Consider the following 141,110-nt stretch of genomic DNA (forward strand, 5'->3'; position numbering starts at 1 on the left):
ATCTTTGCTGCCTCACTGAATTCCAGCGAGAACTGGCTCCCTGGCCCCTTCCGGAGCAGCTCTGCTGGGATTTCCTATTGTCCACAGAGATCCCGGTGGTCTGTGCAGAACCCCTGGGCCCGTGCCCAGCTAAAGAAAACAACATGGAAATGCTGGGATGTCTCACTCCGGTCGACAAGACTTGTGGGCAGAGTGCGCCAGTTGAGACAGAAACAGAGAAACCTGAACCAGATGGATGGGAGAGGGGGGCCTCCTGGCGTGGGAGGTAGTCTCGCCACCATGCCCCATCCCACCTATGGCAGCCAGAGAAGCCCCTTCAGGAGCCCATATCTGGCTTTGTGGGGAAGGATGGGGGCGGCGGGGAAAGAAGAGACCATACCTCCAATAGTCTGAGGATCAGAGCGCGTTCTCTCTATCAAATTGATCTTGTTCTTCAAGGTGGTGAATCCCAGGCTCAGAATGCTGGGAATGCCTTAAAGATTAAAGAGTAAAACTCCACCATTTCACAAGCAAGGAAACTGAGGGCCAGACCGAGGAGCAACACCCCCAGAGTAACATTGAGGTGAGTCTGGAACCTGTATATTACAACCACCATTGTAGGGGTTTTGGACCAGGAAGAAGTTACAGGGCAGGCAGGCCAGGGACAGCAGGGGCAGAGAGCACTGAAGCATAACCACTGAGACCATCCGACTGCATCGGGGGATCTCCAGCACCCGGGTGGCATTTGAACTGACTCTTTGTTCCTGGGGGTGGGGTTGGGATTGAGGGAGATTTAGTTAAGCTAAGTTTCAGAGGTGGGGACCTATGAGGGCTAGTATCCAGATTGGATGTGTAGTGGTGAGAGGGCAAGCTCAAGATTTTGTCTTGGCTGTCAGCAGTTAGCCTTAGGCCAAGTGGAAGAATTAGGGATCAAGGACTGAATGCTAGGAAGAGATCAGGAACCACAGGAGTGTGCTACCCATCCCCACCTCAGTTCTCATGATCTCTCCCCTAACCCTACCTGACCCTGTCCTGCCTCCCCTCCCCAAGGCAGCACTGTCCCTACAGGTGGCCAACTCTCCTTTGCCAAGTGCCAATGCTATTTTGGGATGCGGAACCTGCCAGTTGCTTGGAGACTGGGCTAAGGCCCCCACCTCCTGCAGGGATGCTGAAGGTCTGGGAAGCAGGAGCAGGGCCTGGGAAAACACGCCATCAAAGCTGCCTGGGCAATTCCCTCCGGCCATGGAGAAGAGAGAGGGCTGCAGGGTCACAGCACACAGCTAAATATAGGGACATTCAGAGGTGGAAGTGGTTCCTGCCGGCTGCAGGGGGCCATCCAGTTCCTTCATCCTTGAAGCTGGGAGGAGGCTCTTGGGAACAGGGTTTACGAGACAGTGTGTGCTGGGCTCAAGCACTTGGAAGACCTCCATCTGGATTTGGTGTCAGATGTTTGTCTATGGTGAGAGTCATCACATTGATTATCCCCTGTCTTATTTATTAATTCCAACCATATCTATTTGGGTTTAGAGCTCAGGTTCAGAAATCCCTGTTCGTAGGAATAGATGCTCTCCTGGGGAGACAAACTTGTAAATGGCCAACGACCTGTGGGTAAATGGCATGAGGACTGAGCCTTGAACATCACTGTCTATCCCACTAGAATGCGAGCTCCCAGAGGGAGGGGTTTTTGTCTGTTTGGTTCACTGCTATATGCTCAGTAGCCCCTAGATCAGTCATATGTTTGACTCAATAAATATTTGTTGGATAAATAAATATTTTATTCAACAGGTGCTCAATAAATATTTGTTGGATAACTGAATATGTGACTCTGCCCAGGGAATCAGAATGGTCTTTATGGAGCAGCAGTCTGTGGTTCTTGAAGGAAGGATAAAATTTTGAACCAGTCCACTGGGGATGGGAATATCAGGCAAAAAAGACTTCCATTGAAAAGACAGAAAACATATGATATACTCAGGAACACTGAATTTAGTTTTATATGGGAGCCAAGGTGGGAGGAATATTGGAACAGATCCCAAGGGACTGTGAACATGGCCAAGGACCCTGTTGTGCAGCCCAGAGGTGTCCAGAATGGTGTGCACAAAGTGACCCATTCATGTAGACAGAACATTCTAGAACATTTATTTATACTTGTCTTTACCTTAAAAAAAAAAAAAGAAGAAAAATTTAAGCACTACTAACATTAACCAAAATAGACTAGGTCATATGTCCCAAATCCCAGGTCTCCTGAGGAAGCTTGGATGGGGTCCACCATGCAGGCTTGGCTGACAACGGTGTCCCCACTCCTCCGGTGATGCCTTCAGTTAACCTGCTACAGAATTCATTCAGGCACTTAATTTTATAAAAACAAAGTCTTTAAATCATTGAATCTTTACCAAACATACTATTGACAAAGGCAGGGGCCATAAACATCTTTTGCACCATAGAGAAATTGACTGGCTGTTTCATAGCAAAGTCATTAAAAGAGTTGCCACCATTCTGGGGGGCTGTGCTGGGTTTTTGTTGCCACGTGGGGGTTTTTCTCTGGTTGCAGTAAGCGAGGGCTACTCTTCCTTGTGGTGTGCAGGCTTCTCATTGTGGTGGCTTCTCTTACTGTGGGGCACAGGTTTCAGGGTTCGCAGCTCCCAGGCTGTAGAGCACAGGCTCACTAGCTGTGGCGCTCAGGCTTAGCTGCTTCACAGCACGTGGGATCTTCCAGGATTGAACTGGTGTCTCCTGCACTGTCAAGCAAATTCTTTACCACTGAGCCACCAGAAAAGCCCAAGAGTTGCCGCCTTAAAAATGAGGTTTTTCTGTTTTGTTTTGTTTTACAAAGAGACAGACCATCCAAATGTGCCAGCTTTCTCTGTGATGACAAGGATATACTATCAAGTAGATGCTAAAACAAATGAATAACATAGGTAAAGATGTTTTAAGATTAGAAGAAAGGAACCACTTTGCAAAGAAAACTCACACTACAGACAGAATACTTTGCAGACATATATTTTGGGATGATTTTGTTACTGAGCATTATCTGTCTGTTGCAACTGCATATTTGAAATACAATATAATATTATAAATTATTTTAAAATCTTCTAACTGAAGAGTTTCAGTTGGTTTTGAACTCATCTGTCAAAAATATTTTTAAAGTAACACCTTCTGATTAGTTTCCAACAAGAGATTGATATCGTTTAAATAAAATTACAACAAAAACCTCTGCATGGAATTAAAAAGTTCACACCTTGTGATTTAGTAAGCACAACCAGGAACATTCTTCTTCCACATGGAGCATCTGCTCTTTATGAGGTATGTATACTTTTCAACTACAACAGGAATTAAACCAAGTGAAAATATAAATGGAGCTTAGTACCACATTCTCAGTCAATGAGTACACCACATCATGAAACCAAGATTTTATTTTAAATGAACCACACTTATTTTTTTAATTGAAGTATAGTTGATTTCTAATGTTGTGTTAATTTCTGCTATAGAGCAAAGAGACTCTGTTATATGCTCTTTTTATATTCTTTTCCACTATGATTTATCCCAGGACTTCAAATACAGTTCTCTGTGCTATACAGTAGGACCTTGTTGTCCATCCATTCTATATAATAGTTTGCATCTACTAACCCCAAAATTCCAGTCCATCCCCTCAACCTGCCCTCCCCCTTGGCAACCACAAGTCTGCTGTCTATGAAAAATGAACCACATTTAAGTACAATTTTTAGTAATAATATATTTAATCAGAGAAAGAAGGTTTTTTAGAACATTAAAGAAAAAGAAAACAAAACATAAAATAACTGATTTACTCTTTCATCTTTTTTCAGTTTCTATTTTTTGGTATACGTTTTATCATTTATCCAGTATATTTGTATGGCGGCATATGCATACAATTTACAAATAAATGTATACATATACTGGTTAGATTGCACGAACTTTGCTTTTGCTGATTGGAGGATGAGGTTCATCTGTGGCCGAGAGTGATGGGGAAGCTAGGGAGGAATTCTGAAGGGAAAGGTTGGATCCATTGAGGCCGCTTTGGGAATGTGAGGCCCAACATGTAGACTGGAGACTGGGCTGTGATCTAGATTGGGTTCAAGAGGGGGCTTGAGCTGGCCCTGGGGCTGAAGGGAGGGTGGAGTGGGGAGTGGAGAATGCCTGTAGTAACAGATGGGATGAGGGGGTGAGAGAGCTCCGGGGGCACCCACACTGCTTCCTTGGTCCATATGATGAGGTAACGATGTGGGGTCCTTGATAGAAGAGATGACCAAGGCCCTGGGAGAGAGAGGGACTCCACTCTCTCTGCTCTCCCTGTAGGCTGGCTCAGCGCCAGGGCCCAGACAGGGCCTCCTCCTGCCTTGTTGTCCTGCACAGCCCAGCTGAACCAGGGAGGGCTGCACCAGAAGTGCTCACGCTAGCAGCCAGTGTGGGGAGACCGGAGCCCCAGGTCCCAGGCTACCCGGTCTGAGGTTACCCTGGCAACAGACTCTGTTGTGATGCTACGCAGAACCAGGGGCCTGTTAGTCAGAGCCATGCAGGAAGGTCCCCTCTGGGCCTGGAAGGTCTGGCAGGCCAAATCTGGACATGCCTGGGAGTGGTCCAACAATTAACCATTGTCTGGCCTAGCCCTGGCTGCCAGGCCAGGAGAAGAGCAGTTGGTCAAAGGGGACTGGGGTTCGAAAGTCAGTCTATCCATTCACAAACTGTGCTCAGATAGCAGGCAAGTCAGGCCCTGCCCTTGGAGTTGGGGAGGAGCACCCTTGTCTTTCGAGTGAGATGGGAAAGCAGCACAATTCAGACACATGCTTCCAAGTACACCTCACTCCCCGCAGAGTCCCCGTGGGAGCTCACTGCGTTTACACCAATGGTGTGACTGGGAGGCTCACACTTCAGGATCCCTCGTGGGGATGGCTTCAGGGGAAAGGCGGCTCACTTCAGACCTGAACTGCGGTGATGTTCTCCAACTGTGGTGTTGGAGAAGACTCTTGAGAGTCCCTTGGACTGCAAGATCAAATCAGTCCATCCTAAAGGAAACCAGTCCTGAATATTCATTGGAAGGATACGATGCTGAAGCTGAAGCTCCAATACTTTGGCCACCAGATTCGAAGAACTGATTCATTGGAAAAGACCCTGATGCTGGGAAAGATTGAAGGCAGGAGAAGAAGGGGACGACAGAGGATGAGATGGTTGGTTGGTATCACCGACTCGATGGACATGAGTTTGAGCAAGCTCTGGGAGATTGCGAAGGACAGGGAAGCCTGGCATGCTGCAGTCCATGGGGTTGCAAAGAGTTGGGTACAACTGAGTGACTGAATAGCAACAAAGCCTAGGATACACAGTCCCCTTGTCCCTGGGCCTCAGTCTCCCCATGGGATGCCAGCATGCTGCCCAAGAGACTTACCCCATCTCCCCCATCAGAGAGCCCACCTCCCTTACCTGGTTCCTACCAGCCCCCGCTCCATCTACATCCAAAAAATTTTTTTCCACTTTTTGGTTAAATTTCTTGGCAGCACCTCGCAGTGGACACCTGAGGGATCTTAGGTCCCCAACCAGGGATCCAACTGGCAGCGGGAGTCTTAACCACTGGACCACCAGAGAAGGCCCCATCCGCCCCAGCCCCGTCCCCATCCCTCTTCTACCCTCCCCACATCAGGTCTCTCTGTCAAGTTACTGAGCTCCCCTGCTGCTCCTCCAGTTTGCTATTCCTGCTGCGGGGCCAGTGAAGAAAGTGATGAGAGACCCTGGGCCCAGCAACACCCCTCTTCACCCCACCTAAGACTGAGGGAACCCACTGAGTTACTGTCCCCAGGCAGAGGTCCCTTCCCTGCTGTGCCCAGGCCTCTGCTCCCACTGTGCACACACAGATGCACTTAGGAGCACAGTCTCCTAATGACTGGTCTCCCTGGAGCCACTTCCCTCCCTAGTCTCGGTTTGTTCTGTGTATGTCAGTCAGGAGGGTAATGAGAGTGACCTCACAGGGAGGCGCCCCTACGGAGTGAGCTCCCACGCTTCTAATCACATTTAAGGAATTGTTATTTTTATTATTAACGTGGGCGTCTCTTGTTGGCTTTTTTGGGCTGTTTGGCGAGTAATTCAGGCGTGGGTTGGGCCCCACTTCCCTTGACCCTCCAGTGGGTTCAGGGGCTGCAAGGAGGGGGGGAGTGGGTGGAGGGTGGGAAGCCACGCCCTCCGGGAAGAACCTGCCTCTCAACCAACGTGCTGGTCAGGAAGCTGTGTCAACAGCAGAGCAGACCTGAATCACTGGGCCCTCCCCTCCCTGCCCCTTGGGGAGCTCTGAGAATAGATCCAGGAGCCCTTCCCAGAAGCAGCCCCAAGCCTCAGTCAGAATCCCGCCCCTGCCGGTCACCTGAGCTCCACATCATCCTCACCCCCACCTCCCCCTCGGCCTTCCTTACTGAATCTCACATCCCAGTCACAACCGCCTCTGCGGGCCCTGTAATTTCCCACTGCTCTACCCTTGCGCAAGCTGTTCCCTCTACCTGGACTGCTTTCTTTCTTCTGAGCCATTGTCCCCTGGAATTGTATCCAGATTCCCCCGCCTGGAAGGGATCTTTTCCTCAGCACCTTGTAGGCCCCACTTTAAAGGCCCTCAGCACTGCAGCCGGAGCAGGGGCTGCAACCTTCATGGAACTCTCCCCTTCCTCTGTTTTACGAATGAAGATACTGAGGCTCAGAGAGGAAGAGCTAGGCTCCAAAGCAAAGTGACAGAGCAGCAGCTCCTGCGTATGACTGTCTCAGACCTGCTTGTCTTCAATAGACAAACGTCCTGAAGGAAATCCGAGTTAAAAAAAACTTAATTAACCCAAATCAACTCTCCAATTATCCGGTGACTCTCCCAGATTCATGCCTCTGGACCATTAGCACTATAAACCTCTTTTTCCGGTAGAGATATAGTTCCTAAAAACATTCTCAGGGAATTCAAAGATCTGGGAGGTGTCTGGGAACCAGTTGTCTCCTCCTTACGAGCCTGGGTCTGCCTCCCCAGGGAGACTCCAGGCAACTCCTGTAGAGCCCAGCTTCCCCAGCACCAAGGGCCGTATGTTCACTCTTAATTTATGCTCACAGCAACCTAGCTCTGTGGGTACTATTATCCTCATGGCATGGAGTCAGGGGAGACAGAGGCTCAGAGACGTTGGCAGTAACCTGAACAGATCTGCCTAGCCCTTAAGTTCATATTGGTACCCTACCAAGTGGGGACCTCCCCTCCCTATGTTTCCCAGGGCAACCCCTCCCACTGTGGTCAGGGGTCCTCTGCCAGGGGAAACCATTAGGCAGCTCCTTTTGCCAGAGGAGCTGCCTTGGGGATCACAGAGTTTGGCTGAGCTCCCATACCTCCTGTTCTGGCCCTGTCCCTGAGGTCATGTGGATGGTGGTTCCCTCTTCATGTAATGGAGGCAGCTAATAAAGAAAGGGTCCAGGCTTGGAGTTGGGAACCTGGGGTTCGACTCTTTGCTCTGCCACTTATTTGCTGCACCATGACCTTGGATTAGTCACTCATCTCCCTAAGCCTCCGAGGAATTGTTTCCTAGATGAAATGAGGGCGTGGAGGGTGACGCGAGCAGGATCACAGTGGGCCTCCCTGGAAGTGAGCTGGGTGTGAGGTCAGGGTGGAGGGGGGCAGGCAGGAGGAAGTTTGGTCCAAGAGACCAGGCCATCCCAGGGGTGGGTCGAGAAACCAAGCAGGAAGGAAAGGAGGGTATGAGAGCCAGGACATGCTTGTCCATAAGTTCAGGCACATGGCTCCCCTCCATGGGCAGAAGGCAGGAAGAGCTTTCTCCCTTGGAATGTGCCCCTCCACCTCCTCCATGCCGCAAGACACAGACCTTCAGCATTTGGGCTGAATTAAGAGCCTCAGACATCAGCTGCCTCTGAATCACAGGCTGCTCGAGCCTGGAGAGGACACGGGATCACATCTTCACGCTTACTGTCTGGAAGACTCTGGGGGTCCTCGGGGGTGCCCAGGAGGAGGGATCTCTGGGCCCCACTCTGGCTTCTCTCACAACAGCCCCTTTTATCTGAGTTATATATTAGGTTCCCCTTACTTGAAGTGAAGACAGAGTTCTGCATCCATGCAGAGAAAGGGAGTAAACCACGAGAGTTTCCAAGGGTCTGGCTTCAGTGTTCTGAAGTCAGACAGCCAGACAGTGTGAGGGTGGGATTAGAACCCCGTCTGCCAGGCTCATTCACTCGTGCATGTGTATGTGCTTTCGCCCACTAATTAATTCAAGAAGCCAGCATTGAAGCCCTTCCCTGAGCCCTCCCAATGATGCCCACGAGGATTTCGTGAAAGCCAAAACAGACAGGATTCCCATCCTCAAGGAGTGTAACACCTAAGGAGATGACACTGATTAATGAGAGCTCATACATTCAATGTTATCGCCACCTGCCAGGTACTTTACACATATCAACTCTCGTTACAACAATATGAGGTGAGTAAATCCCCTATTACTGGTGAGGAATCTGAGGTACAGGTGGTGAAACTATACATCAGGCAGCCAGGAAGTGGCAGAACTGGGAGTTGAAACTCAGCTGTCTGGCTACAGAGTGTGTGCGTTCATGACGGCAACATTAAACAGATAAATACAATTCATAACCTATCCCACCTCCTGCTGGCTCAAATGGTAAAGAATATGCCTGCAATGCAGGAGACCCGGGTTCGATCCCTGGGTTGGAAAGATCCCCTGGAGAAGGATATGGCTACTCACTCCAATATTCTTACCTGGAGAATTCCATGGACAGAAGAGCCTGGCAGACTACAGTCCATGGGGTTGCAAACAGCTGGACACTACTGAGTGACTAACGCATACAGGCACATATATATTACAGAGAACCTGGCTAAGCTGAGGTTAGGTTGGGGAGGGATGTCAGCAAAGGCTTCTCTGAGGAAGTGATGCTTGAGTTAAGATAAAGCAATCAATTTTTGACAATGTTGCCAAGACCACTCCATGAGAGAAAGAGTAGTCTTCTTAACAAATGGTGCTGGGACAACTGGGTATCTACATGCAAAAGAATGAAGTTAATCTCCTAGCTAATAACACAGAAAAAAAAAGTGAACTCAAAATGGATCAAAGATCTAAAACTAAAGCTATAAGACTCTTAGAAGAAAAAATAGTTGTAAATCTTTGTGACCTTGGGTTAGGTAATGACTTCTTGGGTATGACACCAAAAATATAAGCAACTAAAAGAAAATTAGAAACATTGGATATTATCAAAACAAAAAACTTGTATGTTACACCATCAAGAATAGGAAAATTTTTTACAAGGCCTTACATCTGATAAAGGATTTGAATCTAGAATATAATTAAGAACTCTTACAACTCAATAATAAAAAAAAGACAAAGACCCAATTTAAAATGGGCAAAGAATCTAGACAGACATTTCTCCAAAGAAGATGTACAGATGTCCAATAAGCTCATGAAAAGATGCTCTGACATCATTAGTCATCAGAGAAATGCAACTCAAAGCCACAATGAAATACCATTTCATGCTCATTATGATGGAGATATGATATATATGACAATAAAAAGTGTTGATGAGGATGTGGAGAAATTGGAAATTGATGCAGCCTCTAAAGAAAATAGCCTTGCAGTTCCTCAAAAGGTCAAACATTGAGTTACCACATAATCCAGCAATTCCACTCCTAGGAATATATACAAGGTTAATGAAAACATATGTCCTCAAGAGGATGATCATAGCAGTATTAGTCATAATAGCTAAAAAGTGGGAACAATCCAAATGTTCATCAACTGATGAATGTATAAATAAAATGTGGTATCATCTATGGGATGAAATATTGCTCAGCAACAAAAATAAATGAAGCAATAAAATATGTACCAACAGAAGAATCTTGAAAACATTATGCTAAGTGAAAGCAGCCAATTTCAAAAGACGATATATTGTATGATTCCATTTATATGAAATGTCCAGAATAGGCAAATCCATAGATACACAAATTAGATTAGTGATTGTGAAATTTTGGGGAGGGAGGCAGTGATGATTGAGTATGGTGATTTTGTGGGGGAAGATGCAAATATTCTAAAATTGAATGTGGTAATAGTTACCCAAATCTGTGACTATCCTGAAAAACCAATGCATTATATATTTTAAATAGGAGAATTGTATGATATATGAATTATAACTCAATAAGACTGATATTTAATAAGGATAGAAGGATGAAGAGGCATTATGTGAACCTGGAAGGGGCTGGGGCTTGGGGTATGCCTTCTAAGCTAAGGGAACTACATGTGCAAAGGCCCTGTGGCTGGGAGCCTGGTATGTTTAAGAAGGCAAAGAAAACCATGTGGCAGGAGCTCATCGGGCAAAGGAAGAAGAGAGAGAAGAGGCCGGAGGGTCAGACTGCCCAGGGACTTGAGGGCTATGGCATGGTACCAGGTTCACGTGGAAGCGGGGCTAGGAGGGTAAGGCTCTCACACACACTCAGGCTGTCCTGCCCTTCCCCTCTTCCTGACCTCTCTCATCTGCCTGGGAAAACCCTAGGATAGGATGCAAGTTCTGGAGGAACTTCAGGAATTACTGGAATCAGAAGTCTCTTCTGAAAACAGGCCTGGCGGCAGAGCCGAGGTTTAATTCCCAGCTTTGCTGCTTGCTGCGTGACTCTGGGCACGTCACTTCCTCCTCTCTCTCTGAGCCCTGGTTTCTCCATCTGCAAAGTCACAGCTCTCCTTGCTCTACCTTCCTCTCAGTGCCGGGTGGTGGGCGGAGTGGGGGGGAGAGCGGGGTGGGGGTGGTGGGGGAGGGGAGTGCGATGACGTCCAGCGCTTTTAAAGAAAGTTTAAAAAAACCCAGACAGACGTTATTATCTATCTGCCACCAGCTGCCTTTTTTCTGAACTCCAGGGTCGGCTGAGAGCTGGCAGGACTGCTACACCCACTCTCTGGAAACACAGGGCTTTACTGAGATTGGCGGGAAAGCCTCAGGCCTGCAGGTCGTGCCTCCCCAGCTCCAGGATGCTCGGGGGGGTCAGGGAGTGGGAGAACTGGGAGCAGACAGGCTGTGTTCACGCCCTAGGAGCTGACTAATTGAGGGCAGAGTTGGGGGGCAGGCAGGCTGACTGGCCATGGAGGCAGGGCTGAGCGTGGACTCCTTGGAGAGAAATGAAATCTGGGGCCTTGGCAGCTGGAATCTGTTCGCTTGCTCTCTGAACAAACACGGAGGCCTTCTGTGGAATCTTCGAGATCATTTCAGCTTAACACAAGCTCTGGATTAGAGGAGGCAGCTGAGGCCTGGAGTGGGGGAAGCCTGACACAAAGCTGCCAGGTCAACAGCGCAGAGGGAAGCAAAGAAGCCGGGAATGGTAAGAAAGGGAAGGGGCTTGGAGGTTTTCTGGTCCCAGCCTCACGCTGCACACACAGAACAGCAGTCTGTAAAGCTCAAATCACCCAGTTATGAGCACAGACCAGCCTGCAGAGAGAAGGATGGGCCGAGTGACCCACACCACCCCCGAGATGATTCTACTATCCTGAGCCCTGAGGCCTCCTCTCTGGACCCTCAAGAGGAAGATGCCATGGGCATCTTCCCAAAGTCCCATTCCTTGTCCTAGTCACCCCACCCTTCACTCCCCTGTAACAGCGTTTCCCACCCTCTCCCCACCCCTGCCTCCCATTTTGACCTGGAGCCTGACCCCAGGTGAGGGCTGAGCCCAGGGTCCAGCCACCATACAACTAGCCAGATCCCTGAGGTCACCTGCCTCCCCTTCCTTCTCCTGACAAGCCCTCATGTTTCAGGGCCACCCCTTCAGCTCTCACATAGAGCCTCTCTGCCCACCGCCTTTGACTGCAGCCCCAGACTTGCATTGGCTTCCCTGATAGCTCAGCTGGTAAAGAATCCACCTGCAATTCAGGAGACCCCGCTTCAATTTCTGGGTTGGGAAGATCCTCTGGAGAAGGGATAGGCTACCCACTCCAGTATTCTGACCTGGAGAATCCCAGACTGTATAGTCCATGGGGTCTCAAGGAGTCGGACACGACTGAGCGACTTTCACTTTCACTTTCCAGGCTTGTATCCCAGTGACCTCCCAGCTTCCCACCCATCCCTCTGCTCCAGTTCAATCTCCTCACAGTAGCCAGAGACACATTTTGGACACATAGGTCAGATCACACCCCTCCTCTCCTCAAAAGCCTTCCAGGGCTCCCCAGTACCCTCAGGGGATAGCCCAGCTCCTCAGATTTCAGCTCAGGCCCTGCTTCTTGCTCCCCTACTCCTGCTGCCCTCAGGAGCTCCTGAGCTTGGCCATCAGTGCACCAGACAGCGTCCAAGGCTTCTTGCTCTGGTCCCAGCTCCGTCTGCCCACAGCTCCTTCCTCCTCTTCCCTCTGGTCTGCCTGGCAAACACCCACCCATTCTTCAAGGATCATGCCGCCCAGAGATTGCCCCACAAGGTGGCCCTGACCCCTCCCTCATTCTATGCTCCCTCCCCCATTGTACCCTGTACAGACCTTGATCTAAGCCTTGGTGATACCAAGCATACAGCCCCCTGCTCAGCCTGGGAGTCTGTCAGGGAAAAGGGTGAAAAGTAGGCAGAGAGGGAAGAGAAAAGAAGAAATTTATTTTCAGGTGCTTGCTCAATGACTTCTCCCCCAGGAAGGCCCCCAGACAGCAGAATCTCCCTGTCTTGGCCGCCCAGGTTCCTTGCTTGCATCTCTGCACGTGCAGTCACAGTTACTCGCCTTGACACAGTCTTGGGATGTCAGTAGAGCCTGAGGCCCTGGCAAGTCATTTAGACTATACCTCATTTTACAGGTGGGGCTTCCCCAGTGGCTCAGCAGTGAAGAATTCGCCTGCAATGCAGGAGCCACGGGAGACATGGGTTCGATCCCTGGATCAGGAAGATCCGTTGAAGGAGGAAATGACAACCCACTCTAGTATTCTTGCCTGGAGAATCCCATGGACAGAGGAGCCTGGCAGGCTATATATAATCCATGGGGTTGCAAAGAATCGGACACAACAAATGAGGTCCAGGGATGCAGAGCCGGGATGTAAACACTGTCCCACCCCAAACCTAGTGCTCTTTCTCTGCTCCCACTGCCTGATGTTGGCATCTCTGGATCCCAGGAGGATATGGTTGTGAAGGGTCCTCACCAGGACTGGGAGTCCCAAGTCACAGGCCTTAGCAGGCCTGAGCACAATGAGAAGGAAGGAGTGGAGCCCAGATAGAGTGAGTAGGGATGGGCTATGAAGAAGAGGTCGGGGTCTGAGCCTGGAGGGGCATCTACTGTTCGCTGACCCCACCCCTGTGTCTTCTCAGCTCACTGGCTCAGCCAGGAGAAACTACAGTTGGAGCCCCACACAGCCCTCACCACTCTGTCCCCGGGGCCAGGCTTCTGTGTCTTGCATCCCAGCTCTGGGATCTTGTGCACATGCTGCCACCTCCCCTGGTCTAGGCGTCCTGCTCTGTGAAACAGACATATCCACCATCTTATACTATAGGGCTGTGTGTGAATTAAAAAGTTCATCCACGTACATCACTCAGAACAGTGCCTGGTGCATAGTCAGTGCCCAACAACAACCTCATTATTATTATTATTTGGCCATTTTGCCCACTAGACAAGTCTTCCCAGGTGATGCTAGTGGGAAAGAACCCGCTTGCCAGTGCAGGAGACGTAAGAGACTCAGGTTCGATCCCTGGGTAGATCCCCTGGAGGAGGGCATGGCAACCCACTCCAGTATTCTTGCCTGGAGAATCCCATGGACAGAGGAGGCTGGCAGGCTGCAGTCTATAGCGTCGCCAAGAGTTGGACACAACTGAAGTGACTTAGCACGCGTGCCCACTAGAGAGTGAATTGGGACGGCTGTGTCTTCTGGGTCCCACTTCACAATAGCACCCATTCCCATGCCTGGCCCAAATGTCTGTGCAAGTTGGAGAGCCCAAGTGCGTGTGAAGGCACTTCAGCCTGTGTGCCCACCTCTGGTTATCCTCACCAGGTAGCACCATGCTGTGCCATTGGCCAGCATGGCCTTAACAGAGTGGGCTACTTGTGGTCTCTTCAAATCTGAGTGTGACCGGAAGGGAAAAGAACACATCCCCAGTGTTGGGACTAGAGGACTCCTCAAGCTCTGTGTGAGGCTGGGGCTCTCTCTGTTCCAGCTTGCAGGGTTGCAGGGAGGGATGATGGGGAGAGGGGGTGTCTCCCTGAGCATCTGTTTCGTGTCTTCCCAGGGCTGGCCCATCTCATCAGGCATGTTTACATTCCCAAGTATCCCAGACGACAGTGGCTGATAAGGGTGTCTCTGGCCTGGGAGCCCCTGCAGTGACTTTATCTCTAGATGGGGCCTGGCTAGCCCTGGCTGGAGAGGAAGAGTGCCTCTGGGTTTCTGAGAAGCTTCACAGTGAGATGCTCAAGTGTGGCTGAACCCGCGTGGTTCTGGTGCAGACTATCCAACCCCCCATCCCTCCCTCCCCTGTTGCTGCCTGCTCCCACTCCCCGACCCCATTCACCCATGACAGGATCCTGTGAGGGCCCACCCAGCACCATTCCTCTTGCTCCTACAGCTCAGTTAATCTGGGAGCCACCTGAGGGCAGCATCACCTGGGACCCATCCTACCTGCACAGGGTTGGGCCTCTCACACTAGACATCTGCCAGAACTCATGGCTTTTCAGGCTCCCTGGACCCACACCTCCCCTCTCTCTTGACTAAGACAGACGGTGGAGTTACATCTTTGACTACTTCCTTTCTCACCAGCCTTGCATGCCCATATCCTTCTAAGAAGAACTTACTATGTGCCTGGGCACTTTGTTTAATGAGTCCCCCAGACTCCTTGGGGCTTCCCAGGTGACTCAGTGGTAAAGAATCCACCTGCCAACGCAGGAAATGCAGGACTCACGGGTTTGATCCTTGGGTTGGGAAGAATCCCCTGGAGGAGGAAATGGAAACCCACTCCAGTAATCTTGCCTGGAGAACCCCATGAACAGAGGAGCCTGGCAGGCTACAGTCCATGGGGTTGCAAAGAATCATACACGACCGAGCAATGGATGATGCACACGAGACTCCCAAGAGGCACTATCCTAATTAGCATTAACACAAAAAATAAAGCATACTAGATGGTTGATGACTTGCCCAAGGGCACACAACTAGAAGCGACAGAGCTGGCCTCTGAACTAGGGCTGTCCAACTTGGCTTGGAGGGCTCAACAGTGGGCAGAAGACAGATTCCAAGTTGTAACTGCTGGAGTGGAAGTGGGGCATGGGAAGGGGCTTACTTGTGTCTGGCTGGGGGAACTCAGAGGGCTGCAGGGGAAAGAGGAAAGAGGTGTACCTGTTACCTAATGCTGTGTACCCCAAGCCTAGTGCTTGAAATTATGACATTTATTTGTCCTCATAGTTCATCTCTGTTTCACTCGGCATTACCTGGGATTGTTGGCAGTCTGCGAGCTGGAATCATTTGAAGAGTCATTCATGGGTAAGTCCAATGGTTGAAGCTGGCCATTGGCCAAGATCTTAACTGGGTAGGGCACTGGTTAGCCAGAACACATAGAGTGGCCTCTCCATGTGGCTTGGGCTTCATTACAAGATGGTTACTGGATCTCAGGGAGAGAGAAACAGTGACAGAGAGGCATTCAGAGAGATGGGTGGAAGCTGAATTACTTTTGTAGATTTTAGCCCGGCAACTTATGCAATGTCACGTCTGCTTCATTCTGCTCACTGACATGGTCACAGAGTTCTGCTTAATTTCAAGGGGAGGGGCAATGCACTCCATTTCTTGATGGAGAATGGCAGGTTTTCAGTATGAGGATCTGAAAATACTCCCGAGTCCATTTTCGGAAAATACATCCTTCACAGGGACTTCCTCTCCTGACCTCTCCTCAGTAGTCTCACCTCCCAACCAGCAAGACACTTTCAGAGGCTCAGCAGACATTGCTCCTCTCATCCCAACTATGAAAGCATGGTCCTCAGTGGTGTGATGGGGAGAGAGTGTAAATGGCTGTTTACTGAGCACTTATGCCAGGCCCTACCCTGGGCACTTCCATGCTTTATTACATTCCATCCTTACCATGATGGGTACATGGTGGGCCATGCGGCTCCCTGTTCTGTAGGTGAGGAGACTGAGGCTGAGAGAGGTGAGGACTTGCCCAGGCCACAAGGAGTCATCAGTGAGGCTGGGACTTGAAGTTGGGTCCGTGTGACTCCAAAGGTCCTGCTCTTGCCCTGCACCAGCTGTCCCCAAGCTCAAGATAAGGAAGGGGTGATAGGGTGAAGCACTAAGAACATGGGCCTTAGATCAGCACTACTTTGGTTCTCATTGAAGCTCCTTGACCTTGGGTGGATTACTTCATCTCTCTTAGGCTCAGTTTTCATATCTGTCCAGTGGGATATCACAGACTTTACAAAACAAGTCAGTGAAATGCAATAATCTCTGTTACAAGTTTGGCATAGCCTCTGGCATGTCATGCAGGGTACTCAGACCACCCAGCCCTCCCTAGAGTGGACCTGTTCATCTGTGGGCAGAGCTAAGCTCTCTGGAGCATAAACCTTCTGCCATTCACCAAGGGGGAGCCCCGGGCTCCTGCTGGCTATTTTTAGGCCTGTGTGGGCAACCACAGAACCACATGTGGGGTTTACCACCGCCTGGCCAAGCCCAGAAGAACAAGAAAACACTTCTGATGACAGAGGGTGAATATCTGAGGTCAGCATGGACCTGAGTGCTTCCCAGCACTTCCGGGCTGACATGGGATCTAGTTAGTCTCCCCGGGTCTCGGTTTCCTCATTTGTAAAATGAAAATAGCCATAAACACGGGAGCCCACATTTCTGTGCTGCTTACCAAGTGCCAAATACGGATCTCACATGGTTCTCGCTATGAGGGAAGCTGGGTCACAGAAATTGCTCAGATAGAAGAGGAGCCAGAGTAGAACCAGGGCTTTTCACTGCTCTGCTCCCAGCCTCCCCAAACAGCTGGAAGAAGTTCAGGAGGATTAACTGAGATCATGGATATCAGTATGTTTTTTAAACTGTAAACTAGACTCTAAACTGTAAACCAACAGGCCCAGAGACAGCCTAGGCTCAGTTCCATGGAGACCCCTTCCCACCCCTCCCCAACTCCAGCCTTCAGCCGCAGCATTCTCACTTCCTCATCTGTTTTCCACGCGTGGGGATCCTTGTAAGATTTTATTTCCCCCTATGACTCCTAAAAACGTCTGAAAGCCACTGAGGGGTGACCTGACACAGAGGTGGCAGTGACATTCCCCAGGGCTTAGAGTGAGGGCTGAGGCCCCAGGTGTCCCTGCCCTTCGCCAGCCTGACCCAGAGCTGTGGCCCTGGGGGCCGCCTCCCAGCTTAGAGGAGCTCAAGCCTCGGGTCCATGCCTCTTCCTCATTCACATAGGACCTCTGATGGTCTCACTGTTCAGGTTCAGGAAACGTTGTTCCTGGAAGAGTCCCCAGCCATGGTTAGAGCTCAGAAGCTCTGTATTTCCCAGGAGGAAACAAAGAGCAGCAAGGCTATGTTCATGTGTGCACACACCTGCAATCACGTGCGCTCATACATACCACATGGACTGCACAAGCCCACTTCATGCACAAATTCACCTGTGCTCACAGTTTTAGATCTTCACACACACATGTTCATACAGACACACACAAAACACTTATTCCCACAGGCACCCATATGTAGACATCACACATCCATAGCCCTACATTAAGATGCACCTACGGAGTACACACACACCTTACCCAAAACACACATGCGTGTTTCGTACACTCACATGGATTAACACAAGTGATGGATTTATGCAAAAAGCACACACACACCCTGCCAGGCTCCTCATCGTACACTTCCATGGATAGACAAGTACCACGACTCAATATACTCACACTGTGAAAGCTGATATTCGAATGGATGCTCCCACAAACACACACAGACTCATACAAACTTGAGTGTGTATATGCATTTCGTTGACACATATGCATACACAGTAACAATAAACACAGATTATATGAGCATCAGTATATACAGAACAAAACCACACACCACAGCCATCCACACGTGCATGTGCAAACACAAACACACACCCTTGCACATACACACACATACAAGCTCACCAGTGTCACACACCAGTGTACATACACACTGCCTTGTCTGGCTCCCTTGTTGCTGAGTGAGTCTGCAAAGGTACAGAGACATAAGCACCTAGTTCCACTTCACCTGAAAACCCCCAGCCCCTGGGTGTGTGGGAGGGTGAACCAGACGCCCTCCCTGCAGGGGGCACAGTGGAAAGTATGACCCAAGGTGACTTTTGCAAAGAGCAAGAGTGAGGGTTTTTTCCACCCTGTTACCTCACTGTGCTGGGAGTGACCAGAGACACCATTGCTAATCCCCCTCCGAGGAGCCCCTCAACCCTTGAGGACAGCCAGGTCCAACCTCAGAACTCCATCTCCTTAGTTAACTCAACAATTAACTCACCAACACATGCCCCCACTGTGTCCCAGGTACTGGGCCGGCGGTTGGAGGCCGAGAGAGGACAGCTGGACTGGACCCTGCCTGCGGGGCTCACAGTCGGGAGGTGGGGTGATGGGTGGAATCAGTGGGAGGCTCAAGATCAAGTCCCTTGAAGTGTATTCGCCTAATGATCCATTTGCCAAGGGATCAACCTTACAGAAGACTGATTTGCTGAACATACCAAATTATCAATTTGTTAATTTCAGGGCTTTTTTTTTTCCAGTTCAGATGTACACAGCAATTTTATTGGAAGGATTAGAATTTGTTTTTTATCTTGTTTTTATGACAGACTTTTAAAGAATGTCCAGATGGTCAAAAGCTTAGGGTTGGGAGTGGTGCAGTTTAATAAACACACTTAATATTTGTAACCGGAGAAGGACTTTCTGGGGACATCCATCAGGAGCAGGACATTCTGGGAGTTCTGTGGCATGACAGGTTGTCTGGGACCACCTGACCCTGTTGGCGTCATGTAACCTATACCTGTGTTCTCTGACTTGCCCTGTTATCTTGGCCATGTCCCTTCTCCTCTTTGGGCCTATGCCTCTTCATGTACAAAGAACTCATCATTAGGGCCCTGCTGATATTTACTGAGACCCTGGAGCCTCCTGTGACCCCCATCACCCAATGTGGCCAGGGTTTGGGCCGTGGGCACCAGACAAGATGCTGATTCTGTTGGGGTTGGCCCAGCCCTGTTTGGAAATCAAAGTTGTAATAGTCAATACTCACCCATGTTGTATCAGTGTCTCTGTCTGAAGCTGGTCCAGTCCCCAGCTCCAGGCAGAGGGGCCTAGCATGCCCGGGGTGGGGTGGGGGGGCACACGGGGCTGCCGAAGGTGGGGCTCAACTCACTTTCCTTTCCTGGTAACATGCTCGCTAACCTCATTTCCTTTTTCTGAAGGGAAATGCCATTGACATCACATAACTGGATTTTCAGCGAGGCAAGATGAGAACTCGTGAACTCTTGCAGGCAAGAAGGATGCATGCACAGGCCAAGTGGAATTGGAGAACCTCTGCTCTGAGGCTTCAGAGATGGCGACCCCTGAGCCAGAAAGGAGTAGAGATATGCCCTGAGGTCCACAGCCACACAGCAGAGCTGGGGCCAGAACCCAGGCCCCTGCCTCTCAGCCAGTGCTCTAGATGGGGGCACCTAAACTGCTCCCCACATTGCTCCATTTTAACAATAGCACCAACATCCACTAAGTTGCCTGAGCCAGAAACTCCTCAAGTACCTCCTCACTGCAGCCACGCAGCTCCTCCAAACTGTCCCCAGGCTACCCCAGCTCAGGCCTCCTGGAGTCTCTCTAGGACCCCTGCCCAGCCTCTGCTCGGATTTCCCCACACCCGCTCAGGCTCCTTCCTCCAGTCTGTCCGATTGCTTGGGTGACATGGCTGAAACACAGCCTACGATGGTACTCACCGGCATAAACCCTCCCTGGGTCTCCTGGCTGGGCCTTCAAGGCCCCCCGTGGCTGCCCCCATCTTTGTCTTAGCCACTCTCCTTACAGTCCCAGATTAGGGAACCCTCTTGCCCCGCTCGTGCTGTTCCCTCTATGGGAGCCCCTCCCTCTACCTGCCCATTCCTGCTTGTTCACTGCGGAGGGAGGTGCACTGCTCCGGGATCTGCCCCCATCATAGCCTCAGAGGAAACTGACCTCCTTGGTTGACGTCTTTGAGTCTTCCTCCCCACCTCCGTGAGAGCTGCAAAGACATTTTATTGTGGAAAATTTTAAGCATACCCAAAAATAGAACAGTACAAAGAACCCTGTGTACAAGGCCACTCTTGCTTCATTTCTACCCCCCAACTCCTCCCCCACTGGATTTATTATTTGGAGCAAATCCAAAATATCAAATCATTTTATCCCTAAATATTGCAGTATGTATTTCTAAATTGTAATGGCATGACCAGAATACCATTATCATACGTACATTTTCATAATATTTAAAAATTATCATCAAATATCCAGTCAGGTTTAAATTTTCCCAATTGTCCCATAAATGGTCTTTTAAAATTGATTTGCTGTAGACTGGGATCCAACAAGGTCCATACATGTCACTTGTTTGTTGGGTCTTTTGCGTTCCTTCAATTTGTAGGTTTCTCCCTCTTCTGTTATTTTTTCCCCTCATTTGTGGAATAAACCATGCTGTTTGTTCCTGTAGTCTTTCACATTCTGGACTTTTCCCACTGCATCCCCCATGGTGTTGTTTAACATATTCTTCAGTCCCCTGCCTTTTCTATAAATTGACAGTTAGATATAAAGACTTAATTAAAGTCATATTTAGAGTTTTAGAAAGAATTCTTCATAGGAGGTGTGTGTACAGTAGTCTCCCTTTATCCACGGGAAGTATGTTCCAAGACCCCTGGTAGATGCCTGAAACTTCAGATAGTACCAAATGCTATATGTACTATATTTTTTCCTATGTATACATACCTATGATAAAGTTTAATGTATAATATAAATTAGACACAGAAAGAGAATATCTGAAGTGCCAGCATCACTACTCTTGCACTTTGGGGCCATTATTAAGTAAAATCAGAATCACTTGGCCATAAACACCGTGATCTGATAGTCGTGTGACAGCCGATCTGATAACACAGGTGGCTGCTCAGTGACAAGTGGACTGTATGATTCACATCCGGGCAAAACAGAGAGGGATGATGTGAGCTTTCATCGTGCTACTTCTAACAGTGCACAATTTAAAACTTATGAATTATTTCTGGGATTTTCCATTTAATATTTTTGGACCACAGTTGACAGCAGTTATCTGAAACTGTGGAAAGTGAAATCATGCATAAGAGGGGAGACTACCGTGCTTTCCTCAAAAGGCACATAATATTTCATTATCTATCTTTTCTTTTGGGGGCTTCTAAAACACTTTGAGGGGCTTCCCTTATAGCTCAGTTGGTAAAGAATCCGCCTACAATGCAGGAGACCCGGGTTCAATTCCTGGGTTGGGAAGATCCCCTGGAGAAGGAAATGGCAACCCACTCCAGTATTCTTGCCCGGAGAAGCCCATGGACTGTAGCCTGCCATGCTCCTCTGTCCATGGAATCGCAAGAGTTGGACACGACTTAGCAACAAAACCACCACCAAAAGACTTTGAAGTTCATTGCCTAGATCCACTACTTTATCAGAGATTTGCAAAACAATATTTTACTTTCTTCTTCATTTATTAACTGGAATATTTCTATAGAGATAAACTTCTGTCATCAACTCTGGTTTCTTTGAGGTATAATCTGTTTATGAATTTTAAGAAAAATGCTTGATGTTTTCCTCTTATTTCTCAGCTTTCAGAATAAGGACTTGAGTCTCTAATATTCTCTAAAGGTGACCAACAGGCTTTTGTTTGTTTCGGTTTTTTGTATCATTCATTTCTTATAGTTTTAGTGCATCTGATATGTTTTACTCTATGACAGTTATTATCAAATCATCCCATTTTTGGCCAGTAGGGATCTCTTTAATTGACTTCTGAGTCCTTTTGATCTGAACCCTAAGCAGTGTTTAGTAGCTTCCTGACTTTCTGGTATGACAAGATGTCCAGATTTGTCTTGTGCATTTTTGATCCAGATCTGGAATCAGCTATTTATCCAAGAAGTTCTGGTTCTTTAAGTGAGAAGTGACATGAGAGACCACAAACCTGGATGTGAGGAGTGCTCAGTGCTATTTGGCTGTCATTATGTCTAGGTTATTTCAGGGTGCAGAGCTGGGAAATACTTTTTGCTTAAGAAAATTCACACCAAGACTTCATATTGGTATTTTAAATAAAACCTAAGACTTAAAAATCCTAAAAGATGATTCTGTGAAAGTGCTGCACTCAATACGCCAGCAAATTTGGAAAACTCAGCAGTGACCACAGGATGGGAGAAGGTCTTTTTTCATTCCAATCCCAAAGAAAGGCAATGCCAAATAATGTTCAAGAATAAGCACATATGTAATTTTTCTAGAAATTACCAAATTCCCTCCATAGAGAGCTTGTCCCTTTTTGTATACCCACCACACACAATATAAGAGAACTTCATTTCCCACAGTCTTGCCAACAGAGTATGTTATCAAACTTCTGAGGCTTTGCCAATCTGATAAACTTAAACCTAACCCTTGGCTTAATTTTAATTTATATTTCTCTGATTATGAACAAGGTTAAATATCTTTTCACATGTTTATGTTCTGATTCACTTTTGGGTCCTTAGTACCCAGCTGGCACAGGTGAGGCCTTTTGGAGAGATTCCTAGAATGAAAAAAGGAAGGAACAGGTGAACAAACAGATGAAGTCAAATCATAAAGAGGGTGGTTGACTTGCCCGAAGTCACATGTCCAATTATCACCAAAGAACTAGAACTGAACTAGAACTGATCTTTTTTCCTTGTCTAATTTGTTTTTCTGACTGTAAAATGAATAGAAGTTTATAGTAGAAGTTTTCTGACTATAAAATGAGTATGAGTTTACAGTAGAAAGTTTGGAAAGCACAGGAAAGTATCAGTTCAGTTCAGTTCAGTCGCTCAGTTGTGTCCGACTCTTTGCGACCCCATGGGATGAAGCACGCCAGGCTTCCCTGTCCATCACCAACTCCCAGATCTTACTCAAACTTATGTCCATTGAGTCGGTGATGCCATCCAACCATCTTATCCTCTGTTGTCCCCTTCTCCTCCCGCCTTCAATCTTTCTCAGCATCAAGGTCTTTTCCAATAAGTCAGTTCTTCACATCAGATGGCCAAAGTATTGGAGTTTCAGCTTCAGCATCAGTCCTTCCAATGAATATTCAGGACTAATTTCCTTTAGGATGGGCTGGTTTGATCTCCTTGCTGTCCAAGGGACTCCCAAGAGTCTTCTCCAGCACCACAGTTCAAAAGCATCAATTCTTCGGCACTCAGCTTTTTTTATAGTCCAACTCTCACATCCATACATGACTACTGGAAAAACCATAGCTTTGACTAAGCAGACCTTTGTTGTCAGGAAAGTATAACCCAAGGAAAATTTTAATCTTTCTACCCCAAGTCAACCTCTTTTAGCGTTCAGTCTATTTCCTCCCAGTCTTTATGTATTTTTTTCCATTTATGGTCATACTACATATATGGTTTTATATTCTGTTCTTTTTCACTTAACACTTTTCCATGTTAATAACAACTCTTTGCAAACATAATAATGGCTGCACAATATTTCACCATCAGAGCTTATGTTTAACCTTTCAGTTATTGCTAGACTTCTAGATTGTTTCCAGATTTTCGCTATTATAAATAAATTCTCCCATGTCCATCATTTTTCACATTCTGAAATTTTCCCCCTTAGGATTTGATTCCTGGAAATGGAGCTCCTAGAATCCCAGCACTGAGTTCCAAGTTCGGGGCTTTTCTTGGCTATGCTCAGAGGACACTGTCTGCTAAGCTTTGCCCCTGTGACTTCCTATAGCCCCAGGCTAGTTTCTAGTGTCTGTGCTCTGGAGCAGAGACATACTCAGACCCAAGTCAGTTCTGAGGAGGGGCCAAAATGGGCAGGATGGAGCCCACTCACGAGGAGGAATCAAAATCTCCTGCCATTCGCCCTTGAGCTCCTTGCCTTCCCAGGATGATTGACAGATTACTGGAACCAACAGGAGGAAACTACACATGGGCAAGTTCGAGCCTGATGGAGAGTACAGGGCAAGGTCAAATCTGGTGGAGAGGGCAGGACGGCAGGGACACTGAGCAGATGCAGCCTCTGCTTTGGAAGCACTCACCATCCAGGGAGCAGACATCTGGGGTCAGAGCCTCCCACCTTGAGAAGAGCTCCGTGACAGACTCTAATACAGTACTGTTCACTGCAGAGGAATGTGGGAGAGCTGCCTGGAGGAGGCATCAATCAAGTTTAGTAGTGGGGAATATAGATCTTATCTGGAAGATGAGGCTGGGCAGTGACCAGTCTTGAGGGGATCTGTAAGCCAGATTACGGATTCTGGGTCACACGGCCTATGCAGTGAAGCAGGGAGATGAGAATCAGGTCTGTGTTAAGGACAATCCCTCTGGCTGCTGTGTGGATGGTAGAATTGTAGATGGGAACTAGACAGACTTAAAGTGAGACCAATACCCAGGCAAGAGATTGGGAAGCCCAAATTAGAGCAACAGTCATGGGGACAGAAAAGGAGCACTGGGATAAGAAATGCCAGCTCTGCAGTCGATATTCAAAAAAGAAAAATTTATGTCAAATTATGACGTTCCTATAGCCTATGGGAAAGAGTCCTGGACTGGGAGTCAAGGGACCTGGGTTCTAGTCTCAGATCCATATGATCTGGAGCAAGTTTCTCACCTCTATCTGGGCCCCGATTTCCACTTTTGTACATCAAGGAGCTTGCACCAGGTCATTTCCAGGGGCTCTTATATTCTGAAAATTCTTTGATCTTAAGTTGGGAGGTGGCTGAGGTCCCTGGAGGGAAGAGGAGAGAGAAAAACAGGCTGAGCAGAAAGAGCAGCCAGGACTGGGGTCTTGGGGCCTAGGCTCACAGTCTCTCCGCTCCCATCAATCTTGCTGCATTCATGTCGGTGGGGTGGCTGGGCCGAGGCCAGAGGCCAGCTGTGGGGAGGGAGGAATTGTCTCTGGCTCGAGGAACAGAGAGAAAAGAATGCAGAGCTTCCAAAAAGCTGTGAACAAGTCATCAGCTCTGGCTGGGTGCCCAGAGGTTTTGCAACCGTCCTCGCAACCATCCAAAGGCTTGAATAACATGAGGGAGCCAACATGGGAGGGCAGCTCCTTCTCTCTCTGTGCACCAGAACCTGATTGATAACAAGGGGCACTGAAGATGCCTTTGGCTGCAAGTAAGAGAAAACCCTGTCTCTAGCGTCTAAATATAGCAAGGAAATGTATCACCTGTCACCATTACAAGCCCTCAGTGGGTGGTTCCGGCTCCAGCAGCAATTCTTTGTATAATCAAGAACATCAGCATTTCTATTTCTTTCTTGTCCTTGGCTGGTTCCCTTTGTGGCCCCATGACAGCTATCAGTGACAACAGAGGCTACACATTTCCGTGTGAAATGTCCGGCAAGAAAGTGCCAGAGAGGACTTTTCTCCCAATTCTGGACTAAAGTCCTTTTCTTTGGTTTGAATAGGACAACTTGGGTCATGTTTCCAGTTGGTGATAGTCTCTCAGGGAATGCCTGTGCTGATTGGTTTAGATCAATTGGCTTAGATTAATTGGGCTTCCTATGTGGCACTAGTGGTAAAGAACCTGCCTGCCAATGCAGGAGACATAAGAGATGCATATTTGATTCCTGGGTTAGAAAGATCCCCTGGAGGAGGGCACAGCAACCCACTCCAGTGTTCTTGCCTGGAGAATCTCATGGACAGAGGAGCCTGGCGGGCTAACGTCCGTAGAGTGGCAAAGAGTTGGACACGACTGAAGTGACTGAGCACGCACAGTGTTACGCTTGGGGTTTGAGAGGTTGAGCAGAATTGAGGTCCTGTAAGTAAGGCAGACAGAGTGGAGTAGAGGCTGGATGGGCAACCAACATGACTATAGGATGATAAGCCTCTGTCCCCCCTCAGCTCATCCAACCCCCATCCAGCCTGGGGGTCAGCAGGATGGGCATCCTCTCCAGGTGACCGCTGAGGTCACTGAGGCAGAGGGTAGGTGGGGTGGCTTGTTTCTGTCACACAAGTGGATAAGCGGCAGAGCCTGAACTGAGAAAAATACACAGCAAACAAACAGAGCAGACCTCCAGCTGCGAGCCTGGAGTCAAGCTCCTCTGGGCTTCCACAGCGTCTGTCCCCAGTGGCTCAGTCTCAGAGCCCATCGTGCGGTGTGGAAGGCTGCCTTCCTCTCCAGCCTGAGTGTGTACTCACTCACGATGTGAGGCTTCCCAAGAGCTTTGGAACCCAAGGCCAGGGCTGGGGGTTCAAATCCTGACTTGGAGCTTCTGTGTCTTCCTCTGTGAGATGGGAGTGCTAACCCCACCTTCTCCTTTTGGCATAATTGTTGGGAGAATGAAATGAAATGAGGAGATGGTGTTTTACTAATCGTGAAGTACATCTGAACCATCATGTTTCCCCTCTCCTGGTGGAAAATGGTCATTCCATGGGCCTGGTCTGTTCTAAAAGACAACAGGAAACAGGCGGCCAGAGGAATCACCAATGAGGTTGCCAGACATGGATCCATTTGGTGAAATGTGTAGTTCAATTCATCACTCGATAGATGAGAAAATCTGTTCAGAGAGGGGCAGTAACTGCCCAAGGTCACACAAGGACTAGAACCCAGACCCTGGCTCCCAGCCCTGTTCTCCTGCACCAAGTCACACAGGTCAAGTGAGGTCTGCTGCCTGGCCTGAGGTGGTGGTGGTACAGCTGCAGTGTAGTCCTTGCCTGCCAGCACGTCCCCAGGTTTCTCAGGGGCCATTCTTCAGGGGTTCACTGAAGCGAGGCCACACTTCCCCTCTGGTGGCTTCCTGTTTTGGCCAAACAATGACTCTTGCTGGGACCTGGTGCCAGCTGGCTGCAGCTGTTGCCAAGGCGTTGACTTCTTGCATGCAGAGAGGTGTGATCCTGCCCCCCCACACACACACTGTGGCAGCCAGGAACCCCACACTCACACATGGTCTTTGGGGCCCCACTGAACTCAGTAATCCCTTCACATACTGATCACATGGGCTTCCCTGGTGGCTCAGATGGTAAAGAATCTGCCTGCAGTGCAGGAGACCTGGGTTGGAAAGATTCCCTGGAGGAGGGCATGGCGACCCACTCCAGTATTCTTGCCTGGAGAATCCCCATGAGCACCTTGTTTGCCAGGTTCCATCTGGGTATCCAGAACACAGAGGTACATCAGCGGAGAATGTAGACTTTCTACAAACATTTACCCTCTGCCCATGAGGAGTAGGACATTGTGTGAGGTACCAGTGATGCAGATACGAATAAGAGACACCCTATAATCTTGATGACTGAGGCATCTATTTGTCCTCCCAGGCCCTTGCAAGAGCTCTGAGTCAGTTCTCAGTCATTTGCGCACTCGTGTGAATTAGTGCCCACAGCTCCCTCCTGAAGGAAAATCTCAGAGGACATGGGAAGGTGTACCAAGGTTATGAGCTAAAATAATAAAAATGCACTGTTTATGGTGACTGTTTTAGTAGATGAGAAAAATCAAGATTCAGACATGTCAAGGGACTTTCTTAAGGTAGGGGACGGAGCCATGGCCTTGACCCGAGTCTTCAGACTCCAAGCCTTGCACACCAAGATGCTTCAAAGAACATCTAGTCTAACGTGGAGATAAACAGGATTGGAGGTGCAGTGGGAGTGCCCATGTGTACATGGGGTAGGGTGCTGTTGCTGAGCAGAACTGTGGGGTAGACGGGACCGCGGGAGGGAAACACTGAGTGCTCTCTGTGTGGCAGGCACCTCGCCAATTGTCTCTCTACAGATGAGGAAAATGAAGAGGTGAAAAGCCTCCTTGAACATCTGGAAAGCAGAGCAGCTGGCACTTTCACCCAGAATCCACCCTGCACTGGTTGCTCTCCAAACACCCCAGGTCTGTCCCCCATTCTGCTCTGTGTCCCGGGGGCTGACTTCTGTGGATGCTTCACCCTTCTGTTAGGTTCAGCCAAGAAGAAGCTATGGTGGGAGGCCAGGGAGGGAGGGAGGAGAGAGAGGGCAAAGCATTCAGTCTCCCTGCTCCTCCCGCGTGGCCACAGTGCAGGCTCTGCTGGCTCTGGGAACACCATTGCTGCAGGTGGGGAGCCGCTCCCCGCCCCTCCGTCGCTGGTCTGGGTGCTCCGCACCCTCTGTTAGTTCACTTCATCTGCCCATCATGTCATTCATCTCTCTTCAGCCCCTCACCTTGAATGGCCCAATCTCCTGCTGGGATCCCAGCTGAGACCAAGCTGGACCTTCCCCCACCTTACTGCCTTGTTCCCCATCTCCAATTGGATGCTCCCCACAGCCTCATCCCCACCCACCTGAGACACGATGGCGACTTGGCAAAGTCTGCTTCCCTGTTGAGTCTCCTGCCTTGTTTCTGGGCTGGTGCTGCTGCGGAAACAATGAAACGGGTTTCCAGGGGCAGGGACTGAGTTCCTCCAGGGCCCTCATCTCCTGGGACATGCTGGGTCTCCTGGGCTTCCACCTAGAAGAAGCAGAGTGTCCCGAGGTTGGGGGTGGGGTCTGAAACTAGGTTTTGTCTCCTCTTCCCCCTGGCTGGGGGACACAAGGAAAAAGAAGCAGTAGAGGCTCTCCCCACTGAGCTGCAGGACGCTTGGGAGGGACCGAGGGCGACCCCTCTTGGTTCAGCAGCAGGAACAGGCCTGCAAGTGATGCACACACTAGGTGGATGCCCCCCCGTGTCTGCTTCAAGCCCAGGCTGTCCCCTGAGTGCCACACACAGACCTCCAAGTGCCCCAGGGACCTACCTAATGCAGGGGCAACCGACACCCAACACACTCCCCTCCCACCAACTCCTCCCCCCATGTCCCCTCCATCAGGGAAGACACCAGAAGCCTGGAGTCATCTCTGAGTGTCTCTCTCCACCCTCAACCTCTGACGGTATCCGGGTTCTCATGAGTCCAGCAGTTTGACTTGCTAAACTGTTCTGGACCCTGCCCTCTCCTCTTCTGGCCATCATCACTCCCCTAGTCCGGGCCTCATTATCTACACTCAGTTGCAACAACGGCCTCCTCATTTCTCTCCCTGGCCCTAGTCTTGCTCCCTCCCATCCATCCTCCATTTAGCAGCTAGCCTGATCTTTCAGAAGTATGAATCTAACTAAGCATGTCGCTTCCATGCTTAGATGGAGCCCAGGATCTCTAACCTGTGTGATACATTCAGGCCTCCCTCTCCAGCTTTGCCTTAGAAGCAAAACCCTATTTGATGGTCTGTGATCCATGAGCCTTTGCTGGCTTCTTCATACATGCCTCTGAGTCTGTTTCAGAGGGGCCCCTTGGAAAGGGTTCCTCCTCATTCCCACCAGCATCATCACTGCTGTCTTAGTCTGAGTTCCTCCAAATGCATGACTCAAGGTCCCAGTGTAAGTAGTTTATAGGGAAGTGATTCTGAGAAGCGGGAGTAAAGGGGTGTGAAGAATGCGACAGGGAAGGGAGAAAAGTCCACCCTAGTGTGTTCTATCATCTGTGCACTGTGTGATGGGGCTCCATTGCACCAGGACCCTGCGGAGCCTACGGAACACCTCCCAGAATCATCTACCTGCAGGAAGTTGATCCGGACACTCACTCCATTGGGTAAGGGCCTTTACACCCCTTGTTTTCATAGCCTGCCCTAACTAGTCAGGTGGTGCTGAAGAGCCTGTAGCCAATGCGGAGAAGCACAGCACAAGCTTGGGGTAAGATGCTGGCTGTGGGAGGTGACCTTTGTCTGAAATCAGAAGTGAGCCAAGGGATGTGACTGCATCCTCCTGGCCTGGCTTGTTGGGGCTCAGTGCACATGAGGTGCCCCAAGTTGCTGAAGAGGAGGCTGTGGTCAGAGTGTACCTCTGGAAGGAGTTTGGGCTTTGCTGTTTTATTTCCTGGGTTCAAACTTTGGCGCCTGCTGTAGGCCCTCTAGTGGGCCACACCACTCTTGAGTCACCATGTCGATAAAATAGGGACAATAAATTCTACCGTTATAAGGTGTTTATGAGAATCAAACATGCCATCAGAAATGAGTGCATATGGCAAAGTCTGATGTCAAACACAGCTGGTTGTGTTTATTTCTTTCTTCCCTCACAGAGCTGGTGCTATAGGCTCTTCCTTACTCTGCTCCCTCAGCCAGGAGCACCCCAGCTCCTCCATGCTGTAGGTTTAGCCTGTGTTACCAGGAGCCCTGGCCTCCTGGCCTGGCTTTGGGGTCAGCACATCTGCAATCCCCTCCCCAACTCCAGGGTACAGAGCAGAAGTAGCTTTTGTGGAACATGGAAGAGACGTCAGTGCGTGCCACATAGCAATAACACTCTTCTAAATTTCCGTGAACCATTTCTGTCTTTCTCCCCAACCCCTCTTCTGACCCAGCTGCCTTTCTCACATGGGTGAATTTAGCTTGAACCGAAACTTCCAGTTCTATTCCTCCATGCTCAGCCCTCCACTTTGGGCTCTGGTCTCTACTCACCTGTTATGGGTTGAATTGTGCCTCCCCCTGACAATTTCATATGTTAAAGTCCTAACCCTCAGCATCTCAGAATGTGACCATATTTGGAAATAGGGTTGATGTAGACATTCATTATTAAGATGAGATCATAATAGAGTAGGGTGGGCCCCTAACCCAATATGACAGGTGCCCTAAAGAAGAGGCAAAATTTGGACAGAGACGCATACACAGGAAGACCTGCCTGTGAAGACGGGAATTGTGCTGTACATGCCAGGGACCCACCAGGATGCCAGGAGAGAGGCCTGGAACAGTTCCTTTCCTAGTGTCTTCAGAGGAACACGGCCTTGCCAACACCTTGATCTTGAACTTCCAGCTTCCAGAACTGGGAGACCATGTATTCCTTTTGTTTTAAGCTTCCCAGTTTGTGGTGCCTTGTTCCAGCAGCCTGAGCAAACTGACACATCACCTAAAAAGGCAACTTATTTTCTGTGCCATATATCATGTTTCTATCCCTCTTTTCTTTTTTATTATTAAATATTTATTTATAAATGAACAGTATTTTTGTCCCCATATTATCCCTTGGTTTCTCTGTTTGTGTGCTTATCTTTCTGGACTCCCAGTTGGACTGTGAACCCCTTGGAGGCAGGCTATACGTCATTCTTATTGTTGTATCTTCAAGGCCTAGCACAGAGCCTGGCCCACGGGAGTCATTTAACTAAGGTTTTCTGGAGATTTTTTGAAAGGGGTAACTCTGATGCTTGCCCTTGAAGTGTGGCCCTTTGGACAGGCAGAGCCATCAGGAGAAGGCATTCCAGGGATGAGAATAGTGCTAGCAAAGGCTCAGAGGCAGGATGCTCACTGCAGGAATGAGTGAGCAACTCTCTGTTGCCTGTGAGCTGGGGTGAGGGATTCTGGGAAAGATGGAGGCAGGGTGGGATAGAGGGTTGGGAGAAGTGGGCATCAGGGTTTCAGGGTTTGGGAATGCATTTAATTGAGAAGGCAATGGAGCAGTGAAGAACCATAAGAGAGGGAACAACCGAGGGGCTCTGGGAAGATTATTTAGCTACAGAAGAGTCCAAAGACAGGGAGGCCATGGAGGTCAGTGGCTGGGGCCACCATCCAAGTGAAAGATGACAGAGGCCTGAACCCTCGGGGACATGAAGATGAAGAGAAGATGAAAGACATTTCGGAGGAAGAAATGTGGGCCCGATGACTAATTTAGAGATATCTTCCCCTTTGAGGTGCCTGTCTCCAAGCTCTTCCTCCTTCTGAAGATGCCTCGCTGAGAATTTCCATGATGTGGGCAGTGACGTATAAATCATCCCACCCCCCGTGACCTCTGTGGCAGCTGTCAGTCTTGGGGATGGACGAGAGGAATGAGCAACCCCCACATCAGGCTGCTGAGGTTTCTGGTCCATGATTCAAAATGTCATGGAAGCAATTGATTTTTCACTTTAAAAAAATATATATAAACTTTTTTTCTTTTCACTCATGACTAATGTAGGTTAAATGTATTAAAAAAAATCTGAAAGTACAGTAGCATTAGCTCTTATGAGTATAAGGTGAAAATTGTTTTCAATAAAAATAACCTTGGGTAATCCCTTAAGTGGAAGGACCTGGGATACTAGAAATTCAGAAGACAAAGGCTATGTTGTATAACAACCCTTTGAGTGTGACCTCTTTTTCCATGGAGCATCAAGGACCAAGATCCAGTTTGAAGTGGGTGCAAGGATTGTTTGGAGGTGGTGGGTAGATAGATTAAATGTTTGCTGAGTATGAGTCCATTATATGGATAAGTCAAAGAAGAAAATAAAAATCACCTGAAATGTTACTCATTTTTTGGTGAATATCCTCTTTCCATTCTTTTTTCTTTTTCCCCTAATGCACTTTAAAAGCTATATTCAGTGGAGTCTAAAGTGCCTCTTGATGTGGTGACTGAGAAAGACACCTCATGGCTGTGGTATTCCTGCCAAAAAGGCAGAACCTGACAGAGGAAACATCAGACTAACCCACACTGAGAACCAGTCTATAAGATTATCGGCCCAGACTCATCAAAAGTGTCAAGGTCATAAAATGAAAAAGACAGTGAAACACTAACTGCTTCAGATTAACGGAGATGAAAGAGACATGGCAACCAAATAGAATGCATGATTCTGGATTTCATCCTAGATTAGAGAGGAAATTGCTGTAAAGTAAAAAATCTACAAACAATAAATGCTGGAGAGGATGTGGAGAAAAGGGAACCCTCTTGCACTGTTGGTAGGAATGCAAATTGATCCAGCCATTATGGAAACAGTATGAAGATTCCTTAAAAAAAAAAAAAAAGCAACTAGGAATCAAGCTACCATATGACCCAACAGTCCCACTACTGGGCATATACCCTGAGGAAACCATAATTGAAAAAGACACATGTACCTTAATGTTCATCGCAGCAATATTTACAGTAACTAGGACATGGAAGCAACCTAGATGTCTATCGACAGATGAATGGATAAAGAAGTTGTGGTATGTATACACAGTGGAATATCACTCAGCCATAAAAATAAACACATCTGACTCAGTTCTAACAGGGTGGATGAATCTAGAACCTATTATACAGAGTGAAGTAAGTCAGAAAGAGAAAAACAAATATCATATATTAACACATATATACGGAATCTAGAAAGACGGTACTGATGAACCTATCTGCAGGGTGGCAGTGAAGATGCAGACATAGAGAACAGACTGGCGGATATGGTGGGAAGGAGAGGGTGGGATGAACTGAGACAGTAGCACTGAAATATATATGTTACCATGTGCGAAATTAGACAGCCAGTGGGAATTTGCTGTATGATGTAGAGCGCTCAAATCCAGTGCTCCGTGACAACCTAGAGGGGTAGAATGGGGTGGAAGGTGGGAGGGAGTCTCAAGAGAGAGATGATATATGTATACCTGTGGCTGATTCATGTTGACATATGGCAAAAAGCAACACGTTAATGTAAAGTGATTATTCTCCAATTAAAAAGAAGTAAATTTTAATTTTAAAAAAGGACATTATTGGAGCACTTAGTGAAATTTGGATTAGATAGTGGTATTATAGCAATGTTAAATTTCCTGAATTTGATAACTGTACTTTTCTTTAGGAAAAAGAAAGTCTTTTTTCTCTGAGGAAATGAATATCTTTTTCTTAGGAAAAAGATGTTTAAATATTTGGGGTAACATTATAGCAACTTATTCTCAAATAAGGTGAAGTGTACACGCTTGGGGAAAGTGTGTACAGAGAGAGATAGAAAAATGACAAAGCAAAATGTTGACAATTACTAACAACTGGTGAAACTGAGTGAAGGATATTTGGAAGTCATTTGTACTATTCTTGCATTCTTCTGCAAGTTTGAATTTGTTTCAAAACTAAAAGGTAAAAAAAAGTCCAGTCCAATTAAAATTAATTCTTCAGTTTCTAGTAGAAAATATTTGAAGATATATCCAATAAAAGAGTACTATACAAAGAACTCTTAAAACTCAACAATAAGAAAACAAACAACACAGTTTATTAAATGTGCAAAATTCCTGAACAGACAACTCACTAAAGAAGATATATCAGTTGCAAATAAGCATGAAAATCATATGTTATCAGGAAATTTCAAGTTAAAACAATGAGATATCACTACAGACCTGTTTGAATATCCAAAATCCAAAACACTGACAACACCAGATGTTGGTGAGGAGGTGGAGCAAAATAGAATCTCTCATTCATTGCTGGTGGGAATGCAAAATGGTACAGCCAGGTGGTTCAGTGGTAAAGAATCCACCTGCCAATGCAGGAAACTCAGGGGATGTGGGTTTAATCTTTGCGTCAGGAGGAGGAAACAGCAACCCACTCTAGTATTCTTGTCTGAAAAATCCCATGGACAGAGGAGCCTGGTGGGCTACAATCCATGAGGTCACAAAGAGTCGGATATGACTGAGCAACTGAGCAGGCATGCACAGCCACTTTGGAAGAGAGTTTGACAGCTTCTTACAAAATTAAACATACTTTTACTATATGATTCAGCAATTGCACTCCTTGGTGTTTACCCAAATGAGTTAAAATTTTATGTCCACACAAAAACCTGCACACAGATATTTATAGCAGCTTTATTCATAATTGCTAAAACTTGGAATCAACCAAGATGTCCTTCAATAGGTGAATGGACAAATAAACTATGGCCCATTCAGACAATAGAACATTATTCAGAGCTAAACAGAAATGAACTGTCAAACCATGAAGACCTGGAGGAACTTTATAAGCATATCATTGAGTGAAAGAAACCAATCTGAAATGGCTACATACTGTATGATTCCAATTATATGACATTCTGGAAAAGGCAAAACCATGGATACAGTAAAAAGATCAGTGGTTGCCAGAGGATGCAGGGAGAGGGGATGAATAGGCAGAGCATGGAGGAGTTTTGGGGGAGTGAAACTCTTCTGTATGATGTTACAATGCAGGATACATGTCATTGTACATTTGTCCAAATTCACAGAATGTCTAACAGCAAGAGTGAACCTTAACGTAAACCATGGACTCTGGGTGATAATGCTGTGTCAGTGTAGGTTCATCAGTTACAACAAATGTCCTGTTGTGGTGGGGGTGTCAGTGGGGAGACGTGATTTTTGGGAGACAGGCAATGTGTGAGAACCCTTTGTACTCTCTGCTCCACTTTGCTGTGAACCTAAAACTGCTCTTTAAAAAGTCTGTTAAAACAAAATTTTAGTCTCCTAATATACTCCTATTAGATGGGTTAAAAAGAGCAACAACAATACCATGTTGTTGCTGAAGATGAATAGCAACTGGAACTCATTCATGGCTGCCGGGAAGTGGACACTGTACAGTCTCTTTGGAAAACCAGTTTTTCAGTGTCTTTGAAAGTTAAACACACACCTTCCATGGAACCCAACACTCCCACTCCTAGCTATTTAGTCAAGAGAAAGGAAAACTTATGTTCACACAGAAACCTATATGTGAATGTTTATACCAGTTGTATTTATAATTCCATCCCCAAACTAGAAACAACTCAAAAGTTCTTCAATAGGTAAATGGCTGGACAAAGGGTCATGTATTACTCGGCGGAATAGTACTCAGTAATGAGAAGGAAACGTGATTCAGCAATACAGATGACACTCAAGTGGGTTGTACTAAGTGAAAGATCCCACACTCAAAAGGCTACAGACTGTGTGGTTTCATTTATTCTGGAAAAAGCAAAACGACAAGAAAGAGATCAGTGATTTCTAGGGGCTGGGCATGGAGGAAGGAGTTGATAATAGAGGGGTGCAAGGGAACTTTTTAGGGTGATGGGAATGTTTTACATCGTGGCTGTGGTGGTAGTTACACAACAGTATGAATTTGTCAAAACTCACAGAATTGTGTATTAAGGGTGATGGTAAAGAAAGCTGCCTGCAATGCAGGAGACCCGGGTTCAATCCCTGGGTCAGGAAGATCCCCTGGAGAAGGCAATGGCAAACTACTCCAGTATTCTTTCCTGGAAAATCCTATGGACAGAGGAACCTGGCAGGCTACAATCTAAAGGGTTGCAAAGAGTCGGACAGGACTGAGTGGCTAACATAGGTTACCATGACTAGATTATATCTCAATTATACAAAAAGACAAATGAAGAGAATTTCTCAAAGCTTCTCTCCTCCCCTACAGCTCCCAGGCAGACACACTTCAGAAACCGGCAGTGGGGAAAGGGAATCTTATCTCTCTCTCTCTTCTGCGTCTTCAGATTGGGCTCAGAGTTGAGTGGGAGTCGGGGAGGTGAAGGAAAGTGTCAGGTCTGCTCGGAAACGAGTCTTCATAAACTGTAGTTAGATCCCTCTAAGCAGCAGATGCCCAAACTCTAGTTCTTGCTCTCACAGAGTAAACAATTTTGTGGTTATATGGAGCTCCCACTGTGGTCTCCCCTCACCGGGCCCTGGGCTTCTGACACATTCGCTGGCTGACCACCTGCCCTTTCCACTTCTGCCCCGCTCCAATCTTGCTGAGGGGGTCTTTCTATAGTTCCCTTCCCCTGGAGAGCAGACTTGTTGCAAAGGGATATTTGGGGATAACTCATGCCCAGTACCCTGCACTGTGTCCCGTAGGTCCCTCGGGAAACATTCCTCTCTTTTGTTGCCAAACTCTGGAAGGTGTATCCCCAAACCCACCCTCACCAGGGACAGCTCCCACAGTCCCCTCATCTTCAGACTTTTCTGTGTGAGAGGGGAGCTCAGGCTCTGGGTCCTCTGAGCTCTAAGGAAGTCCCGGTGGCTTGAGCCACGTGGGGTGAAGCACAGCACTTGGGCTATCCCTTGGTGGAAAGTCTCAGCCGCTGTCCTCCTCTCCCAGGTCAGCGGAGTCTGGAGGCAGGTGATGGCATGAGGACATTGTAATCTCTTGCTGAGTCCTGCAGTAATTCTGAGACAGGAAAGTCCCATTTAGCATCCTATTACACATAACTAGCATGCTATTTAACAAAACTGGGATCTCACCCATGTTTTATAATCTGCTTTTCTACTTCACACTATGTTTGGAGCATCTCTTCATGTCAATAAACACATGTCAATAAACGTGTCTACATTCATACTATCTAAAACAGCTGATCAGTTGTCCCTTGTATAGATATATTGCGACTTACTATATTGAACCCTGATTGTTGGCAGTTTGTTTCTAATTTTAGATTTTATTAACATTAACTATGATTGGGTCAATTTAGGTCTAGTTGATCGCACTTTAGCTGCAGGGTCCTCACTTACTTTGGCCACCTGATGTGAAGAACTGACTCACTGGAAAAGACCCTGATTCTGGGAAAGATTGAAGGCAAAAGGAGAAGGGGGTGGTCGAGGATGAGATGGTTAGATAGCATCACCAACTCAATGGACGTGAATCTGAGCAAACTCTGGGAGACAGTGAAGGACAGGGGAGAGTGGCATGCTGCAGACCATGGGGTCACAAAGTGTCAGACACAACTTAGCGACTGAAAAACAACAACCTCACTTGCACAGAACTTTTTTACATGCCCAGGAGAGGAGTCTAACAATATTTTGTCTTCTTTTTGAGAAAAGGGCCCTCTAAATTGTATAAGCGTCAGGCCCCACAAAAGCTGGATGTGCCCTTGGCTATGATAAACATCCTCACAGTCAATTTTCTTTTGGCTACATTTTTATTTCCTTAGGATAAACTCCTAGAAACAGAAGTGCTGGGTTAAAGCAGATGCACATTTTTAGGATTCTTGGAACATATTGTCAAGAAGCCCTCCAGAAAAAGTGACCTAATTTACATCCCAACCCTGCCCTGGACGAGAATGCCCAAGACTGTGGTGGTTTCTATGGGATTGTGTTTCCCTGTTACTGTGATTTGGTCATAGCTGCCATTAGTGCCTTCTCCCAAAAGCAGGGGTCTTGACCTGAGATCCTTGGGACACAAGGGTAGAATTCCTGGGGCGGTGAACTCGGATGAGAAAAATGTACATCTTCCTTTTCATCACTAGCCTCTAGGTGAAATGTAATAGCTCTTTCCATCCTGAAGGTGGGCCACAAATCCCTAAACTATTACCAGGACCTGTGAGGTTAGCAGTCCCACTACCTACAGAAATCACAGATGTTTTCATGTCAGCTGTTGAACTCTCAAAATATTATTCATGCTCAACAGCACTTCAAAGTTATGGTAATTATCACATCTGCAACTAGATCTTGTTATTTTAACATGTTAATAAAAAGCATGTATCATCCAATCACAATTATTTTTTAATAGTTTGAAAACTGCGTTCAGTAGGATTGATTTCCTTTGCAATCACGTGTATTTTTTTTGTTTAATGAATTAGAAAACCTTGTTCTGAAAAGGGGTCCACAGGGTCATCAGACTGCCAAAGTGTTCATGTACAACCAAGGTCAGAACCCTTCCTGTAGGGGACTCTTGACTCACATGTTCTCGAAACTTGTGCATGATACAAAAGGAAAGGAATTGAACTTTCATGACCCCAGCCTGGAGTCAGGCTCTGTGTCGGGTGCTGGGATACAGAGGGGCTGGATGGCCCCTTGCCCTTGAGGACTCACAGTCTCGATGGGAGATATAGTTTCACAGCTTCTGCCACTCACTGTCCTTCCTATAGGATGGGGACCCAAGTTCTCAGATTCTCCATGGTTAAAAAAAAAATAAATCAGAAATCTAGAGTTTTTATATGGTCCCATATAAAACAACCCTTTCAAGTTTTAAATGCTGGCAACTAATCCAGATTTTTATAAACCACTGTGTGGGCCAAATAAAGCATGTCTGAGGGCTAAATCTGGCTCAAAGGCCACCACTTTTCAACCTTTGCTCTAGGAGGAGAACAGAATTCCAGTTAGTGTGGAACGAATCATTCTGTGGAACAAATCGGCTGGAATTCTGAATGTCCACCCTGCCCTGCCGTGCAACACCTCCACTCTACTCCTGCAAATCAGGGAGATGCGATTGGAGCCCTGGTCTTGGAAAGAGAAAAAACATAGGAGAAGGAGCTCTATGGTGGGTGATGGTGGAGGGGGGTCCCTGCAACCTGGTTGCCATACAGGAGAGGAGAAATCTGGCTGGAGACAGATGCTACAGTGATGAGGGCATCAGGGGAGCTATGGGAACGACAAGTTTGATTAAGTGATAGTGTACCCAGAAAACCCAAGAGCCTCTAGCAGAGAAGCAAAAAACAAAAACAAATGCAAAAACAAAACAAACAAAAAAATAAACCCTATTTGAATTAAGAAAAATTGATGGGCTACATCAATTTTAGGACACAAGATAAATATACAAAAACCAATTATGTACTTTTTTCTGTTCTGACAATAAACACATAAAAATGAGAACAGGAAAAATATTCCATTTACAATCTTGACAAAAAGTCCAAAATAGGTTAGGAATAGATTTAACAAGAAAAACATAGGGCCTATATGAAGAAAGTTATACAGTCTAGTGGAAAGACTGAACATGAGAACTGAATATATGGGAAGAAATACCAATACTCCTGGATGGGAAGACTTAATATCATAGAAATGTCAAAACTCCCCAGATCAGTTCCAAATAGAGTGAAATGTTTATATGGAAGAGTAAATGCCTGGAAATAGCCAAAAAGTTATGGAAAATAATAACAGTGCAAAAGAATTTGCATTATTTTGTATCAGAACAAACAACAAAAGCAATCAATGAAGTATTATTATAGGAACAGAGAAGTAGATCAATGAAATATACAGAACAGGAAATACAGAAATTGATACCAAATATATATCAGAATTTAGCATTTGACAGAGTGAGCTTTTGATTATTTAATACATGATGCTGGCACAATTACAGTACATTCAGTTCAGTTCAGTCGCTCAGTCATGTCCAACTCTTCGGGACTCCATGGACTGCAGCATGCCAGGCCTCCCGGTCCATCACCAACTCCCGGAGCTTACTCAAACTCATATCCATCGAGTTGGTGATTCCACCCAATCATCTCATCCTCTGTCATCACCTTCTCCTCTTGCCTTCAATCTTTCCCAGCATCGGGGTCTTTTCCAATGAGTCAGTTCTTTGCATCAGGTGGCCAAAGTATGGGAGCTTCAGCTTCAGCATCAGTCCTTCCAATGAATATTCAGGACTCATTTCCTTCAGGAAAGGAAATAGTACATCTAGAAGCAAGTAATTTTTCCATCTTCATAATAATTTCAGATTATTTAAAGATTTAAATGTAAAAAAGAAAAAAGAAAATCTAGACTATATGAACAATCTGAGTGAAATACTCAAATTGAGAAGATATGAAGGAAAAATGAGGCTCCAAAAAGCAATTTAGAACAAAGATACATAAACAGAGTCAACAGACAGATGAGAGATTTGGAAAATGTATGTTATAAAAATGCTAGATAAAGTTAAATACTGAAATGCATAGTGAGGTTTAACAAGCTGACAAGGAACCAATAACTCAACAGAAAAGTGGACACAGGACCAAAACAGGCAATTCATGGAATAGATCCAAACAAGCAACAAACAAATGAAAAACTTCTCAGATTCACCAGTAGGGAAATACAATTTAAAGTAACAATGAGTGACTACTTTACATCTGTAGCTATTATCCGCATTTCTGGCAGGAAGCATAGGAAAAGATTACCTCACAAGTTGATTGTGGAAACATGTAACATCATTGTTTTTTTGAAAAGTAGCTTTATTAAAATTATGTATCATATATATGGGCTTCCCAGGTGGCACTGCTGGTAAAGAACCCACCTGCCAATGCAGGAGACGTAAGAGACCTGAGTTCGATTCCTGGGTCAGGAAGATCCACTGGAGGAGGGATTGGCAACCCACTCCAGTATTCCTGCCTGGAGAATCCCATGGACAGAGGAGCCTGGCGGGCTATAATCCATAGGATTGCAGAGTTGGACACACTGAAGCAGCTTAGCACAGCACAGCACAACATCATATATATATATATGTCCATTGATGTAGAATCTCACTTGTAAGTAGTTATCTGACAGACATACAATTCCAGAGACTATGGGTATATGAACAAGCATGATTTTGCAGCATGTTTACAGTTGCAAGATATCAAAGTGATTATCTTCCAATTGGTGAATAGTTGAACAAATTATGGAATATTCACACTATGAATATTGCATACTGTCAAAAATGAAGCAGAGCTATCTGTTTGTTTGGTGGGATTTCCTCACAGTATTGCTGAATAAAAAAGTAAGGTGCAGGAAATTATATATAATATGATCCCATTTTTATAAAACAATGATACATGCATAAGTGTGTTTGCATATATTTTAAATATGTCTGTTGATGGTGACTTGATTATGGAGAAAGCATACAAGTTAAATAGGAGAATATTAGTAAATTACCTAGGGTGAAAGAATATGGTTGGTGCAAGCTGACATGGGTAACTCAGGAATGGTGGAAGGAGCTAAGCCCATCCAACCCTCCACCCAAAATTTTAAATCAGGGGCCTTTGGAACTTGACTCTCTTATCCTATAGCCTAACCAGCCCCCTACCCCACAACTTGACTCTTGGCACCCATCCGTTGGCCATCTCTCCCGCCACCTGTTATGCATGACCTTCCATATTTTTCTCCATGATTCTAGAATGGGACAGCCAATGCACTGAGGGGAGGGGAAGGGCCAGAGGGTACGAAGGTAAGGGTATTTTTTAATGCATGAGAATGGACATCTGGGTCTAGAGTGCAGCTCTTGCAAATTAATGGGAGTGAGGGGAAGAGGGTAGATGGAATATCAATTCACTCACTCAGCTTTAGTTCTCCTTCAGTCTCAGCTTACAGACTCCATCCTCAGAGAGGACTTCTAGGTCCACCCATTTCATCTCCCTATTATTTCCTCTTATAACACTCATCATGATTTGCCACATTGTCTTTATTTGTGTGTGTGTGTGTGAATGCGAGAGTGTGTTTACTGCCTATTCCCACCCATCCCCCCAAAAAACAGCACCACCAAGGGAGGGAGCTTGTATGTATAGCATAGTATGTCTATTGAATTAAACAATTTCCTACTCACTTATTCTTTTTTTATTGACTCACTCTTTTATTCATTCCTTTATTCATTTATTCCCTTATTCATTCCAGAAACACGTTCTATTGGCCAATGACTTTTCCCCTGATCCGAATCTTCCACTTTCTAGGATGACTTTGGGGAGTTGGGGGGAGGCTGGGAGTGGGGACATGACTGCAGAATTCCGGGAATGCATCTACAACTTGGGAGAGCTGGATGAGTGTAAAGCTCTCTAGGGAAGGAGGGAAGATTTCAAAAAGCATAAGGTGCTAGAGGATCAGAGAAGAGGACAAGGTTGGGAGTGATAGGGTGGACGCTGGGAGATGGAGACTTTTCTCTTCCCCCACCACCCCCAGGCCCGCATCTTCTCGCTGCCCAGCGTTTGCTCCGCCAGGCAGAGGCTCTCCCCATCTCCACATGTTGAAATCCTACCCTTCCTTGCAGGGCCAGACCAGATGGCCTCGAAGTCTTCCTTGACTCCTCCAGCTGGAAGGGCCGCTCCCTGCTGCAAACAAACTTCCAAAGTCTGGACCTCCCTCGTGGTGCTGACCACTTCCTGCTTGTGCTATGGTGCAGCCCCTCCCTCTGCCCAATAGGCACAGGCTCTGCCTGCCTGTTCCCAGGGATTGCAAGGGGCCCAAGGCCCAGCACCAAGTGGATGCTCAAGCCTAATGTGTGAACAGCATTGCGTGTTCAGGGGGCAGTGATGATGACCCCATTTTACGGATGGGGAAATGGAGGCACAGATGCAGGGCATGATTTGCTCCCAAAGCAAAGCTGCAGCACAGCCTAGACTCAGCCCTGCATTTCTGGTCCCAGGGGCAGGGCTCTTGCCAAGGCAGCTTGGTGGGAGGTGGGGGTAGGGTGCGGTGGAGTGGGAGCTGGGTCCTGAGAACCAGCAGGCCAGAGAGATTTGGAGTTCGAATGGCCAAGTTCAGGGAAAGCACAACTGGGGAGGAGCCAAGGTATTTATTATGCTTGGTCTCCAGCTCCAAACAGAGCTGATGGATGGAGCTGCTCCAGTTCCTATAAACAGCTTGGGCCTCCCTCCCCTCCATGTTCTCAGCACCACAGCCCCAGCTGATCCCAGTGAGATGAGGGTGGAGGGGAGATGACCAAGGGAGGGGAAGGAGAAGAGGAGAGTGGGGGGCAAGTGGGGAATGGAGAAGAGAAGCCAGGGTACCAGAGGCAAGAGGAACTGAGGGGAATGAGGATGGTGAGAGAAGATTCCTCTTCCGCAGAGCAGTCCCACTGGGTCTCCAGGGTCTGTCTGAGAAGCCTGTCACCCATTCTTAGTTTGATCTTAATCCCCACAAGACTTTAGGTCCTAGACGGCAGGGCCACCCATTCAGGAAGCCTTTTCTTTGAACTTGCCTCTGTGCTGGCTCACGGGCCCGGGGAATACAGAAGGAACTCTGGGCAGGACCTCCCTCCAGGAGCTCCTGGTGTAGTGGCAGGTCAGGCCGACACGCTGATGTTGCAGCCCAGGGCAGCCAGGGCTGTCAGTGGCTGGAGGAGGGAAATCAGGATAGTTTTCTCAGAGGAAGTGAGGCGGGCAGGGGTTGAAAATGAGGGGTTTGGCAAAGGGGTCAGGGTGGGTGATACATTTTGAGTAGAGGAGGTGGGAGAGAGCCAGGAGTTGGTGAGGTCGGGAGGCAGTGCTACCTAATGGTTAAGATCACTGGCTCCAGAGAGAAGCAGGGTGAATCTGGGTTGTCTCAGCTCTGGCACTTGATAGCTGTGGGATCTTGAGTCTCAGTTTCTCTAAAGTGAGGATGACAAATACAGAAATGTTTTCAAAGCGTGTTAGAATTATCTTCGGCCATGTACGTCACGTGTTCGGTGCAGGCCCCACCTGGAGATGCTAATTAAGTGTCAGCTTGGAATAAGAGGTGGGAGGTGGCCAGAGAGAGATGGGGATGGAGGGTTGCAGGGACCTGACTTGCAGGACCTGTGAGCGGCTAAACAGCAAGGGAACAGAGAGCAGACGGCGGATCCTGGATTCCAGGGCGGGGGATTGTGCCAGCACAGGGAACCGACAGGGTGCGGCAGCTGGTGGGCCAGGGCTGCTGGCCCCCCGCCCTCCCACCTGGCCTGCAAGCCTAGCTCCTGCTGGGCCCTAGCCCTCTTGGAGTGCCGCAATGGCTCACTGGATCAAGTGAGCCTGGTGACCCGGCACTGCAGTCTGTCTGTGAGAGGGGCTGTGCACTGGCCTCCTCTCTCTGGAACTTGCCGGATGCTCTGATGACCTAGTTGGCAGCTGTGTCCATGTTCAGCTGAAAACAGGAATTTATGCCTTGCTGGGGGTGTTGGCCAGGTGAGCACACTCCTCTGTTTGCCAGGAAAAGAGGTCAGGGGCCTGGAGGCTCCCGCAGAGTCCTGGACTGAGCTCAATCCTTGCTACTGTCCTCCCGTGGGCCATCAAGGAGCATCTCCTGTGTGCCAGGGCATTGAGTCACATAAATGCTCACCGCCCCCCAGCTCCATCCATGAAATAGGCATTTCAATTTTTCCTTTGGCGAGTAGGAGCTGGGAGCAGGAACAGAGAGATAAGAGGCCACAGCCCAGAGAAGAAGCTGGGCTGGAGAAATCTCCAGGGTATGTGGGGGATGGGGGAGGCAGAGCTGGAGCCTGTGGGAGAGAAGGTGGAGAAGAGAAGGTTGGCACCTGCAGAGGGGGTAGTGTCTGGCTGTCAGGCAGCTGAGAAGGGGAGGTGGAACCACATGAAGACAAGCACGGGGGCTGCAAAGTGGGAGAGCCCGGGGGCCCACTCCCTGCTCTCTAGACTTTGCCTCAGTGCCCCTCACCAGACTCCCACACCCACCCCAGGTGAGGTGACTCTTGTTGCTTCCCTTAGACCCCACAGCCCACACTCTCACCCTCCAACTCCCTTCTAGGAACCATGAATGCTCTTCTTCTGATTCTTCCAAGCTCAACCTTGAGCAGCCTGGCTGCTCACTCTCAATCCTCCAGCCCCTGGGAGGCCTTTAACTCTCTAGCTGCGGAGGCCTCTGGGTGTCAGTGTAGCAGGGCTGGATGCTCAGGAAGGCCTGGGGCTGGAGACAGAGATGTGGGCATCATCAGAGCGATGGGGCAGCCACATAAGTGAGGGTGATAACGTTCCTGAGAGAAGAGTCCTGCTGACTGCTATTCTGATGGCTTGGAGAAAATGAGCACACAGCAAAGCCTGAAAAGGAGTTGCTGAGAGGAAGGCATCTAGGGTCCTAGATGTCAGGGGAGTGTCCCAAGGGGAGGTGTAGGTGATTGGGGGATAGAGGCGAGGGGTCCCACAGTGGAGGGGTCAGGGAGGCGTGGTCTGAAAAGTACAACTTTGGGGACCTCAGCCCTGGGTTGGGGAGATTGCTGGGGACAGCTGGAAGTGGCCTGGAATAGATTAGGATGGAGGGGAGGGAGAGGAAGCTACTTTACTAAGTCGTTTACCCATGATGTCGGGAAGGGAAAGGGGAAAGTGGTTTAAGGGTCTTCGTACTGTTTTTAAGATGGGCAAGACTTGAGCACAGTTGAAATCTGCGACGAAGACAGAAGCAGAGAGGAGAGGCTGAAGGGAAGGGAAAGTGAGAAAATAAACGAGTGAGAGAGGATAGGACATGCCCAGTGCTGCCTCTGGACGGGGTGGGGAGAGGGTACAGAGAAAGCACTCGAACGGAGCTACAGAGAGAGAAAGGCACTAACAGGTTCCTGCTGCAAGTCACCATTTTCTTCACGGGTGGGGAGCGGGGTTTGCCGAGTGTGAGGACACAGAGGTGTGGCAGGGGACATGATGGTGGCTGAGGCACCAAGGGTCAAGATGGTGAGACCCAGGGCCTCAGTATCCCACCCAGTGATCCTCAGTCTGTCTCCCCAGGGGTCTGCCATGAGGCTTCAAAGGCTGGAAGGGAAGTAGAGGAGGGCAGGGTTCAAGTGGATGGGAAGATTCCCAGCAGCAAGGAGGAGGCCAGCAGGCTGCACCATTTCTCCAAAATCATTTTTTAATACATTCATGTGGGTTACACAAAGAGCCGGTCCTGAGGCCTGGGTTGTGGCCTGGCTCCCGGGAGGTGAGAGCAGCATTGTGTAGTGTTTTCAAAGATCAGGCATGAAGGGGCCCACGCCTTGCCCTCAGGCCTGAGGAAGAGTGTTTGTGTGCAGTGAGCACCTGTGGTCATGATCCTGAACAGGACTGGACCCACCAGCTGCCCCATTCACCACCAGGGCCCCCGGCTGGGGCCAGGCCACCAGGCCAGGTTCTGGCCCTGCTCTGCCATGGGCTCCCTGAGTCTTTGACCCTCTCTCAGCCTCAGTTTTCTCATCTGTAAAATGGGGTGGACAGAGGGCCATTTTCATCATCTCATACTTAACCGAGCACCATCGTGAGCCTGAGTGCAGGCCAAGCACAGTAAGAGTGTGAAGACAATGACATAGAGTCCTGGGCTCATCTCAGGGCTTCCTTTGTCCCAAGACAGCCCACAATTCCATGGGTTATATCTGCGTGGGATTTTTCTATGCATTTTTCTAGGGGCGAAAAATTCCCCGCATGAGGAGGACCAGAAAGGGAGGTTGGAGCCAGCATCATCTTGTGATCTGACAACTGAGAGAGAAGAAAACTGCCCAGATCCAACCCCCAAGCCCCCCAACCCTGACTCCCTCAGTGAAGTCTGAATCCACCTTTTTTCACAGGCTGTCCTGACTTGAGCAGCTCTGAGCAAGTCCCATTCTCTTCCTAAGTCTCAGCTGTTGTATCTATGTACCAGGGAGGTTGGACTCAATGGTCTCAAATTTCAGGCTATGCTCAACAGAAAGGGGGTGGGGGGAGGGAATTCAAGGGCTAGATGAGAAAAGGAGAGCCCACCCAGTCAGCAAAGGATGGAATAAGAGAAACAGAGGCACAGGAGGAGGAGCGGGCCTGTGGCTGCCCGTCTTCTCTCTGCCCATCTTCTCTCTGCCCGCCTGGCAGAGAGGAAGAAGAGCGGTAGCTGTGCCCAGATGCTCCCTGGCCCCATTCCAGCCATGTGGGGCCATTTCCTGTCCATCTTACAGCCTGCAGCCCCTGCAGTGGCCAAGCTCAGGCTCTGGACGCAGGAGGATGTGAGTCTGGAGCTCAGTTCTGGCATTTCTTAGCTAGAGATCCCTGGAGGGAGACTTTCAGAGCCTCTAGTTAAATGGGATAATATACCAACCTCAGAGGGTTGTTATAAAGAGGCAAATGCAGGCTTGGGTTTGTCACTGCTGCCAAGTGTGGTGTAAAACAGAACCAGATACCTAAGGGTCTCACTCCTGGCTCACTGGCCGGGGGGAGCTGGGCTGGAGCAGCAGGTCTGAGCAGGGCCTGGGCAGGGAATGGGGGGGGGGGGGGGCTAGGGAAGTTATCTGGACCCATGTGTGCAACCTGAGAGTGCCAGGTAGGAAAGCACCTGGTCAGAGCAGGAAACAGACCAGTCCAGTGCTGGGCCAGAGCCCAGGGAGACTGCCGCTTAACCAGACCCTGCCAGAGCTGCCGCAGCCTGCCTAACAGCACTGGATCCAAGCCTTACTCAAGTGGCTCCAGCTCTCTTCCGGTCACAAGCTCTTCATGTTCCAGAGAAGCTGAAAGTCATTATCAGAAGATGTGACAAATAGTCTGCTTGGAAATGTCTCAGACAAATCCTCTTGGACTTTCCCCTTTCTTGCCCTGGCCCAGCCAAGGGAGGACTATCCACATTCAGCCAGCTGGGGCTGCAGAACTTTGGAGCCCTGGCTTTCACACTCCACGTGGTGACCGCACACTCTGCGACCACCTGCCCACCCAGCCTGGGCGATGCTGAGGGCAGCGATGTGTCTCATTCCCCTGCGCCCCCAGTGCCCAGGGCAGGGTGTGGCACAAAACAGATGTTTAGCAAAGATCTGTAGATCTGATGGGGTCAGCCTTACACTCTCACTCCTGAAACTGCCCAACTTCCGGCTTCCATAGCTGGACCACATGATGTGCAGCCTGAGAGGTGGGTTACCTACTGGTGCAGCAGGACAGGGGGAAAGGAGCCCTGGGCTGGGACTGAGGACCAGGGGTCTTGGACCCTGGCTCACTGTGTGATCGTGGGTCAGTCCCCACCCTTCTCCTTGCCTCTGGCTCCCCCACTGCCACAGCAGGGTCTCCTGACAGAGTCTGTGTGTGGCCTCCAAACTCTCTAGGCTTTGTACTGTTGGCTGAACTTCTGCCGGCGCACACAGCAGCAGGTGGCTAGCGTGGTGAGCAGGATGGCAGACACCACTGCGAAGGTGAGAATGATGATGAGGTTGACATTCTTGAGACCCCCCTTCTCACAGTCCTCGGGACGCACGTGACTCAGGGACACCTCCTCCTGAGAGCCAAAGCGGCAGATCAGGTCCTGGGTGGCATCCACATCCACACGGCCCTGGTGCAGCTGAGCCGCCAGCCAGCCATTGCCGCAGCAGCTGAGGGGGTTCCCCTGCAGGTAGAGGCGCCGCAGGCTGTTCTCCAGGCCACCCATGGCACTGCCCGGCAAGAGGCTGAAGCTGTTGTTCCTCAGGTCCAGCACCTCCAGGGACACAGCCTGTGTCCAGGCAGGCAGGCGGCTCAGGCGATTCTCAGCCAGATTGAGCCTCTTGAGGCAGCTGAAGCAGGGCAGGTCCACCTGCAGGACAGCCAGCCCATTGCCTTGCAGGGCCAGGACCTCCAAGGAGCCCTCCAGGCCCGCCAAGGCCCCTGGAGCCACTTCCAGCCCAAAGTTAGAGGAGAGGTCCAGCTCGGCCAGTGGTGTGTGGAGGAAGGCACCTGCCCGCAGTATCTCCATCTCATTGTCCGCCAGGTTCAGGACACGGAGGGAGGAGATGCCAGAGAAGGCCACGCAGCCCGAGGGTCCAGGCTCAGCTGGGCCCCCGCAGGGGCTGAGCTGGTTCCCCTGCAGGTTGAGTCTCTGCAGACTGGCCAGGCTGGTAAAGGTGTACGGGGGTAGGTCCCGCAGGGCGTTGTCCTGTAGGAGCAGCGTCCGCAGGGACCCCAGGGCCCTGGCGCCCAGCTCCAGCGTCTCCAGCGCATTGTGGCTGACGTCCAGGAGCGTCAGGCAGGGCAGGGAGCCCACGCGCCCGGCCTCAAAGGCCCGCAAGCAGTTCCGGCTGAGGTTTAGGGAGCGCAGGGAGGTCAGGGGCTCAAGAAAGTCCTCCGGGACGAGCTCAATCTCATTGTAGCTCAAATCCAGATTCAAGAGCTGGGATAGGGGTTGGGTGCTGGCATTGCGGCTGGGGTTGGAGAGGGGCAAGGCTGACCAGCCCTCGGAAGGCGCGTGGAGGCCCTCGCCTCCGCCCCGGGGCGGCTCCGCAGGGAACCGGATGAGGTTGTTGGACACGTTCAGGTAAACGAGTCTCGGGAGTGCAGTCAGGTCGGGAAAGTGGAGCAGTTTGTTCTCCCGCAGGTCGAGCCAGGCAAGCTGGTACTCGGCCTGCGGCTCTGGGGCCGTCTGAAAGGCCTCGATACTGTTGCAGCTCAGATCCAGGATGCGCAGCTGCTGGAGGCTGAAATCGGAGATGCAGGTGAGGGAGTTCCTGGAGAGGTTGAGGTGCACCAGGCTGGGCAGGGCCTCAAAGGCGCCGTCCTCGATGTCCATCAGGACGTTGCTGTGAAGGTCCAGCCGCTCGAGCGCGGGTGTGCCCCAGAAGGTGTGGCGGCCCAGGCGCGTCAGGCTGTTCTCCGCCAGTGAGAGTGTGCGCAGGGCGGGCGCCTCCCCCAGCAGCTGCTCCGCCAGGCCACTGTACAGGCTGTTCCCCGACAGGTCCAGGGACATCAGGTGCGGCAGGGGGCCCAGTCCCCCAGTGTTCAGCGCCGTGCCCACCGCCAGGCGGTTGTGGGCCAGGTTGAGGTGCTCCAGGTGGGGCAGGGCCTGGAAGACCCCTGGCTGGAGGAAGCTGATCTCGTTGGCCCTCAGGTCCAGGTAACGAAGTGCTGTGTAGAAGCCCAGGGGCAAAGCCAGGATGCTCTGCAGCTGGTTCCCAGATAAGTTGAGGACCTCGATGTCCCGTGAGAGCACCGAGGGGACCTGGAGCAGGCCACGGCCCTGGCACCAGGCCTCCTTGTCCACCTGGGTTGGGTGGGAGGGCAGGGAGAGAAGTGGGCATTAGTGCATGCAGTAGGAGGTAGAACCAGACACTCCCCTCTAGGAAGGATGACTTGAGCCCTCACCAGGCTTGGCTAGGCCTCTCTTCTGTCCCCCTAGCATGATTCAGGTCCTCCACCCCAGCCTAATCCCCCTAGGTCTGCATGATCCCTACCCTGCTCCCTGCTGCTGTCTTTGGTATGCAGTACAGCAGTGCTGGCATCAGGGAGGGATTCAAGGAAGCTTTGATGGATAGACCATACAAATGATAGACAGAAGGAAAAATGTACTAACAAAAAAATTCTGTACTGATTATTATCCTATTTTACAGGAAACTAAGCCACATTTAGAGTGAATCAGAGCCAGTGAGGAGCAGGGCCAAGCTGGGACCTAGGCCTCCTCGTTCCACATCCCAAGTTCCTTCTATGGACCCAGAGAGTTAAACTTACCCAGCTGACATTAGATTAGAAACCACTTTGGGAGAAATGTTTCCAAAAGGGAAAAATGCTCTTTTCACTCTAGTCCTCTGTTTTAATTCTGGTCTCGCACCCTCAGATCTCATTCAAGCCCTCACTCATGGGGCACAGCTCTGTTTCCAGAGCCTGCCTTCCTTGCTGACGCTCCTTAGATGCGACCTCTTTCCTGCTGCCCAATCTACCCCACCCCATCAGTGGCTTCAGTTCTCATGGTCCAGTCCAGATGGGCCCCCAGAGATGGGGTTGGGGCAGGGGAAAAGATGACCAGAGTCCCAACCCATATTCTTTGTTGACAAGACAGATTTTGCTGTGTGAGCTCCATCTGGTTCTGATCCAGAATGTAACTCATCCTTCCTCAATGCCTATTCAGCATTTTATATTTCGCATTTTCAGACCCATGGTCTCATTGGATTGTCACAGTAGCCCCCCCCATAAAACATGATCACCCCTCTTTAAGAAACCCAAGCTTCAGAGAGGGGAAGGGAGGGTCTAGGATCACCCAGCTGGTGAGGAACAGAGCTAGCAGCTTTTGAACCCCAATCTCTCAACAACCAAAACCCCACTTTTGTCCTCCACCACATGTGCCTTCAGGGGCCAGAATTCTTTCCATGTGAATGCAGTCTCCCTCTGTCGTTTCCGGCACACCAGGAACCCCAGCCTTTCCCAGCAAAGGCTCTGACTTCCATAAGCACCCAGCTCAAGCCCACTCCACCCCAGCCTCTCTGTCTCCACTGACCCCTTCTGACGGATCTGCCAGCCAAATGCCCAGCAACTGCTCAGAAACTCCACTCTGACCATGCTGCCCTTGACTTAAACTCCTTCCAGGCAGAGCCAGGACCCTCAGCAGGGTTCAAGGTTGTTTGTGGTCCCTGCTGATCTTCTCCCAACCCACCCTAGCCCAGCCCACACCTGACCCCGGCCCACTGCGCCCTCCCACACCCACCTCTCAGCCTCCTTCCTGCCGCTCCGTGTGCTGGTTGTGCTCTGCCCAACCAGATCAGGATCATGAACTCTGTGTGCTGAGCACCAGGGTCTCCTCCACCCAGGAGACTTCCCTGAATGCCGGGCAGGTCGGGGCCTCCTCTGGGCTCTCACAGCCCCTGTGCTGCCCTTTGTTTCTCCCCATGACTATCTGTGTATGGATTGGCTAGAAAGTGAGCTCAGGGCAAAGGGTTTGATTGAGTGGATATTTGGACCTGGCCTTTCTGAGCACCAGAAAGTGCTCAGTACATTTTTCAGGAGATGAAAGACATCATCAGCTTAATATAGGTCTGAGGGACTGACTCAATCACCTTTCTAAATGATAAAGAATATATGGAATTTGAAAAATGGCAATGATAACCCTATATGCGAGACAGAATGAGAGACACAAATGCATAGAACAGTCTTATAGACTCTGAGGGAGAAGGTGAGGATGGGACGTTCTGGGAGAATAGCATTGAAACATGTATATTATCATATGTGAAACAGAACACCATTCCATGTTCGATGCATGAGACAAATGCTCAGGGCTGGGGCAATGGGATGACCCAGAGGGATGGGATGGGGAGGGAGGTGGGAGGGGGGTCCAAGAGGGGGAACGCATGTAAACCCATGGCTGATTCATGTCAATATATGGCAAAAACTACTACAATATTGTAAAGTAATTAGCCCCCAACTAAAATAAATAACTTTATTTAAAAAAATAAATAAATAAATGATAAAGAAAAGGGATGATCCATTCATTCAGGGTTTCCCAGGTGGCGCCAGTGCTAATGAACCTGCCTGACAATGCAGGAGATAGGGTTTGATCCCTGGGTTGGGAAGATCTCCTGGAGGAGGAAATGGCAACCCATTTCAGTATTCTTGCCTGGAAAATCCCATGAACAGAGGAGCCTGGCAGGCTACAGTCCATGCGGTCACAAGAGTCAGACACGACTGAAGCAACTTAGGATGCACGATCCATTCATTCAGACTAGAGTCAGACTATTAGAGCGCAAAGGGTTCAGCCCACCCCCTTCCCAGATGGGGAGACCGAGCCTAAAGATGGCAGTAACCTGAATGAGGTCACAAGTCAGCAGCTGGGCCGACAGGGTAGGAATACAGCCTGGGTGTTCCCTGCCTGGCTCAGCTCTCAGCTTCCTCCCAAGAGCCCAAGGCAGGGGGAACGATGAGGGGAGGAACCGGCTGTCTTCCATCAGGCATGTGTGACTCTTCCAAGTCCACACGGCACAGTGACCGGCATTACTCAGAGGCCCAGGGACAACCCCTGCCATTGGGCACCAGTGCAAACTAGAATCCTCATACTCCAGCCACCTTGCCAGACCTGCCTGGCTCCTTGCTCCCTCCTCCCTCACAACGTCTCTGTCAGCTGGGGCTACTGGGCATAGAATCCTCATCCATATTCTCAGCTCCCTGAACCATCCTGATTAAAGAAGAAACAACAAAATGAACACAGACATAATGTGTGTTGAGTGGGGTGGGGAGCGCTTACCCCATACGTAAGCCCAGCCCCATTTAATCTCTGGATACTCAAAGATTCCCTGGGGCACCAGCCCCTGAGAGTTGAGTCAGGACACAAAGCTGGCCCAGTCCAGCACCCAATCCTGCTTTCTGCCCAGTGCCCAGGACCCCTGTCACAGAGGCCCAGAGGGGGCTGCCATGAGGCAGGACTGCTCAGCTCTCCAGTTCAGCAGTTCAGTCCAGGAAGGAGCTTGAAGGCCAGGGCAGCTCTCAGGACACCGTTTGTGGGGCACCCACTGCTCTCTGATCTCTGAGCCCCCAGCATGAGTGACTTATGTGGGGAGGGGTCTTGGGAGCATCAGCCCTTAGTCAGGTTCAGAACTTCCCGATGACCCCCTATCCACTCTCTCTGATATGCCAGGATGCCATTGCCCAGCTTCTTTTTTTTTTTAGGAGGGAAGAAGGTGCCACTCAACCCCATCATACTGCCTGCACACAGAAGGGAAGCAGGACAGGGAGAATCACCCGGCAGTGGACAGCATGAACTCGGGATGGAGGGATCCGAATCCTGGCTCTGTTACTTCCTGTCTGTAGGACCTTGGGGCCACATCTCTTCTCTCAGCCTTAGTTTCCTCAGCTGAAAAGAGGAGTTCTGGGCAGGACAAAATGAGAGATAGTCCTTAGTGTAGAGCAGGCCCCTTGCTAGCCCTCGGCATGTGGACATTTCTTTTTACTACTGAAAAGCATCATAATACCTTCCGTGGGAGTTCAGAAAGTCCTTTCCTGCCTGTTATCTCTTTTGCCCCAAATCCAAAGCTCACCCAGTTCCCCTCTGCCTGTTGGGTGGCCCAGGCCCTTCCTCCCTTTGAGCCTTCTGCCCCAGGTAGGATGTGGGGCTACATGTGGTAACATCTGAGTCCTTCTCTGCCTGTTATTCTGGATTCTGGGAACCCTGGAAGGGCTCCAAGGAGCACAAGTGAGGTGGCGACAGCAGACATTGCAAACCCCAGGGAAGTGCTACCGGCCCTGGCTGCTAGCACATGCACCTTCAAAAGCAGCTGCCCACCCTCTGTCACTAGGGCTTCCCCTGCGGCTCAGTGGTAAAGAATCCGCCTGCAATGCAAGAGATGCGAGTTCAGTCCCTGGGTTAGAAAGATCCCCAGGAGAAAGGAAATGACAACGCACTCCACTATTCTTGCCTGGAAAAATCCCAATCCATGGGGTCACAAGAGTCAGACATGACTGGGTGACTAAAACAACGCCAACTCTGTGTCATGAGCTTCCAGTCCCAGGTCCAAATGGGGCTACTGGAGGGCCTGTCCCTTCCCCAGCCCAAGCTCTGGCCTTGACCTCAGTGACTGTCCAGCCTTACAGTTAGACTAGATGATCTCTTTCCTCTGTATCCTACAGGGTCACAGTAACCTCAGAGCTAGTTTCCCTGACTCCAGGCAGGAAAATGGGACAAAGTGAATCAAACCTGGTCGCTGCCCTTGAGGAGCTCTTGGTCCGGTAGCTGAGTCAGGTGTGGATCCATTTACCAACTACCCCATGTGCTCAATGTTGAGAAGGAGGAAGGCTTAGGACTGTGGGAGCCCAGAAAAGGGATGGCCTGGGAGGGGTCAGGGAAAGCTTCCTGGAGGAGGCAGCATTTGACCTGGGCAGTAATAAGTGAGAGGCATCACAGCAGGAATACGGCAGTTGGGCTCAAGTTAAGGAGCCCAGTTAGGGAGGGGATCTGTCCCCAGGAAGGCCCCAGAACAGAAGAGCCTTTCCCAGTTGCCCACCCCAGGTTCCCCACACATATACATATTCTTCAGGGCTTCACAGGTGGTGCTAGTAGTAAAGAACTTGGCTGCCAATGCAGGAGATGTAAGAGACGTGGGTTCGATCCCTGGGTTGGGAAGATCTCCTGGTGGAAGGCATGGCAACCCATTCTAGTATTCTTGCCTGGAGAATCCCCATGGACAGAGGAGCCTGGTGGGCTACAGTCCATGGAGTTACAAAGAGTCAGACATGACTGAAGTGACTTAGCACATGCACACACACATATTCTTCAGCAGCCAGCTGGACCCACTGCTCTGTGGGGGCGGCTTGAGGAAATAGAGTCCCTACTGGCCTGAAGTGAATGACCTCGGACAAGTTGGCTAACTTCTCCAAGCCAGTTTCCAACTCTCTAAAACTGGAATAATCATACTTACCTGGCAGAATTAATGGTAAACAAGGCATTTAGACATTCTAGTAGGTGCTCATTAAATGCGAGGTTTATGGCATTAAATGGATCCCCTTTCCCCTTCTGAGCCTTCTAGCCTCTGGCTTCTGGAGCAGTAGGACACGCCGGGGGCAGGGGGTATGAGGAGCTCTCCCTGACTAGGCAGAGCATCTTACCTTCCTACAGGGCACCTTGTCTCGGTGTTGGGAGGTAGCCAGGCCCAGGGTCAGCACGGCCAGAAGCAGCAGAATCTGGTGGCTCATGGCTCTGCACAGGGTGGGAGCAAAGGGGAAGATGGTAAGACCGCAGGCTCCTTCCCACTGCAGGCTCCCACTGCCCCCTCCTGTCTGCACCTGCCCTCAGGGAACCCCAGACCACAGCGGGAGCTGGACTGAAGTGCTGTGAATGGGGTACTTTGTGAAGGTGATGGGAAACAGGGCTGCAGCCCATCACATAGGGCCTTTGGTGCCAGGTGGTGGAGCTAAGCCATTACCTTGGACAAGAGTTTTTAAGCAGTGGGTGACAAGGTCAGATTTGGGTTTCAAAAGGCCACAACTAGTGGAAGGCAGCCTGGAGGAGGTGAGCAGGAGGCAGACAGACCTTAAGGGCTGCCCTGGGCCAAGTTCAGGGCTGGACCTCTGACTCCAGTTCCACACAGGCCACAAGCAGGTCCCCCCATCTTAGCTCGTCAAGTTCCAAATGGAATTCCTCAATCCCCCCACCCGCAGAACTTTATTTTGCCCTTTCTCTTTTGATTTTCTGATCCCCAAGTCCCTGCCATTGTTTGAAGGCTGGGCCTGGAGCCTTTACAGGAAGCCCCGCCAGGAGGCTTGCCCTGCCCCCAGCACTGTGGCCCGTGGACTTCCCCAGGAACAGGCTGCCAGGCCCTTAACTTTCACTGAAGCCACCGCCTACACAGTGGGACACCCAGGCCTGCTGGGCCAGCCCTTCTCTCTATGAGCAGCCTGGTTGAGGTTGAGGGGGAACACAAAGCCCCCAGCCAGGTCGCACCCCAGTGCTGCGAGGGGCTTATTCACTGAGAACCTGGGCCAAGAGCTAGCAACACACAGCTCAATCCGTCAATTTCATTCATGCATTCATTCATTCACCCACATCTTTACTGAATGCCTCTTCATGTCTGGCTCTGTACTGGGAACTGGGGACACAGATAAAGGCCCAGAAGTGACCATAATATAAATACATACAAAACATTAACAAGGAGAGACATATAATGCTCTCCAAAAGCACTGGACTCAGAGTCACCCACACCAGGCTGCTTCCTCTGACTCCTCCACTTACCTGCTGTGTGACTTTGTACAAGTTGCTTCACCTCTCTGAGCCTCAGTTTCCTCTTCTGAGGCTAATGCCAACCTCACCAAGTTTTGTTAAAGATCAAATGAGACGTATTCTATGAAAGTGTCACACACAGAGCTCCCGTGCACTAGGCACTCTTCTCGACACTTTACAGCTATGAACTCATTTACTCTTTCCAATAATTCAACACCTTGGTTTCATGATCACCATTCCCACTGTGCAGACAGGAAAAACGGAGGCTCAGAGAAATTAAGCAACATGCCCAAGGTCACACAACTAACAAGTGACAGACTCAGGAAGTTGGGTTTCTGGATCTGTGCCCTTAACCTCTACACTATGAGGCCTCCTGCAGGTGCTCAATAAGTAAGTGCTGAATTGTGAATCTGAGGGATGCTTTAGAAGATGCATTTATAGAACCTTTATGGGCTGAGTCTTTACTGTTAGAACCCATAAACATCCTTGCTATGAATTGTAAATGAAGGTGGGTGCTCTGGGGTCCTTCCCTGTTCAGATAGGCAAAGAACTCAGTGGTGTCTTTTAAGCCCTGTTCCCCGGGTTCCCCCGGGGCCATGGGTCCCCTGCCCCACAGCTGTTCTCCCTCTCACCTGCGTTACAGGTTGGGCTTTCACAGGAAATTCTGTTCTGCTGTTTAAAAAGCAGAACATCACCACCCTTTTGAAAGCCGGTATACTCAGAATTGAGTGGAAACCCCTCAGCAGGGCCTTCGAGGCCCTTGAGGAGTATGCCTGCCTCACCAGCTCTTCTCTCCAGCTTCATTTCTCACTGTCCCTTCTCCTATTCTGTGTTCTGGAAGCCTCGAATTCCCTTCAGTTCTCTAAGCATCTTTTCACTGCCCCTAACCTTCACTTCCTCCCCACTATTGTGCTGAATACCTCCTCATTCTTTGGGTCTCAGCCTAGATGTTACCTCCTCCAAGTAGACTTCTCTGGTTCCTCAAGTCTGGGCTATATATTGGCGCCAAGCATTCCATCAGCCCCTGGTTCCCTTCCCTTTACCCCACCGCCCCCCTTCCCCACGGGACGTGTCCCCAGGGTAGAGGGGCCTTACTCTCCACTGGGACGCATCTCACACTGTGCAGGTCGGGGAAGGCACTGAGAATCGACACGCGGCGCCTCGGGGACATGGTGAAGCTGGAGAAAGTAGTTTCTCTCCTGGAGTCTCCCTTTACCTCCCTGCCACACTTCCTCCCCTCATCAGCAGGTTCTGTCTGCTCTTCCTAAAAAAACAGACTCTGGATCTGCCTACCGCCCCACAGACTGAGGCGCCACCATGACCCCGGGCCTCCACCCCAGCAACACCTTGTTTCCACCCTGATCTCTTTCAGTTTGCCTGAAGCGTAGCAGCCTGAGTGATGTCTTTAAATCATGTATCAGACCATGAATCTCACTGCTTGAAAACCTCCCATAAAATCCAGATGTACACACTCTCCTCTCTGACTCCATCTACCATTTGCCCTTCCCTCACCGAGTCCTAGCTTTCTCATCATTCCTCAAGCAAGTACACTCCTGCCTCAGGGCCTTTGCCCTGCTTGCTCCCTCCACCTCCCCAGATCTGCATGTGTTTTACTGTTTTCCTCGTTTTGTTTATTAATAGTTAATAAACTATTAATAAACTGTTAATAGTTTATTTCTTATTCTGAGGACAGGGGTCTAATAAGCAGTGCTCACTAAAAATCTATTGAATAAAAAGCAAAGTGAGGGGTAGCAGTCCACTGCAAAGGGCTGAGTGGTGAGTAAGGATAAGGTAGGTAAGGATAAGGTAAGGATCAGGGAGGACCTGGGTTAGTTATGAACTTTCCCAAAGGGGCTCTTGTTTCCTGTTCCCCTGCCAAATCCTATCCTATCTCCCAGGTGGGCACCTGAGCATCCAGGGGGGCCCTTCCCTGCAGCACGTGGAACTCTGCCCTGCCATCCAAAGGAGAGGGGCCCCTTGACGGTGGGCACTCTTCAGCAGTGCCCAGACACAGTGTGTAGAATTTGAGGGCTACTCGCTCTCAAGAGGGACGACTGAGATCACTGAGGCCCAGGCTCCCATCCTGACTCTACTGCTCACCAGTCCTGCGCCCTGGGGCACATCCCTTCACCTTTCAGGGTCTCCATGTCCCATCTGTTGAGCAAGTAGCCTGGTTCCTGTTTTGCCACTGTTTGCCCCCAGTAGTTGTGATGATCAAGCAGAGAATGGCTGTGAAGGTACCCTGGACACATATTGTCTTTCCCAGTGGGGACAAACTCACAGGGCTGAGCAGCCCAGGCGTGGCGAGGAGTGCTCAAGAGGGAGGCTCCTGGCCTGCAGACAAGTGGCCCAGGGAAGAGAAGGCAAGAAACATCTTAGGACTCTGGGAGGAGAAGTGCCAAAAAAAAATATGTACATGTGTGTGAGAGAGAGGGAGAGAGAGAAATGAGGTGGAGGGCGCTACCAATATTAAGCCCATCTCCTGTGTTTAAGGATGTTAGATACTCTTCTTAGCACTTGACATGTGTCATTTCATTTAATTCTCACAACAACCCAGTGAAGCAGTTACTATAATTTCCATTTTACAGATGAGAATACTGAGACTCAGAAAGACGAAGTGACTTACCCCAGAGTTACCCAGCTCATAAGTGTTTTGGGATTTAGCCCAGATCTGTGTGTTGTGTTTTTTCCAGTAGGTGCTGAGCTGCCTGCCTCCTAGGGAATTTGCCCAGGAGGAAAACCAGGCTCAGGGAGATGACTTACCCAAGGTCACATAGGCAGTAAATGGCAGAGTCGGGATCAGAATCCAGTCTGTCTGCCTCCTAAAGCAAGTGTTTCCACAACACCAGGCCAAGATCTCCTTTCTAACCGACTCCACACATTCCCCAACCCCAACACACACAGCAGCAGACAGGCTCACAGTGCCGGGCTTCGGGGTGCTCCTGGGTGCTCCCCTCCCTCCTCTCAGCCTGGGTCACGGGCAGAGTCGGGTCCTGGGAGAGCTGCTGTGGATGTTCCCAGCCAGCAGTGAATCACTAAGGGCAAGCCCCGTTCTGGAGACATGTGCAGCCCACGGGGGAATTAGACCTTAACCCAAAGGAATGTGTCTGTGATGGCGGAATTTCAGGCAGCTGAGGGTGGGGGTGGGGGTCCCTCACGTCCTGCCACCCATGAAGAGGGCTGGCTGCGGAAACCCTAGGAGAGAGGTGGGTGCCTCACCCTCTGCACCCCTGGAGATGGGCAGGCTATCTGGAGCGGTGGGATGGGAAGACCCACACACCCGCCCCCCGCCCGGGTTAGAGGGCAGTAGGAGACTAGAGACAAATCCTGAACTGCCCTTGACTAGCTTGTGTGTTCCCTGGGCAAGTGCTGGCCTTTCTGCGATTGTTTTCCCATCTGTCAAATGGGAACGCCGGCCTCGCCCTGCCCTTCGCGGGGAAGATCCGCTGAGCTAGGAGCCTGGAGACGAGGCAGGGTCAACCCTGGCCCCACGCACAAAGTAGTTGACGGGGGGCGGGGATTGTTGAGAATCAGTGTCTCGATGAACCAGCCCCAGCCCAGCTCCGCGCCGGGTGCTGAGAGGGGCTCTGGACCGCCAGTTCCCCGAGGGGCCGGCCAGCCTCGCCCGCTGGGCGGCTCCTACCTGGCTCAGCGCGGCCGCCGCTCCTCTCCCGGGCAGCCCCGGCACATTTTGCGCAAACCTGCCCTCCCCGTCCCACCCCGCGCCAGACCCCGGGGTCACGGCCCGAGGAGGCGCACGGCCGCTCCACCGCCCCACGGGAGCCTGACCCACGAGAGGGCGACCGGGGCTCCAATTTAAATACCTCTCCCGCCGACCCGCCCCACCACGCCCCCCCTCGGCCCAGCCGCGGGGTCCTAGCGCCCGGCCGGCGCGCCCCCGCGTGACTCGGTTTATCCGGAACCCGCGAGGGGAGGAAGCATTTTCTCGCGGCCAAAACCGCGAGGCTGGGGAGGGGCGGGTCGAAGAGGGCAGGATGAAAGGACGGGGAGAGAGACGGGTCCCTAAGGAAGCGCTGTGCCACCGAGGCCGCGCTGGGCCGCCGCACGTGCAGTTCGTGGCCCCGCGGGGTCCGGAGGGGCGGGTGGCTCTAGCAGCCGCAGGTCCGCAGAGGAAATCCGGCCTGGCCCCGATTTCCCCCGCTGTTGGCGCCGCCTCACTTAGGGGAGGCAAACAGGAGAGGTGACGGCGGGGCTGAACACGGAAGGAAATGACCCTTCACTGGCCCTGGGGCGGCTACAAAGGGGGTTCCCCCACACCGCAGCTATCCCCTCTGGTGGGTCCACAGTCCCCTCTCTGGGTTGTGCTGTAGTGTTCAGAGCCTCCTCCAGCGTCTCCTGGACCGTCAAGCAGCTGTGGAAAGGTACCATCTAAGTCTCCAGAATTCAGGTGGAGAAACAAGTTAGGGATGGGGTCATCGAGTATAAATAAAAATCACCTGTCTGGGACGAGTAAGTTCCCCATTTGGGGAAACTGAGTCTCAGAGAGGTTAAGTGGCACATCCAAAGTCACACTGATTATAAGAGACAGGGATTTCAGCCCAGTCTTCACAAAGCTAGCTGTGCTGTGCTTAGTCGCTCATCCATGGCCTATCTTTTGGACCTCATGAACTGTAGCCCACCAGGCTCCTCTGTCCATGGAATCATCCAGGCAAGAATACTGCAGTGGGTTGCCATGCTCTCCTCCAGGGGATCTTCCCAACCCAGGGCTAAGCCCTGGCCAAACTGGATCCCCATTTCCAGCACCATCTTACTCAGGTTGTCTTCAAGTGCTGTTCAAAAAGTAGCACAGTGATATCATTGTCTTTTACACATCTTCCCCAAAGCCACCTCCTCTTCTAGATGCCTCGACCCTGCCAAATCACAGCTGCCCTGGCCTGCTGAGTATGGACCCGAGGGAGGGGTGCCAAGCGGAAGAGGGTCACAGCTATCCTCCAGATCTCGGTTCCAGGGATAGTAGAGAATTCCTCTTCCACAATGTTTCTCTTCCGTGATGGTCACCAGACCTGAGAGTAGCACAGGGTGCCCCATTTTACAGATGGGGAAAGGACCACCCAAAGCCTTGTGGTAAATCAGGGTGAAGCTGGACTTAACAAGCTGAGTTCCTTGAATTCTCAATGGCAGCTGCCTTTCTTTCCTCCCATCTGGCTTACTGTGGGTACAGGCCTGGGCAGATGGGGACAGCTCAGAGATGACAATCTGTGAGCACTAGAGGAACAGGGTGGGGATGGGGCAGGGCCTAACGTAGACTCAGAGGAGGAGATCAGCAAAGCTTTGCTAAGAGGGGACCTGAGCTGCTAGGAGGGCATGGGTAGGAAAGGTCACAGGACCTGGGAAGGGTGTCCACACATTTTTCTCCTTCCTCGCCACCAGTAACCTCAGATCTATGCTGACGGGGGGCCCTGCTGGTCATCACTAATATTCCCCCCACCTACTCCCAGTTCTAGTCCTCATCTCATCCAATGAAACCTCAGTTTCCCCACCAGTAGAGTGAGAAAGATAGTAGCTTCTTCTCAGGTTGGTGCCTGAACTAAAAATAACGGACCCAGCCTGGGGCCTGCACCCAGTGGTTGTTAGGCAACTTCTGGCAGTCTTTATTGTGCTGATTAATGATGCTTCTGCCACTCCCTGTGGGCTTCCTTTTCCAGATCCTTGTCCAAGGGGCCAAATGCCCGGAAGTGCCTCACAGCAGCCCTGCAGCATGGGCAGAACGTGGCTGAGCTGGAATCAGACAGTTCTCAGGCTCTCCCACCCAACCTGCTCCCCCCACTTCCAGCGCCACCTCACTCTTCTCTGAGCTGCTGCCAAGCAGAAACTGCTGGGCTGGCGCAGAGCTTTGACTGTGGCTAGGGTAGGGTGGGGCTGGGGCTATGGTGGGCTGGGGGAGAGCCACCCTCCTCCTCTCACACACCTCCAAAGACTGTGGTTGTGGTTAGTCAGTTCACAGGGGTCCACCTCACTCAGTGCCTAGATGGGGCTCCCCACGAGTTGGAGACAGATGGGCAACCAAGCGAGCCTAGCCGCTGCAGATGCCTCTGGGGAATGGGGCCTGAAAGCGGGAACCCCATGTGCTCAGCACCCTTTTCTTCATCTCTTCACTTCTTCAGAGGTAACATTGCTGTGTGACTTTTGGCATATTGCTTGATCTTTCTGACCTCAGTTTGCTGATCTGCAAAGTGAGACTAATGGTAACACCTGATGTTCTGGCTTATTGTGAAGCCCAAATCGCAGAAATGTGTGTAAACATCTGATGGGGGCCTGGCCTGTGATCCTTGCCCAGGAAGCATAACCTCCCTTCTGTGGAAGTTCCCAGAATCAAAATGTCCAGGACCTACCCTTGTAGAGCCCCCAGACCAGATGGGAGGCAAATGAGAATGTAGGATGATGGAGTCCAGAAGACTCGCAGGCCAAGTCCAGGAGTCGAAACTGGATCTGAAGAGGAAGGATAGGGTGGGACTGAGCAGGGTCGGATTTTTGTGGCAGCCACGTAGAGGGTGGCTTTCTTTTAAAGGCCACCAAAGCCAACATTCCATCCAATGTTGCTTAGTGCCTACTTGCACCCCTCCAGCAATTCTCCTGGACAGCCCTTCTATGGGAGGCTCAACTTCAGTGTGTTGGTATTTTTGTGGAAATGCTCCTGTTCCCTCAAGCATCTGTCAGTGAAGATAGGAGACACATCTTTTCTTGTGTCTCTAGGACTACCATTCTGAGATGAGAAAACCCTCCCCGGCACCAAGGCAGGCTCAAAGTTCCCTGGGAGGGTTTCTGAGACCAAACTGATACCCAAGGATCCCAAGTAGGAGTGAGTGGCCCAGGAGGGCAATGATGTACACAACCTGTGTGACCTCTTAGAAGTCGCTAAACCTCTCTGAGCCTTTCTGGCCTCATCTAACCATAGAAATAGGATGGGAGGGCCTGTGGCACCCTAGACCCCCAACTTAGTTTCTGCTGTCCTTTTTACTGAACACCCGCTGCAGGCCAGTCCTTCATCTCCTGTGGCAAATGGGGGTAAAGATAACCATGGACAGCCTCAGGTATCTTTAGTCTCAACTACTGACTTGGAAACTGAGGCTCAGAGAGGTTAAATAACTGGCCCAAGTCACACAGCTTGGGAGCCAGGAATTGAACCTGGATCTCCAGACTCCCAGACCAGATTTCAATGCAAGAGTGTGGCTCTCCTCACTCTCTGCCCTGCCCAGCACCTTTGTGGGCCCTGGGGAGTCAGGGAGTTCCCTCATCAGCCCCTTTTGGGGCCTTGCCTTCTGTGGGAAAACCCTGGGTTCCCCAGTTCTTCTTTGCCCCCCCCCCTTGCTCCCTAGGGTAGCTAGGCTTACCAGCATAGAGCATACCAGCTATGGGCCACCCCATAGGCCACCCCCCAGAGGGACAGTAGGATAGGAGAGAAAATGCTGGTGGGTGTCAGCTGTAGGGAGTTTGTGAGCCAAAAGACAACATAGGGTCCTTCGGAAACAAATCCTGATAAAGAGACAGCTGGAGTGTCCCTTCCTCTGAGAACTAGCCTACGTGTTTAACGGGAATAACGAGAGCTTGCAGGACTGGGCGTGGTGCCAGGTACTTTACTTGTGTCATCTCCTCCTCACAGCCACCTGACAAAAGGAGGACAATGGTTGCTCCGTTTTTACAGAAGAGAGACCGAGGCTCAAAGAGATTCTGTGACTTGCCCATGGTCACATAGCTAGTAAGGCAAGGCATGGCAGTCCCTCCCATCGAGTCCTCAGACTCCAGGGCCCCCTTGCATGGCCAGCTTGTCTGCTTGTCTGCTTGGAGCCATCCATGCAGGGGAAACAGGTTCTGGGAGCACCCTGTATACCCCGCGGCCACCACACAGGAGGCTCCTGGCTCTGACTCCAGTCAGCGAGAACCGGGGCTGAGGATCTGGAGGTTCCCAGAGACCCCAAGGAAGAGGGGGAGATGTTAGGTAAGAAAATTTGAGATTGAGTGAAGCCGGCAGGGCAGGATCAGAAGCGTCTCCACAGCTTGACTGTGCTGCTCTGTGAACCATGAAACCATAGCTTTCTGCAGGCCTCAGGCTGCTGGGAATCTGAGGGTTTGTCCCTTTGAGCCTCACAGCTTTTTCGTCTGTTTTAACCATTTGAAGGTTAAACCGCACGAACCCTTTTCTTGAAGATCCAGAGTTACCAGGACAGGCCTTGGTTAGGGTCCGTGATGTCATAAAGTGTCATGTCCAAGTTAACACATCAGCAACAGAACCAAGCCCGGGTGAGACAGCTACAAACACATGAGCGTCCCGAAGGCAGCATTAATTAGCGGCAAGGCTGCTGTGGGGCAGCCCCCTCCCCCAACAAGGGAGCTAGGCAGTCATTCACTCTTGGCAGTCTCGATTTCTCATCTGTCAAATGGGGACAGTCATTCTGCTCACTTGAAGGCGGTGTTGAGAGGATGACTTGTAGAAAGCTGTGGAGTGGGGGCCGGGTCAACGTGACTGACATGGTCTTCGTGGAAGATTGAAAGGACCTGTGGACAGATGGAGCACCCAGTGGTGGGAGACAATGACGGGGAGGGCCTGTGTCGGAGGGACCACAGCACTGTAGGCTCAGGACCCAGGGTAGAGGTGTGTCCCAGACCCTCAGGGGAAGGACTGTGGCCCCCATAGGACAAGCCATGGTGGGGGGACCCTGCCTCTCGGGGTTCTCTGGAGGTCCCGCCCCAGATTCACAGCTCTTTCAGACTTTGGGTTCCCCACTATGTTGAGCCCCGGCAGGCCGTGGACTTGCGTCTTCCTCTAGGCCGTCAAAGCCCCAGGGCCTGGCAGAACTCAGAAACTAGCTCACCTGGACCCTGATGATTCCCACAGATAATGGTCACCTCCCGAAGTTTCAGAGAATCCTGCTTGCCTCCTGTACTATCACTCCTGGAAGGAGAGCAGATTCTAGGCCCAGAGAGTGTGAGGATGTGGCCGGAGGTCACACGTGAGCTGAGGGGGTGATTCCCCTCCCCCACCCCACTTTTCTTCACTTGCCTCATGTGAGGTATTTCTGGTTCAGCAATCTCTTCAGAGGCCTTGCCCAGTTCCTCTTAGAGTATCAGAATCTCTGAGGGCTTGTGAGGACAGATTGCCCCCGAGAGTCTGCTTCACTAGGTCTGAGCTGGGGCCTGGAACCTGCATCTTGAGCCACCTCCCAGGGGTGCCGATGCTGCCAGTGTGCAGGCGCCCTTTGAAAAGCCCTGAGTGGGCATGGGGCAGGTGGGCTGTCTCTTCACAGTGGTGCTACCTTCCCCTCTCTGTGAAATGAAGGTAACACCAGCCCCTCCCCACTGAGTTGCAGAAATGAAGGGTTGAAATATAAAGGTTATGGTTAACAGGATTTTGAAGCTTTCTCACCAGGAGTGAACTTCTGAGATGGGTGTGAGGCCTCTGTACTTTTGAGAAGGGGGTGGGCTGGCCCAGGCAGCTTTCTCGGGCAACTTTCATATTGTAACCCATTTAATCCTACAGCACTCAGTGAGGTAGATATGGTTATTATTATTATTACCTCCATTTTACAGACAACATATGAGAAAACCAGAGAGGTTAGGTAATTAACTCTAATTTGCACAGCCAGTTTTGGATGAGTCCACTCAGTGGGGCTCTAGGGGCCACCCACTTAATACCCTATTGTATTGTCACCTGGTGAAGCATTTATTAGCCAAAAGAGCATGTCATCTAGAATTCTTAAAATTTATCATGACATCCCCCACGTGTATCGAGTTGTATTTTCCCTCCTCTTGGGTGGGGCAAGGAGGGACGTGAAGAAGGCAGAACTGAGGAAGAGAAGCAGCCCAGGTTTCAGAGAGGGACTCATCTGGGTTCCCGTCCTCACTGTTCTGCGCACTGCCATGGGACTTCGGGCTGGTGGCCTCACCCCTCTGAGCCCATTCCATGTCTAAAGTGGAAAAAATGTGGATGGACAACGGGGGCTGTTGGGAGAGTGAGCCCCTTGGTGTCAAGTGCCCGCCCACCCGTGGCACTCGCCCCGTCTGTGGCACTATTTGTGATTCTCAACCAGGCGTTGTTTTCCATTGAGGGCAGCAGCTCTATTTTCTTCACATTGGTTTAGTTCAGGGCGGGAGTCAAGTGGTTCAGGAAGCTTTTTCTATCTGTGCTCAATGAATGTGAGGAGGAGACCTGCCTAAAATGTAGCTGTGGCTGCCCCTCTGGGGCAGTGAGAGGAGGCAGCAGTCCCAACCTGCCAGGGCACAGGTGGAGTCCCTGGAGGCTGGGCAGGGGGGCAGAGGCCTGGCCACATCCTGGGCTTTCACGGGGAGTATCCTCCTTCTCCTCAGTATAGCTCTCGGCGATCCCTTCTTGTCCTGCTCACATTGCCTTCCTCCTCAAGACCATAGAGCTTTCCTAGAATTCACCAAGTACTGGTCTTTAGTGGGAATCTTAGGCTTGAGGGGGCAGGAACTAGTTCAGGTCACCCAACCAGGAGATGGTGAGCTGAGTGCTGGAACTCTGCCCCTTCTGCTGTGTGGGGCTGTCACATTTCCCCCCATGACATCCCTCCTCACACATGCTCCCCCCATAGACACAGACACCTGCAAAAGCACACTCTCCCCTCAACACACACACACACACAATCTTCATAAATACCCTCAAAGACAACACGGACGCAGAGGGCTACAACTCCTGAAAACAGAAAGCATGCGTCCACCTCACACAAAAATGTCACATGGGCACACACACTGTCCACAAACATTTCAGACATTTCAGAGATGCCCTCAAAAGTCACACAGCCACCACACACAGGTACAGCCTCACACAAATTCAACACCACCATGCATTCAGATATCCACCATGCATGCCACATCACAAGCCTACACATTGAACATACATGGTTTGTACACAGTGCATATATTTCCCGTGCAAACACCAGTCACAGACACCCTACGCGTATCACCCACAAACACACTTCATATCCCAAGTATACAGCGAAGACTTAAAATACCCAGGTTCCCAAACTCAGTGCGCACACACACAGGACACAGTGCACGGATAAACACACCATATGTGTGTGGGGAGGTGCCCATGCCCAGACCCAAGCACCTGCATGCGCACACACTCATGGAGCAAGACTGTGATCTCAAACTGCTCACAACACTGATTCTCCCAGAAGCAGACCACACACAAATCAAGTGGCTCCCACGAGCGCCGATTCCCGGGGGTGTGAAAGAGAAGAAGGGGAAAGGGCACAATGAGACTGCCGTGGTGCCCCAGGGATCCTGTGATCCATCCCTGTGGGATGCTGTGGCCTCAGGACTCCAGGAACTTGGGAGGCTGGGCTGGGGCTCCAGCATGCAGAGGGCTGGATCCTCTCTCCTGAGGAGGGGACGCCCTGCCCTGTTTTTCAAAGCCAGCCCCTCTCTCTAGGTCTGGAAACTTGGGAATGGGTGTTCAGCCTTACAGACTCCTGCTCTCTGGTCTTCCTCTGGGCTGTGTGGCTTCTTCCCACTCGCTATCTCTACCCAGGGGGCAGGAGACTTGGGTTTGAGGCCTGAACTAGACCCTAAAAATCAACCTCACCTCTCTTGCATCAGGGCCCACGTGGCCTCCTGGGGGGTGGGCTGTGCTCTCTGCTGGCGGAGGCTGCCTCTTGGGAAATCTGAACAGCCCCTCTCCCTGCAGGTTCTCCCATCAGCATGGACATGCCCTTATTTCACAACTCCCTGTTCCAATCCAAAAGAGGGGCAATGCCAAAGAATGTTCAAACTACCATATATAATTGTGCTTATTTCATATGCTAGCAAGTTAATGCTCAAAATCCTTCAAGCTAGGCTTCAGCAGTACATGAACAGAGAACTTTCAGATGTATAAGCTGGATTTAGAAAAGGCAGAGGAACCAGAGGTCAAATTGCCAACAACTGTTGGATCATAGAAAAAGCAAGGGAATTCTGGAAAAACATCTACTTCTGCTTCAAAGGCTAAAGCCTTTGACTGTGTGGATCACAAGACACTGTGGAAAATTCTTAAAGAAATGGGAATACCAGACCACTTTATCTCTCTCTTGAGAAACCTGTGTGCAAGTCAAGAAGCAATAGTTAGAACCGGGCATGGGACAACAGACTGGTTCAAAATTGGGAAAAGAGTACATCAAGGCCATATATTGTCACCTTGCTTATTTAACTGATATGTAGAGTACATCATGCAAAATGCCAGGATGGATGAATCACAAGCTGGAATCAAGACTGCCCGGAGAAATATCAACAACCTCTGATATGCAAACAATACCACTCTAGTGGCAGAAAGAAAAGAGGAACTAAAGAGTCTCTTGATGAGGGTGAAAGAGGAGTGTGAAAAAAGCTAGTTTAAAACTCAGCATTCGAAAAACTAAGATCATGGCATCCAGTCCCATCACTTCATGGCAAATAGAAGGGGAAAAAGTGGAAACAATGACAGATTTTATTTTCTTGGGCTCCAAAATCACTGCAAACAGTGACTGTAGCCATGAAGTTAAAAGATGCTTGCTCCTTGGAAGAAACGTTATGACAAACCTAGACAGAATATTGAGAAGTAGAGACATCATTTTGCCAACAAAGGTCCATATAGTCAAAGTTTTGGTTTTTTCCAGTCATCATGTATGCATGTGAGAGTTAAATCATAAAGAAGGTTGATGCTTTCGAACTGTGGTGTTGGTGAAGACTCTTGAGAGTCTCTTGGACAGCAAGAAGATCAAACTAGTCAACACTAAAGGAAATCAACCCTGAATATTCATTGGAAGGACTGGTAATGAAGCTGAATCTCTAATACTTTGGTCACTTGATGCAAAGAACTGAGTCATTAGAAAAGATTCTGATGCTGGGAAAGATTGAAGGCAGGAGGTGAAGGGGACAACAGAGTTGGATGGCATCATCGACTCAGTGGACATCAGTTTGAGCAAACTCCAGTAGATAGTGAAGGACAGGGAAGCCTGGCATGCTGCAGTTCATGGGATGGCAGAGTCGGACTCAACTTAGCAACTAAACAACAACAACTACAGGCCTCCCAGATTCCCACCAGCCACTGCCCACCCTTCCTCTAATCTCCTCCTGGCTGAACCTATCAAGGCTGTTGTCTACTCTTGTGACCTCCATTTCCCCCACTCACCTCACTGCTTTCTCCACTGTCTCCAGCCCTATCATTCCACCCAGCTTACCCCCAGCCTCCACATCTGGAACTGATATGGACAGACACTCTTCCATCCCCAGCTCCTTTGGTCACTTGACTGCATTCTTCTCTGCTGCCTGCTAGAGTGGCTCCTTGTAACACCCTCTCCTGGTCCTCTTCCCGTCTCCCCATCACCACCTCCTGTATCCTTTTGTGGCAACTCATCCCCACTCCCTCCTCCTCCTGGTCTTTAAAATGGGTCTCCCTCCTCCTTGGCCTCGCTCATTTCTCTTCTCACCCTTCTCTCAGGAGAGCTTCCTGCCCCAGGGTCTCCTTTCCTGTTCATCCAGCCAGCCATTCACCCACCACATGACGGCCAGATGGAGTCTCTCTAAAACACAGGTTTGACCAGGTCACTCCGCTGCTTAAAACTCTTTGATGGCCCTGGGGGTCCAAGCATATGTCACATTTCCCGTTTTCCTGTCTCTTTCACTACTCATGAGGCCAGAGCCCCTATCAAGCAGCCACATACATCCTCCATTGTCCCCTCTCTCCTTTCCAGTTTTCCTAACTGTGTGCAGTCATCTGTCAAACTCCCTATCCTCACCTCTCTCTTCTCCTTTCTCCCTCCTGCTTCCATCTCTCCCCTCTGTCTCTGTCTCTGTCTCCATTGAAGAGCTGGCAGAGGGGAGGACTGTAAGAACTAGCTAAGGGGCTCCCATACAAAAAAGAAGGGGCTTCCCAGGGGGCACAGTGGTAAAGAATCTGCCTGTCAGTAAAGGAGACGTGGATTCGATCCCTGGGATCAGGACAATCCCCTGGAGTAGAAAATGGCAACCCACTCCAGTATTCTTGCCTGGAAATTCCATGGACAGAGGAGACTGGCGGGCTAAAGTCCATGGAGTCACAAAGAGTCAGACACGAATGAGCATGCACCCATACATACAAAAAGAAAAGGGAAAAAAAACCTAAGGCTTCTGACTGAAAGGGTGCTTCATGTCCATGAAATACAAGTCCAGGTGCTAAGAGAGGAGATATTGTGGCTGCAGACGTGAGAAACCCATGCTCCCTTGGGCTGCTCACAAGGGGAGCCTTGAAGACATCCTGTCCAGTGCCCAAACTGGCTCTTTAAAAGGCTTCTAGACAGTCAAAGTTAATTCACTCTCCCACTGCCCACTCACACTGCAGGTTCCAACCTTGACCTCTGTCCACAAAACACTTAGCTCGTCCGTCCACCATCCAGACCCCTGGCTGTTGGTCTTGGCTTCACCCAGGGCCCCATCCTCAGCTGCCTGCCCCTCTGGACCTCACCCCGGGACTCACACCATTTCCTTTGGTTGGTCTCACCCTGCAGCTGGTGACTGAGGCTGTCACTTTATATGCATCACTTTTTTCCATGTAGTGTGTGGCTGAGGCTGACAAGGAAGCCAGGATGGCGTGTGTTCTGGGGGCTTTGGAGTTAAGGTCCAGTCCCACCACTGACTTGCTGGGTGACCTTGGGCTGATTTCAGTAGCTTCATCGAAAATACGAGGGGAATGTGTCTACCTTGAGTGACTGCCTCAGGTCCTTCTTTACAGTGAAGTACAGCATATTAAAAAGCAGAGACATTACTTTGCCAACAAAGGTCCATCTAGTCAAAGCTATGGTTTTTCCAGTAGTCATGCATGGATGTGACAGCTGGACTGTAAAGAAAGCTAAGCACTGAAGAACTGATGTTTTGAACTGCGGTGTTGGAGAAGACACTTGAGAATCCCTTGGACGGTAAGGAGATCCAACCAGTCCATCCTAAAGGAAGTCAGTCCTGAATATTCATTGGAAGGACTGATGCTAAAACTGAAACTCCAATACTTTGGCCACCTTATGAGAAGAACTGACTTATTTGAAAAGACCCTGATGCTGGGAATGATTGAAGGCGGGAGGAGAAGGGGACGACAGAGGATGAGATGGTTGGATGGCATCACCGACTCAATGGACATGAGTTTGAGTAAGCTCCGGGAGTTGGTGATGGACAGGGAAGCCTGGTGTGCTGCAGTCCATGGGGTCGCAAAGAGTCGGACACTGAGCAACTGAACTGAACTGAGCTGAAAGACCCTCCTATGGGCTGCCTGCAGGGGGAGCCTTGAAGACCTGCCCAGTGTTTAGAAGGCCTGAATCAGCCCTTTAAAAAGGCTCCAGGCTCTGGTCCTTTGATCAATCCTGCAGTTGCTCTTTGGGTAACTACCAATGGATCAGGAAGCTGAGACTAGGTGCTGGTTGGCTGGGAGCAACAGAGGGTAACAGGGAGGGACAGGGGGAAGAGCAGGCAGCTGCCAGGGAGAGGCCTGGGAGAGAGAACTGAGGTTCAGAGGAGTTCATGAAGCTTGGCTGCGTGAAGGGTGAGGACATACTGTATTCTCTGGCTCCCAGGAAATCTCCAGCAAACTCCACATGTCTCATTGCTGCACTGGGAGGTTGGGCCTGATTTTAGGGCTATATCAAGTCCTGAGTGTGGGCTCAAGGTGGACAAGCAGGAGAATAGAGCCTGTGCCCGTGACCTAGATCCCCCCAGGCCAGGCACCTAATGACAACTCTGGAAATGGGCCAAGTGGCTATTGTGATCTTCCTCAGACTGGAAGGGTTTTGCCCCTGGACACAGTGGTGACAGGGCAAGGTTACACATTTTCTAGACTATTGATCCCCAGTCTTAGGGGCATTATTATCATGACTAATAGGAATGTGTTTACAGTAAAGATCCTCTAGGTTGAAACTGGGGGTCTGAGCAGTTTGAGAGGACAAGATGGGACTGGGCAAGGGGGTGGGAAAGTCTGGGCATTGGGGGAGATGGTGGGAGGGTCCACTGGCAGGAGTTCTAGGAAGGGCCGTGGTCATCAGCAGTGGAGGGCATGCTAAGTAGGAAAGCGACATAGTGAGGGCTGCCCGGGGGGTCAACTGGAGCCGGCATGGGCTAGTGGGAATGGAGGCCAGAGGGTGACGGGGAGGCTGGGGCAGTTGCCAAGGACTCAGACGATGGAGCCTAGACTAAGACAGACTTCATCATGGTGGGTGGGACAGACTTAGGGACTGATTATGGGGGTAAGGCAAAGGGTCATGGGAAGGACAGGGAAGCGAGGGTGGTCACCCATGGTCCTGGGCAGGGAACAGGGAAGGGTACAGTCAGGGTGATCTGCGGCTCACTGGGGAGATGCCCGACAGGTGGCTGGGCACTAAGCTGGAGCCCAGAAGGAAGGCCTAAGTCAGCAGTGGAACAGAACTGCCAGAATTGCCACTTACTCTCATCTGAGGGTATGGTAGACTGCATGAGGCCGCTTCCAACAGAGCCCTGGATGAGGTTAGCATCACCTTTGTGTTATTTAACAAGAAATGCAAATGGCTAGAGACTAGACAAACCTCTGACACAAGCCGACTTGGGCCGAGCCTTTCTGATGGTGACAGATGCTGAGATCTGTTGTCCTGTCCATCCGTCATCAGGGAGATCCCCAAGCACAGCTCCTCGGTGTGGTGGGGTCCAGCCCATCACTTCCTCCTGGGCTGGAGGGCTGAGCCCAGGGACCCTGAGATCTTGGGGAAGGGCCAGTAATCTTGGGGTTGCAGCATGGGCTCTGGTTCTTTTGGGAACAGCTTGCCTGCCCCCTAGTGGACTTCTGAAGAGTCTCAAGGACTCAGGGAAACTTCTGGGAAAGGAGTCCACCCGTCCATGTCTTGACTGGGAGACTGGAGCCCTAAGTAGGAGTGGCCTTCTACAAGCAAGTCTGGAGGCAGCATGGCCCGCCCCCGGGAGAGTGCCCGGACTTTGTTGTCCCACAGCCCCAGATGAACTCAACAGCCATGGTGATGAAGGCACCCATTTCCTAGGGCTGTGAGGACGGCTCCCTGAGATAGTGCACACACAACATGCTAAGTACGCGTGAGGCCCTTCCCTCTGTTCTCATCACTTTATCCCCAACCCCCTTGTAAGAGTGTAGACTCAGCTCTAGTCTTTGAACGAATATGAATTTCCATGCAGGTGTATTTCCTTAAAGTGATGCTCACCTGCCATCACCGTGGCCTTCTTTACCTCTCCTGCCCTGTTATAGTTCTTCTCCCACTGAAGTCACAGAAAGAGGGCTTCAACCCAGCCCTGCCCTCAGGAAGCCCCTAGTATGCAAGGACAGGGCTGGACAGGGTGACTGGGGTGGGGAGGCTAAGAGGGCAAAAGAGGTGCCCTTCCTATAGTATGCAGGGGTGGAAGGGAGGGTTTCAGGGAAGGCTTCCTGGAGGAAGAGGCAGAGGAGCAGAGGCATGCAAGGTGCGGAGGAGCTGGCCAAAAGGGGTGGGAAGCAGAGGGGCTGGGGAAGAGCACCCAGGCCAGAGCAGAGGCTGGAGGTGAGAATGTCCAAAGCGGCGGGATGGGGGTGGGGAAGAGAGACAGGACAGCCAGGGAAGCCATGGGCTGACACACTGCCCACACCTACCTGGTGGGGAGGATCCTGCCTAAGCATTAGACTCAGCAAGCCCAGATGCAGATACAGCAGAGGAGAAACTAGGCAGGAGACCCAGGAGCTGGTATTGTAGGAGCAGAGATTGTTCATTGAAACCTTTGGGCTAACTAGCTCATTAGCTTATTCATTCATCAATTCAGCCTCCCAATGCACACCTCTGCCTGGGCATTAGAGGAAAGCAATGAACTAGATAAAGTTCCTACTGACATGAAGGTCAGGCAAGGCAACTACTAATTACATACAGAGGGAAGTTAGAAAAAGGTTCTAGTTTTTTGCCAGGCCACGCAGCCTGTGGAATCTTAGTTCCCCCACCAGGGATTGAACCTGGGCCCTCAACAGTGAGAGTGTGGATTCCTAACCACTGGACATCCAGAGAATTCCCAGGAGGTAGCTTTTTAGGTGGACACTGAAGGATGTGTTCACCAAATGTTGAAAAAGAGATAAGGTCATTTAGGTAAAGAAAACAACAAGTGATGGCATCGTGAAGGGTTTGGGGAAGAGTAAGAGGCCTGATGTGGCCAGAGTGTCAGAGTACAGGGAGCTGATGAGGTGAGGACAGTGTGAGGAGAGCCCTGGATGCCAGGCTAAAGTGTTTGTTGTTTCCAAGGGGACCACCCCAAATTGTGCCTGCCTGAAGGACCATGAACTGAACTCCAGACCAGGCCCCTCAAGGACCTTCCAGAGCCCCGCGGCTCCATCTGTCATATCAAGAACCCCAGTCCCCAGAGAGGCCAGGGGTGTCCCATTGCTGGGAACTGACCCCGAGGGACAGGAGGATGGCCCCAGGCTGGTGGGGAAGAGTAGGGGACTTCATGGGGACCAGCTGGCACTGATTCATCATGAAAGTCATGACTTGGGGCCCTATCTCTGGGGTTCCATCTGAGCTTATGCACGGAAGCCCCATGCAAATGCTAGGCCAGCTCCTCAAGAGCGGAGGGCAGCTCTGAGCGCCTCCTCAGCCTCACCTCATTCACAGAGAAGACGGTCGCTTGCCCCTGAGGCCATCCCCTCTGTGTGTTCTCCAGGGACCATTGCTATCTCTTCTGGCTTCTGTAGCAACTGTGCAGCCGCCTTGAATCAGGACACAGAGGTGGCATGGACAGGTTCTTTCAGCCCTCTGAGCCTCTGTTTTTACTTCTAGAAAGTGGATAAACACCTCCTGTCCCAAGAGTGGCTGTGGTTAAGATAATGTGTGTGGAAGCTCCAGTCAGTGCGTGGAGTCACAGCAGGCAGCGCGTGACTGTAAAGTAAATAAGCCCCAAAGCCTCTGGGACAGAGGAAACTGGCCCAGCCCAGGAGGGACCACAGCGCAGGAGCCAGGTGGGCACTGGCTGTCCCCCTGGGGGACCGCATCCTCTACTGATGGGGGGCGGTTGGGGAGAGATGAGGACCCCAGAGTCGGAGGGTCTGTTCACAGGCAGTGTGTTGGCTTTAGCGCCAGAGTTTCCCCCTGGAGCCCCCAGGTTCTACCCTGGAGGGTCTGAATAGAGACCTCCGAGGACACAGCCACCTTAGCCCTTCTCAGCAAGGGCAGCTCTGCTCTTCCCACACTACCATCCTGGAGGGCCCAAGAGCAAGGACACCCATGGGCAGATCCAGACACCCCTGGACATACACCCACATACACACAAGGCAACACACACCACACCTGCAGACCCACATTGTGGGGATGGACACAAATATTGGCAGTTTGGCCACTATTCCCAGACTTTGGTGCCCAGACAGACACACCTGGGCACATGATGTACACAGCTAAGGCAGCATACATGCAGACACACCAAGGCGCGCACACATGTCAGTGCACATGTACACAGATGCGTGGCACACACACAGACATCTGTAGACAAGCACACACATGCAGACACAGTCACGTGCATGGAAACACAGTTACCTGCCTGTTCAGGGCCCCCTGAGTGCTGACATCCACACAACGTACACGAAGCCACCAGGTCTGTTTGCACATGTGCACCCTGAGTCACGGCTGCAGCACCCTCCTGGGGACACCAAGCTTTCACTGCTGCCTTCTTTGACCTTCAGTGGCCCCATAAGGCAGGTGGGGGCACGGGCTGATCCCCAATGTGCAGTGAGGAGCTAAGGGCATAGAGGTGCCCACAGACCAGCTCCTGGGAGGAAAATTGAATGGAATCCTGGTTTGAATTCTGGTCTTGTGTCTGCCCGCTGCTAGCTTTCCACTGACCACCTGTGTGCCCATGGGTTATGCACAGAGGTTCGTGCCGAGGGGCCTCATGGCGATTAAACCAGAAGCTTTTTACAGATGAAGAGGCTGAGGCTGGAGAGAAAACCCACAGGCCTTCTGTGGGCCATGCTTCTGGCCAGGCCACAGGGGCACGGCATGCAGAGACACAGTCATGCACAGAGCCCTGGGAACGTCCCAGGATGGGCACGTGGACACCCTCCCTTCTCAACGTGGATGCCTTCCCTTCTCAGCCCTCCCGCAGGCTTGCTGGGGCCCAGTTGTGGTGTTTCCAGTCCTTTCCATGAATTCTCACAACATGGGAGGTAAGGGTGACCCATCCCATTTGGCATTTGAGGAAATTGAGGAGTAAAAAGATTAGGCCCAAAGTCGTGCAGGTCAGGATGGCAGGGGCATCTCCCAAAGCGGAGTCTGGCACTTTCCACCACACAGCAGCTCATGGCTCCACACATGTCACCCACATCCCTCTCACATCTACACACACACACACACATACACACACACACTCGGCACAGCCCCCAGTAGAACATTCTCCCCACTACTCCCAGTTCAATTTTAGTACCAGCTCCGTCCTCCCAAGGGGTCTCTTGAAGAAGGACGAGTTTGTTCAGGGCTTAACCTTCCCCCTGGCCCCCACCCTCTCCCCTCAGTCAAGGAAATGAATTCCATGTGTGCTTGGTCCGGCTGCTCTGAAATCAGCCTCGGCGGTTGGGAAGTAACCCTTTGATGTTGGAATCCAGTTTAATGAGCTAGTTGTGGGGTTTTTTTTGTTTTTTGTTTTCCTGTAAGACACAAGTCTCATTTTCCTAAGAGCCCAGGAATTACCACTCCCCTCCTTATGCTTCCCTGAGATCTTGGGAGCCCAAGACCTGGACTCACAACACAGTGCTCACAGAGGTTAGGCCAGCTAGGGAGGTGAGGTGGGGAAGGAGGCAGCTCGCTCTGAACATTTGCTGTGGATGGAGCCCTGTGTTAGGAACAAGCCTCATGTGGGCCCTCTCCAAACCCATTTTAGAGATGACAAAACAGAGGCTCTGAGAAGTGATGTGACAGGAACAGGATGACCTCCTCTCTCTGGGCCTGGGCACCACGACTGTACAACAGGGACAGTGTTCTCGATGGAAGGAATAATGAGCTCTATAATGAGCTCTGAGAGTCAGAACCGTTTGTCAAGAACAAAGTACAACATGAAAGGAAGGGACTATTTCTATTTTTTTATTGTTGTGTCAAGAGGCAAGTTTACCCATAGGATTCACAGAGGAAAGCATCAGAGACTATCGCCCTAGGGCACATATTAATGAGAGCCGGTTGGCTGCCAGAGAACTCAGCGAAGGAGGAAGGAGTTCGTTGCAGGGAGTGGAGGAGGGAGAGGGCCTGGGGGTGTCCAAGCACAGGAGTCTCTGGGCTGTTTCTGGCCCCTGTCCCTCTCCATCCTGCTCCTCTGGGCCCAGCTGAGGCCCTCCCCACACTGCAGGGTCCCACTGCGCTCTGGTGGGCTTTGGCAAAGGCCACTTTGACCTCTTGGTTTATGAGCTCCTGCCAGGCATCCCTAGGGGAAAAGGATAGGCAAGAATAATAAACCCACCACCCAGAACAACAGTGGTGGGCATTCAGAGCCCACAGCCGATTACAAGGAGCCCCCTCCCTGTCGTTGGCATCTCCTGATCCCTGCGGCAGCCCAGCCACAGGCACACCACGGGTGTCCACACTTCAAACTGTAGGGGACGAGGGCCCAGGGAGGTGAAGAGCCGCTCACTCATTTACACGTGGGTCCAGAGGCCTCCCAGGAGTTGGGCAGCTAGTCCCAGCTCTGTGCCCTAATGCTCTGGGGTGAGGAGCTCCGTGGCTCAGGGGTTATAACACAAGTCAGAACAGGGACACTGGCTCCCTAGCCTGCGCACACTTTTATTTTCTCATCTGCTTCCCACATATGCCCAGATGAGTGTGGAATGGGGTTACTGCCTGTGCACGGAGAAGGGAACAAGGCGGTGAGTACAGCCAGGGCCTCACAGCAGCTTGGCAGAGCTACTTCTGAGCACAGTTGTCAGGGGCAGAGCAGAAAACGGGTCCCGGTGTGGAGTGTCTCTGTGACAGTGACGGGAGGCCCTTCTATGGGGTCTGCTGCCTAGGTCATGGTTATACCAAATCACAAGGTGGGGGCTTCCCCATCCCCTGATCTCGACCAGCTTCCCCAAACAGCCCCCAAAATAAAGATAAGTAACTTCAGCAGATATGGCAAATACAGAAAGTGAGGATAAAAGCATTATTAGAAAACTTGACTTAAAAATCAAACTATTAAAAAAAAAAATCAAGTTATAGCATACAGTTCAAGCAAAGATTCGGTAACTGCCTCATAAACACAAGTCCAAGACAAGTTCCCACCCAGCTGGTCCTTCCTGCAGAGACTCTGTGTGGCTGTCTAAGCATCTTTCCGTGTGTCGTCTATGGGTCTGTCTGTCTGTGATCTCACCCCCAAATAAACGGAGGGGCATGCGGTGGTGTTTCCATGTGTATACATGTCTGATGCTCATGCAGGGTGCAGGATGTGTGTGCACAGGCGAGTGCACTTGTGTGCTTGGACTCCCGTTCCCCCACCTGCTGTATCTGAGCCCTTGGGCCTAAGTGGATGTGGGATTCTTCCCTGCTTCTGAGAGGCCTGGGAGGCTCCCAGGTCAGGTCGAGCTCCCTGGGCCTAATCTCTGCTCTCTTGCCTCCCTGAGCCAAGATGATGAAAACGTTCCTGGCACTTTCTAAAGTTTCTGGCCTGGAGCGGAAAAGTCATCAGCTGAGAGAGCTCAGGGTGACACATAGCTGCCAGACCTGCTGGCTCCCACTCCTAGGATGAGGTGGGGAGTCGGGAGAGAGAGAAGATGAGAGCTCACCTCCCTGGGAGCCTGTCACCTGCAGACCTGCAGGCGCATCAGCCAGCCAGCCACACCCTCCTGGGGGAAGTTCTATAAATGCATCAGCAAGGAAAATCAAGGAATAACAAGTGCTTCAGGGACACAGGCTGGGAGATGGGGGTGGGACAGCAGCAGGACTCTGATTAGAGTGTGTGGTGAGAGCCACTTCGCGAAGGAGGCAGCAACAGAGCTGAGACCTGCAGTACAGGAAGGGACCAGGCACAGGGCACAGCACGAGTGAAGACCCTGAGGTGGGAAGCTCAGTCAGTGAGTCTTAAGGAGCATGAGGGAGGCCCAGAGGTGGTAACTCACAGTACAAGGTGCTAGAAAACTGAGCCCACAGGGCAGGCCCAGGCCCAACAGAGCAGGGCCTCAGAGTCAGCATGAAAGAGTTCAGGTAGGAAGACCCAGAGAGTGTTAAACAGGGAACCGCCATGTGAATCATTTGTGTGTCGTTATTTAACGATCACTCTGGCTGCTGGGCAAAGATGGATAAGGGCGAAAGTTGAGAAGCCCCTGCAGCAGCCAGGAGAGAGGAGGTGATGGAGAAGCCGTCAGCTTGGGGCTGTGATGGAGGCAGGGCGGTGGAACTGGCTGACGTCTCCGGGACAGCGTCTGGCTTTCTGACTGTGGATGGCGAGGCCACCCACGAGAAGAGAACTCTGGGGGAGGCCAGGTCTCCGGTGGACCTGCAGGCCTGAGGTCCCGTGACAGCTCCAGAAGGAACTATTGAGGGGGCAGTGAGAGCTCCACAGGCCTGGAGTTCAGAGCTGGTTGGGGGCCGAGGCCCAGGGCGGGGGTGTCTTCAGTGTCAGGAGAGGAAGGGCCGCCTCAGGGAGGAGCTCTGTGCAGCCCCAGCGTGGAAGGGCTGGGGAGAGGAGAGGAGCAGCGGGGAGCCCGGGGAGGAGGAGATGGAGATGGGGACGCACAGCCGGGGCGCGGAGGAAGCCTCGGAGAGCCTTTCTAGAAAGAGGGAGGCGGGGGAAACGCTACTGCGCAGTCAGGTTGGGAACTAAAACTGCCCACGGAGCTGGTGACAGGAGTACAGGTCACCAGTGACCTCACAGAGCCTTCTGGGCGGGTGGGGGTGGAAGTCAGGCTGCGAGGGCCGAGCGGGAGTGGGCGATGAGGAAGTGAGGTCAGCGTCAGCAGACGGGCTTTCTGAGAAGAGTGTCTGCAGGTGGAAGTAGAAGCAGGCCAGCGCCGAGGATAGTAAGCTCAGAAGATGCTGGCTCTTGGAGGCTGGAGAGGTGAGGATAGTAAGCTCAGAGGATGCTGGCTCTTGGAGGCTGGAGAGGCGGCTGGAGGTCCTCTAGACCTGGAGGGACTGAGCAGGGCCAGGAAGCTGCAGCCGCTTGCCTAGGGGAAGGCCCTGGGAGGTCAAGAGCCTACTCCAGGTCGCAGAGCCTGGCTGGAGCCTGGTCCTCACCCAGCAAGCCTCTGCCAAGTTGAAGGACCCAGGGCTCTATGGAGGCTTCTGTGAACACAAGCTGGCTTTGCACCCAGCAGTCTGGAGTGTCCTTATTATTATTTTTTTTAAAGGGTGCACCTGTGTGTGTTCTGTACCCTGAGGGCTTCTCCATATGCCAGTGTGTGTGTACCCCTCTTCCTTCCTCGCTGGACCCCAGGGATGGAGATGAATGGGGCTCTGCCTGCCCCCGGGCATGGCTCTGCCTGGGCTCCCTGGGGTCCCAAGGCCTGGGGCACCTCAACAGCCGGGGAAGGAAATGGCCACTCTGACTGCCCTCAGCCCCTGTCCACACCAGTCCTTTGCTTCAGCACTGGTCTTTTCCCAGGAAGCCCGTGTCTGCCCCACATGGAGTTTCTCATCTTTGAGAGATAGCGGGGGTGGGGAGCAGCCTGGGATGGGGCCTGTCCTGGAAATGCTGAGAGGAGCCAGTTGGAAGTTCTAACAAAGGAAAGGCCCCGCTCAGGAAGCTCTAATGTGGTTGTACTGTGGGCCCCTGATGGGGCTCGGTCCATCCCCAGGCCAGCCGCCCACTGGTGGAATGAGCCCACGGGCCCCTGTGGTCCCTAGGTCCTCCTCATTTCTAGGAAACTAATTCTCAACAAGAGGCAGCACCTGTGCCCTCTGGCCTCTGGAGACTGCCTGTGGTTCCAGTGGAAGGGAGTGAGGAACAGCATGTTGCAGTAAAATGTACTTGCTACCCCCCTACCAGCCATCCCCGGTGGCTCAGCAGTAAAGAATCTGCCTGCAGTGCGGGAGACTGAAGAGATCCGGGTTCAATCCCTGGGTCGGGAAGATCCCCTGGAGGAGGGCATGGTAACCCACTCCAGTATTCTTGCCTGGAGAATCCATGGTGTTGCAAAGAGTCGGACATGACTGAAGCGACTTATCACTCACTCACTATCATTTATAGGAGGTGGGGGGGGGGTGCTTCCCTGGTGGCTCAGATGGTAAAGTATCTGTCTACAATACAGGAAACCCAGGTTCTGTCCTTGGGTGGGAAAGATCCCCTGGAGGAGGGCATGACAACCCACTCCAGTATTCTTGCCTGGAGAATCCTATGCACGGAGGAGCCTAGCAGGCTACAGTCCATGGGGTTGCAAAGAGTCGGACATGACTGAAGCAACTGAGCACAGCACAGCACCCTCCTACCTCACCCACATTGCCCTCAGAGAGGGATGTGGGGTCTCAGAGGACAAAGGGAAGAGCCCAACTGCAAGGCAGGCACCAGCTCTCTGAGAATCTGCTTCTTTTGACCTCCTAAAATATGAGGACCTTTGATCTGTAAATTCCTCATCTGCAGAAATCGTCTGAATGGTGACAAATGCCCAGTGATATTTATCAATGTATCACCTCGGGCTTCCCTGGTGGCTCAGATGGTAAAGAGTCTGCCTGCAATGCAGGAGACCCAGGTTTGACCCCTGGGTGGGGAAGATCCCCTGGAGAAGGAAATGGCAACAGAGGGCATGGCAACCCACTCCAGTATTCTTGCCTGGAGAATTTCATGGCAGAGGAGCCTGGCTGGCTACAGTCCATGGGGTCACAACGAGTGGGACACGGAGCAATTAACACTTTCACTTTCAACTCTAACCAGCTCAGAATGGGAAGAGTCTCCATGCTCAGCGACAAGAGGGAGGTTGAGCCAATCGTGGTGCCCACATGCTGCAATTCTGATGCTATAAATGCGTATATAAAGTGCTCTGAATAATACAGGAGGGCTCTCAGGACACTGAGCAGAGAACACAGACCAGAATGAGAAATTATGGAGACAGAATGATCTCATTCATGAAAAACCTCCCAGAAACAGGCTGGCAGGAACCATGCTGAAGTACTAACAGCAGCTGTCTGTCAGGAGCGGAAAGATGGTGATTATTTAGTCATGAAAGAACCCTGTATTTTGCAAGTTTTCCACACTAGGCAGGTAATACCTTTATAATTAGAAAAATAGCAAGTGTCAAATTTCAAACAAAAGAGGCCAAGCTTTGGGGGGAAATTCCTCTTACTCACCCTGGTTTGATGTCCAGAGGTGTGGGGAGGGGTCTGGGGAAGCCTGCCTTCCCCACCAGCCAGTAGGTCTCATTGAAGCCCTTCCCCTGGAAGAGAGAGGAAAGGAGCTTAGCAAACCTCCTCAAGCAGAGAGCAAGGGCAGAGGCATGATTCCCACTGCTGGGAGTAGAGCAGCCTAGAGCCTGGAGGCAGACTGTCTGGGTCCAAATCCTAGCTCTGTCTCTTGTTAGCTGTGTGACTTTGACCAACTTACATCACCTCTCTGTGCCTCCATTTCCTAAACACTTCACAGAGTTGCTGTGAGACTTAAATGAATTTATGTTTATCCATTAGAGAAGTAAATAAACAATGAATCTTGAATTCTATAACCAGCAGACATGGATCCCAGGATTCTGTGATCTGTGAGTCTCCCAAACAGCCAAAGGTTCCGGTGGTCTTCCCTGGGATGGGGGTGCAGCTGCCTGGAGGTTAGGAGTGGAGGGGCCATGAAGGGTACGGGGATCAGGGCTGGCTGTCCTAGAAGTTTCACGACCCTCCTGGCCCAAGGATGGGTATAGCCCCTTGGATGCCTCGGGTCAGGCCAAAGAACCTGAGGTTGGCATGCTGCCGTCCCTACTCCCACTCTGCCTCCCCTCCTATCATCAGAATCCTCTGCTGCACAGGACTTCTAGCATCCACTCCCCTGAACAAGACATGTCTGCCCTTACTCCAGATCACTCTCTCATAACCTCAGCCTCCAGAGCAAAGTGTTCCACTTACACTGGCCCTCCCAGGCTGTGTGACCCTGGACAAGTGACTGCTCGTCTCTGAGCTGCACTCTCCTGCTCTGACATCTCACTGTGTAACGAAGTCAGTCCCGGGGAGCCCCCAGTTGCTGGGGCCCAGTAACAGCCCTCAGCCTTTAAATACCTTGGCTGCTTCAGTCACTCAGTCGGCCTAGTAGGTTCTACCTGAGGAATTGGGGAAACAAAAGGGGGTAGGGTAAGAAGAAAAGTCATTCATAGGATGGTACCATTATTGAATGTGAATATTAAAAAAAAAAAAGAATACAGAGGTGACCAATCTCTGCCTTTTCAGGGCTGATGGGCAGGGACAACCCAACATCACTCTACAACAGCAGAGGGTCAGCCATGGGACTAGTGGGTGCACAGAGAAGACAGGATAGTTATTGTTGGGGTAAGGGAGAAGAAGAGTATTCCTGGGTCAGGGCAGGCTTCAGTGAGAGCTGAGGTCTGTGCTAAGTTTCTGAAGGATGAGTACGAGCCCAGCAGTGCCATGGAGAAGGCACAGGCTTTGGAGCCACCAGATCTAAGATCAGCTCTGTGACTTCGGACAAATCTCTTTGTATCTCTAATTTAATTTCCTCAACTATACAGTAGGGACATGGATCCTCCTCTCATCATTTCTGTGGCAATAAATATGTTAATATCTGTTGGGCATCAGCGTGCTGCCCATGTAAGCCATCAACAGAAGTAACTTCTCTGCCCTGGCCCTTCTCCTCATGAGGAGCCAAATAAGGTGTGGCTCAGGAAGAAATGTTTCCGCAGAACTAGGGGAGAAAGGAGGACATGGAAGGTGATCAGCTCCCAGGTCAGCCTTGCTTCAGTGACATCAGTCAGGTGAGAATCTCTCCCACTGCCCACAGAAACTGGACCTCTGGAGACATTTCCAATCAATCCCAGGAAAGAAAGTCTCTCACCTTTATCTCAGTCTGGCCTCTGATGTCAATTTTGTAGCCTTCATCCAGGCTGAGTAGTGTCTGGACAGTGCTTCTGCTGACATGAATTCTGTATGCTGAGAAGAAAGGCAGTAGTCAAGTTACTATCTGTTGACAGCATACCTAGTGTTTGGTAAAATCATTAAGCGCCTGTAACAGCCCCCAGTTCCAGCCAGCAAGGCATACAACTCTGATTCATGCAATGCCCTTTGCCTGGCCCCCTTGTCCCCCAGTAGATTGTTGGGCACTAAAGCAGTAGTCTCAAGGAAAAGTAAATTACATGGATTGAGCATTAAGAATAGAAGCTGAAGTCAGAACCCAAGCTGAAGTCAGAACATAATTTCTACATGTAGGGAAGTCTTTGAAGGCTGATCAGTACAGATAAGCAGTTATTTTACTTTTAAGGACAGGACTCCCTACAAAGGCCACCGCATCTGGTTAAGTAAGATGTGTATGGAACGACATTAAAGAGCACACAATCTGTGCAGCCAGAGCAGAGGCTCAGCTTTTTCACTGCTATAGTCAAGCCATCAGAGTGGTTCCTGCTGCCAGCAAGTGGCTAAAATGGCATTTTAAAAAATTGAAAGGGGTCCACTCACTGTGTGTGTGGTATGCGTGCTCCGTCGTTTCTGACTCTATGCAATCATATGGACTGTAGCCCACCTGGCTCCTCTGTCCATGGGATTTCCCAGGTAAGAATACTGGAGTGGGTTATCATTTCCTTCTCCAGGGGATCTTCTTGATCCCGGGATCAAACCCACATCTCCTGCATTGCAAGCAGATTGTTTACCACTGAGCCACCTGGGAAGCCCATTCATTTTAAAGATGGGGAAAGCAAGACCTAGAGGAAGAGCATTTTGGCTCAAGGACACTGTGCACACTGGATCTAGCTGAGGACCCAGGTTTCTTGCCCCTCAAGTCATTGTTTTCCCTGCTAATTCTCTCATGAGATCATCACAAAAGCCCTATACTAAGTTGTAAAAAAAAAGCTACATACATCATCTCCTTATACTGTAGTGGCTTTACTGGTAACTAGGGTACGCTGCCACCAGGTGGTGGTTTGGTTACTAGATGCTGTTTCAAACAGCCAGGCTGAAGGGGTCATTGAGAGAGTCCCTCCCTGGACAGGATAGAAGTATGAGACACTCACGCAGCCTTGTAGACTCCATCCGGGATGCGGTGTTAATAGTGTCCACAAAGAGGCAGTACCAAGGCATGGTGAGACCCACGACCCCCACCACGCAGGGCCCTGAAACTCAAATGTGCCCAGTGAGCTCCTGGACACAAGAGAAGTCCCTATAACAATCTTGTCCTTCTCACCCTTCCCCTGAAACTGCTGTCCCCACCCTACATTTTGGGCTCCAGCTAGAGGGTGAGGATGATGCTATATGGCATCTCCAACAACACCCAGAGAGGAGATGACATCTGTGCCTGGCTCTGGGCTGGGGGTAGGAGGGCACAGATAAATCTAGGCTCTGCTTTTAGGGAGCCCTCAGCCTGGTAGGTGGAGATGTGTAAACTATAATCAACGCCATGGAGAGAGAAGCACCAGAACTGTGCCAGGCCAGAAAGAGGACTCTGACCCAGCCCTGAGGACTTCCTGGAGGAGACGGTATATAAACTGTGTCTTGAAGGATAAGAAAATGAGGGGGCAGGGAACAGCAGGTGCAAAGCCACAGAAGCAGAGAGCCCACATGCCTGTGGGAAACTGCAAGTGGCTGAGTATGGATGGAATACCAAGTGGGAGATGAGGCTGCAGAGATTAGCAAGGATCTTGGAGGCCATGTGGGGCTGGGAAGTTTGGACTTTATGGGGTAGGGGCATGAGAAGGATATACTATAGTAGAGACCCTGAGGCATCTCCTAGTCCCCTCTCCGCAGATATTTAGTTATCTGCTTGACCACAGAAGGTCTCTGTCCTGCCTCTTCTATCAGCTTTTCAGCAGGGACTTAGATGCCTTTTGACAGATGCTGAGACCAAAAAAACAATATATGTGAATCTAAGCAAAACTGATTCTTTGATTTATAATATCTTAGAACCTTAAAATAATAGAAGAAAATGTAAAAAAAAAAAATTCTATTATGGAGTTTTAGAATCTCAGAATTTCAGAACCCTTTGAGGTGCCCCAGCAAGTGCCCCAGGCAGGGCTGGGAGGCTCCCGCAGCCCCAAGTCCATACCTGAGTGCAGGCCAGCCCTGATGCGAATGGGCACAGTGTGCGCATGCCTCATCCAGAAGTCACCCACAGAGCTGAGGATGTCCAGGGCCATGTTGGCAATCTTGGCAGCGTGCCGGCTCCTGTTGCTCCTGCGCAGTCCCGAGGCCACCATGTAGGCATCCCTGATAGTCTCCACCTAGAAGTCACAGCCTTCAGGCTCCAGTACAAGCACTCCCCTCCCTGGACTGACCCATGTCCCATACAAGGCCGCCTCTCGGGAACCCCTGGCCCACCCCTTGAGTCTCTGGCCCACAGTGGCATCTTTTCCAGCTCTCTAGCAATGATTAAATCTGCATGTTTCAGATCACCTTTGTCTGAATTGGAGGTGACCATGCCTGTCTCATCTCCTTTGAGCCCAGGCCTCGATCATCTTGGCAGCAGAGCTGGGTGCCCCAACTGCACAATGCTGCAGCAGCAGATCAGGGTTTCATCTGGAGAGGAGCACATGTATATTGGATACATAGCCTACTTCTCCAACCATTGATCTTCCAAAGTGTACTCCAAGAATGTAGAGTTTGAAATCCGATAGATGGCTGTAAACCCTGGGTCTGCCATTTACCTTGGTTTGGCCACTTCACCTATGCGAGCCTCTGTTCCTCTTATATGAAATGCATATTAAAAATAAAGTAGTAAAGAGCCAGTTTCATCATAGATGTTCAATAAGCAGAGACTTCAGTCTTTACCATTATCATCATCACCATCACCATCATCATCATCTCCCGCACTAACAGTTTTGGAGACAACAGAATCCCAGAGTCTTAGAACCAGGAGGGACTTTAAAAGACCACCCATCTGCCTTCCTGGTGGCTGTCTGGGCCTGTTCACGTCTCCTTCTTGAGATGGCTGCTTCTCCCTCTAGGCAACTCTGATTTACAAAAGTTGAGTTGAAGGGCAACTGCCTCCTTTCACCTGCAGCCTCCAGCTCTACCTGCTGAATTCAAGCCACAAACCTTCCCTATTCTCAAGCTCAGTCTGTATTCTGAAGACACTGTTCCAGTTCCTGGCGACACAGATGTGTGCCATGGCCTTCTCCCCCGTCACAGGCCAGGCCAGCCAAGCCTGAAGGTAGCAACTCTACTCCTCGAGTCTTCCCACTTTCAGGTTAAAGAGCCCAGCTTCTGCACTTAGCACCTGGGACATGGAATAACAGACTGGTTCCAAATCGGAAAAGGAGTACATCAAGGTGTACATTGTCACCCTGCTTATTTAACTTATATGCAGAGTACATCATGTGAAACACTGGGCTGGATGAAGCACAAGCTGGAATCAAGATTACCGGGAGAAATATCAATAACCTCAGATATGCAAATGACACCACCCTTATGGCAGAAAGCGAAGAACTAAAGAGCTGCTTGATGAAAGTGAAAGAGGAGAGTGAAAAAGTTGGCTTAAAGCTCAACATTCAGAAAACTAAGATCATGGCATCCGGTCCCATCACTTCATGGCAAATAGATGGGGAAACAATGGAAATAGTGAGAGGCTTTATTTTTTGGGCTCCAAAATCACTGCAGATGGTGACTGCAGCCATGAAATTAAGAGACGCTTGCTCCTTGGAAGGAAAGTTATTACCAACCTAGACAGCATATTAAAAAGCAGAGACATTACTTTGCCAACAAAGGTCTGTCTAGTTAAAGCTATGGTTTTTCCAGTAGTCATGTAAGGATGTGAGAGTTGGACTATAAAGAAAGCTGAGCACCAAAGAATTGATGCTTTTGAACTGTGGTGTTGGAGAAGACTCTTGAGAGTCCCTTGGACTGCAAGGAGATCCAACCAGTACATCCTAAAGGAGATTGGTCCTGGGTGTTCATTGGAAGGACTGATGTTGAAGCTGAAACTCCAATACTTTGGCCACCTGATGCAAAGAGCTGACTCATTTGAAAAGACCCTGATGCTGGGAAAGAGTGAAGGCGGAAGGAGAAGGGGACGACAGAGGATGAGATGGTTGGATAGCATCACCGACTGGATGGACATGAGTTTGAATAAACTCTGGGAGTTGGTGATGGACAGGGAGGCCTGGCGTGCTTCAGTCCATGGGGTTGTAAAGAGTTGGACACGACTGAGCGACTGAACTGAACTGAGACGGTGATAATAATGATGATGCTTCTCATGTCCACAGCGGGTGCTATAACTCAATACATCTCCTTCCCCGTCATTAGCTGTGGACTGTGCCCTCCTAGCTCTGTCCCCCAGCTCTCCCTCTGCCTCATTTGGGATATCCCCACCCCAGTACCCAGAAGTGATCTGGCCTAATCACGCCCTATTGAGCTCAGATACTTAAATTTGCTCCCTACAGCCAATGGCTTAAAATTCACTCCCCATGGAGCTAGCAATCAGGGACTCCCATGGTTTGTAGAATTTCCTGACTTACTCCTAACAATTGCTCCTGGTTTTCCATGCTTCAGCCAAATGGGAACCTTTCTGCTGTCCACAGAGACACTCAGCGCTTGCTCACCTCCAGGCCCTGATCGCCCCTGAAATGTTCTCTATCTGTTGAGATCTCTATCTGTCTGTATCTGGGCCCTCCATCAGCCCAGTTCACATTGTATTGAGACCATAAAATCTCCCTCATCATCAGCTGGGAAACACGTTTCCTTCCTCAGAGCTGTGCCGTCCATCTCCCTTCCATCATTCACTGTCACCCACCCAGCACTTACTTGTGGGCTGGCATGAGTGCAACAGGGACAGGACACAGCTGCCTCTGTACTGTGTACATTTCCACAGAGGAGAGACCTCCCACCTCCCGGCCCAGAGGGAGGAATATGAGCAAGCCCTGGCTTTCCCTCTGCCCACACCCTTCTTCCTCACAGGAGGACGAATGCATTATCTGACTGGCAAGATGGGAAGACGCACTAAGGAAGTGCTCCTTTAAATACTTATATAGCAGTCATTACATGCCAGACACAATTCCAAACTCTTTACAAACATTAATGCTTTCAATCTTCACAAGAATTCTGTGAAGCAGGTACTATTGCCATTTTGCATACAGAAAACTGGGCCAGAGAGGTTAAGTCACTCGCCAACATCACACAGCACAGATGTGAACTTGTTCAGTGCAAGTTCTCCAGAGCCCATATGCTATGCTGCCTCTGAAGCACATGGCTTGGGCCCTTTCTCTCTCTCGTGGGGAGAATCTGCCTGCTATGTGGGCTCTTTCCTGCCCTGCACATGGTTAGCACGCATGTCTGGGCCAAGTCCTGCCTCCCAGAGGCAGCCCGAGAGTCCTGCTGCTCGCTGGCCCCACTCCCAGCACCGGGCGTGAGAGTGCAGTTCAGGAACAGTACGCTGGCTCTGGGGACCCAGTGCTGCCTCAGATGGGTGACCCAAGGTCCAAACTGGCACGGAGGAGCAGTAGAAAGCCCCGAGGTGGCCGCACATCCAGACTACATTCTCCAAGTCGCTAAGCTGAATTCTAGCCCTCCACCTGCCTGCCACCTGAGTGAGAAGGGAGAGTTTGATGTAATTAATGATCATCCTACAACCGTAGCAGCAGAAAGGTGACCAGGCACAGGCTCTGCTCTCTAGGAGCTCAGACTCCCAAAGACAATCACCAGAGACTTCTGTTGCAGGGAGCACTCAGCTGCAACTAAGAGCTGCAGCTCCTTGTACACAGATGTGGTCCTTTAGCAGAGGAGAGAACACAGCCAGAGGAGAGGCGGGTGCAAAGGCTTCCATACTAACAGACACAGAGGTGAATTGCTATATGACCTTGGGTGAGTCACCTACCTCTCTGAGCCTGTATCCTCATCTGTACAGTAGGGATAATAATCCATCCCTCTGAGGGGCACTGCGAGGATTAAATGAGATCTCTTGTGACAACCCCTAGGCCAGGTCAGTCCTCTGTAGATGCTTAACTGGTGCATCTGCGTGAGTTCAGTTGCTCAGTTGTGTCTGACTCTTTGCGACTCCATGGACTGTAGTCCACCAATCTCCTCTGCCCATGGAATTTTCCAGGCAAGAATACTGGAATGGGTTGCCATGACCTCCTCCAAAAGATCTTTCCTATCCAGTGATAGAATGCGCATCTCTTGCATGCCCTGCATTGGCAGGCAGATTCTTTACCACTAGCGCCACCTCCCCCTATTCTGTACTTTCAGGAGGAGGCCTCAATGCCAGTACATGCTGTGCCCAACATCGTGTTGTCCTGAACAACAGTACTTCCTCTCACATTCTGCTCAATCTGTCGGCCCACCTGAAGCCAGAGTCACTTTCACCTCTGTTTTTCAAATGGGAGCTTGAGGCTCAGAGAGGTGAAGTGATGTGCCCAGAGCGGCTCAGCCATATGGGCAGGGCCAGGCTCACCCTCTGGGCTGAGGACTGGAGTAAAAGCCCTCTCCTCACCACTCCCCCTCCGCACCTCCGCATCTCAACACACAGACACCCGGCAGCCCACAGAGGCCCTGCTGTGGAGTTCTGTCCATGAAAGTGCTCTCACAGTACCTGCTGGGAGAGACTCGCAGACCCCTGGGGAACCAGGAAATGATCTCCTGGCTTCCTCCCAGCCCAGACTGGATTATAGAGCAGTAACCAGATCCTGCTGGAATGGAGGGGAATGCAAGGCGGCTGAATGAGCGATGAGAGACACGCCTGCACTTGGGAAGGACCTGGCCTCCCGTTTCCCCACATCTGGACGGGTGTGCGGACCTTGTTTTATTTCATTCCGCTCTGCCAGAAAGATGCAGACCTCCTGGCCAGAGTTCAGAGCAGATCAGAAAGCGTGATTCAGAGCTGAGAGGAACACATGTGTGAGAAAAGACTAGCAGGAGAGGAAGAGACAAGGCCAAGGGTGATTCAGGGCACATCAAAGCTGCAGGGCTCAGCAAGATGAGATGAGGAATCTTTTCCTAGGCTCTGGAGGCAAGAGGGGAACATAGCCAGCAGGACAGAGAATGCCTCAGGCCACGGGCTGGGGCAGGAATGTGGGGTCCTGAATGGGAAACGGGAGGGAAGCTGTGTGATAGGAATGTCTGCGGCTCAGGTGTCGGCTGGTCAGTGTGGGGCAGTGAACACATCTGGGCAGTGGTGGTGGGCTTGGCAGGCTCCTGTCTTGGCTCTGTCACCTATCAGCTGTGTGATCTCCGGCAAGTCATTTCCCTCTCTGAGCCTTTGTGAGCGCCTCATTTAGTCAACACATATTTTCTGAGGATCCACCACATGTTGGACATTGCCAAGCACTGGGGACAGAGTGGTTTAGGCTGGAAACAATACATCCAGGGGTTGTTATGAGAGCATCACACAAGAGCTCCTAACCATGTGTGCGAGGGCAGGGAAGCTAACCTGACACCAGGAGGGTGACCAGGAGGGAGCAGAAGAGGAGGGTGAGCAGGGTTCCAGGAGGAGGGAACAGCATGTATGAAGACCTCGCGACTAGAGAGGGCGAGAGAGCAAAGCCTGTGTGAGGAATGCAGAGGGCGCAGGGGCGGAGTGAGAGACTCACGGGGGAGGGAGGCGGGGCCCACTCCTGGAGGGCTGGCTGTGAACCTGTGGCTTTATCCTGAGGAGGTCTGGGTTCTGGGAGGACCATGAGCCCTGATGAAGCTAGGTTTCAGGACCAGAATGTCCAAGTTCAAGTCTCAGCTTCACGTCCTGCTGAGACCAGCTGCTCAACCCCTTGTTTCATCTGTAAATTAGGGGTGCTAGTACCTACCTCACAGCTTGTTATGTTGTTGTGATGATCAAATGGTACAATACATATAAGGCATCTCGACTGCATACCAGTGTGTGGTATACAGTAAGCATTCAATAAATACTAGTGAATACTGCTGCCTGGATACCGTGTGTATGCTATCAGCAGGTTACCTGGCACCTCAAAGAGTTAGTTCTCACCTCTGAAACTTCCTGCCCATGCACCCTTCCCTTCCTGGCTTCAGCCCAGCCCGGGGCCTGGCCCTCTCCAGCCCCGGTCTTCCTGGAGGGCTGTGGCAGGAAGGGGGCTGGCAGGTCACAAGAATGTGCTCACGACCTGGGCACTGCAGCTCTGTCTGGCAGCCCCACCACCCGGGGGCCATCTGGTGTCGACTCTGCACAACTGTGAGGCAAGACTCTCTGCTTTGCATGTTCGCCATCATCATGACTCTTTTCCCAGGACAATCCCTGCTGTGGATCTTCCTGTCCCCGTTCCACATGATGAAGACCACAGACTAAGTCGAGATCTGATGGATCAGCGATCCAGCTCTGTCTCTGACACTTGCCGTCACTCTGTGCCTTGGTTTTCCCACCTCTGGCAGCCCTAGGGGTGCCTCAGGGAGCTGAGAGATTCATGGGCACACCGGGAGGAGGAGAGACTGGGTACAAAGCTCAGGCCTTCAGTGGCACAGGAGGAGATGTCAAGGTTATCCTTCTAATCCTGTGCAAGCTATGCTATGTCTCTGAACCTCAGTCTCCTCACCTAATAATAATAGGACCCTGGCTCCTGGAGGCTGGGACCCTCCTCAGAGGAGGCAAAGAGGTGGGTTCCTTGCAGACAAAGTTCCTTGGAGAGTGAAGAGAAGTTTCTCTCTGGATTTCCCTTTGCTGGCCTCCTTGTTGGGGGAAGCCCATGATTCACTGTCCCATTTTACAGACAGAGAAACTGAGGTTCCGAGGAGGTGGTAACATTGGTCAGCTGAGCCACAGGGCCAGCAAAAAGTAGATGCTAGAACTAGGCCTGATAGCCTCCTTGCCTGCATGATTTTCTCTGCCCAGAGGCTCCCAGTCTGCAGGCGTCAGACCCTGAGGGCCTCTGAGTAGAGAATCTAGGAAGCTGTATATGCTTATAAAGGAGTGTGCACAGATGGAACCCGTAATATCACACACACACACACACACGTCCAGCTCTTTTTCAAAAGCATTCGAATGGTGTTGTGATGAATAAAATACAGATCCATTTCAAAGTGTTGCTGATTTCAGAGCAGATTTTTCTCTCTAGGTATTTTCTCAGTCACCAGATATTAAAAGTCAGATAGTAGCACGTGAGGCTCCAAACTTTTTTGTCATTAAAGTAGAGTTCTCACAGGCGCTCATGTTGGGAACCCCTAGCCCAGCCCAGGCCAGATCTCTTTTTCCCTCCTCATGCTGAGCCCACTGTCCACATCCAGCCCATTACTGAGATGGATCAGTCCTGCTGGCTGCTGACCAAGAGGCCGTACATACAGCTCTGTGGAGAAGATGCTTCCTGGATGACTCCAGGAGATTTTAGGGCAACACCACTGAGCCCACTGGGATCCCAGACCCACAGCTTCCCGCTGGGGAGTTCTGCCCCTTTCTGAGCCTCACTGCATTCATCTCTGAAAAGAGTGTACTTACCACCTCACAGCATTGTCCAATGGCATAACACATATGAGCGTGCTTAGGAAACCACAAGTGCCCCCCCCAACAGGATCTTAAAAAGATGTTATTTCTGGGACTTCTTTGGTGGTCCAGTGGTTAAGAATCTGCCAGCCATTGCAGCGGACAGGGGTTCCATCCCTGGGCAGGGAAGATTCCACATGCTGCAGAGCAGTTAAGCCCAAGCACCATGACTGCTGAGCCCAAGCTCTAGAGCCTGTGAGTCACAATTACTGAGCACCCCAACAAAGAGTAGTCCCCCACTCGCCGCAGCTAGAGACAAGCCCACTCACAGCAGTGAAGATCCAGCACAGCCAAAAATAAATAAATAAATAAATAAAAATTAATTAAAAAAATTTTTAAAGATGCTATTTCTTAGAGCAAGGAGGTCTGCTTCTAAGTAGGAGAGCGGAAAGAACCTAGGCTATTCCCCACTCGCATACCCCTAAAACCACCCAGGGTCTAGCGTGTGCCAGGCTCTCGTCTAAAGCATTTCACTGAATCCTGACAAATACTCTTGGAGCCAGGCATCATGGTCCCTATTTTACAAATGAAAAAACTGAAGCTCAGAGTCTGAAAGAGATTTACTCAGAGTCATGAGGTGAACTGGTGTCGAGCTGGGCTTAAGTCCATGTCCCCCAAAGCCTGTGCTCTGGACATTTCACTCCCTGAGACCAGGAAAAGTACAGCCAGGAAGTAGTAGGTCCAGGATTGACACCCCAATGCAGGGGGGACCCTGGGGTCCCTGAAGTCTGAAGAGCACTGGCCTGAAGGCCCCTGCATGGCAGCATGACTCACAGATCCCATCTGGCTGTTCACCTTCCCACCCCCTCAGCAGGCAGATGTCAGCGAGCTGGCAGGGGGCAGCTGAGGAGAGCTGAACAAATGGTGTGACCAAGACCCTTCCCTTTCCCACTCCTCCACCCCATAAATTTGGGGCCTGGAATGCTCATGATTTATGGAGCAATACTTGGTGGAGAAAAGAAGTGAGGCCAGGCCTCCCTGTGAGTTACAGATTCTCCATCACTCCATTACTGCCTGTGCTGTGGGCTGAAATGCAGGGTATCCGTGGGACAGGTCCCCGGGATTGGACAGAGGCAGCTGGGGGCGGGGGTGAGGGGCACAGGCTGCTGAAAGAGCAGCACAGAGTCCAGGGAGCCCTGACAGAGAACACAGACGCAGAGGCGGTGTTCCTGAAGTCGGGCCCTGGCACTGGGGTCTGAAGAGAAAAAAATGTGTAAGACCAGGTGATGATGGGGAAGGTGTGAGTGATTACCCCAGAAGCACAAAGATGTGCTTCAAGGAGCCCCACTCAGGCAGAAGACCAAGTCCCCAAACTCCCAGCAGACTGGTGACATCAGACAGGGACTGGATGCCTGACACATTTTAAAATTTGATCCCCACTCTAAAGATGGGAAAACTGAGGCTGAGAGAAGGTAAGTAATTAGTGTAAGGTCATGCAGTAAGTGATCCAGGGGAAGAACTGAGGTCTCCATAGACACAAAGTCTGTGCTGGGAAGCCAGATGGTTAGGGCATAACCACCTCTGGATGTGGCAATAACATTGGGAGAGGAAGAAAGGAGTTGGGCTTTTACCCAGAAACCAATGTTTTTAGTTCTAGAGATGGTGAGCTGCCATTTTGGTAGTTGCTTAAGAAACAGTGGTTGACTTTATTTTGGGGGGCTCCAAAATCACTGCAGATGGTGATTGCGGCCATGAAATTAAAAGACGCTTACTCCTTGGAAGGAAAGCTATGACCAACCTAGACAGCATATTAAAAAGCAGAGACATTACTTTGTCAACAAAGGTCCATCTAGTCAAAGCTATGGTTTTTCCAGTAGTCATGTATGGATGTGAGAGTTGGACTATAAAGAAAGCTGAGCACCAAAGAATTGATGCTTTTGAACTGTGGTGTTGGAGAAAACTCTCGAGAGTCCCTTGGAATACAAGGAGATCCAACCAATCCATCCTAAAGGAAATCAGTCCTGTGTGTTCATTGGAAGGACTGATGTTGAAGCTGAAACCCCAATAGTTTGGCCATCTGATGTAAAGAGCTGACTCATTTGAAAAGACCCTGATGTTGGGAAAGATTGAAGGCAGGAGGAGAAGGGGACGACAGAGGATGAAATGGTTCGATGGCATCACCGACTCAATGGACATGAGTTTGGGTAAACTTCGGGAGTTGGTGATGGACAGGGAGGCCTGGCGTGCTGCGGTTCATGGGGTCACAAAGAGTCGGACACGACTGAGCGACTGAACTGAACTGAAAGGCTGCTTGGCTTAAGCCAAAGAAACCCATTTCTTGTCATCAAATCAGGCATGTGTGTCTCTGTGGTTATTTTCAGGGCCTGATTTCCTGATGCTCACAGAGCTACTCAACTACGTGGGGACTCTGCCAGAGACAGGCCGAGGAAGGAGGAGGAGGATGGTGTACCTTCCGCTGGGAGCCCCGAGGAAGGTATCTCCTCTGAGGGTGCCCCGCCCGGGTGTCCCGGGCCCCCACAGCAGCTCTGGAGCCGTCCACAACAGCTCTGCAATCACAAGGCAGGGCCACACGGCCACCACTGGCGGACCACCCAAGCTGGCCAAGCTGGGTGGGCGCTTCATACATGCTGTGTCATTGCCCTGTCCCTACAGTCCCAGAGGAGGGAGGTACTTCTGCCCTCTCCCATTCACAGGTAAGGGTCCTGAGGCTCAGAGAGAAAAAGCCATCCACTCCAGGTCACACCACAGGAAGTGCTGGAGGACCAGACATCTCCCCCTCTCCCCTTCCCTCCAAGCTCCTGGTTTAAACAGGGGCCTCAGCACCTATTGGCAGGCCCCTGCCCACCCCTGAGCTGACCTTCTGGGGCTGGCTGGGGCAGGGGGGAGCCCCCTGAGCATCCAGGAGCTCCTCATAATCGTGGTCAGTGACCTTCATCACAAAGCATCCATCCACCACGCAGTTTCGGGACTTGAGGTGGCCATGAGGGAAATGCCGATGGTGTAGATACCGCACCCTCTAGAGTGGAATCATGAGGGTCCCTTAGGCCTGTGGTGAATGAGAAGAACTCCTGCTTCTCTCAGAATTCCCACAGACCCTAGGAAACCTCCCTGCTTCCCTTCACCCTATGTCACCCTGTTCTGATTTTTCTCAGTGAGACAAGGTGGAAAATGAGGCCTGGGGAATGAGCCTCTCTTGTCTCCCTTCCCTCCCTGTTGCCCCCACAGCTAGAGGCCTGGTAAGGGTTCTCACATGGATCAAATCCAGCAGAAGGGAAGCCTTGAAGGTCCAGTTCAGTCGCAGAGCCTCATTTCTCAGCAGGTCCTCCAGGCTGCCCCGAGCACAGTGCTCCAACACCAGAGCACTAACCCCAGGGGCCACGAAGAAGCCCAGGAAGGTGACGATGTTCTCATGCTGCAGCTCCCACATCTGCCAGCACAAGGGCACCTTAGCAGCCACTGGGGACTTTCAGAGGTTGGACATCTGGACCCCTGTACTTAGAACCCAGCACAGGGCTGAACACAGAGAGGCATCAGAAACGTTGGATGGATGTGATGGGTGGACGGATAGATGAATGGATGGGGTAGATAAAAGATGAGTGGATGGATGGATAGATGAGGGGATGGATGGATGGATGAGCCAGTGAAATGAGAGTGTGGAAGCATCATGGATGAATAAGTCAATACACTGTAGCCAACACCACAGAATATGGATCTGCGCCTATTCTCCACCTAAGTGACACCGTGGACCTGGAAACTGTAAAATCTCTCCCCAAGACTCAGAGACATACGATGAGAAGCTCAGAAGGGATCAGGGACAAGCAAAAAGAAGCCCAGCAGGTCAGAGAACTTGAACCCCGCCAGCTAGGCTAGCATTTGCCCAAGAAGGAAAGAGGGAAACATTGTCTGGCATGGCTTTCCTCTCAAATACAGTTCAGGGGTCTACTAAGTGAGGGAAACCTGAATACTCTCCCTACTTCCTTAGAGATTTGCATGCTTATTAGTATACGCGGTGAAGTAAGAATGGCCTCAAATCCTTTAACCCTGCTGCCATCAAGAGGTTGGGCCTCTGACCCCTCCCTTTGAATCTGAGCAGGCCAGTAGAACATTGCAGAAGTGAACTTGTGTGTTTGGGGTCCAGGTCTTAAGAGACTGACAGCTTCCATTTTCTGTTTCTTGGGGCCCTCTTTGTTGGAGGCCTGAATGGTCATAAGAAGTCCCTCCATCCCAAGTCACCCCACTTGTGAGATCACATGGAGAGGCCCTGAGACTATGCTGAGTGGAAAAGCAGGCTCTGTTGAGTACGCTTTTCCAACAAGGCATCAATCAGGCAAGTAAAGTCATTTAAGGCCCTCTGGACAGGGGGGTCAGCCAACTTTTCTGTTAAAGTCCAGATAGCAAATATTTAGGCTTTGAAGGCCTAGCAGTTTCTGTCACAAATACTTCTGGCATTGCAGTGTAAAGGCAGCCATAGACGGTTACATACATGAACTTGTGTTCCAATCAAATTTTTTTCTACACAAACAAGAAGTGGGCTTGTTTGATCTGAGAACCAACTACTGACAGTCTATTTAAAGCTGAAAACCACTGAGTAACCCCCAGTCAAGGCCAAGTGGAGCAGAAGAACTGCTTGGCTGAACCCCGCTCAAATTTCCTACCGCAAAATTGTAAGATATTATAAAATGGTTGATGTTTTAAGCCACTAATTTTGGGATAAGTTATTACACAGTCATAGATAACCAAAACAGAATATTAAATGTTCTGAGAAATCCTGTGCCTAAGCCAAGCAATTTCTGAACTCCTTTGACTAATATAGGAAGGACCTTCTCTTTTAAGAAACATCTACATGTCTCAGTTGTAAGATGCCCACTGGGGAATGTCTAACCTAATCTCTAATCACTTAATCTTTCTGAATCTGATTTCAGATGACATAATGTTGGAAATAATAATAAAATTCACCATTTACTAAAGGCACTCTTCCTGCCAGAGGCAGTTCTAGGTTATTTTATATACTCTCTCTGTGTGTGCCAAGTCACTTCAGTTGTGTCCGACTCTTCGTGACCCCAAGGACTGTAGCCTGCCAGGCTCCACTGTCCATGGATTCTCCAGGCAAGAATATTGGAGTGGGTTGCCATTCCCTTCTCCAGGGGATCTTCTCGACCCAGGGATTAAACCCAGGACTCCTGCATTGCAGGCAGGATTCTTTACTGTCTGAACCACCAGGGAAGCCCTCCTAATTCCCATTTCATTAGCTCCATTTTACAGGAAATCTAAGTGTCCTAGGGAGGTAGAATTCCATCTGGGATCTTCCTGACTCAAATCTGCCCTCCATCCCACAGTGCTTCGCAGGATGGTGATAATCTCAGAGGTCAAGGGGCTTATGTGAGTAGTGATGACAAGTGGCTGGAAGTTCCCCAAGGGAAGGGATCCTGTCTCTCTTCTCTACTGCTGTGTCCCCAAAGCCCAGAGCATAGAAGGTGCTCAAAAATCAGTGGACGGATGAATGGATGCGTGGAGGGATGAAGGGTACAAGATGAGGTCCTTCAGTGGTGCTGATTGTACCCTGTGATGATAGTGATGGAGATGTCTGTGCCCCTGGTAGTCCCGGTGATGATCATATGGGGTGGGGGTGTGACATGGGGGATGCTGGTGTGGAATGGTGACAGTAATGGTTCATATCTGTCATGACAATGGGCCACTGATCATGATAATAGTAAGCCCTTCCTTTTTGGAGGTTAGAAGCTTCTGCATTGAGTAGGGACCAATCCAGATCGGTAGGGGTCCCCTGACAGCACCCCTCCGTAGCCCACCCCCCATGCCCTCTGCCCTACCTTTCTCAGGACACTCAGGCAGCTTGGCCACAGCTCAGGGGCTGTTTCACCTTCAAATCTCTTCAGCCACATCCTCTCTCCCTGTTTAAGAAAAGACGGCAAGAGTTTACCTGCTGTTGGTCCCCAACTGGAGTCAACTCCTCCACCTCTCTCAGCCTCAGCTTCCTCCCCATACGTGTGTTCTTCCTGGGTGCTCCAAGCCAGGAAGAGCCTGGCCATTGGAAACAAAGAGTTAGACTTTGTCTCCTTCGGCTGACAGACCCGAGATCCACCACTTTCTAGCTCTGTGACCTTGGACAAGGGACTTCAGTTCTCTGAGCCTCATGTCCCCGTTCTGTAAAGCCAGGATGATATCCTCACCCACATGGAGAAGGCTAACAAGATCGTGGATAGAAAACATGTTAGTTCCTGGCCTCGGGCACCTACAACATCCCAAACCCAGCGAAGTGAGGGGAGCTCTGTGACCCAGGGACCCTAGGGGAGGAGGGAGGGGAGGGTGAGAGATGCAGAGGCCTCAAGCTGGGACTCAGTCCTCACACAGAGCTTTCTGTAACCTTCGCCCTCTCTCATCACTGGTGGATTCCTGCCTCCTCAGCCTGGCTTCAGTGCTTTCAGTGGAGCAGGCAAAACATGTTTTGTACATCCTTAAAGCCTCCTTTCAGCAGAAGAGAAAAAAGATGGGGTTCTCCAAGGGAGAAGGCGGAAAGAAGGAGCACGAGCCTCATGTGGCTTCCCGTAGAAACTATTAACCCGGTTCATCCACCGGGAGACACAGAACAGGAGAGTCAGAGATCAGTTAATTGTTGAATTTGAGAAGCCAGCTCTGGAGAAATCACAGTGTCCTCAGCAACTTTAGTATCTGACTGGCCTCACCTCTGTCCTGTCAGCTGGTGACCCAGGCTCTGTCCAGAGGCTTTCCTGGGCCTGGGTGCTGCCCCTGCACCAGCTGCAGCTGCCGGATGCTCCATCTGGAGGTGAGCAAAGTGCAGGACAGAGAAAATGGAGCTGTTGTCACCCTTGTCCCCAGTCTGGCTCCTCAGAGCTGCCTCTGACTCAGAGCCCTTCTGGTCCTGCCTGTTTCCCTGCCTGTCTCCATCAGTCCCCGCTGAGCTGAGAGGGCACCACTGAGCACTGTACCCTCAGAGCCCCTTAGTCTGGCTCAGGCCTGATCTGTCTTCTGGTCCCCAGCCTTGGTGTTTCCAACTCGCCTGGGGGCAGAGGGCTGTCCCTCTTGGATGTCGCTGAACACATAGGAGCTCAGAGGACTTCAGACCCAGGAACAATTGTTTTCAAAGCTGAAGAGGCCTGGGGTCATCCTCACCAAGCCCTCAACGCACAGGTGTGCAGCTTGAGCTTCAGGAAGGATAGAGTCTTGTCTGTGGTCCCGGGCTTCTTCCTCAGGTCTCTGAGGACCTCCCAAGAGACATGCCCACCTTGACAGGGCCTTGACCAAGGCTCTAGGATGGACAGGAGGGCGGGTGGTCCTGAGGTTGGGACGAAAGGTGGGAAAGCTCCCTGCAGATGCCAGGGCTGTATACATAGCAGGGAGACCCAGCGGGCTGGGGGGGCACAGAGGGCAGAGCAAGGGTCAGGAGACAAGGATCTTACCTGATGAGGCAGGTGAGGTCCCCGCTGGCCAGCACCAGGACATAGGCCAGGGCCAGAGCAAGGAGGCCTCTGGGGGGCTGCTCACCTGTGAGGGAAACAGGGGCGGCATGAGTCCCAACAGTAACTAACAACCACACAGAAGCTCGGCTCCTTCACTCAGCTCCTGCACCTACTGGCATATGGGGACACAAACTCCTGCCCAGTGCCACCTCTCCCAGGGGAAGGCACAGAATGGCCCCAGACTGTGGACTGGTCATCGTACATATGTTTGATTCCCAGCACTGCTTTTAGGGTTCTCACTTCAGGCTCCTGGACTCAGGGACCCCACAGACCCTGCACAGACCCCATGACTGTCTCTGGCACACTCTGGCCCTCATCTGCCAGGATGTTGGGCTCTTCCCACTAGACTGAGAGCAGCTGGACAGCAGGGCCTGTTTCTTTTTCAACTCGGGGCCCCTGGGCACCTTACACAGGGGCTAGACAGGCAAGATGCTGAATAAAAATTGTAGATCCCTATCAATGATTATTCTACCTCTTACATAACCCCCACCATGGGCTGCTCATTACCTATTTCAGCAGCCAATTTCAGTGTCATTCACTTTGACTGTTAGAAGAGCCTGAATCTTACACTGAATCTTAATCTCTCTAGCTCTCATATCAGGATTGGGTGTGTAAAGTCTTCTTGGGACTGCTGGCCAAGGTGGGGAGGGCCACTTGGGCAACTCCAGCATCAGCCTGGGCTGGCAAGGTGGCAAAATGCCAGGCCCTATTCTGGAGAGAGGACAGTGATATCCACTGTCATACAAATAGGGGGACCATCTCTTCTTCCTTTCTTGCCTCCCTCCCTTCCTTCTTTTTGCTGAAGGACAGTACTGTCTGTCTGCCCTCTGATGAGCCTCCTCCAATTTTAGTCCTGATAATAATAACAGCAGCAAATAGCTTGTAGCACTTATTATTCTGTTGTTTAGTCGCTAAGTTTTGTCCAACACGTTTGCGACCCCATGGACTGTAGCCTGTCGGGCTCTTCTGTCCGTGGGATTCTCCAGGCAAGAATACTGAAGTGGGTTGCCATTTCCTTGTCCAGGGGAATCTTCCTGACCCAGGAATTGAACCCGCATCTCTAGTATTAACAGGTGGATTCTTTACCACTGAGCCACCAGGGAAGCCCATTTATTATACTCCTATATATTGTATTGCACTAAACACCTGTCCTAAGGATGTCGCATATTTCAACTCAGTTATTCTGCACAGTGACCTCTGGAAGCAGGTATGATCATGATCACGATTTCATGGAAGAGGAAACAGAAAGACAGATGACTGTCTCTGAGTGGCAGAGCCTAGGTTCCCAAGCACGGCCTGTCCTGCCCCTCATCCAGGAAGGAAGCTTGACTCCTGATCTGGAGGAGGTAAGAGAGGAAGTATAGACAGGAAAGCAGTCCAGGTCTAAGGAGGAGCAAACACAGAGAAACAGGAGCCTGGCTGGTGTGTTCAATGGGAGGAAGACGGAGGGCAGGGAGCCAAGAGTGGCAAGGGTTCTGGCTGTACTCTAGGTGAGGCGAGCCTCTGCAGGCTCTGAGCAGGGGAAAGCCAAATCTATTAAAATATTTTCCAAGGATCCTCCAACTGCCATGGTGAGGTCCAGCGACAAAGGCAGAAGCACAGAGGCCTGTTGCTGGGAAGCTGCTTGGTAATCCAGCAAGAGATAACGGGGTCTGGACCAGGGAGGAGGCAGGGCAGTGATGAGCAGGGCTCTGCTTCTGGGCAAATTCTAAAGATGGAGCCCCCAGGGTGTTCTGATAGTCTGGGCCTTGGGTGTGGGGAGACAAGGGTACCTGAGCCTTAGGGAGGGTGGGGTTGCCTTTACCTGCAGTGGGAAATGCTGGGGAGGAAAATGAGAGGAGGCTGGGGGCAGATCAAGAGTTCAGTTTCAGACAATGTCAAGTTGAAGACGCCATGTAGGCATCAGGCAAGAGGGGCTGCTGAGCGGTGGTAGAAGCCTGAATGAAGCATCGTCCCTGCCCTCATAGAGCTGGTGTTCTTGAAGACCAGTCCCAGGCTACACTCTCCAGGGGCTTCTGTCTGTGGCAGAGACAGGGATGGCAAAGATAACACCACATAATGTGGTCAAAACTGTGACAGGGGCAGCCAGACGCTAATGGAGATCTTCATAAACATCTCCACCGGCTCTGGCTCACAGACTTTACCCTCTGACAGGAGTTTGTTCATTCATTCAGTAAATCCCTCAGCAAACATTTCTAGAGCACCGTGTGCTGAGTTTAGTGCCAAGAACTGAGGATGCAACAGCAGTTAAGATTCAGAGTCACTGCCAGCACCACAATGGAGCTCACCATGTACTGGGTGGGGGTGGAGGGCAGGTGCTCCAAGCCAGTGCAGGGACAATGTTTCATTCATTCCTCCTTCCCTGGGGCTGAGCACAGTGCCTGATGCCCAGTAATTCCTCAGTCAATATTTGTAGAAGAAAAGAGAGGCAAAGATACAACTGGGTGACAGTTTCTTTGTATGACCTCCTGTTATTAGTCTGGGGACAGAGGGCACTGGTCTTCCCCAACACAGGACACACACCCTAGGAGCCTATGCCCGCAGGGACTGTGGGGAGCACAGGGGGAGCACTCTCCCCACCCCACCCCACCCCCACCATGGCTCAGACTGGAGAGTTATTCTGGGAGGAAAAAAAGGATTTAGCCAGGCAAGGCCAGAGCACTCCAGGATGAAGAAAACACATGGGCTCAGGGAGGCTAGAAAGGGTGGCATGTGTTTGGGGAAAGACAAAAAGGAACAGTATCAGGAGATGGGGCAGGAAGGATAGCAGGGTCTGGGTCGTGGGGCGGGGAAGTGGCTGCTGAAGGTTTGGGGCAGACAGACATAATCTCTGCCTGGACAGACCTGAATTTACCCCCCAACAGCAGTCACTGCAACTAGGTGTGCATCAGGAAATGTGGGTGCACTTGGTATACATGTAGGAGTGTGCCCATCTCTACCTATGCACTTGTATGTCAGTGCAGTTTCATCAGGGATCAAAGTCTGGGTGGATGAATGTCAGAAATGAGAATGTGTGGGTCTCATGTCTCACACTCCCCAGTGGTCATAAGGTGAAGGGAATCTTACACTTGGAGCCGATAGACTTGGGGCCCCCTGTGTAACCTTAAGCAAATTACCTAAACTTTCTGAGCTTTAGTTCTCCACTGGGGCCCATAGAGGATAGTGCCCTTGTCACAAAGCTGCAGCGAAGTTTAGGAGAGCTGAGAGGTGGGAACGTGCTCTACAAATGCTTTAGCTTGCTGGGCTGAGGGATGGCCTTGCTAGGCTTCCCTGGAGCTTCACCACCCCTGGTTCAGTCTTTTCAGTGGCGGGTCAAGTCTCTTCCTTGCTCCTGCTCCTCACATGGCTGTCCACATGGATAGCCTTGATGAATAATGGATGGATGAATGAGTGAATGAATGATGGATGGACAGATGGATTGTGGAGAGATGGATGTATGGATGAATGGATGGATAGATGGATGGATGGGTGGATGGGTGGACGTATGGATGAATAAAGGATGAATTACATCTTATGCATAATGTATTAGGGTCAAACCAGCAGTTGGAGTCGTGAGCTGGAGGGCTCCTCCTGGAAGGTGGATAGCCCTGTTCAGGGGCTGCACTTGCCATATGTCTGTGTCCAGGATGTGGGTGGGAACCAGCTGGCTTCCCTGACTATCTGTGTCCAAAATGACGTACTGAGCCAGCCTCCTCCCCTTCTCATCCGTCCGGATCCTCTGGCTAAAGCTCCTATGAACCGAAACTGAGCCGGCAGCTGCATCCCCAACCACCCATACTCTTCAGATCCACAGCAGTGACTTCAGAAAACCTTCCCGCTCTGCCACACTGCCGTCACTCTCTCTTTCTGACCTCCACAGTGTGTTAGACAAATGTGGGGAAAGGAAAGGAAGAATGTGTGTGAGAGAAAGAGCAGATGGGCTGGAGATGGGAATCAGAGGAACTGAGTTGAAGACAGAAAAATGGAGGCAAGAGAGACACAAGAGAAGGAGAATCAATAAAGTGGCCGAGAGAGTGAGAGACATGAGAAAGAAATGAGATGGATAGACATACACACACACACACATGCTCACACACACACCTATAAGAGACAGAAAGAGACAGACAGAATAAGATACTTTGTCAGATAAGGGACAGGCCGTGTGCCCACAGCGGAGAAGGAACCGGTTGGCCAGGTGGGTAAGGAACGCTCACACCTGCCTGTACCCTTGCCCCTGGGGTCCCGTGAGGGTCAGCGCTGACCTACCTGCTCTGGTTCCTGGTGCACAGCCACCTCTCCATCGGCCCCAGCAACTTCAGAGGCCTTGTCTCTGAGGCTGGACTCCAAGCTGATGGTCAGTCCTGCATCGTACGCCTCCTGCAGGGGCCCGCCGGCACCCAGGGCCCGATAGGAGCGGTTATGGTAGGGCAAGGCGAAGAGCAGCGTGTCGTAGGGCAGGAAGATCAGCCTCCCGTCTATCAGGCCCTGGGTCCATGCCCCGCTCAGCAGGGCAGTGTGGTCGGAGTCGCCCAGGAGTGCCAAGTGCATGCACAGCACCACAACTGGGGGAGAGGCCGGGGCTCACCCTCCAGGCCTTCTCCAAGCTTCTGTGGCCCTGGAGAGCAACTGCAACTCTCAGGTCCACCTGGCCCCCTTTGCTGTCCCTCTCTTCCTCCCACCCCCTCAGTCTGGTGCTTAGTTGCTCAATCGTGTCTGTTTGCGACCTTATGGACTGTAGCCCACCAGGCTCCTTTGTCCATGGGGATTCTCCAGGCAAGAATACTGGAGTGGGTTGCCATGCCCTCCTCCAGGGGAATCTTCCCAACCCAGGGATCAAACTCAGGTCTCCTACATTACAGGCAGATTCTTAACCGTCTGAGCCACCAGAGAAGCCTCAGTCTGGGGGAAAGAGGAATTTCCTCTTTATCTGATGCCCCCGCAACAATAACAGCCAAGGCTGATAAATCCGTGTTTAATCTGGTGAAAAAAATCTCCTCAGCTGAGGATAAATTTATATTAATATATCCTTTCCAATCTTCCCACCAAGTAATTCTGACCAAATTTTCACCTTCCCTCTGCCCTACTGGCCCTGAAAATTGCTAATATTTACTGACAGCTTGTTATGTGTCGTCCTAAAGTACTTTAACAAACATTTACTCGTTCAGTTAACAACAATATGAAGAAGTATGTTCAGGACTTCCCTGGTGGTCCAGTACCTAAGACTCCGTGGTCTCAAGCGTAGGCGGCCCAGGTTCTCATAGGCCGCAACTAAAGATCCCGCATGCCACAACTAAGACCCAGCACAGCCAAATAAATAAATAAAAATAAATATTAAAAAAAGAAGTATGTTCATCATTATCTCTACTATCAGATGAGTAAACCAAGGCACAGCGAGGTTAAGGAGTTGCCCCAGGATACACAGCTACCAGGGTGAGAGAACCAGTACTGGAACTCAGGAAGGCTAGCTCCCAACTTGTAATCTTTTTATATTTTAACATTTTTTAAAATTTTAGATAATTCATATATCATAAAATTCACCTTTTAAAAAGGGTATAACTCAGTAGTTTTATACACAAGGTTATGAAACCACTACCACTATTTAATTCTAGAACATTTTCATCACCCCAGAAAGAAATCCTATACCCAATACCAGTCACTCCCTATTTCTCTTTCCTCCTAACCCTAGGCAACCACTAATCTACTTTCTCTCTCTATGAATATGCCTCTTCTGGACATTTCATGTAAATAGAATTGTACAATATTCAGCCTTTTATGTCTGGCCTCTTTCAGTTAGCATAATGTTTTCCAGGCTCACCCATGTAATAGCCTATATCAGTACTTCATTCATTTTTACTGTTGCACAATATTCCATTGTATAAGCATTTTGTTTATCCATTTATCATTGGCTTGTAATCTCAACTGTGTCTCTGAGAGGCATCCTCAAGGTCTGAGCAGACATAAATATATTCGCCTTGGCCTGTATAACAGAAACGAAGCCCATGATCATAAAGCAGGCAATTCCATCCCCAAGCACCCAGGACAGAAGAGAATCCTTCCCAAAATAAGGGCCCCATGTAGCTGCCCAAGTAAAAGTTTTTGCATCTTAGATTCCTGACAAGGGTTGCAACCCCTGCCAAAAAAGGGCCACCACTTGTTTTGGCTGGGGCCAGGTTCCTACTGAAATTCCTTCTCCAGAAAAATCCAGGAATATGGAGCCATCAAGGAAGGCCAAGGGTCTCCATGCTGAGGAGGAATTCCTATCCAGGAATAGGGGGCCTTCGTGTAGAAGGCAGAGCCAGGAACCCTGGACTCTGCTGACTCCTGGGTGGCCATGATATGTGGGCTATGGCCTGGAACCACCTCTCTCTGTCCCCCAAATAGTGGGTAGGGCCCTGGGAGAAAGATCCACCAGGACTGAGTGGAAACAAAACCAGGACTATCTTGGTCCCCTCTCCTCGGCCGTGCTGCGATTCCAGCTTCTCCTTTCTCTTGAGGCACTTTTCTTCATTTGGCCACAAGGGAGAGCTAACCCACACAACAGTGGAGGTTAAAAAAATCAAAGTCCACATTGATTACAGTCAAGCCCTTTATCTGCAATAATCCATCTCGTCTTCACAACCCCATGAAGTAAGGGCTTTCATTAAAGTCATATCACTGACAAGGCAACTATAGCACAGAGAGGTTTAGTGACTTGCCTGAGGTCACACAGCTGGTAGGAAATGGGGCCAGAAGAGGGATCTCAGTAATCTGATTTCAGAGAATGTGCCCCTAACCACTCTGCCTTCTGGTTACCACCATGGCTGGAACTCAACCCCCTACAACAGGAGTGGAGCAAGAGTTTACTGAGATTTCCCCCATCCACTTCCGCCATGGGCCAGCCACACAGAAGAGAACTTGTTCATCCTCTTAATCCTGCTACCAGGCTACCTCCATTCCTTTGCTCTAGCTGCCCTTTCTGTCTGTAGTTCCTCCCCCCGGGTTTTCCCCTGCCATCATCTCCTCGTTTTCAGGCCCTTTCCTGGCATCATCTCCTCTGGGAAGCCCTGCCCACATCCCTGCAGATAATTCCCCCCAGGTGCTGGGCTGCTCTGTTCCCGTACCCACATCTGTCTCCCACCAGACTCAGCTCGCCCCGCTGCTGCCCAGCCAGTTCCTCTCTGTGTCCCCAGAGCCCAGCGAGGATCACGCACAGAGTAGTGCTCAGTGACCGTGTTTGAATGAAGTGGGTACAGAGCACTTGACCCTGTGAAATGAGTCTCATTAGCCCATTTCCCCTCCTGTCAAACCGAGCTCAGAGAAACCTGTCTTGAGGGGCGGCGGGCACATCTGGGCCAGGCCTCCCCCTCCACTCAGCTCTAACTCCCTATAGGCCTCATGAGCTCAGAGGCCCTCCTCACTGTCACTGGCCTCACATTCCAAAAACAGAACACAGCGCTTAGTCTTTGTGGCTCTCAAACTGTTGCCAGCGCCACAGTGAGAAGCACAGTTTAGCTTGGTGTGCTCTCAAAGCTGGGTATAGGAAAGGAGTAGCTCAGAAAACTGGAGGTTTCACAGAGTGACAATTTGCCCAGCTGTCTGCCCTCCATTTTCACATTCACCACTTTTATCCTATCCTATCAGTCCCTCTCTTCCTATTTCAGTCGCTTCCTCTTTTTTTTTTGTAATGCTTGTCTTTTTTTTTTAGATTTTAATTAATTTCTATTAGATTCATTTTGTAAAATATATTTTTTTTAATTCTTTTTTTTATTTTTTGGTGATGCCACATGGCCTGTGGTACTAGGGATCAATCCCGCACCCCCTGCCTTGGAAGCACAATTCTTAACCACTGGACCACCAGGGAAGTCTCCTGCAATGCTAGGCTTGATTCACTAAACTGGTTTCTTGACCTAATGGGCCATGACCCACAGTTTGAAAAAGCTCTAGTTCAGACGAACGCTAAGCATCTTCTGTCTTCCAGAGGCTGCCACTCACCTACACCCCACCCCACCAAGACTCTCCATGCCCAACAACTTCCTTAAAGACAGACCAAGTGCCACCTCCTCCAAGAAGCCTCCTTAGATTCCCCAAGGGCCCAACCCCATACTCCACTTCTCCAGGCCTCCACTCCCTGGGGTGACCTTGACCTCTGTCATAATCTCCTGCTTATATATCTGTGTCTCCATCACTTGGTCATCCCCTACAGAAGCCACTATGTCTGTCCCGTTCATCAGGCAACCCAGGTCCCATCAGAGCAGGGGCCTGATGAATGCAGGAAGCCTTCCATCAGTCAACAAATCCATGAAGGCTCTGACTCTAACTTCAAGAAACGAAGAATGGCTCTGACACCCTTCCTGGGGCTCAAGTCCTACTACACTCTCTTTTTCTTCACGCTACCAGGAAAGAACCAAGAAAGCCCTTGGCTTCCACTCCACAACTGACACATACACTGGAGCTCAAAATCCAGCCATGCTGCTTGCCGGCTATGTGATTTGGGTCTGCTACTTACCTTTTCTGAGCTGCAAAGTGCAGACCGCAGCAGAACTATTAATAGCTCACAGGGCTGCTCTGGGGTTAAATGTGGGCCTGTTGTCAAGGGCTCAGCCTAGTGTCTGATACAAGAAAAGTCTCCGTCACCAGCCATGTGAAGTCTGGGCTAGGGCAGGAGGAAGGCACCCCCACACGCTTACTTTCCAAGCCATCCACACTGCAAAGCTGCTTCAGGACCTTCGTGACCCCCTGTTCCCAGAGAGGTCACTAGCCCTACAGGCAGCCCATGTGTCCTGAGAGTCATAGCCACCTGCCGGGCAGTAGCCAGCCAGATGTCCTGGTGGGAGGACACGATGGCCATGTGAGCCCAGCCAAAGTGTCTCATGACAGACAGCAGCACGTGGGCAGCCGAGGGCAAGGTGGGCACCAGCTCACCTCCTCCCCCTGCATCCCCACACACCCAGGAGAAGAGGGTCTTGCCCCAGCCTTGGGCCAGCAGAGCTGCAGCTGGGCAGTAACCAGGATTGACAGGGCCCACGAAAGCAGCCACGGTGTTCTTGTGGGCCAGGAATGTGGCCAGGGCACTAGGGCTGTCACAGCCCATGGGAAGAACCATGGAAGCCAGGCGTGAGCCCAGCACTAGTGAGGGGTCCTGGTTGGCTCGGTCCACAGCCAGCTGGGCGGCCACACTGGGGAGAGCCTGGGAAAAGATGGGGTCACAGTCCCAGGGACCCAGCACCCCCAGAGTGAAGGTCTCTGTCCCCCAGGCCAGATCGGGGAGGGAGCTAGCCCACAAGAGATCACCCCAAAGCAGCACAGAGAGAAGTGGCAGGGAAGGGACTGTGCTCAGACGGCTGAGCGTGGACCCCCACAGGCCCGGGCGGGGTTGGCGGGCCTTTCCGTGCAGCAGCGTCTGGGACCGATCTTCAGGATACAAGCCCTCCCACAGTCCTGGGAAAGAGGGGTAAAAGCAAGGCTTGCTTTCTAGCATTCTCTGCCAGTGCTTCCTGCATGACTTGGATGCAGACACCCCTCCTGCCCGCAGAACCTCAGCCTCTTCATTGGTAAATATGAGGGATTCAGGTCCTTGATTCCCAAAGACCCCCAGATCTGGGAACCTAAACCTCCTTCCCAGAACTGGCTCACAGCCTGCAATGCTCACACTCAGTCCTAGGCTGGAGTGTGGACTCCGGAGTCAGAGCCAGCCAGACCCACTCACTGCTTCCCATCCTTGTGGCCCTAGGCCAATCTCTGAAGTTCCTGAGCTTCATTTATGTCTTCTGTAGAATGCAGATAATGAAACCTACCTTGTGGAGTTATTGTGATGATTAAATGACACAATGTGAAGCATTTAGCACAGTCCCTGGTACTTTTATGTTCAATAAATCTTACCTCTTTCAACCTATTATTATTTCTTCCTTCACTCATCCTCCATAGTGGGCCAAGTTCTCCCTCTGAACCTCCCCTGCCTCTTACCTCTCAAACCCAGCACCATCCATAGCACTTAACTCTGCAGGACTCCGAGGGCCCCACAGCACAAGCAGCACCTGGGTCTGGGTTGCATCCCCATTGTGTGTTTGTGGCTCGAGGGGCTACAGTGGGGATGGTCATTGCAGTGAGTAGGTAAGAGAGTAGGCACTTATTAAATGGAATAGTTATCATTATCACCACCACTATCATCACCATCATTGGATCTCTAAGGGGAGGCAAATATACCATGGGTTAGAGAGAGTTGGACAAGGGAGTGAAGGCCTGAGTTTCAGTCCTGCCCCTGCCCCATTCAAAACCTCAGCCTCCCCATCTGTAGAAGAAGACAGTTTGCCATGCTGGCCAGCTCTGAGCCCTTCTGGCTTGTGATGCTACATTTCTCCCATCTCAGAGGCTGGTGATTCGAGGAGGGCTGATCATCTACCAGTCTCTGAGGGACCCTCTGTACACTCCCTCCTCTTCTGCTGTGATGCTGTAAGTGGTCTGTCTCCTAGCATCCCGCCCCAAGGGATGGACCCCTCGGAGCAGCTGGGCTTGTCCTGGGCTCTCAAACAGCTAATCATTTCCAGGTAGGAATATAGGTATATGCATCCGATATTGATGACAGTCACCTCTTCCTTCAATCTCTACCTCCCAAAGCACCTGTGATCCACTGCTTTGCCTGGTGCTTCTAGAGGCCCTGAGGAGAGATCACTTATCCTCCTTTTGAGGGATGGGGGACTGACTCTGGGCAGGGCAGTGACTTGCCCAAGTTCTCACCAAAAGCTAAGGCTGAGTTGAGACTGGAGCCAGGCTCCCACCTCCCAGTCAAAGAGAAAAATCACCTCTTTTATTGAGCACTTAGAACATCAAAACTGAAGAATCCTGGAGATCTAAGCATCTGAAGCAACTCCTCTGTGCACAGACAGGGAAACGGGTACAGAAGGGGTGTGGACTTCTCCATCCCACAAAGCAGCAGCAGGCTCCTCTGGCCGCCCGACTCCGCTGGTCCTGCTCAGTGTCATGGAAATCCTGCAGCCAGTGGCCTGGAGGGGGTCACTGAAGGCTCAGGTCCTTAGCGAGGCCAGCCTCTGGCCAAGGCAGAAGCTGACTTTAGCCCCAGCTCCGCCTCTGACTCGTGAGACAGAATTCACATCCTTTTCTGTACCATCTGTACAGGGAGGGGTTAGTTAAATATTTAGGTCTCCAAAGATCCTTCATCTCCAATATTTTAGTTGTCAATAGAAACCAGGAAACAGGTGACTTTCATCTCTGAAGGTGGCTGCATCCCCTCTCCAGCCCTTCCCCCAGGAATGTGTGAGCTGCCAGTGCTCCCACCTCTAACATAATAGGTTCATGTGCCACCCTCCTAGGGGAGACCATTTGTAGTTTTAGTCTCAAGGAGGTGGACACCAAGGATTAGCCACAGTCAGTGCAGCTCGAAGCTAGTAAACTCCATACTACCATAACCTAAAAAGATGAAGATAACTTTAGCTACTTTAACAGACAAGTGACCAACATATTCCAGGGAAGAGGGGTGGGTGATTCCTGTCAGAGCCGGGGCTTCTTAGACCCCAGTATCCAAAGGTCACCCTCCTGCCTCCCGACCTGGTCTTTCTTGCCTTCATTCAGGGAAACCTCTCCAAAGACCCACCTGCCATGCTATGCTGTTGGGCATGACTCACTCTCTCTTTGCAGATCCTAAGGCTCTTGAATGAGGTCCTCAGATGTCAAGCTCTATAAGCAGGCTCTGTCCCAGGACACCTGGGGGGACATCCCCTCCATTCCCACCTTGGCCTGCACAGTCACACAGTCGCCACTCCTGCTTCCTGTCATCTTTCCAAGAATTCTGCCAGTGGAGAGGGCCTCATATATGGTTCATTTCCTCCTGTCCCCCTCAGGGGCTTGAAGAAGCCGCTTGGAAAATTCGATTTGTTCAGACCCTAGGGCTCTGGGGAGCCAAGCACAGAAAGGAAGGAGGGAATGCAGGAGAGAGGACCTGAGGGAGGGAGGCAGGGAAGGAGGCAAGGAGACAGGGAGAATGTCTTCAGCACTCCGGACAGCTCCACACCTGGCCAGGACTCCCAGGAGGGAAAAGGGATGGGCAAGCACTACAGAAACTGGTCTTATTGAGCATCTACCACTGTACTGGGCACTGTTGGCACAACGTACTGAGACAGGTATTATCATTATTAGTCCCACTTTATTTATAAGGAAAGGACAACCTGGACAGGTTAAGTCATTTGACCAAGGGCACAGAGCTAGTAAGTGGTAGGGCTGCCTATGGGTCCAGGTTTCTTTTCATCACACCACATGGATTCTTTGGGAATTATAATAGAGGTTTTTCTATCTTCTCTTTTAATGTGGACCTTATGTGGAGATTCTTTACCAACTGAGCTATCAGAGAAGTCCTTGAGAATCTCCACATAAGGTCCACATTAAAAGAGAAGATAGAGAAACCTCTATTATAATCCGGGGCTTCCCTCATAGCTCAGTTGGTAAAGAATCCGTCTGCAAGGCAGGAGACCCGGGCTCAATTCCTGGGTCAGGAAGATCCCCTGGAGAAGGGAAAGGCTACCCATTCCAGTATTCTGGCCTGGAGAATTCTATGGACTATATAGTCCATGGAGTCGCAAAGAGTTGGGCACAACTGAGCTACTTACTCTCACTTTCACTTATGTGGAGATAGACACCAGAATCCAATGGACTTTTAGCCCTTCCTCTGCCACCTGCTTTCTCCTACCAAGACGAAGTTGACCTTTATTGAGTATACCAAGTATCTACCTTGTGCTAGGGATTGAACATACCCCATACAAACTCTCTGGGTTGTATATGATGGGATGCTCAGTAATGTTGATTTCCCTGGTGCTCATCCATTCTTTTTTCCTCTCGGGAGTGTCCCAGAAATCATTGTTTCTGATGGTTAAGTGCTGCCATCTACTTGGCCTCCCATTATCCACAACACCATTTATGGGCTTGGCCATCTCTGGCCTACAAAGGACAACCACCATAGAGGTCTTCAAGGATGGGGAGGTCCCCCACTCCTGTGACTGCATTCCTTAATTCTTGAGTAAAAAGAGTGTCCTCCATGGAGAAGAAAATGTCAATCCACTCCAGTATTTTTGCCTGGGAAATCCTACGGACAAAGGAGCTGGCGAGCTACAGTCCATGGGGTCGCAAAAGAGTCGGACACAACTTAGCGACTAAAAAACAACAACAACAATGCTGAAATGTTTAGGAGTGAAGTGTACTGATAATGAAAATTTCTTTGAAATGTATTAGAAAATTAAATGAACTAGTAGAAAGATGGATAATTAGTGATAAAGAATAGTAAAGAATAGAACAGTAAAATGATCATAGATAGAAACTAAGTGATAAGCATATGGATGTTCACTGAAAAATTCTTTCAAGTTTATATCTGAAAACTTGAAAAGTAAAATCTTGGCAGGAAACAAGAAAGAGAAGCAAGCTGGATATTGCCTAGACAAAACATGATTAACCATTTTAACGTATACAATTAGATGACATTTAGTGCATTCAAAATGCTATACAGACACCACCTCTCTCTAGTTTCAAAACTTCATCACCATTGGGATTTTGATAGAGTCACATTTATTCCTAAGCATTTTAATCTTTTTAATGCTATTGTAAACGGAATTGTTTTCTTAATTATCTTTCTGGATTGTTCATTGCTAGTATATAGGAATGCAACCGATTTTTGTTTGTTGATTTTGTCTTGGAACTTTGCTGAATTCATTTATTAGCTTTAACTTTGTGTGTGGGGGGTAATCTTTGGGATTTTCCAGATACAAGATATCATCTCTGAATAGAGATAATTTTACTTCTTCATTTCTAATTTGAATGTCTTATTTCTTTTTCTTGCCTACTTGCTCTGGCTAGAACCTCTAAAATATTATTGACTAGAAGTGGCAAAGTGGGCATTGTTCCTAATTCTAGGGGGAAAGCTTTCAGTCTTTCATGATTGAATATGCTTGCTGTTAGTTACGGGTTTTTTATATATGGCCTTTATCATAGTAAGCTTCCTTCTATTTCTAGTGTAAAGTGTTTTTATCATGAAAGGATGTGGGATTTTGTCAAATTCTTTTATTGCATCAATTGAGATGATTTTGGTTTTACTGTTTCCCTTAATTTTATGGTGATGTATCATGATGATTAATTTTTGTCGACCCATTCTTTAATTCCAGGAATAAATCACACTTGGTCATAGTGTATAACACTTTTAAAGGGTTTGCTTTTAATACATGCATTGGTTTGCTCATATTTTGTTCAGGATTATGATGTCAATATTCATAAAGATATTTGTAATTTTCTTGTAGTGTGTTTGCCTGACTTTGGTATCAGTGTAAAAGTTTTCAAAATATATTCTGGATGCAAATTCCTTTTCAGAACTATGAATTGCAAATATTTCTCCCATTTTGTGGATTGTTTTCTCACTGTCTTCAAGGTGTCTTTTAAAGCACAAAGTGGTTTTTAGTGGTTTCTTTTTTTGTCCAAGCTGCCTGGCATGTGGGATCTTAGTTCCCCGACAGGGATAGAACACAGACAGCAGTGAAAGCAGAAGTCCTAGCCACTGGCCCACCAGGAAACTCTCCCAAAAGTTTTGATTTTGATGGAATCAATTTATCAGTTTTTTCTTTTATCACGTGCTTTTGGTGTCATAGCTAAGTAACCATTGCCTAAGCCAAGATCACAATTATGCTTATGTTTTAAGTTTTATAGCTTTAGCTATTACATTTAGTTCTATGGTTCATTTTGAATTAAATTTTTTATATGGTTAAAGATAGAGATCCAACTTCTTTCTTAAAAAAAAAAAAAGAGAGAGAGTGTTCTCCGGCTTCTCCTAGGGGCATGAGCAGGTTGCATATAATAGATCTACTCCAACATGCCCACTTTCCTGAGGCCTCAGACTTTCCTACACAGTACTCCAAGGAAGTTCTGGCCTCCTTCAGTGAGGCCATCATTGTTTCCAGGCTTCAGTTAGTCAAATGATTAAAACCACTCCTGGGTGATTAAGTCAAAATATTAAATTCCATATCCTAGGCTAGGGCGCCCATGTCAGTGAATGTGGCCCAGTCAAATCCTAATTCTTCCCCTTGGTCTAACGGCTTTGGAATCCACTCCCGCAGGCTCTGGCTGATACAGGCTGACAGAATCTTAGATGTATTTCCCTATCTAGATGATCTTCTCATAGCTCAGGTTTTGTACTTCACCTCCAGGCTATACTGGGACTGAGCACTGGTCATGGGCCTGTAGGCAATGAAGATGATGAGAGTGTTCTGAAGAGCATAGATATTAACTTACAGAGTTCCTGCTCCCAGGGTGACCACTGAAAGGCTTTCATGTAAGGAGGGGGTTTAGGTAGAGAGGGGCTGCCTCTGCTGGTGAAGGAGGTTTAGGGGAGTCAGCAGATCAAAATTCTCAGCCCCATCCATGTCTCCCCAAGTCTCCACCTTCTGTCTTGGAGTCCCAATCCTTCCCTGTTAGTGTTCCTCCTTCAATATAAGAGATTTGGGGCAGAGATTCAACAACCTTGCAACTTTTGCTATCAGACCCTAGGTCTGGTTCTCAGTTATACCTTCCCAGCACTCACAGGACGTGAGGGACTCCTTCAAGTTCTCGTGGACACCTTCTGTAGTTCACAGATGTTTTCAATTTTATGATCATAATTTTTAATTTATTGCATATATATGTGTGTGTATATATATGTATATATATACACACATTCTCTCTCTCTCTGTCTCTCTCGCAGGCTATAGGAAGAAGCCAAGTGCCTCCACTGTCTTTATAACCAGTACTGTTGCCACCGAGCAAAGCACCACAGCCATGTGATATGCCAGAGTATGGCCTTCCAAGCTGCACTGCATCCCATGCTACTACCCGGTGATCAACTGAGTAACTGTGCTAACTGTGCTACTGCTAGATGCCATGAATTGCTTGCATTCTGTTTCCCCCAGCAGGAGATTATCCCCATGTTGCTCAAATACGGGACCAACCCAATTCCAGAATCCTATGTGGAGGATCAGGTTCCTAAGGTCACTCCTGGCACCAGACAGAGACCCAGCAGGAAACAGGACAGACTCAAGTTACGGTAACCCTGTGGGGGTGGGAGGGTTGAGGGGGTTGTTTACAAAGGCCTGTCCTAAAGGTGGGAGCAGCGGTATCTAAAGAATATTGCAGCAACTTGAGAGTAATGGTAGCAGCGCTATTGCCTCCCCAGGCCCAAAGAGATGAGGAAAAGAGTATTCTGGAGCCCAGAAGGCAGCTGGCTGTCTTGAAAGGTGAAAGGACGCATCCAGACTATGGTGTCCCTACAGGGAGGAATCCAGGGAAGTAGAAACCCCATCCCAGGTGTCTTACTCTCTGACTGCTGCTAGGGCTTCTCATGGGCCAAACCCAGCCAGATCCAGGCTCTCTCCAGGGATGCTAGATGTTTCTCTGCCCACCAGAGAAACAGAAGCTCTTAGTGAAGAAGGAGACTTAAGTTGCTTTTGTGCCACCTCTCAGACAGGACAGGAACTCCACGTACCTCCAACCACATTTGCACACCTGCACTCGTTATTGGCCACTCACTGCTCCCTGGGCCACTGCCCTGCTGTGAGCCACTCAGCTGCTAAATTTCTTGTCCTGTTGCATTGAGAAACCCACATCCCTCTGACTTCCACTTCCCTGTTCTACACTCTCTGCCAGCAGGGCAAGCTTGCCCCCTCTGGTGGTCATCAAACCCAGGCAGTCAAGTTGTTCAGTAGATAAGTTGTGTCTGACTCGTTGTGACCCCTTGGACTGCAGCATGCCAGTCTTCCTTGTCCTTCCCTATCTCTTGGAGATAGTCAAGGGGCATCATCAAACAAAAAATACTGGTAAATATCATCCACAGAGCCTTTGCAACAACTCGAGATAGTCATAATAGCAAGCATGTTATGCTCAGGATCATTACATGTCTGGCATGTGATGATTCATTTCATCATCATGTTCCTATGAAACAGGATGGGGCTTCCCTGTCTTGTTCATTTCTGGATCCTTAAGACCCTCCCTGGTACTTATTAGACATACAATAACTATGTGTTGTATTACTATCTCCATTTTGCTGCTGCAGGTCACAAAGCTCAAAGGGGCAGAGCTGGGATTTAGAACCAGGTGATGAAGCTCCAGACCCTATGCCCTCAACCCCAGTATGTGCAGCTTTTTTTTTAAATATAATGTCAAGGATTTCCTCATCTTTACTTTTCCCAAGAAAGCATCTCCAAATCCTTTCACATTTCTCCCATAGGCAATGACACGAAATGACATAAAGGGCACTTAGGTGGCACTGTGGTATATTCTCACCACGTTTAAGCCTCTTTATAACTTCACAGTGTAAAGCTTGAAGGGGCAGATGCCTCTTCAGTCCGATTCATTGCTGTAGCCCCAAAGCCAAGACTGGCACAGAGCATATGCACATTGAATATAAATTGGGTGAGTTAACTTTACAGAGAAGGAATTGAGGTTCATAAAGCTTAAATATACCTTCTGAGGGTGATGCTTCCAGCCATTGGTGAAACTGAGATGGTTGGGGATGGGTGTATGGGTGGACCGGTGAATGAAAAAAATAAATGCCCTTTTGGAAAAGATGTTAATGTAACAGTGTGGACTGGGGCTGGCCTTCCAGTCTTTATCCAGCAGAGGGCACCAAGGCTCCAATAATTGACCTAGACAATACTTTGTCCGCTTGATGCAAAAAACTGATTTGTTGGAAAATACCCCGATGCTGGGAAAGATTGAAGGCAAGAGAAGAAGGGGATAACAGAGGATGAGATGGTTGGATGACATCACCGACTCCATGGACATGAGTTTGAGCAAGCTCCAGGAGTTGGTGATGGACAGGGAAGCCTGGCATGCTGCAGTCCATGAGTTTGCAAAGAGTCGGACATGGCTGAGCGAATGAACTGAACTGAACTGAGAGCTTCCTGGCAATAAAAAGCCTCTTGTGGGGTCGGGGAGGGGGGTGGACTGTAGCCAACCCTGATCGTGGTCTGTACGTCTTGGCAGCTCTGGCAGGTGAAAGCATAGAGACACAGAAGACCAGGTCAGAGACCATGGGGTTCAGGGTGAGGAGCTAAGCACACAGCCTTAGAGACAAACCCTCACACCTGCATCCAGTAATAGCAGGCCTTGGGGAGAACACTTCACACACAAGAGCCCAGTTGCTTTTTGTGAAATTGGGAAATAAGTACCTTTTAGATTTGTCATGAGGATTGAATGAGGTATAGCAGAGAGCGCTCAGCATGCTGGATGCCCTCAACACTGACAAAGAAAGTATTCATTGCCCAGAGTGGTTGTTTCACTTACCCAAGACCACCCAGCAAGTACAAAATGGGAAACAAACATGATCTTTAAGGACCTTGGGCCTCCCTGGTGGCTCAGAGAGTAAAGAATTTGCCTGCAGTGCAGGAGACCTAGATTCAATCCTGGGTCAGGAAGAGCCCCTGCAGGAGGACATGGCAACCCACTCCAGTATTCTAGCCTGGAGAATCCCGGGGACAGTGGAGACTGGCAGGCTACAGTCCATGGGGTCACAAAGAGTCTGATACGACTGAGCAGCTAACACCAAGGACCCTAATGTGACTAGAGAAATTTCTGTTAGGATCAATGTGGTTCTGGGGGATGGAGACACTTCTAGTTGAGAGTAGCAGTCTTGAGGGAGGAAGCTGCTCTGAGGCGGAAGAAGATTCTTAGAGATGGGCTGAGTTAAGTGAACTCATACTGCCACCTGGGGTGGATACCAAATAACCACTTACGAGCCTGCCCAGGAACTCCTGGTGCACCTCTGTAATGTAGGAAATTAACATTTTAATGTGGAACTTGACTTGCATCTCCTCAGGCTGCTGGGTGTAAATGTGCCATCTGTTTCAGAAGGCTGACTTTTTCCCTAGGCATTTATTTTATGTGTTGCTGTCATTTGTGATCCTTGCCAGGGATTTATCACAGGGACCAGGCCTCACTTGAATTACCCTGGAATGAGCTTGTCGGCTGGCGGCAACCTGCAGAAAGCCAAGATCTTCAAGAAATGAACAGAAAACCAATGTCGTGTTTCGCTGGAGCAAGTGGAGAGTCCTGCATGGAGCACGAAAGAGTGAGAGGTCTTTCATCGTGAACTGGTCCCGTGACTCTGATCCTGAGGAGGAAGGCCTAAAGCAGTGCTCCTGTTTTAGAAAGTGACTTGTAAAGGGTGGCTTTCCTTGAGACTGGGCGAGGACCCCAAAGAGAAGAGGGGGTGCTTTATTTGCCCTTTTCCTTCCCATAAGGCAGTATCTAGAACCTGCCAATGTGCTGCAGGCCAGTGTAGACTTGAGTGGGGCCATACTGAGAGAGTCAATTCCTAGGTAGGTTGATAAGAAGTCCGGAGTCCCAAGGAGGAAAGAGGGGTCTGGAATTCTTAAGGATGAGAAAAAGACAAACGTTTGTTTCTACATTGCTTTGTCTTAGTCAATATAGGAATGTATCTTGCTCGAGGACATGTTTCTCCTTCTTAAGACCCTTCTGACTAATCCTATCATCTTAAAATGTAAATTGTGGGAGTGAGTCTGGTAAGATCTTTCTATTGTTAGTTCTACTTCCCTGGTGGCTCAGATGGTAAAGAGTCTGCCTACAATACTGGACACCTGGGTTCAATCCCTGGATTGGGAAGATTTCCTGGAGAAGGAAATGGCAACCCACTCCAGTATTCTTGCCGGAAAGTCCCATGGATGGAGGAGCCTGGTAGGCTATAGTCCATGAGGTCGCAAAGAGCCAGACACACTGTTAGTTCTTATCCCGTTATCTTAAAATGTAAATTGTGGGAGTGGGTCTGGTAAGACCTTTACAATCTTGAGACATTCTTTTGATTTACTGTAATAACCAATTGAAAAAGTATATAAAGCCCTTGCTAAGACTAGCAAGGGGGCTACTCTCCATCCCCCTTCTGATGTCTATGTCAGAAACTTTCTCTGTTCTATTTTACTTTAATAAAACTCTGCTACACAAAAACTCTTGAGTGATCAAGACTGCTCCCTAGTCCCAAAGCTAAATCTTCTTCAGAGATCACAAATCCAACATCATTCACTGTAAGCTGTCAATACCCACCCTGGTCTAACCCACTTCTGCAGCCTCCATAGCTGCTCACCAGGGTGAGTGACAAGCTCTGCCACCTGAGGGTCTGCCTGTTCCACCAGCAGCTCATGGCCCCACTCCTCGTCCACTCCTCGTCCTGGATCCTTGTCCACTCCTCGTGCAGGATCTTTGCATTTGTCCTTGATAAAGCTCCTCCCATTCATGAATCCATCTTGTTCAGATTCAACCCTTCATTCATCTGTGACTTCAACTTTTCCTGAGCCCCTATGTCAGCTCTGTCCTTGGTACCAAGGGGAACTAGGCTACTAAGTCAGGGCCCTTGCTGTAACCCAGTGGGGGAGGCAGAGGTTTGCAGCCTAGTGAAGGATGTGTGTGGAGGTGGGTACGGCAACCCACTCCATTATTCTTGCCTGGAGAATCCCATGGACAGAGAAGCCTGGTGGGCCACAGTCCATGGGGTCCCACAGAGTCAGAGACAACTGAAGCAACTGAACATGCATTCATGCGAAGGGTGTGTCATAGGGAAGAAGAAATCTGACTCCATCTTAGATCTGTTTCTTTGACTTGAACCTTGTATTCCATTGCTTTTGCTTCAAATGAATATAGCCTGAAATAAGCAAGACAGCCCCTTCTCAAGGCTCTGACCTTTAAAGGTATAACACTTTCCCATTCACGTAGAAACAGAAAGTTGTAGTACAGAAAGTAATATTTGTCTTGTTGAGGTTAACAGGAACATCATCACCTGACCTACACAGAGAGCTACAAACAAAGAATTCTGGCACCAAGATGTTTGCAACCACTAACCATGCCCCTCTCTCACCTTGCCTTTAAAAGTGCTTTGCTGAAAACTCTCAGGGAGTTCAGGGTCTTGGGGTATGACCTAGCCATTCTGCTTGCATGGCCCTGCAATATACTTTTTCCTCCTCCAAACTCTGATGTTTCAGGTTGTTTGGCCTCACTGTGCTTCAGGCACACAAACTTGTGTTTGGTAACAAGTAGAGGCACAAAAGGAGGTGGAAACAACCCTCTCTAGTATGGATCCTATGGTCTGGTGAATCTCAGCCTCTCCCTTTGTCACACATGTGCAAGCTGACCCCAATCTCCAGCAAAATGATTGAGCAGGACAGAGGCAACAGAGGGTGGGTTGGCAGAGAGGTGTCAACTGATGAAGAGCCAGCAGCAAATAGCAAAGAGTAGTTGGGAGAAGCCAGAAAATGTGAGCAGCAGTCTGATGAAAAAGTGAGTCATGCTTGTCAGATGCTCCGGCAGCAAGCACCCTGAGAGTATGCCGTCTGAAGTGCTGTCAAAGTCTTCTGCGTGGCCCCAAAACCCCAGACAGGGCCAGCCGGGTGCAGTGTCTGCAGAGCTAGCCACATTCTGGGAGTGGGGCTGGATGCACAGGGCTGACACCAGGCCGTGCAGGCCGCCTCCATGCCAAGGGTCCTGGCAGTGAGTCGGGGGAAGAGGTGGCCCCTCCCTGTGCTACCAGACCACCAGCCAGCGCCTCCAAACAGGCAGCTTGCCACTTCTGACTCTGACATCTGAGGCCACCCTGTGGGGACGCCTTGCTTCCTTTAAGACTGTGCTGTCGTTATGGCCTACCCCTCAACTCTTTCTGCCATGCACCCTCCCCACCAAAATGCAGACCTCAAGCCACTGGTCAGAAATCTGGCTATAACATGACACCTCCTGGGATAGAAGATCTGAAACTGTTGTGCCTTTTCCAGAGCTGGAACCAGCTGCCAGTGGTCTGCTCTGGCAGGATCTCTCAGCTCCTCCTCCCACTGTCAAATTTTCATCATCGGGTTGTTAGAGTGGATGGAAGACACTGTAGACAGGTCAGACTCATGCTGGGCTTAAAACTCTGCCTCTGAACTGGCCTGCGATCTTGGGAACCAGTCTCCTCATCTATGGAATGAAGGACGATTGTGCCTTCCCCCCAAGGGTGCTGTGAGGCTTGTGTGGGGTGACCGGTGTGCCTAGCAAGGGTTGGGCGGCGGGAGGTGTCCAGCAAATGTCTGTTAGGTAGGGGTTCTGGAAAGCATGGGGCCAGACTGCAAGGTGCAGAACCCGTGGGTCTGATAGGTTGGAAGCCAGATCCTAACCCCAGAATGGGTCAGAACTCTCCCTACAGAGCCTTGATCTGTGTCTCCCTGGGGAACATTCTAAGGGCTGAAAACTTGCAAATAAGGCCAGAGTGAATCTGCTAGGAGGTGTTTCGGGGCTCCAAGGAGATCTTGTCCTTTCTGATAAGAATTTAACGAGAGGCAAAGTGATAGATAAGAAGTGATTGATTAGTATAAGATGCTTGTGAGACTTACAAATGGGCAGACAAGTGCGTACCACACCTGAGAACTTAGTGGGCTACAGTTTTAAAATCAAAGGAAAAGCAGGGAGGAGGGAAAGACCACCTTCTTCCTCATTTTTGAGTAGACGTCACATTTCCATCATCAGTTCCCTGTCGGGACCATCAGGGCACTATGGAAATTACTTTAGGTCTCAATACAATGAGAGTCTTTAAAATTTCACCTTTCCATAAATTACTGTTTTTTATATATGCAGAGGGCACGTCCTGGGGTCATTAACTTACTGAACTTACTGGGCAGGATGTGGGTCTCACATCACCATTGTTTTATTGTTTTGAGGCGTGTCTCCTACTTCTGCTGCATGGTTTTTTTGCTAAGCAAGCCTGCTTGGTTTTGTGGTTAAGCAAACCTGCTTTCTCGAGTGATCATTAACTTACTGTGGTCTCCCAACGCCCACTAAATTTCCCTCTCCATTTACAGCCCCCTAAATGGGTTTTCTGAGCTATTGATTATCCAACTCTATCCCTATCAAAAGTAGACTCCAAGGAGAGGGACACTCTTTAGGCAAACCTGAATGCCCACTCAGTGAGAGATGACTGCCTGTTCTTATGCCCCAGGGGTGTGTGTGTGTGTGTGAGTATGCGCGCATGTGCACGCACTTGCATAAACATGAGATGGGATTGCTTGTGCAGCCGATGCCTACTCTCCAGGTTTGGGCTGTGGCAGGACCTGACACCCCATCGGAGCACTCTGCTTGACTTTGGGAGCCTCCCTTCAAACAGAGGCAGCCAACTGGACCCAACGTGCCTGCTGGAGCCAGCCTCACAGCTGCTGCTTCCATTACAGGGAGGAGCCTGGCTCCAGTAGGGACCTCGTGGCATCAGCTCCCAGGTCCCAGTCCCAGGCCAGGGCATGAATGGGAAAAGGGATTCTGGGCGGAGATAGGAGGGAAGGTGAGCCCAGAAACACTGGTCTAGGGATAGGCTGAGAAAACAATGCTGGGCAGGGAGTTACGGAGCAGTGATCAAGCAGCAATGGGGTAAGAAGGAGATACAGTTCAGAACAAAGTTGTCATGGACAGGGAAGAGGTAGAAAGCCAGGGAGAAGGGCAAGAGGGAATGGAGACCACAGTGTTGGAAGCAATAGAGGAAGGGAGAGAGGGAGAAAGAAACAAAGAAATTCAAGAAAGAAAAATTAAGGTAGGAAGTAGATGTTCAGAGATGGAAATAAAGTCATAGAAAGAGGAAGTAGATAAACTAAGAGAATCAGAGGCAAATAGGGAAATCAGTTCAGTTCAGTTCAGTTCAGTCGCTCAGTCATGTCAGACTCTCTGCGACCCCATGAATTGCAGCATGCCAGGCCTCTCTGTCCATCACCAGCTCCCAGAGTCTACCCAAACCCATGTCCATCGAGTCAGTGATGCCATCCAACCATCTCATCCTCTGTCGTCCCCTTCTCCTCCTGCCCCCAATCCTACCCAGCCTTAGGGTCTTTTCCAATGAGTCAACCCTTCGCATGAGGTGGCCAGAGTATTGGAGTTTCAGCTTCAACATCAGTCCTTCCAATGAACACTCAGGATTGATTTCCTTTAGGATGGATTGATTGGATCTCCTTGCAGTCCAAGGGACTCTCAAGAGTCTTCTCCAACACCACAGTTCAAAAGCATCAATTCTGCGGCGCTCAGCTTTCTTCACCGTCCAACTCTCACATCTATACATAAACAAGGAGCAAAGAGTGGTGGCAAATGAAACAATGTGTGCCAGAGATGGGGTAAGGAGGGGGAGAGCTGGGAGGGATCTTAAGACTTACCACATTCAACCCTCACCCCTATTTTACAGATGAGAAAACTGAGGCCCAGCACATCAGTGGCAGAATCAGGTTTCAAATATATAGGTGACAGAGATAGTGAAAGGGGAAAGAAACCTAAAGAAAAGCTGAGAGCCCAGCCGAAAGCCCCAAAGAAAGAGGACCAAGAAGAGAAGGGGAGAAGGTCTGGAACCTGGGGAGACCTGGGCACCCAAAGCAATGAATACCTGGCCTCTCCTTCAGTTGGGCGGCTGGCATGGGCCCACAGACCCAAGGACTTCCTACCTGATCCAAGTCGCAGCTGAAGGCAGAGAAACATGGTGAGGGTGGTGTGGGCTGAACAGACACTAACACGGTGAATCCACTTCCACTCATTCTCATCTAGCCCAGTGATCTGGCTCCTCAGACCTCTTCAGATTAAACCAGTAAATCTGAAGGAAGCACCCTGCAGGGGGGGACATGGGCAGGCCTACGGAACATCAGCTGACAACCAAGAAGAGCACGGAATAATTGTGAACAATAGATACCAGAGGTCACCTTTCCTCAGTCAGGGACCAGGCAGAGCAGGAGCATAAGAACAGCAACAATGAGGGTGCTTAACAGTGAACCATAGTTTTCATGATTGTGTAACCACTCTAGTAAATGCCGCTTACAAAGGTGCAGAAGTATAACACACATTTTAGAACGATGATCTCAAATCCGTAGTCCAGCAATGAATTCTGAGGGTACAAGAATTCTCTGAGAATTTTGCCATGTGTTTTCTTTGTTGCTGTTGTTCAGTCACCCAGTCGTGTCAGACTCTTCGCAACCCCATGGACTGCAGCACGCCAGGCCTCCCTGTCCCTCACCATCTCCCGAAGTTTGCCCAAGTTCATGTCCATTGCATTGGTGATGCCATCCAGCCTTCTCACCCTCTGGCATGCCCTCTTCTCCTTCTTCCCTCCATCTTTCCCTTACTTGACATTATTTTTAAAATTATCTCCCAGTTAAAAAGCAAATGATTTCCTTTTCAGTGACAATTCAAAGTTAAAAGAGGTTTTCACAGGATAAGATTTGAATTTATTGGTCAGTGTTAAGGGCTGACCATTGAGTGGGTCAGCTAAACAAGTGTTGATCTTTACTTCCCCTTTGCCAGGCCTGGAGCCCACATGGCAGCTGGCCTAGCACAGGGTATTAGAGGACAGAAAGGGTTAGGAAGTTACCCACATGAAGGAGCAGGGCAGCACCTGTGATGAGAGGCTGGTTATATATGATCAACTAAGTAAATATATTGGAAACCAGCATAATGGAAACCAGTTTTCTCACTGTGGGAGGAGGGAGTTACAAATATGGAAAGAAAAAAATAGAATTTTCTGTGTGGTATCGTAGTGAAATTTGAGGTAGTGAAATGAACGCGTGGTTTTCCGGATAGATAATGCTCTCTAGCTCTCTCCACTGAGAAGAGATGGGAGCAGTAACATTTCAATAGTGATGAGAACACCGTCAACACTTGACTTCTAAAAGGAACTGGGGCTGCTTGTAGAAAAGGCTGATTCCAAGCCTGGGACAAGGAAGGAACAAGATGAGCCTGGAACAGCTTGTTATTCTGGAAAGTAGGGATGTGCTCAAAGAATGATGGGGATATATCAAAAGGACACAGAAGTCACTGGTCAAATCTGGAATGCTCTGCGTGTCAAAATAAGTCATAAGAATAACAGATTATAATTCACTGAATAAAATAAGAAGCCAGAAGTCTAGTCAGGGAGGGAGGGAAAGGAGGAGGAGGGAGAGAGAATTTGATGCCGAATGGGATACTGACATGGTTTCACAATACCTCCCCACAAAATACTTTTTCATCACAAATGGAGAAGGAATCATTTTCTGCAGTAATTTTCCTGTGAAGAAACTTGGCAAGCACCATCAGAGTGATCAAAGTGACCATCACCAGTAACGGAGCAAATGAAATCCACCTGATGGAAGGCACCGAGGAGAACACAGCATCACTTCTGTGATGTTCCTGCTCAAAAGTCTAACCACGAGGGAGCATCAGATGAACCCAAGTTGAAGGGCATCCATCCTACAGAATAACTGGCCTGTAATTCTCAGAATATCAAGATCATGAAAGTCAAGGAAGGGCTGGGGGTCCATTTAAGCCTGAAGGAGACAAAGAGGCACAGCACAACAGAGGAGTTTGAACTGGAGCCTTCGGCTCTAAAGGACATTATTGGTACAATTAGGACTTACCTGGTGGTCCAGTGGTTAAGAATCTGCCTGCTGATGCAGGGGACACAGGTTCAGCCCCTGGTCCGGAGGATTCCACATGCTGGAGAGGGAGGGGGCAGGGGGCAACTAAGCCCACACGTTGCAGCTAGAGCCCTCGTGCCCTAGAGCCTGTGCACCGTAACAAGAGAAGCCACCGCAAAGCCTGAGCGCAGCAACCAAGATCCTACACAGCCAAAAATACATAAATAAAAGTTAAATATGAAAAATAAAATAAAGGACATTATTGGGACAATTAGAGAAAGATTCATCAGGTCTAAGAAATACAGTAATGCATACATGTTCGTTTCCTGATTTTGATGATCTTATAGTGGTTGTGTAGGAAAATGTCCTTATTTGTAGGAAACACGAAAATATTCTTTCAGGAGAAAATAAATTATGGGTACTATCAACTTTCCTGTAAATGTGAGATTGTTTAAAAGTTTTTTTTAAATCTTCCTACAATGAAACTGCCAAATAAAGAGTTTTTCATATGAACAGTGCCAAATTTTCAAGGAATAAATAACCCCAAATAAATTCAATACTTCCATACCAAAATCAAAGTTGATGTGATAAAGGAAAATTGTAAGCTTATAGAATATACAAACATGTATGTAAAAATCCCAAATAAAAAATACAAGTTAAATCTAAGGCAACAGACTCCAGGGCTTTTCTTGAAAGCCAGCTGTCCAACCCCATGCCCCTACCTGGTGGGTCCTCCACCCACTAAGAGGCAGGAGAGCCCTTTGAGAGGTGATGCAGCCTAGGCCTTCGAGGACTTCTCAGAGCAGGTGGCCAAACTACTCCTGGATTGGCTACTCCAGATTGGTATATGAGAAAGACATGAACATGAACTCCTCTTATGTTTAGGATGCTATTATTTGGGGATTTCTGTCATTTACAGTTAAATCTTAAATATTGAGCAATAAATAGCAGATTAAAGGAGAAAAGTCATATTTTCATTTGGTAGACTTATAGAAAAAGGATTAAGTAAAAGTCAATGTTTGTTCATAGTTAAAAAAAAAAACAACTTAAAGCTGACTCAAAACAGACAAAAAACCTCCTAAAGCTAGTAAAGAATACCTATACAACCCATGGAGAAGGCAATGGAACCCCACTCCAGTACTCTTGCCTGGAAAATCCCATGGACGGAGGAGCCTGGTAGGCTGCAGTCCATGGGGTCGCTAAGAGTCGGACACGACTGAGCAACTTCACTTTCACTTTCTCCTTTCATGCGCTGGAGAAGGAAATGGCAACCCACTCCAGCGTTCTTGCCTGGAGAATCCCAGGGACGGTGGAGCCTGGTGGGCTGCCATCTATGGGGTTGCACAGAGTCGCACACGACTGAAGTGACTTAGCAGCAGCAGCAGCAGCATACAACCCACACAAGCAAATATTATAGTCAGCAGTGAATTGTTTTTTAAAACATCCTCTTTAAAATTAGAAACAGAACAAGGATTCCTGCTGTCACAATTTCTATTGAATCCAGCTCTGGAGCCCTGAGGCAAGGCAATACAATAAAGACAAGAGATGAGAAGTATCAAGTTATGAAAGGAAGAAAGTAGGGAATTCCCTGGTGGTTCAGTAGTTAGGACTCCGCACTCTCACTGCTGAGGGCTCTGGTTCCATCCCTGATTGGGGAACTAAGATCCCACAAGCTGTGTGGTGCAGCCAAAAAAACAAAGAAAGGGAAAAAACAAAATTCTCATTGTTTACTGATGATATTATTTTCTACATGGAATCTACAAACAATCTTGAAACATAATTAATATAGTTTAGCAAATGGGAGAATATAAGATAAATACATTAAAAACAACTGCAGTTTTATATACTGGCAACATAAAATTCAAAAATGTAATTTTTCTAAAAGATACATTTATAAACAACAAAACAAAGTTTTATGTGCACCTTGAAATAAATTTAATAGAAGACATCAAGACCTTTTGTGAAGAAATATTTTATTGAAAAATTTTGTTGAAAAACATTTTAAAAGATTTTTTAAACGTGAGGGATAGTGAAGAATCATGGATAAAAAAATCATCATTAATTATCAGTATCAATTATCTCCAAATTAACTCATAGATTCCATATCATTCCTATCAAAATTCCAGCAGACCTTTTGGAGAATTTTGCAAGTTGCTTCCATTCTGTTTTTTTAATAGGTAAGCAAAAAAGCCAAAATACTCCACCACCCCCCACCCCAGCAAAATAAAATCAGATGAGGAACCTGCTCTACTGGTTATTAAGACATCATAAAACCATAGAAATCAAGAAAGTGTGGGTGTTGACACAGGTGGTTAACAACTAGAGCAGTGAAACAGAATAGAGACCCCAGAAATAGGTCCCTGAAAACACAGAAACTTGATCTATGACAGCTGCATTGCAGACAAAGAAAGGACTATTCACAGAGTGGTGTCGACACTGCTGGTTAACTTTCTGCGAAAAAGGAAGTGTGAGCTGCACCTTACACCATACACCGAAATGAATTCCAGATGGATTAAGAACCTAAATTCAAGTGTCAACTTTTCTGTTAATTTTTGGAAAACATATAGGAACATTGCTTTATGAACTTAAGAGAAGGACTTTTTAAATAAGATGTTAAAAATGCAAACATAAATGGAAAAGTGAAATAAATTTTATTGCTCTGGAATTTAGAACTTATGCTCCTCAAAAGATACCATAAAGAAAGTGAAAAAAAGAAAGTGAAAACATGAATTGCAAAGTGGGTGTGGCAAACTTTATTTTCCAAAGATGACTGCAATGATGTCTCCCATCATCAAGAAGCAGAGTCCACATCCTCTGCCCTTGGATCTGGCAGGTATTTGTAACTGCCTTGACCAACAGGGTACAATCAAAGTCAAGATATGTTGACTTCCGGGTCTAGGTCATAGAAACACCATATATGTTGACCTTCACCCCCTGCTTCTGTCCTCCTCCCCTCCACCTGTACTTTGCAGGTGACACATTGTTGCTTTTTGCTTCAGACCACACCTTCACCATATCTGACATGCTGATGTTTGCCTGGGCTTGGTTTCTCCAGCTGTCCCAGCAAGACCCTCCCCCAGCAGTCCCAGGCCTAGGCCTTACTGTGGGTGTATACTTTCATAGTCTCCAACTTAAGAGGTGGAGAGAAGCACAGAAAACAGAAGTCAAAGGCATATCCAACCTCCACTAGTGCTGAGGAATGGGGGTGAGAGGGATGATCTGGAGAACACTCAGAGCGAGGAGCCATGTCCCCACCACTGCCTGCCACTGTCCTTTGGAGTCATGCCCAGTAAGGGTGGAAAAGGTTGGGACTTAAGAGAATTCAGTCTTCTCTCTACCCCTGATGTGCTGTGTGACTCTCTGGGCCTCAGCTGCCTTAACACCAAGTTTCCTCTCTGTTGTTTTCATGCATACAATAACTAGCAGGGGCCCTAACATATGGAGCAGATGTTCCATAAATGGAGTTGAAGAAATGGTCTCTTGCTCTGACCCCAGCATATTTCCTGCCCAGAAAAGTTCTACTTATTCATCAAGACCCATCTCACATATCACCCTTGCAGGGTGTCTCCCCGGTGACTCATAAAGCTATCTGGGGCTTTCCACACTTCCCTCCATCACAATATGGAATTCTGTCTCCTATCTCAGCTACCCCTGTGAGCCTCTGCATTTTAATATGCTAAGTTTGTCATAGTTTTCCTTCCAAAGAGCAAGCCTCTTTTAATTGCATGGCTGCAGTGCTTTTGGAGGGTGATCCTAGGAGTAAATCAGGCAGTGGGAAAGTGAGGAGAAAAATTAATAAAGCTCAGTCTCCCTGGGGCCCCTGAGGTGTCCATAAGACAGAGCAGGCTCCTGGGAAAGACTTTTTCCTGGACAGAAAATAGAAATCACCAGAAATCATTTCTGAACCACCTCTGAGTCCCAGGGCCTGGCGCAAACAGGTATCAGGAAATGGCCGCTGAACTAATTATTTAATCAACACATGATGAAATGTGTTCCTTTAAGAAGACCCAGAGGGGTCTGCTCCGGCTGCCAGCCACTCAGCGTGCTTTACCAGCCGGAGTGGGAAGTGAGCCCCCAGGCTTCTTTGAGATTTCTGTGAGTGAGGGCAGTCACCAGGCTATGGGGAAAGTCCTCGGCTTCCAGACAGCTGTTTTCCCAGCTGATTTCATGATACACACGAGTCTTCCATTTTCCAGCACTGGCAATATTCCAGTAGTGCCATACTTTTTTTTTTTCAAGTAAGAGCAACAGATAAATTTATCCTCATATATGAGAATATTAATTATTATCATTGCTGCTTTAAATGCATCTCTGTACTTTTCATGCCTTAGTCAAAAGTCACAGGGTAAGCTCTCAATTATCTGCATGTGGCTTGTCCATGGCAAGTGTGGATTCCCAGGGGTCTTGCCTGGGCCTCCTGAGCCACCTCCCCATCTCATCTGATGCTAAGGATTCAGTCTTTACAATTTAACCTGAACCAAAAGAAATCTAATGTCATGAGGCTTGCTCAGTCCAGCCCAGCTCAGTCCAGCTCAACTTGAACTGAACTCAGACACAAGGCAGCCCAGGAAGTGCAGCCCCTGAACAAGCCCCATTGTGCGAGCCAGTCTGTCCCAGCACCCCTCTGCCTGCTTCCTCATTCTCATACACTTCATCCTGGGACTCTGCGTTTCAGAAAGACCCCTGGGGCTATAGATGAGCCGGAGAAAGGCAGACTGAGGCCAAAGACCAGTGTCTCAGTTGTTGTAATGTCTGGCCTTGGATCCCTTGGTCCACCTCCCAAGTTCTAGAGTGGCCACAGGAAACCATTCCCATACCTGCTGACAGCTTCCCACTCCAAGATACATCCTCTATTTTCTGCCCAGGAAAAAGACTTTCCCAGGAGCCTGCTCTGCCTTACAGACACCTCAGGGGCCCAGGGAGACTGAGTTTTATTGATTTTTCTCCTCACTTTCCCCACTGCCTGATTTACTCCTAAGATCACCCTCCAAAAGCGTTGCAGCCACACAATTAAAAGAGGCTTGCTCTTTGGAAGGAAAGCTATGACAAACCTAGAGAGCGTATTAAAATGAAGAGATATCACTTTGCCGACAAAGATTCTTGTAGTCAAAGCTATGATTTTTTTCCTGTAGTCATGTGTGGATATGAGAGTTGGACCATGAAAAAGGCTGAACACAGAAGAACGGATGCTTTCAAATTGTGTTGCTAGAGAAGATACTTATGAGTCCCTTGGACTGCAAGGAGATCAAACCAGTCAATCCGAAAGGAAGTAAACCATGAATAGTCATTGGAAGGAATGATGCTGAAGCTGAAGCTCCAATTCTTTGGCCACTTAATTTGAAGAGCTGACTCATTGGAAAAGACCCTGATGCTGGGAAAGATTGAAGGCAGGAGGAGAAGGGGGCGGTAGAGGATGAGATGGTTAGATAGCATCACCAACTCAATGGACGTGAATTTGAGCAAACTCCAGGAGATAGTGGAGGACAGAGGAGCCCAGAGCGCTCCAGTCCACGGAGTTGCAAACAATCGGACATGACTTACGGAGTGAACAACAACAACGACAACCACCTTCCAAAAACTGTGTGTATCCAAGTTCTTATATCAGGATCTGCTTTTGTAGGGACTCCAAAGAAGACACCCTAGGAGGACACTGGTGCAGCTGTGCAGGGGAGAGATGATAAGGGCCTAACTAAGGAGAGGAGCTTTGAGAATGCAGAGAACTCACTGATCCCAGAGGTGTTTTAAAGACAGAATGAATGAGACCTGGAAACTGAATAGATATAGGGGACTGGGTTGGGAAAAGGGAGGAGGCAAGAGTGACATCCAAGTTTCTAATTTATCAACACATTTTCTGTGATAAGAAATGATGTAGGAAGGCAGGAAGCTGGGAGGAGGGAAAAAAAAAAAAAAAGAAATGATGTAGAAGTAAATTTGGCAAAGAAAGGTTTGAACATATTACAATTTCAAATTTTATATATATTATAGCTAATCCTCATACCAACCTTGTAAAATATTCATAAATATATTGATTTCTCATAATGTCAAAAGTGAAAAAGGGATTTAAGATGTCTGGGCTTCCCTGATAGCTCAGTTGGTAAAGAATCCGCCTGCAATGCAGGAAACCCTGGTTCAATTCCTGGGTCAGGAAGATCCCTGGAGAAAGGATAGGCTACCCACTTCAGTATTCTGGCCTGCAGAACTCCATGGACTATATCCATGGGGTCACAAAGTGTCAGACACAACTGAGTGTCTTTCACTTTCACTATATTATAAAACTACAAGTGGGTGTATCTACAGTATTGAATATCACTGGGATGTCAAAGGCAGTTGTAAAAATGGTGATGTAGAATATTTAATGTCATGGAAAGATGTTCCCAGCATTTTATTAAGCTAAAAAATCAGCCCATAAGAGTATTTATAGATGAGTGCTAACTGTGGGAGTATGTATGTGCATGGGTATATATAGTGGATTCCAACTGCAGACCACTCAGATCTACCAAAAAGGTGATAACTTTTTTTTGGACTAAATTTAATTTCTATTATAAACTCCCATGATGTGAGGTGGAAACTTAATCTCAGTCATTTCTGGGTCCTACACCCAAGCAAACCACCCCCATCTCCTTTCACCTGTTCCTACAAGTCGGTCCTCAAATGTCATCTGTCCACAGTGGGGACCCCCAGAGACATCCCATCAGCCTGCCTGAGCCCTGGCTGTCAGTCCTCAATGGGTGATGTCTGGTTAAGCCTTGTTCCCAACCATATGACTCTTCAGTTCTAGGCAGCTTTCTTAGCTACTGCAGGGCTCCTGTGGTGGGCAGAAAAATGTCCCTACCCTACCCGAGAAATATTCACTTCCTAACCTCCAGAACCTGTGAATATTACCCAAAATGGCAAAAGATGAATATTTGCTTATAGCGAAAAATATGTGATTAACATAAAGATCACTTTTTTAAAAAAAGAATCTGGTCTCATAATTTCAAAGAGGAGGAAACTAAGGTCTAAAGGAATGAGTTCCCTTGGAGTTCATCCCTATGGGCTCCTGATTTTTCCTCTTCCCTTCTCCACATAACAATAGACTATAATGGGGCAAGGTAATATAGAATTAAAGGAACTATGAAGGAGGGAAAAATAAACATTTGCCAGCTCTTTATACAAATATATATACATAATTTATATTAAAATATGGGCTTCCCAAGTAGCGCTAGTGGTAAAGAACCTGCCTGTCAATGCAGGAGACATAAGAGAAGCAGGCTTGATCCCTGAGTCAGGAAGATCCCCTAGAGGAGGAAATGGCAACCCACTTCAGTATTCTTGTCTAAATAATTCCATGGCCAGGGGAGCTTGGCAGGCTACAGTCCATGATGTTGCAAAGAGTCGGACATGACAGAGTGCAAGCACAAACATAGACACATATAAATATAAAAATACATATTTAAAAATATTTTAATAGATATTTAAGATATATTTTAAACGTATATTTTTGCATATAATCTGAAAGAGATACTACCAAAAAAGATTAAAAATGGTTATCTTTGGATCATATGTATTTTTTTATGGTGCTTTACATGTCTGCTTCCTAAAATACCTAACATTAACAGGTAAATTTTTTATAATTGATGAAAAACTTACTCTGAAGAAATTATTTAAAGGGCATAACATTTAAAAAAAAACTTTTAAAGTAGGTATGGGAAGAACCAAGCACAGGAATAAAGCTGTAAGTATCTAAAGATGGATGAGTTTGCTCCGGGCAGGGCACGAGCTTTGCTTTCGGCTTCCCAGCAGCCAGTGAGTGTGAGAAGCCCATGAGATTGAAACAGACCAACTGCTCAGAAGGACTGCTATTCTTAGGCCTAGAAGCAGACAGGCATTTCTGCCAAGATCTGTTAGACACATACTCTTCATCTGCTTTTATACAGAGGAAACTGAAACTGAGTGGTAAAATGTCTGGCCCAGTGATGCAGCTACAAAGAGGCGGAGCTGGGATTTGAACTCATAGAAGAGCCCTGCAGAGTGAGCCTTCTAAAACATGAGTCACAGGAGAAGGTGGTCAAAAGCTACAAACTTCCAGCTACAGGATAAAAATTCCTGGGGATACAATGTTACCGAATGGTGACGATAGTTAATAATTTGTTGTTGCTGTTTAGTCACTTGCTAATAAGTCGTGTCCCCCTCTTTTGCAATCCCATGGGCTATAGCCTGCCAGCTCCTCTGTCCATGAGATTTTTCCAGGCAAGAATACTGGAGTGAGTGACCATTTCCTTCTCCAGAGGATCTTCCCAACCCAGAGATTGAACCTGTATCTCCTGCACAGACAGGTGGATTCTTTACTGCTGTATTACATATTTGAAAGTTGCTAAGAGAATAAATCTTAAAAGTTCTCATCACAAGAAAAAAACAAAACTTATTGTTACCTAAACTTATTGTGATAGTCATTTATTTTGCAATATATAGATTTGTCAAATCATTACATTGTATACTTACAACTAATACAGTGTCATATGTCAATTATATCTCAATAAGATAAACCATATCAAATTGTGTCATTCTTAGGCTCAACACCTCCAAAGGCTCCTTTTTTTTTTTTCAAGTGGACCATTTTAAAAATTTTATTGAATTTGTTACAATATCTCTTCTGCTTTGTGCTTTGTTTTTTGGTCATGAGGCTTGTACGATCTTAGCTCCCCAACCAGGGGTCAAATTCACACGCCCTGCACTGGAAAGCAAAGTCTGTTTTTTTTCAATAATTTTATTTATTTATTTATGTTTGGCTGTGCTGGATCTTTGTTGCTGTGTGCAGACTTTCTCTAGTTGTGGCAAGCAGGAGCTATTCTTTAGTTGAGACGTGCAAGCTTCTCATTGCAGTGGTTTCTTTTATTGGAGAGCACAGGCTCTAGGGCATGCAGGCTTCAGTAGTTGCAGCACATGGGCTCTAGAGCACAGGCTCAGTAGTTGCAGTGCATGGGCTTAGTTGCTCCAAGGCATGTGGGACCCTCCCAGATCAGGGGTTGAACCTGTGTCTTCTGCATTGGCAGGCAGATTCTTTACCACTGAGCCACCAGCGAAGCCCTGGAGAAATCTTAACCACTGGGCCACCAGAAAAGTCCCTCCAAGGGCTTCTTAATTCATTCAGAGCAAACAAATCAAAGTCCTTACAATGGCCTCTTAAGGCTTGGCAAAGTGGCCCAGTAACTGCCCTGCCCTCATATTCCTGTTCCCCTTCTCCACCCCATCTAGGCAGGTAAGGCCCCACCTTATGGCCTTTACCCCAGCTGTTCCACTGGCCAGGAACACACCACCCATGGAACTATCTATATGGCCAACTCTCTCATCTCCTTCAATCACTGGCTCAAATGTCCTCTTTAAGGAGCCCTGCATCAACCACCCTATTTAAAATTGTAACCCAATCCCCTCCTCGCACCCCACATGCCCCCTTGCACTGAACAATTTTTATCCATAGCGCTTGTCACCATCTAACACTCACTATGTTTGCTCTTTGTCACCTGTTCCCTCTGCTAGAAGGCAAGCTCCACAAGGACAGGATTTGTGACTTTAGTTAACTGGTGTTTCTTAGTGCTACTGACAGTAGAAGCTAACCACTTGTTGATGCTCAAGCGAATGTTCCTCACATTGCTCGGCACATAGTAAGTGTTCAGAGAGTGTGGCTCTGTCTTGGGGGGGTCAGGGGTGGGGCCACTTCCTATGCATGTGTTGTATTGGGTCAGGCACTGTGTATGGGAATAACCTGGTCCTCAAGGACTTGCCATTCTGATGGGGAACATGTGCCAATGGCATAAGGGAAAGAGCAAGACAAATGTTTTAAAATGTCAAGATAAGGGAGAATCCATGTGGGTTTTCTCACTAAATGCTCATAAGAGCCACAGCCCAGTATGAACAGCCTTGCTTTACACCTGAGTAAACTGAGGCTGCATGAGTCAGGTAAGCTGCCTGAAGTCAGCTTAGTGAGTGAGTCATTCGGACTCCGGGAGATTTTGGAGGGTTGTAGCAGAGCCGCCAGTGGAAGGGTGGAGCGGGATGGTATGATAATAGAAAAAGAAGGCTGGACTGCATATCCTAGGGTAGTGGCCGGGGGGTGTGGGCAGCCAGAATCAGATAGGGGCTGTTATATCTGGCTTGCCACGCTAGCCCATGCTTATGTGGAGCAGGGGTCCAGGGACCCCCCTGGAGATAGGATGTGCCAGCCTCACTATCAAGATGGGGTGAAGCCTGTAGTCATGGAAATGGCCTCTCCCCTGGACTCAGTCCTCATGGCCAGAACTGGCTCCTTGACCCTGGCCCCCTTGGATCTGCTATCCATTGCAGCTTCCCTGGGTTTGGCTTTTTGGCTCCTCAGTAGCCACCTTGGCCACTTGGCCAAGAGCCTGTAAAAACAACTTCCAGGCCCCTTCACTCAATCTGCTTTAAGCCTGATGTCCACTGAAAAGTAAGCTGGGTTCTTTGCCCATGCTCCTTAGCAGCTTAGGTTTAAATAGCACAACTGACCAATAGGTAATGATAAGAATTGATCCTTCTATATTGAATTTTTTAATTAATTAATTTTATTAACTTATGGCTGTGCTGGGTCTTTGTTACTGCCCTTGTGCTTTCTCAAGTTGCAGTGAGCAGGGGCTACTCTCTAGTTGTGGTGCACAGGCTTCTCATTGAGATGGCTTCTCTTGTTGCAGAGCACAGGCTCTAGGGTGCTGGGGCTCAGTAGTTGTGGCTTGTGGGCTCTAGAGCAAGGGCTTCAGAAGGTGGGGCACTTGGGTCTAGTTGCCCTGAAGCATGTGGACTCTTTCCAGACCAGGAATCGAACCTGTGACCCCTGCGTTGGCAAGTGGATTCTTAACCGCTGGACCATCAAAGAAGTCCTTGAATTTTTTCTTTTAATTCTTGTGCTGTGATTGTTATACTTTATATAAGAGCTAAGATTTGTTGAGCACTAACTATGCACTTTTATATTCCTTATTTAATTTCATTCTCATAATAACCATGCAAGATAGGAACTACCTCTCCCTTTTACTGAGGACCTGTGATTTATACAAAGCCACTATTGATCAATGACTGAGATTCAATCATTCACTCCCTCATCTTTTCATTTATTTACTCTTCAACTCATTTTGAGCATTCCCCCCTTGCTCCCCACCACCCACCCTGCTCCCAGCCCATGTCAGTCTGAGAAAGTATAGGTGGCATTTGACACAGATCTGATTTTTTTTTAAATCGGGCATTCAGATTCCACCTCTAGTAGTTTATTGTGAGCCTTTAGTGTTGGGCTTTATCCACGGCTTAGCATTTAATTCTTATAACAGTGCAGGAGGGAATCTTTTGTCCCATTTTACAAGAAACAAATCAGAGGCTTACAAAGGGGAAGCAGTTTGTGTCAGACTAACCCACTGTGAGGGGCCAAGCCCAGGATCCAATAGGGCAGAATCTCACAGGTTCAATTCCCACCTCAGGCTTCACATTCCAGCCTCACATTTGCTCCTGCGTTTTCTCACATCAGGTCCTGGGGTCTGATGCCTCTCAACTGAAGCAGCCCTGACATCTAATAGCCCAGCTCCCAGCAGGCTCTGCTACAGGAAGCTAGTGGAGGAAAGCAGCCCCCTTGGGGAAGCCATGAGTGCAGCCCTTGTTTGGGGGCCACTCCCTGGCCAGGGCACCCCAGCCATCAGGGACAGGAGGAGACCCCGGCTGCCTCACACAGGGTCCGGGTGAGGAATCTCCAGGCTGGAAAAGGCACAGGCAGCCCTCCCCATGGGTCATGGTCATGCCCCCTCCCCCTGCCACTCAGGAAGGCCATCTAGGATGCTGCGGGTCCAACATGCTCCCCCCGACTGTGCTGGGGTGCCTGCCTGACAAAGGGGTGGGGTGGGAACTCAGGCTGGCCAGGACTTTGGGAGAAACTGAGACCACCCCTCAGCCGGGTTAAGGAGACTGTGGAAGGGGAGGGGCCTCGGATGGGAAAGGGGTCTGGAGAGGAGAATGCAGAAAAAACAAGGAGCGAGGAACAGAGGGAAACACAGACGCGAAGAGCAAGCAGAGAGAGAGAGAAAGGCAGAAGGAGAAAAAAAGACAACACCTGAGGCACAGAGGCCAAAAGAGAGCCACGTAGAGGGAAATGGGAGAGGGACACGGTGATGGAGGCGAGAACAGTTCATAGAGAGAGAGCCTGCCCGAGCAGGAGGGAGTCCTTCCAGCCTCCAAGTGTTGGGGCAGGGAGAGGCCTCGGGCAGCTCCTCAGCTGGAGCTAGCCAACTGGACTCCAGAAAAGAGGCAGGAAAGCCTGCATCTGGAAGCACTCAGGGTCCCTCCAGGAGGAGGGCGTGGGGAGGGAGTCAGACATGAGCCACGTCTGGAAAAAGAAAGCAGCAGAATTTTGCAAAAGCTGAGTTGGCAGTGGGCAGGGAAGTTACACAGACTGGGTTCTCTGATCTGGGATTTCTCAGTGGGCAGAGAGGACAGAGGTCGCACCCCATCCATCCCATCTGTCTTGGGCTCTGCAGGAGGACTGGGTGGGTTGGGTTGTCAGAGAAGCCCGGCCAGCCTCTTTGTGGATGGAAAACAGGCCCAGGGTGGAGGGAGGGGGTTGGGAACATCTGGCCTGAGGTCATAGAGTTTCCAGGTCTTCTATATAGGCAGCTCCTCTCCCTCATTCATCCATGTAGCCATTCATGATTCAACAGGCATTAACTGAACACCTGCTGTGGGCTAAGACGTACTGTGCCAGGTCCTGGGGTACTTTGATGATTAGCAGAGGCACCTGCCCCCCTCAGGCTTCCCTGGTGGCTTCGCTGGTGGCTCAGATGGTAAAGAGCCAGCCTGCAATATGGGAGGCCCGGGGTCAGTCCCTGGGTTGGGAAGTTCCCGTGGAGAAGGAAATGGCAACCCAACTCCAGTATTCTTGCCTGGAGAATTTCATAGACAGAGGGGCCTGGTGGGCTATGGTCCAAGGGGTCACCAAGAGTCTGAGCAACTGAGTAACTAACACTTGAACTTTCTGCTCCCCAGAGCTCACAGTCTAATGGGGGAAGCAAGCCTGACAACACAATGGGCTAGATGCTGGGATAAAGGGAAGCTGTGTGGTGTGCAAGCTGATCTGGGGATCCAAGGGCAGCTCCCTGTGGGGGCCCAATCAGGGTAAACTGAGAGGTGAGTAGGACCCATCCACAAGGAGAGGGGAGGGACAGTGTGCCAGGCATAGGAAACTGAGCGAAAAAAGTACAGATGCATCAGAGTCACAAATTCAGCTCCCTGTGTGCTCCAGTGCACAAGGAAGCTATAATTATTTTGTTTGTTACTAATCCAACTTTCCTCCCAAACCACTCCTGCCTTGGTCAGTGGGAAAACATTACATAATGTCATCTAATGTGGCTTCAAGTT

The 141,110-nt window shown here is 49.6% G+C and overlaps 2 protein-coding genes across 2 annotated transcripts; both read right to left on the minus strand.

The window, feature by feature from the left end:
• Nucleotides 1-45,937: 45,937 nt before the first annotated feature.
• Nucleotides 45,938-60,557, minus strand: LRRC32 (leucine rich repeat containing 32). Its single transcript, XM_081538302.1, has 3 exons — nucleotides 60,108-60,557; nucleotides 55,354-55,444; nucleotides 45,938-50,035 (listed from the first exon to the last, which is right to left on the minus strand). The coding sequence occupies exons 2-3, from the start codon at nucleotides 55,438-55,440 to the stop codon at nucleotides 48,128-48,130; spliced, it is 1,995 nt and encodes a 664-aa protein (XP_081394428.1). The 5' UTR covers nucleotides 55,441-55,444; nucleotides 60,108-60,557; the 3' UTR covers nucleotides 45,938-48,127.
• Nucleotides 60,558-77,482: 16,925 nt separating this feature from the next.
• On the minus strand, nucleotides 77,483-121,598 carry LOC145525283 (guanylate cyclase D-like). The gene is given in 18 exon segments (XM_081538081.1): nucleotides 77,483-77,830; nucleotides 82,660-82,745; nucleotides 84,359-84,453; nucleotides 85,527-85,625; nucleotides 86,555-86,729; nucleotides 90,142-90,211; nucleotides 96,330-96,426; nucleotides 96,738-96,774; nucleotides 96,777-96,896; nucleotides 97,131-97,307; nucleotides 99,709-99,789; nucleotides 100,652-100,676; nucleotides 101,142-101,165; nucleotides 101,317-101,401; nucleotides 105,618-105,917; nucleotides 110,022-110,074; nucleotides 110,076-110,772; nucleotides 121,448-121,598. Coding segments are annotated over 18 exon segments (2,682 nt in total). The 3' UTR covers nucleotides 77,483-77,520.
• Between the last annotated feature and the right edge of the window lie 19,512 nt (nucleotides 121,599-141,110).

Source organism: Giraffa tippelskirchi, chromosome 11 (genome assembly GCF_054371585.1).
Source record: "Giraffa tippelskirchi isolate mGirTip1 chromosome 11, T2T-mGirTip1v1.2.pri, whole genome shotgun sequence".
Taxonomy (NCBI): domain Eukaryota; kingdom Metazoa; phylum Chordata; class Mammalia; order Artiodactyla; family Giraffidae; genus Giraffa; species Giraffa tippelskirchi.

Bases quoted from the DNA above. Each gene is read 5' to 3' on its own strand.
- LRRC32 (XM_081538302.1), bottom strand. From the start codon at position 55,440: ATGAGCCACCAGATTCTGCTGCTTCTGGCCGTGCTGACCCTGGGCCTG. The intron at 50,036-55,353 runs GTAAGATGCTCT...CACCCAACCCAG, and splicing joins ACAAGGTGCCCTGTAGGAAG to GTGGACAAGGAGGCCTGGTG.